At 39.6% G+C, this 133,981-nt stretch overlaps 3 protein-coding genes across 3 annotated transcripts in view; 2 read left to right on the plus strand and 1 right to left on the minus strand.

The window, feature by feature from the left end:
* The first annotated feature begins 43,113 nt into the window (after positions 1 to 43,113).
* Positions 43,114 to 109,747, plus strand: LOC146002020 (dehydrogenase/reductase SDR family member 11-like). Its single transcript, XM_083139728.1, has 6 exons — positions 43,114 to 43,254; positions 47,817 to 47,988; positions 50,788 to 50,917; positions 79,691 to 79,820; positions 82,871 to 83,032; positions 109,270 to 109,747. Exons 1-5 carry the CDS (start codon positions 43,114 to 43,116, stop codon positions 82,973 to 82,975), a joined length of 678 nt encoding a protein of 225 aa, XP_082995854.1. The 3' UTR covers positions 82,976 to 83,032; positions 109,270 to 109,747.
* A 14,628-nt stretch (positions 109,748 to 124,375) lies between these two features.
* LOC146002021 (uncharacterized) lies at positions 124,376 to 126,274 on the plus strand. Its single transcript, XM_083139729.1, has one exon. The coding sequence runs from the start codon at positions 124,676 to 124,678 to the stop codon at positions 126,017 to 126,019; it is 1,344 nt and encodes a 447-aa protein (XP_082995855.1). The 5' UTR covers positions 124,376 to 124,675; the 3' UTR covers positions 126,020 to 126,274.
* A 3,790-nt stretch (positions 126,275 to 130,064) lies between these two features.
* The window catches only part of LOC146002220 (dehydrogenase/reductase SDR family member 11-like), an 81,866-nt gene continuing 77,949 nt past the window's right edge, over positions 130,065 to 133,981 (minus strand). Inside the window, exon 12 of the mRNA XM_083139938.1 lies at positions 130,065 to 130,160. Within this exon, the coding sequence (XP_082996064.1) occupies positions 130,119 to 130,160 (42 nt within the window). The 3' untranslated portion in view covers positions 130,065 to 130,118. The remainder of the gene's footprint in view (positions 130,161 to 133,981) is intronic.

The raw sequence follows: 133,981 nt of genomic DNA on the forward strand, positions 1-133,981 counted from the left end.
TATGTAACATTGTTATTCGTACACATAGAATTTCCGAGGGAAAAATGTCATATCTACTAATAAATATAATAATTTTTATATGTACCTGGAAATTAATGTTAATGAAGGTTTCACCAACAAATGTCAATACAAATGTATGTTCAAAGAGTATAAACAGAGCATATAATTTGTGTAGAAAACCACGCTATTTCATGCAACATTGTTATTCGTACAGGCAAGAATTTCAATCTTCCTCGCATACAGCACCACCGATATTCGGGCGATTTCGTGCAGTTCGCAACTTAGTAACAAGTTTGAACATGCAGGAGCGCTTCCCGTCAAGCGGAATGCTGGCGTAGGTATTCTTGTAGGTCTATCGTGTATCTATCAGCGTGTTCGAAATGGGCAAGGTGAAGGAACTTAGTTCCGATCTGAAGGATGTTATTATAAATTTGGCTCTTAGAGGTTATTCGTTAAGAAAAATTGAACAAACAGTCAATAAATCACACTCCACAGTTCAATACATAGTAAACAAATTTAGAGAGGAAGGTTCAACAGAGAATGTGCCGAGAAAACCAAAAGAGAGACGGTTGAATAAACGTGATGAACGCTTTATTTTAAAAAGAGTGCGAGAAAAACCCCGACTAAGTGTTTCTCAGTTACGACCGTTAGTAGAAAATGTTGCTGGCAAGATGATGTCAGATCAAACTGTCCGACGTGCCTTGTGAAAGCATGGATATCGTGGCAAAATACCACGAAAGAGGCCGTATGTAAATAAGGCGAATCGCAGGAATAGACTTTCATTCGCGAAAGAGCATATCCACAAGGACCAGGAATTTTGGGATAGTGTCATATGGTCAGACGAGTCCAAGATTACTATATATGGGTCAGATGGGATAAATATGGTCTGGAGAAAATCAAATAAATACAATGATCACATTAACACAGTTCCAACAGTTAAACACGGTGGTGGGTAATTAATGATTTGGGGCTGTATATCGTCCAAAGGTGTTGATACCATCTAGTTTATTGATGGTATCATGGATGCATGTGTCTATTTGGACATATTGAAGAACAATGTAAAGTAGAGTGCCCAAAAAATGGACATGCCGCCTATCTACAGATTCCAGCAAGACAATGCCAGTAAGCATAAGGCGCGAGTTAACATGAATTGGCTAATATGGCATGTGCCCAAACGACTACAAACACCAGCTCAAAGTCCAGACTTAAATCCCATTGAGCATTTATGGGCAATTTCGAAGAGGCGAGTCCATAAAGCTGGCATCAAGTCCAAACAAGAGTTGAAAACTATTGTGCAAGCCGAGTGGAATAAAATAAGCTCTGAAACATGTCGGAAACTGGTTAATTCTATGAAGAACAGGTGTCAAGCAATATGATATGATATGATATGATTTATTTCATTCCTTTGACCATTGTACAGTGGTTGTTTTCCACACATGGTATGGAACATGTCAACACATTACAGTTAATAATTATTTTCAAATAGGTACATGTATGAAGATATTATACATAACATTTAAAAAACATTGAATATATTATAATTCTGCTGCAAAAGAAAATTGTCTATTTGTAATTAAAGCCAAAGTGTACGCATCAGAGTATTAGAACTGTCAGTCAAGTTGCTCTGAATATACTTTTTTCTTTTATATTATTAAGTGTACGAATAGAAAAGTTGTACAAAAAATGGCATGTTTCTGTTTCAGTTTCATTTAATTTATTATTGTCATTGGTTATACAGAATTTGGGTAAGATTTTATGTTCCTAATGATATTAGTTATTGAATTGTAAAGAAACTATTTCAAAAGAGTGTATTTCCTTTCAGATATTAAAGCATTTTCTTTGAAAATCCGTGTGTACGAATAACAATGTTACATACTGTATAAAAATTATGGTTTTCTTACATGGAACTAAACTTAAGGGGGAACTAAAGCCGATTTTGCGGTAACTTTTCGCTAACAGATGGCAGCACCATTTGTCATGGCAACCGAGTGCCATGTTGCCAGATCTCCGCGTAAATATAACCAAATATACATACAGGTTGGTCGATTAGGGTATTCCATGTGAGATGACGCCATATTGGTTAGAGGTGAGTTAGTGGATTAAAAAAATAGTAGTAAATTAGGGAAATTGATAATCATGAGATTTTAGTTATATGTTCTTATTAGGGAAATTACCTTCAGTAGAAGGTAGTAATAGTCGAAATATTAATATAAAATCCGTTTGTTTATTAAGTATTTATTTTAATATTTAGAACGCAGAGAAGAAAATACAATTATAAGTGTAGTTAATTCAAACACGAAACGGGCCAAGTGAGGACAGTAATTGAAATAATTCAAAACATTTTGTCAATTCGTTTGAAGCAAATGCTGCGTTGACTGTACACTTCATTTTATATGACAGTATGTTTTTGATTGGAGACTTTATACTCTCTCTCGACTATCTCTGCTGCAGCAAGGCTGCACATAGCGGCAGAGAAAAGGGGTGGGGGGAATCGAGTGGGCAGAGCGAAGCAGTACACGATGCTGCGAAAGCTGGTAACTACAGCCGCGATCCTTCGTTCCACGCAATCCCGTTCCCTCTCACGTGTTCATTGCTAGAGCCGTCTCGCGTCACTACTTGCGCAGTGACTTATTTTCGTTCGCTTGCTCCAGCGAAGTTCTTTTCTTGTGTATGGAGCGATGGTTTAAAATAATCTTGGGTAGAACGCAACGCAACGCACCGTCCTTTCATTGTTGAAACGCCATTTGCAAGATATTATTTTCCACACGCTTTATTAGTAAAATGAAGTTAAAGATGAAACAGATTTTCAATTATTTCAATTATAAACATTGTTGAAAAATGCTTAAAATTAGAAATGTTAATTTTACCACAAGACCGTAAATTTCAGTTTGTTAATGTATTTTTTCTTGCAGAATTCTAATTGATACAAAAAAGTGTTCCATTTTCTCAGGATGATGATCAGACCAAATAATCTTTTAGTTTATAATATTTTCGGGTATATTAAAATCTGCAAAAGTTCTTATTCACAATATTGGAAGAAAACTGAAGATGGAAATTAAAAAGGACATTAAAATGCTGACCAACGCTATTCAATTGTGAATATTTGGCTGAAAAAGACCCTGTTAGAGGGTGGAAACGTTACGTTTTTATGTAGCTATATTTTTGTTATATACTATAAAGGTTTGCCTTGCATTTTAATGTTTCATCAACATGGAAACAAGGCTTAACAGTGTCACTATGGAAATTAAAGCTTAAATTACTATAGTATAAGAAAATTATTTATTTGAGAACCTTGAATTGATGTTTTAAGTCCTTTTTATGCACAGATAGGCTAATCAGGACTAGACATATAGATTAAAGTGGGATCCGAACCACTGTGCAATGGGCCTCAGAAATGTATCGAACCTCTTTAGTACAAGGCGACGACATTACCACTACGCCATCGGGGAGGCCTTTATTTGAAAACCGGGAATAAAGGTAAACGAGCAGAAGAGTGATTCTTTATTCGTTTCATAATACTTAAATAACATTTTACACAAGTTGTACAAAGTCCTGTTTCACAGTTTTTCACGAATTATACTGGTTTGTTCTGCAGCAGTCTTTAGAAGTAAGAGTAACATTTTCGAGTAGCTGTAAACTACTTACATTATGAAATTAGTACCTGAAATTCAGTTATGTTTCCACCAAAGTAGTAACTAAATTGAAAGTTAGTTTCACACTCCTGTTCACATAAAGTGTCATCTTTATAGGGTCGAACAGTTGAAGTATGTTTCACTTGATCTGAACAGAAGTGTACAATTACTATTTTTTCGCATAGAAATAAATTTTCTTCTATTCCTTTTTTAGAATTTGTTGAATCATATCCTCGCCTGAAAGAATGGATGAATTAGTGATTATTGAAATAATAAGACCAAGAGAATAATCTCATTTATTGTCAAGAAGCAGAATGTATCTATTCCAAGCGTATTTTAATTAGAATAATTTCGACATAAGGCTATATAATCTCCAACAATCCTCATTGGTATACAACAGTTAAACAGTAATTCTGAATAACACTGGTCGACATGGGTTCTGATGTTTGGAAACTAATTGTGGTTTCTGAAACTACATTTGATGCTCATTTCAGAAGTGACCTTGTTTTTGTTGTATCACCCTCAGTTATTTAGAAATATTCATTGTTGTATAAATCGTAATTCCTGCCCAGAAATTAGAAGTTAATAATATTCCCGATAGATGGCAGTGCACCTCTTATTACATTATATGATTAACAAAATTGCTGAAGACGCCTAGTAACAATGAATGATTCAATAAATTTGTTTCTAAGTTTTGTTATTCGATACCAACTAATGCAAATAGTAGTTTTTAATTTATTTACCGTGTATAAGGTTACGTGATCCGAAAACCTTAGTTAAGTGTATTGTAGATATTATATAAGAAAATAGCAGTAGGGAATGCTAAATATTTGATAAACCTTTCGTCATTGTCGATAGTTCGTGCTGTGTTGTGTCGAGAGACAATGTCGTCGTCGTCCAGGAAGTGTTTGAACTCGCCTCATGTATTCTGTTACATTTGTGGAAGCTATGTAGTGAAGAGGCAAAGACAACGTATCACCACATTTGTGAGGTCTGCTTACCACGAATATTTTGGTGTTAAAGTAGGTGATCAGGACAAAAACTGGGCCCGCATGAAGTTTGCAAAACATGTGTGGAAGCTTTGCGATTGTGGAAGTGTGGCAAGAGGAAAGCATTGCCATTTGGAATACCAATGGTATGGCGGGAACCAAAAAATCACTTTGATGACTGCTATTTCTGTGCTATAGATGTTAGCGGTTTCAGTGCTAAGAACAAGAGCAATGTGAGCTATCCCAACAACATACAATCGGCCATTAGGCCCGTGCCTCATGGGCCAGATGTACCTGTACCAGTACCACGTACGAGTAGTGATAATTGCAGCACTTCAAGTGACACTGAAGTTGAACGTGCACACTATGATGACAGTGACGATTTCTGTCCTGGTACAAGTACAGGCACTCCGCAACCTTTCACACAACATGAACTGAATGATCTTGTAAGAGACTAAAATTTACCAAAGGAGAGTGCCCAACTTCTTGGTTCCCGACTGAGTAAGAAAAACCTGTTGTCTCCAGGAACACATTTCTCATGGTACAGGCATCGAGAGACAAAGCTACACCCATACTTTACTGAAGACGAAAACCTTGTTTATTGTAACAACATAAGGAAAGTCATAGAATTGTATGGTATTTCTTACAATGTAAGTGAATGGAGACTTTTCATTAATGCATCACAGACTAGTCTGAAGGGTGTTCTGTTAAATGACTGTAATGTGTTCCCATTGATTCCAGTTGCATATTCTGTGTCACTTAAGGAAACTTATGAAACTTTGAGGTTCATGCTACTGAAAGTGAAATATGAAGAACATGGTTGGTCTGTCTGTGGAGATTACAAAGTGACAGCTTTGTTGTTGGGTCTCCAGGCTGGTAACACAAAATCCCCCTGCTTCTTGTGCGAATGGGACAGTCGGGACAGGGAGAATCATTGGAAAGTGAAAACGTGGCCAAGTAGAGAATCTCTCTCTCCAGGGAAGAAGAATGTGACACAACGGCAATTAAGAGCCCGTATCACCACTGGTGATGATACCTAAAAAATAGGTTCTTGCGTCCACGTTCTGTGCTCGAACAGTCAAGTGTGTCGCATTTACATTTTACTGAGTTAAAGATCAAATATGAAATAAAATAAGTTAAAATAAAAACAAGTTAAAATAACAGTAATATTAAATTAATAATATTAAAATATTAATTAATATTGTTATCACATGAATGGGAAAAGATGGCATAAGAATAGGAATATAACAGCACGTATTCATTATTTAGCTCATGAATAGTTAAGATCGCTTCAATTTGTATAAAAACAACTGACCTGGCAAGGTGATTGTGAAACAGATAAGGAATTGAATATTTATTGAATAACGAAAAAGGATGTTAGATCCATTTGACGAAAAGTAAAGCTCTTAATTTAATATTTAAGCATATTACTTAGGTAGTGGTGTGCATAAATCTTCTTTGATACAGTCATCCACCAAAGTTGTATGACCCCAATGTAATCCTTCCCTTACAATAAGTTTGACGGAAATACACCTCTCTCGATTATACGGCAGATGCTAAACAAAACAAGCATATTTACATTATTTAATTTTAGTACTTCGTAAGTCTCTCGTGGAAGAGTCGGACTCCCGCCTCCCCTAAATAGTCCTTGGCTCTATTACATGTAAGTTGGATTGCGATGTTCGTCAATGTGTGTTTTTCTTCTTTCAGACACTCGGAAAAAGTGTTGTCTTGTCACAGAACCTCTCGGAGTTATAAACGTGCGGGCTCAAAAGAAAGGTCTGTTATGGTCAGAGTCTGACCTTCCAGGTGGGGTGGGGGTGAGTAGCGGACAGGAAACCTTGTCTTCTGTTTCTCTCGACAAAGAATCCCTCCCACCAGTAAAGTCTCAATAGGTCTCCCATGCAATGGATTTGCTTTCGAAGGGGGAAATGGAATCAATATTGGTAAGACTAGGAAGAAAATTTGACATCTGTCTGGTGCTTATTTCGAGTGACGCTGATACGGGCTCTTAATTCAGTCGTCTAAAATACTGCTTCCTCCGTTGCATATTAAGTTAGGGATAATGAAACAGTTTGTGAAAGCATTAGACAAAGACGGCGAATGCTTTAAATACATTGCCAGGAAATTTCCATCCGTCACTGAGGGTATTTTTGTTGGCCCTCAGATACAGAAACTGATGTTGGATGCAGATTTTGAAGAAATAATGACTGCTACGGAAAGGGATGCCTGGGTAAGTTTCAAAATGGTGGTTGCCCATTTTCTGGGCAATGAAAAACATGTTAACTATGAACATTTTGTGAAAAATCTGCTAACGAATTTATGTAAACTTGGTTGTAAAATGAGCCTCAAATTGCATTTCCTTAACTCACATCTAGATTTCTTTCTGAGTAATCTCGGACACTTCAGCGAGGAGCACGGGGAAAGATTTCACAAGGACATAGCAGAGATGGAACGGAGATACCAGGGACGATGGAATGTTTCCATGATGGCAGATTTTTGTTGGATGTTAAAAAGAGATGTTCCTACTTCGGGTGTCGGGGAAGGCAGAAAGTCAAAAAGAATGAAGTTTGATCCTGAGTCTCAGTAATTCGAAATGCACTATGTTATATCTCTTTCTAGACATGTGTAAATGAAAATGTACATGAATATAGTATATAATATAGATTTTACAATCTCAATATATGTCCCACTGATTACTATATTTGCAAAAATTATTTATTCTATGTGTCTGTAATATGATTATATAAACCCCAAATGATCCCAATAATACCATAATAGACCCCTATATGCTATTCAGTTTTCACGATTTGTGAAAAATTGTGACGTGATGGAGCAAAACGGTTTTCAAATTTGAATTCAGCATGAAAAATCCTTTCAGAGCCACCTATTCATTTCAAAACATCGTTCAACTTTTGAAAAAATGTCGACCAGTGTAATATATTGTTTGCTCAACAAAAAAACAATAAAATATTATTTTTTCATCTTTAAGTAAAATATGTGGATTTTATTGCCTCTGTATTTACTATAAAATGTATTAACTTAGTCATAATTATATGGTTGATTGATTTAGTTTATTTGACTACGCTTTTCTGCCATTTTTGTAAGATGAGAATGAGTGATAATATGATGAAACTTATGAAGGATCACATACAAAGAATATGAGACTATGAGACTATGAACTGAACAAAGATGAAAAAAATTACATTACATTGTTACAACCTCAGACAAGTTGAGTTAATAATAAAATAAAAACAACTTAGAGATGTTGTTGAACACTACAATGTTAAAGAACTTAAAAATAATGATTTTCATGGTTCCATAATTATGTATAATTATGTATCAATTATTAATACACGTATTTGTTCAAACAAATAGCTATTTTATTTACAAAAGTTCTTATATTTTTAATTTAATTAAATTTTTGGTGCCTGACAGGCACAACCCGTCCAGTCATGTAACAACAATTTCACCCGTGTACTGAAGGGTTAAGTGTATGTGAATATAATTGATCTAAACTGCACCATAATTGTTAACGAAGTGGTCCTGTTATAACAGAATTATGAAAGGTTTGATTCACGGTATCAGCTCACTTCAGTGACTCAGATATTTATCATTTCAGTGTATGCTAAATATGACTTGGACTGCAGTAGGTTATTGAATCAAAAATTCGTAACATTATCAGGACAAATTATGATTTCTCTGAAAATGAATCAATCTTACCCACAAATAAATGATTGCCCTTGCACTTGTAAAATATGTGAACTAGTAATCTTTACTAATCTATAACAATTTGTAAATTCTCAGTAAACACGAAAACTATTGTTTGGTAGACGGTTAGGACTTTATTCTCTTAGCTGTTGGGGCGTACTTTTAAATAGCTACATAAAGCATAGCCTTATTGGAAATGCTGCACTATCATTACAAGGCGTTCAAAATTATGAAAGAACGAGAAAACCGAAGAGTTTTTTACAGCTTACAAAACCGGTTTTCTGACCTGATTCTGTGAAAGAAGATAACAGAACCTTATCCAGAACTTGCACAAAATTCGGGGATCTCACATTAAATCTATTCCACTCCAACCTAACTTAGCTTAAACTACTTAATGCATTTAACATTTGCGAGCTTTATGAACCGTGTTCAAGTTTCAAAAACAAAAGGAGAAAAATCTTGTTCAAAACAAGTTAGAAACGACTATACGACGTAGGCTTTTAGAAGCGATATCGGGCGGGGCCACGCAGAGGGTGTGCGTGGCGATCAGCCAATGACAAGAGTGCAACGTTGTACAGTTAGGAGACTGCGGCGCGGAAGTTAAAAGCCGTGTTCTGTATTTTTCTTACGCGCAAGAAGTTTTCATAAAACTCGCCACTTTAAGGTTCATCATAAGATGGGGAAAGACATTTTAAACCTGACTGACCAAGTCCCATGAATTTCCGTCGCCTACAGCCGGAGTTATCGTTCCTTGAAGAAACGAGGGAAACATCACTTTTCATTTCCTTCCGCCTGTTTATTTCGTTGCCACCGTGTTGACGCAGCTGAGTTGTTGTGTCTAGAGAAAACTGTGGGTGTTAAATTCATCTCCATACAAACAATGATCCTTCATTGCTCCGGGCGTTCTCGAACATTGAAAGTCTGGGTCAGTTTGAGTTCAGCGTTTTCGTAGCAAGGCCGGTGTAAAATTATTTGCTTATCATTGACTCGTGCGCCACGAAGAACAGTTTGTGAAAAGATTAAATACAGCCCTTTCATGCGATAGTGTGTGTTCCGTGTGTTCTTTTTATTTTAAATAATTTCACTCTCAAAACTTAGCACCAGTAGTACAAGCACCAAGGGTGCAAAATCTAATCATTATCCTCCAGGAGAGTGACTCGTTAATGAGTGAAATCAGTGACACGGAGACCGAGGAAGACGACGAGAGCGGTGATGAATAAATACCTTCAAGCTTCTTTCAGGTATGGGTTTCTCGTATATGCTACAGTGATATGATATCATAATCCTGTGTAGAAATATTCACTACAGAGTGATCACAAAGTCCCATTACCCCCTATGTATTACATAGATGTTAGTGAGCACAAAGTCCCATTACCCCCTATGTATTACATAGATGTTAATGAATTGTTGTTTCTTATTGTGCATTTACTGCCATCACGCCAGCAATGTTGAGGAGAATTTCCCATCGTACATGGCAGAGAATCATACTCTGTTATGAAAACGATGGTGTACACACAGACACTCTGGACTAAATCATAACGAATAGTCACACTACCTCCGAGTTGTCCTCTGCCATGATCTCACATTAATACGATGCGACCATCTATGACGATGTGGACACCCGATAGGGGGTAATGGGACTTTGTGATCACTCTGTATATTATTTCACTGTACTCATATATACTGTGCATGCATTATCAAAATAATGGACACATCGCGAATTTTCTGTCCTTCCCTTGCGCTATCAGTTAGTTTGGCAACAGCGAAGTAGCACTAGCTGGGTATTGGTCGAACTCATGTTTCTTCTAAAAGCGTGCGCCGTATAGTTCCAACCATGTACAAGGGCAAAATGAAACTATAATGAAGGACTGATTTGTAACACAAATTCTGATGTATGCTACGTACATTTGAATAGCACCAGTGAAACGAACATAATCTGACAGGAACGACAGTAGAGCATTTAGTGCAATATCGATTTAATGCCAGTAGAGATCAAGGTATTTCATGCTCTAGTGATAATCACAAAACTGTAATATCTGTATTATGCCTAATTTAAAATAACATTCTCTTAAGATTTTACAATTGCAAAGAATTATCAACTTCGTTTGTAAGGCAAAATGCGTGCTGCGTTGAAAAAGTAGACACGTCGAAGCTATATTCTCACAGAAATTATATCGGAAGCATAGGCTTATTTTGGAGTTTCGCTTGGGGGGGCTAGCTGGGGCTAACTTTATTCATGCTTTTATCCATTACAAAAATTATCGCGGACATTCTCCTTTGGAGACAGGTGATCCTCATATCGTCTTATTCAAAATAAATGGAATTATTAAAATGAATAAATACGCTATTATAGATTGTTGCGAATTCATTAAAGAAGAAATTTCTTCTTTAGAAAAAAGAAGGTATAATCTTAATATGTGATAATATTAATGCGTAATTCTGTTTTCATGGTACTGAGCAAATTATAATTCTTCAAGGCAGTTAAAAGCACACTTTACATAGGTAATGGAATACTAAAACTAAAAATTTCCTTAATTTCTATACATCGAAACTTCGCAGTTTCCTAATTTTACTACAACTGAGAACCACTTTTCACTAGATTCGTGGAGATAACTTTGTTTAGGACATTACACGAATTACGTAATTGTCTTATCTAAAACTTCAATAGAAGCGCACTATTTTTTGCTCATCTAAATTCCTGAAAAAATCTTTGTCGGTCAACTACAATTTCCTTTTCTATGTTTAACAGTGACACGGAAGAAAATTTGTCTTGCCCATGGTTGACCTTAGCCATGTTTTAATACGTCTCATTAGCCTACAGCTGTAGCCGAAGATGCCGAAGATACTGACAGTCTTCTGTAGGTATGTAATAAATCTACTTCAACTGAAAATGAACCTAGTCAGGGTGCGGTTTATGATTTTATCAGAGGGGAGAGAGGAAATGAACTTAGTTGGTTTTCTATCCTAATAATCTTATAGATGTTTGCAAAGATCTCCCCCAGAATATTATTTGAAGGGCTCGGGTGTAAAACATGGTAAGTGACATTTGGTTGATTTCTGAGTTCGTTAAGAAAAAAGATTATTAGAAGCTATACTGTAGATAAATTGTTTTCGTGTTGTGTTTACCGATTTCAGATGGCTTCACAGTAGTGGGGTTTATGCTATAACAAGCACCACTTACAAGTGTAGAAAAGAAGAGGCTATTTGATTGAACAATCCGATTTGCCTACACTTAAAACAATGGCAAGAGGGGCTTATACCCCAATTCTTCAGGTGTGATATGCTCTGAATTTTTAAGAATTTTGAATTCTAGTGTAGAAAAGATGAAGCCCCTCAGACAGATTTGCCTACACTTAAAACTAAGCCAAGTTCCCATATCATCTTATTGTTTATAGTATGTTTTTCTGTCAAAATCCCAGGAGACCCAGTAGAGTGTGGTGCATAGCCCCATGGTTTTTATTGTCTTGTAAACAAGAGGCTCTGGGTTTGAGTCCTGATAAAATATGAAGCCTCCTCTGATTGCAAAATATTAATATTGTTGCTTTGTAAACAAGAGGCTCGGGTTTGAGTCCTGATAAAATGTGTAAGATTGAAATACATGTGGCAAAATAATATCTCCACACGTGAGATTTTGAGAATAATTACTGCTAGTTGATATACAACTGATAGCTCCCAGATCTGAAACCCCCCCCCTCCTTTCCTCAGACTGATTCGGCCATGTGTGTAAAAGCTATATCTGTGTGATTGTTGTTCATAAACTTGTCAAAAATATGGCCCTTTTGATATTGTTTTTGGCCATATTCCTATGCTCTACAACTTACAGATCTAATTCAATACAAAAATGCAAGCAAAAATTGAGCTGTTGCCTGCTTTTTTTCTAATCTCTGATCAATTCCATTGCTCGGGGTAGGCAATTATTTAGCTCGGAAATGCATGAATTGATATTAATCTATCAAAAGACTAATGTTTTGCTTGCATGCCTTGCCGGCACACAAGAGATATAATCTACACAGCTAGAAAGGAGCATTAATAATATTTCTGTGTAATTCACTGAAGGGGCCATTAATCTTTCTGTGCGACAAGGGAAAAATTCTTAGTCATGCAAGACAACATGTAAAAGTGTAACAAAGATCATTGAGATAAAGATACAAATTTTCTGACACAGTAGCAATGAACTGCTTGCATGCTGAAACCAATTTTAGTTTTGCATTATTCTTATAATACAAGCATAGGCAAGGCTTAGAGATTAATTCATTGTACAAACAAAATCCAATTTTGTCTGTATTAGCTTCTGGGTCTCAGAACCCAGTAAAATGTGGATATATTCCATATGGAGAAGTGTTATTGTAATCAGGGGCTCTGGGTTTGAGTCCTGATAAAATATGTAAGATTGAAATACATACAACAAAATAATATGCCCACACATGAGATATTCACTGCTAGCTGATATACAGTTGAGGTTTCAAAGCTGGTAGAGTGTCTGGGCCTCTCTGACAGCAAAGTGTTGGTATTATTGCTTTGTAATCAAGGGGCTTCTGTGTTTGAATCGGCCCTCTAGAATTGCTCCGTGACTCTCTCATTTCTTACATCATAAACATATGATTTTTCACCTATGAGAATAACACTACATATGGTGTCATCAGGTAATGCCTCATGGAATTTCACAGATAATTTTAATGTTTGTCCTGTCATTAACCACAACTTGTTTCCTTTTTGAAGTGTTGATGACAAACATGGGCCTCTGTGCTTTGAATTCATCTGGTGTGTAATACATGTCAGTATTGCCAGTGGTGACCCGTTTGTATGCTGTAAATGCTTCATATAATTTGAGGAAATCATCCTTGGGCATGTCTAAATTATAATTTTCTCTAGGAAATACCTCATTTCTGCCATTTTTAAGATATATGTTCTTGATGTTGCAGTTATCAAATTTACTTGAATTTTTTTCTTGATTATTGTGTCTTCCAGTCTGAAACAGTACCACCACAAAATCCGGCATGTCATATTGTATACTGGAGAATGAATTTGTAGCATCAAACTCATAATAAGTACCAGTTGCGGGCTTCTGTACACATTGATATGTATAAAATTGTAAAGGAACCTGTGGATTTTTTATTATATCTGCTTTGTATTTAAGAGCATAACTGGCCTCATATTCAACAACTGGGATTCTTAGCTCCATAGTCTGAATAAGGCATTTGCCTGCATCTGGTAGGGTATTAGGCAGAGCTTCCCCTGTAGAGTTTAATGCACTGTACCTCATCAAAGCATTATTATCATTGGCAGCTCTTCTAAATGTAATTCTTAAACCACCCTTCCACATAATATCTTTGTAATCTGAGAAGAATCCTGGCAACAGGCGCATCGGGAACAGCACAGTGTGGCTCTTGGATAATATCTTATCACCAGCCTCAAATCCACCTATTTTGTAGTAAGAAGCCTCGGTTTTGGATAATTTTAGTGTGGCCAAAGCTGTGGAGGTAATGCCGGGATAATCTACTCTGTTTATAACAACACCATGCTTTCTGATCTCAATTTCAGAGAACAGATGTGGCACAAAATTATCAACCAATCTTATATTTGAATTTGCCGGATAATCGGTACCATCGAGTTTTACAACATCAAATTTGATGTATAGATCTGCTCTGTGGGGGTGTATAAAGCCATCCCCTACATCAAGATCAACCTCAATCTCCGTGTTGGGTTGATTTAAATTTGCAAATGTCCTCCTGTTTGGGGGGAATGATTGTAGCTCATAACTCTCAATATTTTCCATTTTCTTCTTGTATGTATTTTTATTTAAATATTAATCTCTATGATAGCAGTTGTTGTGGCTCCAGCAAAATCAACTAATTCTTCTTTTTCATTAGTGACCATCAATTCAATATAATCTATTCTATTATGACACACAGGAAAATATAATGTTGGGGATGGATTGTAGATGATTGGCTCCATGAATTCAGAATTAGGCTTGAATGTTGCAATAATGCCAGTTTGTTTGTGAGTGCCTATGCCATTTGATTTGGTGATCATACCCTCAGCCACATTACAGTGAATATTCAGAGTCTCTATGGCTAAGAATTTAGGTATATTCATAGCAGTGTGTTTGATGGCCGCTTCAAGTTTTGTGTTGTTCTCAAATCCTAACAGCTCTCCTATAGTACCCAGATCCACTGTTTCTGTAGCAGATACAATCTCTACTCTGTGAGTGACAGAATTTTGACTTAACACTATACCTCTGGGTAATTGAGCATTTAGAGTGGACAGATTATACTGCCCTGGAGTGATGACAATTTTTTGATCCCCTACTGCAATTGTGTTGTTGTGGTGTGTAATATTAGGGATCAAGTACATGCCATAAAATGCTCTGAGAGCTATTGTTTTGGGATACACTATATCATCATGTAATTTGAGTTTCAATATTGAATTTTGGCTGGTGAGATGGAATACCCCCATGATGTTTTAAATACCACAAGGCTTTTTGAAAATCTTCAATTGATGGTTTATTTATTTGAGACATATATCTAAGAACAGATAAACACAAATGTCCGCAATTAACATCTTTGAAGTTTTGAACACGGGCATTATTGTAATAAAGATTAGTTGAATTTAGATATTTTATTAAATTTTCAGGTGGAACACCTCCAAATGAATCAAACACAAATGCCTCATCTTTTAAATATTTAAGATAACAGATCCAGTGAGTGCCCTGATTTTTGTACTTATCCAAATTAACAATGCCACACTCTTTGTTGAGTGGTTGTTCTGGTAAAGAATCAGACATGTACACACCTCTAAAATGTTTGATGCCCAGTGGCTTGATTAAAGCTTCAATATCTTGGTTTGTAAGCGGCTCTTGTTTTTTTTAAACTTATTCATGGCTCTCTTAACACCTTTGCCTTGTTTCTCAATGGCCAGGTTATGGCGCTTCAATTCATCTAATTCTGCCCTATTCTTCTTGGCATCTATTACTGTTTTTGCTATGGCAGCTGATCCCCCAGCCAAGCTCCCCACAGCCCCGAGAGCAGCTAAGATGGCCGGGATGGTAAATATGAATCCCCCCACATGTGATTTTTTCTTCATTGCTGTAATTTTTTTTAATTGGTGGGAACTAAGCAACAATTTCATACCATGTCCCTTTGCAAGACAAGAATTTTTTTTCTTGCGCTGCTTTTTGGTCAAAAGGCTATCAATAGTTTTAAGAGATTTAAGACCTGCATAAGGTATTTGATACATAACACCCTTGGCCTTCATTGTAGGTTTATTATATATATATTCACAACCCCCACCCCAGTTTTTGTTTGGTGCTCATAGCTATGGTGGTCCCCAATGCTGCTATTTTTTCACTTAAAGAAGCATCTTTGCTTACAAATCTACCAAATGCAGCCTCTTCTAATTTCTTGTCTGCAACATGTCTCTTGTCAAGATCAGAATGTGTGTTGTATGCTATGTCATGGTCTCTACAAGCAGCATCTAGGGGATTAACACCAGGATCACCTCTGTTTAATCTATGGTCCAATTTTGTACCGGGACCACAATACTGATAACCTGGAATGTGTAGTTCAAATGGCAGCTTGTTTATAATGTCATTAACCAAGCCCCGACCCTCAGAAATATTCCAAAATTTGGGGGGTAGAGTATTAATAATTTTTATAAGATATCCAATCCCCTTAGTGTCATTCACTATAAAATTAGACAATTTTGTGCTTATCATGTCCATAATTCCAACCTTTTCATTGTAAAAATTGTGGTTGCCAGCATTTTCCTCCCCAGCTATCACCAATAACCTATCTACAAGTTTCCTGACATCATCAACCCACACAAATTCTTTAGGCAGGGTGTTGTATTGTTTGATTCCACTGCCAGTCTTGATCTGTGACCATATGGGCTTGATTAAGTTGTTATATTTTGCTCCACTGCTAGACTTGACTCTTTTTTGTGTGGGATCATTGTTCTGGTATAGAGCATCTGATTTTATTAATATTTCTTTGTAATATTCATAATCTTGATCTGTATAGCTGCCAGGCCTTTTCCTAGTCATCAGTTCCCACAATCCAGGTGTGCCGGGGTACTTAACAAAAGCACCTTTTTCTCCGAGACGAGATTCTGAATATACAATCAGATCATCTCCCATAAATGTTACTCTGAAATTGCCAATTCTATGTATGATGCTACCATCACGCTCTGTGTCAGCATATAAGCCAAAAACCTCATCTTTGTTGTCTTTAGATGTGCTTAAATATTTTTGAGCAAGAAGACCCAATTCAATAGGATCCTGAGTAGCTTCAATTCTTCTAGGAGCAATAGGACTAGGTGTATGAATACTGGAAAGTGGGGTGAATGGATAATCTAATATGTTCCTAGCAGCTACAGGTACAAGCTCTGTGATCAAATTTTGATTTTGCTCTGTAACAGTTTTGATATTTTTACCTAATTCACCAATAGCATCAATTATAGGCTGTTCTGTTTGTTTGTGTTTTTCATAAATTCCACGGTTCTCTGATTTCCATCCCTTAAATCTTTTTACAAGATAATCTCTTAATTTAAGATCATCAATGATTGGCCTTTTCATGGTTATTTATTTATGTTTCAATGTCTAGAAAATTGTTGATTTTATTTCTATATTTGCCACTATTGGGTGTTCTTGTCATATCAATTGTGACAAACCCATAACTGTCCTGGTTCCAGCACTTACTGCAAAACTTGGAAAAATCATTGTAGCTCAAGTCCCCACCTACATATTCATCATGTATGTGTTTGAGGTTGGTATGATCCTGATGAAACACACATATAAAATTGCTGTTGTCTCGGATCAGCTGCTTGGGTATTTTTGAAAAAGTCTGTGCCAGGTAGAAGCAATCAATGTTTTTGTGTCGGCCCTGTGTAAAGAAATTTCTAACCTTGTTTTGATTATCCAGTATAATGTCATCAAACACAACAACAGAATTATCGAGACAGTCATGAAGTGGCTTAACATCTGGTTCAAAAGTGGCAATATCCAATCCATCATATAGCTTCATCAGCTGTTGATATTTTAATTGTTCCAAGCTCTTAGAGAAGACATACAAGTGCCTGTTTTTCCAGTCTAACCAGTTGGGTGCCAATAAAAAATTATCAACCATTAGTGAAGTTTTACCACAAGCAGATGGCCCAACAATAAGACACCTAATATTATCAGGCAGCAAGTTGCCATTTCTCTTATTCTGCTGTTCAGGTTCTGGCAGCCTCTTTATAACATCCCAGGTGTTCATATTATTATTTTGTCTGCATCGATCCAGCTGTGTTCTGGAAGTCCTAGCCATTTGACAAGTAACTTGTTGCCTTTTCTGCGGATGATTTTTTCTATGAGATATGTGTCAGGCTGTTTAGTTTTGCTGAGCTCTTCTTCATAAAACCTGCCTTTGAGAATTTCTCCTCGGTGATCCTTTATTATATATGTGTTAAGGGTCCCAGGTTTAACTTGAACCACTGTAAATAATTCAGTGCTCCAGTTTCTTGTAAAGCCTCTTTTGAATAAGTGCTTATATTTGCTGATTCTTACTTGTTCACCCACCTTGTATTTGGCCTTTCTTATTGTTGGCTGATATCTAGGATAATAAACAGTACTGATCAATTTTTGCTCATCAGATGAAGTTACTTCAGAGGGTTTCATGTTGATTGTGGAATGGACCGAGTTGTTATATTTATGTAGAAGTTCTGGAAGAATATTAATCCATTTATAATTACCTTGGAGGGTAAATTGTTTATACATAAGATTTTTTAAGGTTCTGTTGAATCTCTCTACAATTGAGGCCTTGAGATCACTGTAACTCGAATAATGTTGTATTGACTGGCTTTTAATAAATTGTTGAAACACTGAATTATAAAATTCTTTGCCATTATCTGTTTGCAAATAACGCGGTGATCTTCCACTCTGATTGATGATTGTTCTGATGGCTTCTGTAACACATTTTCCAGTCTTGGATTTGAGTGGCACAGCCCAGGCAAATTTTGAAAATGTGTCTATTACAGTGAGTAGATACTTGTAGCCCTTGTTGATTTTGTCTAAGTTTTTCAGCTGTCCACTTGCCATTTCAATCAAGTCGCTCTGCCATAAATCATCTATGCCCTTTGTGACTACTGGCAATCTCTTATAATTATGTCGGGCTTGTCTGTGTAATTCATCAACAATAATTTGTCTAGACATAATATGAAAACAAGAATATTGCAACTATAGGGTGTTCAGCAGCTGATACTACAGGATTTTCTAAATATAATTTGTCCCCTATTTGTATTTTAAATTCCAGAGAGCCATCATCTTCAGCATAGGCTGTTTCTAATGTATTGGGATCTGTAAAATCCTCCAATTCTACACTGGTGATTTTCACTTTGTTATCAGCATTTGTTATTGATAAGGTAGGGTAGTGGTGTGCCTGTGGTTGAAGCCAATATTTGATCTTGATTGGTCTCAATGTGCCCCCAACAAAAAATTGGTAATAAAATTGTGCAGGGGACAGCATATATATTTTGCCGCCTGGTGTAAATGGAGAATCATATTCTTTGTTGGGGATGCTGTACAATTCAAGAATTACTGTATGTTTAGGATTTTCAATTATGCCTGTTATTTCTTTTTCTGCTGTGAGCAATCTACTTGTTACAGATTCAAGATGCTCATTGATAGTCCTAACAACATCATCATGGCCTGGCTTGATTTTTATGTCCACAACAAGTTTCTTGTATTGTTGCACAATTCATTGTAGCTGGGTGGCAAAAACAGACAGAGCATTTGCTTCATTGGATTCCATGGTCTTTAGCTGTTGCTTGATATTAGTTACAATTTGCTGTAAATTTTCAACAACTGCCAATTTTGAATTTTGAGCAGTAAGATCATGGACCTGTCTTCTGATATCCTCAAACAGGGCATGCAATTCATTAATATGTTGATTAGTTGGAAGAGTGGCCACTGTCTGAGTGAGATGTTTGATCTCTGCCTGGATATTCTTGATATCTTCTGATTTCAATATGCGATTCACTGCTCTCTTAATATTTTTAAGTTCCTGTGATGTAGGCAGATTTGATACTGTATTTTGCAAAGATTCAAGTGCCAATTTTACATTGTTTAATTCAGAAGCATCAGCCACATTTTGCATAGCATTTTGGAGCAGGGCTATATCTGCCTGAGAGGGTGTTGATTGTTGTAAAATTTCAAGCTTTGTTTGGATATCATCAATCAAGTGATGAAAATGAGATAGCTCAGATTCAGTGTTGAGGTTTTCAAGCTTTGTGATCTGTTGCTGGACACTAACAAGGGTATCTACAATACCGGGCAGGCGGGATTCTTGTACATTTGCCAAATCACTTTGCACTGCTGTTATTGTACCTTCAAGATGGGTTATGGTACTTTGAATTTTTCCAAAATCTTCATATGTTTCAAGTTGCAGCTTAATATTGGCAACACTCCGAGTTATTGTACTCAAAGCATCAGAAGATGGCAAGTTGTTCATAAAATTTTCAAGTGTCTCAATTTTTTCTTTAACCTCGGCTATGGCATTGTTCAAGGGGTCCAGATTAGGTATCTGTAATGATTGAATCTGTTCTTTTAGAGTGGAAATCACTAGATCAAAATCTTCTTGTGATTTTATGCTTTTGACAATTGTTTGGAGCTGTGCCTGGACATTATTTATTTGCTCTTCCAATTGTTGTTTCAATTGCTCAGAGTTGGTGGCCTGGGTCTTAAATTTTGCTTGAAGAGCTGCTACAGCTTCTTCCAAACTTTGAAAATTATCTAATGTGGCCAAATCAGTATATTTCTGAAGCAACAATTTGAGTTCAGAATCAATTTTAAGAAGAGGGTCCATGCATTGTGATTGCAAATTTGTAATTTCTAATTGAAGACTGGCATTGAGTGTAGTTTGTAAAGCTTGTAAATCACTTCTTAATTTCTTGACTCTGACATCAAGCATCAGAATCTCATCACTGTGATCTTCATGTCTTGTATGGCCAAATATATCATTAGGCATTTTGTTTTAGCGGTTATTTATTATTGAATATCTAATTCTTAATTCTATAAAATAGGGTATAAGCTTGTCATATGATCCAGGGACCTCAATATATAAGCAGTCACCAGCAGAAACAGTATAAACAGTGCCAGAAATCATGTTTGAGTGCTTAATTCTATAAATATTTCTCCCTACTGAAATTTTAACATCACCCTCAGGAGTTGTAATAAATTGTAATTGCCCATCTACAGGTAATTGGTAATGATTTAAATTATTGTTAAATATGTACAATACTTTGCCTGTTTTATCATCAACATCTGTAAGTATGCTGTTCAGATGAATAATTAACAAAGCACTCAGTTTAGATATCATATCAGAAGAGGGTTGTGGTGTTGGCAGCTCCATAATAGCCTGTTTTTTGAACCCAAATAAGTTCATAGGCATGTTTATTTATTTCAAATCATGCTCTGTAATTGGGCATTGATTCCCATTTTTCAAATCACAATGACCCCATGGTAAAGTATGTATGCCACATGACAAAAAGCATCTCTTATCATCATGTGGGTCCAGAGCCACTTTTCTTACAATATTTGTAGTCAATAAGTGATCCACACTCTGAATTCTGGATTCTGATGTTCTGATGGTGCTACATGATTTGAGGCAATTTTTGTAATCTTCAAATTCAAGCTCTTTTTCAACAGTTACTCTGCCAATGCCCTTGGCCTTTTTGGCAACAACACCGCTACATGTTTCAAAGCTGTACATCTTGGCCCTTAACCCAGCAAATGCCACAATAACATCACCAAGTGTCTCATCTTTTAACTTGCCAGGCACCTTTTTGTTGTGGGGTTGAATCTTTGTATGTTCACTGGTATCAAAATATTCAAGCAATGCAGGCTGGGACATATCTTTATAAACATCTTCTGTTTGAATATCAAGAACAAAACTATCTGTGTCCATGTACATCAATTTTACACAATTACCATAAAAAGGTTTCAACACATCATAATACAATTTTAACATGTGTAATTTGGCCAATTCCAATATTACAGCCCCTACATAAATAGGTTTATCAAACTTAATTTTTGTTTTTTTCATGTTGAAAAGTGCCATATTTTCATCATAAATTCTTCTGTAGTTGAAATTAGGCTTTGCAACCAATTTTTTGCTCAGGCTGGGGTCAGTAATTATTTTAACATCGGTATGTTTTCTGACATTTTCAATAGTTTTGCCATACACAGAATTGACCATCAATTTAAACAAGGCCTTATCAAATTGGCTTTTTGCAGATGTTCGAAGCTCTGTATTTGTATTAATATATGGCTTCAACCATTTTAAGTGCCTGAACCTCAAAACTTTGCCAACTTTGCTCACTTGAACACCATGATGCATCAGGAACTGGAGGTTTTTGTAATATATGACATAACCCTGTTTTGGCTCCAGAGTCATCATCAATTTCTTCTGTTTAGAGCCAGGTGAGCACTGAACCTCAGAAATTGGGGGCAGATCAGAAAATTTGTTGTGCAAATTATCTGGAATTGTCAGATCAACCTCTAAGAAGAGACCATACTTACTGTCATCAAAATTCTTAAGATTCTCAATATTAAAATCTTCGACCCATTCAAGCCCTGCATATGGCAGTTTATCCATCATGGCATAACCATACAGGCTGTTTGCATCCACATACAATATATAATTTGATGGCAATGCTGGATCATAATCAGGCATATATTTGTTATTTGCTCTGGCATATCTCTGAGAGCATTGCACCATGCCTCCTCTTATACATTGCTCCATAAACAGATACATGTCCTGATCCTGGATCAGATCCAATTGAATTTTAGTGTTTAAAAACATTGCAGACCATGCTAGGCCCGGAGCACTGTAAAAATACATTGGGTCCAGTTTATAATTTTGCATAGAAGATTTTCTGAATGCCTGAAGTATATCAGCTAAGAGGGTCACATCAAGTTTTAAATATGCATTGTGATAATCACCAAATGTCTGGCATTTCAAATTGTTCCACATCAATTGGGCATGGTGATAATCTTCATCTGTGATTCCAGATCCTCTGATTTTGCTGTAAAATACTTGTTGTGGTGGCAGAGCAGACTCATCAAATTTAGAAAAATCTGTAACATAGTCATATGGATATACACCCTTCCGCCTAATTAATTTCAGGTCCTGATTTGGAAACAAAGCACATGTGATTTTGAATTGATCATCAGATAATTGAGTGGCCAGTGTAGCCAGGCTAGCCGATAAAATTCTGTATGAATCAAGAAATCTTATGTGAATAGGAACACCATTAACTTTAATTATTTTGCTAATAACAATATATTTCTCATCATTTTCAGCTAAAATATTTAAATTCTGCTTGTCAAACCCCTCGTACCTGATCAAATGATGAAAATCATAATTGGATGCTCCATGGCAAAATATAGGGATAAATTTTGGTCTCTGGATCTTAATATTACAGCTATTACACAGGGCCATTTTGAATTTACCATCTGTATGAGAATGGTGTTTCACCTTGATTTTTGTATCTGAAAATTCAGAATCACATACCGGGCATTTTTCTGCATTGTTGAAATCTTCAATCTGTTTCTCTGTTAAAGGCAACATAGGTTTTGATTTTAATAAGATGTTAGATGCTATGTCATAGCACTCATTTTCTATTCTATGTGCAAATTTTTTTATGGCATCTGCTCCCATGTATGAATCTTTTTTACTAACAACACCATCCTGTACAATCACATAATAAAAGCTGGAAGGTTCATGTAACTGGTATGGTGTAATTGAAGGTTCATCAGGATCTGGGCTACAGAATGCAAGAGGTTTGAGGTTTGATTCAAAATCACACACTATATATGCTGGGTGTTCCAACAAGGCTTCAAACTTTTTGAATTTGGCATTTTCACTTGGTATTGGCATCACCATATGAACAGGTTTATAGTTGCCACAGTATTTCAGATGCTCAATTAACTTGTTTTTAGCAATTTCTGCATTCTTTTTACAAACACCATTCACCATTTTTTGACCATCAAATACAGTTAAACATCTTCTGCACAACTTGAATATTGTATTGGATTTGTCTAGTTGTGTTCTCACTAAAGCTTCAAGATTATGTATCAGAGTGTAATGATATGTGCCATCCCCTTCAATTAAGAGCAGATCAATCGGAACAGCAGAATCATCATCAAATGTACTGATTCTGAGAGGTGCTATCAAGCAATTGCCACGGCCAGTGGAACAAATAAATACATTAATAGATAATTGTTTGCCATTGATATGCCTGGCTTTTTTTTTTCAAATTTATCAATATTCTGAACAGACATTGGATATTCTAAACCCTTCATTGCCTCATCAAAATTGTGTTCATATTGTTTATAATAACTTATTCTCTGAGGATTCCTTGAAACTGGAAACAAAGCAGCTAAAATACACCACAAAAAACATTTCTCATCATTATTTTCTATATTAACCACGGCTCTTTTGTTTTTAATATTGGCAGGTAATGGCAAATATGTAGATCCTTGTAATGGGCTGAATTCAGAAATATTAACATATAACTTGTGTGGAGAACCGCATAGGCTCCATCCAGACTCTTTTGCTGCAAATTCAGAGTGTTTAATATTCAATTGATCTATCAAACTGCTTATTATTTTGTCTGAATTTGCATTTGAATATACCGGTACAGTTTCTGTTATGTGGGGCTGTGTAAATTTTGTGCCGTTTGGTTTCTTATATTGTGTAAACAATTTGAGGGACAGCTTATAAGAGCTATTTTGTGCATTTAGAATTGCCTGCACATCAGGATTTATACTGTTCAAAAAATTCTTAATCCCACATCTTGGCTCTGATTCAAACCGGTAATCCCTTAATTGGCCATTAAAACTGCTATGGATAGGTGGTTCATAGCGTGGCTGCTTTACGGGTCCAGCATTAACAGGTGTTTCATGCTTCCTTTTCAGACCAGATGTAGATGGTTGTGGGGGCAATATTGATGACTGTACATAAGAATTACACTTATGCCATTTGTAATATGCCTTGCTTAATATTTTATGGCATCTTGGGCACAATTTAGTAGCTTTTCTGCATTTCTTAGGCTCACAATTATGCCGGTGCCTAGACCAATTAGAACTAGATATATTTTTATTACACTGATTGCAATATTTTTGTTTTGGCATTTTTGTTGTTTATTTATATAAAATTTCTTGGTCCAAAAAAACAGAACTATGGACAATATGCCAAAACAATTATAACAGCAGTGAGTGGCTGAGCTGGTGCTTTTATACCCAGACAACAGCAATAACTAGGCTCTGGTGATCCCCAATATAAACTAATTTTGCTTTTTTTATGCTGTTGTACAACACTCTTTACCAGGTTTCAGATCTGGGAGCTATCAGTTGTATATCAACTAGCAGTAATTATTCTCAAAATCTCACGTGTGGAGATATTATTTTGCCACATGTATTTCAATCTTACACATTTTATCAGGACTCAAACCCGAGCCTCTTGTTTACAAAGCAACAATATTAATATTTTGCAATCAGAGGAGGCTTCATATTTTATCAGGACTCAAACCCAGAGCCTCTTGTTTACAAGACAATAAAAACCATGGGGCTATGCACCACACTCTACTGGGTCTCCTGGGATTTTGACAGAAAAACATACTATAAACAATAAGATGATATGGGAACTTGGCTTAGTTTTAAGTGTAGGCAAATCTGTCTGAGGGGCTTCATCTTTTCTACACTAGAATTCAAAATTCTTAAAAATTCAGAGCATATCATACCTGAAGAATTGGGGTATAAGCCCCTCTTGCCATTGTTTTAAGTGTAGGCAAATCGGATTGTTCAATCAAATAGCCTCTTCTTTTCTACACTTGTAAGTGGTGCTTGTTATAGCATAAACCCCACTACTCTTCACTGAGTCCAATGCAAATTGTATGACATGGCACATTGAAGGATGGCACATTTTACTTTGTAACTCAAAAATAACCAAAATGTCACATACCATGTTTTACACCCGAGGCCTTCATTTAGTAGGCTCTAATAAGTTTCCATTCATTTAAACCTCGGATGCAGATCTTTTTTACCAATATACTAAGTATGCTTATAATTGGATGTTATTTGCTTGATCAAGGCCACCCGCAAGATTTTTCTCAAAGGGGGGGGGGGGGAGGCAGCAGTACTTAAAGTGGAGAAAAGGTGGGGTGATGCTTTTCCCCAGCTTAGAGATTTCTCATATAGCACCCCCACCACTAGGATAATTTGCATAGGCAAATTTCGATCCGGATATCTCCACCCTCCTCTGCGAGTGCCCTTGTGATAATTATCTACCTATTATAACAAAAATCAACGCCATTCTAAGTTTCGTTGATTCGGATTATAGTCCAGTATCGCCTATTGGCAAATCAGAAACCAAATAAGAATGAACAGCAACGTAGATGTTTTGCCAACATTTAATGAGCTGCGACGTATAAAGAAAATGCTTTATGAAATAATGTGGGACTCTAAAATTAAGGGCACTAAACTGGAACGCTCTGAGTATTATGACGCCTTGGGATATTAAGAAATTGTCTATAGGTGTGTTTCAACTACGTCACAAACTGTTGCATTGTGTGATCGAGCAGACATGATTGTGGCGGGTTCTTGAAAACATTCGGAATTCAAGCGGGCGGGCGGAAGATTTGAACCTTGTTTACGATGATATAATATGCGCAATATTAGTTTGTTCAGGTCTAACAGGCACTCACGTTTATCCTAGAATTCCCCGAGAAAGAACAGAAGGTGCAATTCAGAATTCACGGCACAGAATTTTCCGATTGTTGATTAGAATACGCCGTCATGGCGAGAATAAATCGTGCCAACATTAATGAACAAAACAAACAGTACAGGGCGGTGGCGCGAACATTTCTTTTCAGGTAAGTTCATATATCGCATTTCTCTGTGATTTAGTACAAATGGATTTAACTGGTGTTTTCTATCATACTTGCAAGAAGCGTTTCCTTGTTATTGTTTTATTTGGCAGAAAGGTGTTGATAAGTTTAACGATAAAAATGATAACATTCAAAGTTAAATTCATCTTGATAATTGCACGCTTGTACTTGATTATTTATACGTATTACATTCATTAACACAAACTGTTATTAATTGTTACCCTATTCATGAGAAAAGGTTTTGAGTACTGTCAGAAAAAAAAACACTGCTTGGTAAAAACATGTTAATGATATATCAAAGTACCTCAAATTGATTGATTTATTTGGTTTATTTTACTTCGTTTTTCTGCTATGTTTGGCTAGTCGTTAAGATCAGTCATGCCAAGGCCGGGATTCGAATCCGGGACCCCTAGCATCATAGTGCGCTGTGCTAAGCACTCCGTCACTAAGGCCTGCATATCCCCAATTGTTAAAGCAAGGAGTGAAATTACTGTTTTTGAACAACTCAACATTTCAAATTACTGCGCTTGAACAAACGTTAAAAGGAAACATAGAAGATGATGGCTGAGTTTTGGAATTTTCATTAATCTGTACTCAAGGTCGTCGATGACCACTATCTCCCACCCCGAGCGGGAAACATAGGTTACTTACTGGATGTAAATATTTCAAGCAGAATCCGAACCACTAATAAATACGAAAACAAACCGATTCCATGTAGCTGGTTCAAGTAAAAAAACACACGTGAACCAGACTTGGCCTTTTCGTTGCATTTTTATGCAATGTTGCCCATGGGCGTAACTTGGGACCTAATTGTGAAGGGGCAGAATCAAACTGGGCCTAATTTTGAGGGGGGTAGAATCAAACTGGGCTTAATTTTGAGGGGTAGAATCAAACTGGGTTTAATTTTGAGGGGGTAGAATCAAACTGGGCTTCATTTTGAGGGGGTAGAATCAAACTCGGCTTAATTTTGAGGGGTAGAATCAAACTGGTCTTAATTTTGAAGGGGTAGAATCAAACTGGGCCTAATTTTGAGGGGGTAGAATCAAACTGGGCTTAATTTTGAGGGATCAGAATTATGCTGGGCCTACTTTTGAGGGGCAGAATCAAACTGGTCGTAATTTTAAGGGGGCAGAATTAAACTGGTGTCACGTACCCGCACATGTAAACCTTATGGCAAATGATTGAAATAAGGAATCATAGATGGCAGCACGCGGAAGAAATATTAGGATCGCAGATTACAGTAACAATGCGCACGCGTATTGAATGAAAGTGTTTGGTGAACTTAAATTAATTGTGCTTACATAAATTTATGAACTGAGATAAACAATGGAGATGGATAAAGGCGAAATAAAGAAATGATCGACACGTGCAGCATATGTGATTGTATGTAAAGATTAATGAAGTTAAAAAGCAATTACAATTTTATATCTCTAGCGTTTTGGTGGGAAGGAGTTTTCCCACCAGACCTTTTTGGTTGATTTCCCCTGTGCGGCGCCAACTCAGTGGCGGCCCCCAAGCACTTCCGTTGCGGCGCATCTATTGCTGACCCGGATCGAGATCGAGCGCGGGACAGGCGGCGCCCTTCTTTTAGCCCCCTTTTTTCTGCTTGTATTAGGCTATTGTGCAGCAAAATATTGATTCGAATTAAGATGGGGTCACAAACAAGAAATTTAACTATATTCTTTTCACATCTTCTCTCAGCAGCGTTGTGATCTCTATTTGAAATGTATCTTCCTTTTCTTTCCTTCCTTATGTTCAAATATGATTGAGTTTGCACAGGAAATAAATGTCAAAAACACATTCATTAATATTATAAACAGCAAACATTTCAGAAGCGCGAGGCAGGGGTCGCGCACTCCTAACGATGGCCTTGCACAAGATTTACCAGGATAGATGAACACCACATTCAACCACACAAGCTTCGTGCAGAAATCCAAATAAACCCGGCACGGCACTTCTGCATACATATTCTAACGCGGTGCAACAAAAGGCTTGGGAAAGAGTGATTTCGCCAATGAACTGTAGTGATCAACATTTAATATAACAATTATGCACGATTAAATCGATTCTACAGGATTGCGACACATTCACGCGACAATTAGGAGTGCATCTTTAAATATCCCCCACGCAATACAAATCCACATAAACTAAATACACGTCTTTGACGCCTTTTCCCAATCAGAACTGATTCTGTTCATGTCTACATTGACAGCTTCTCCTTTTCATGTTCGAAAAAAAACACAATTGTAGGAACTCATTGTTGAAAGGCTACATTTATGTAAACACTTATCACAACACAGCTATTGTTTGAATGTAACAATGCTTACCTACCGCTCCAAGGTGGAAGTTAAAAAGAAATAAGGGTGATGCATTTTCTTTGAAATCTTGTTTGGCACAGGGTCCCCGTAAAGAGGCACTTTCGCTTCAACTTTCACTGTATTCTACATCAGGACCTAATTTGAAATTCTTTCCTTATCTGTAACTGCCACACCACAAAAGTAACACATAAAAGTTTCATAAGTTTTATCAAACTTCTGTGTGCAGTTTCAATTTCCTTTATTATTTTATGCATATGTCACATGCATTTGGGGGGCTAATGGCTTGTTCTGGGGGGGTTAGCCCCTACGTAACTACGCCTATAATCGGAAGGTATTTCCTCAACGCTATAAATAAATCATACATTCTGCATCACTCTTGCATTTTGTAAAACTTTTTGCTTTTGATGGATTAAGCAACAAGCATTTAAATATAAGTCTTGCCTTTCAGTTTTTTCCGATGTTTCCTTCTAACATTTACTGGATTCGTTATTCTCTGGTCCAGTCACGATTTTGACGTTGCATTTATCATAACGTTAGAAAACACGGAGTGAAATCTAGCCCCGGCCCTAGGAATTTTGCCGCCCCGTGCAATTTTACTTCTTGCCGCTCCAACCCCAAAATACGTACAAAGAAAACGTAATGTTTGAACAACTTAGCTTGTTATCCGTGGCAATTTCACATGGTATAACCAATTTTTTTACATAATAAAATGAAAAAATACATGATGTGAGAATATAAGTTATTCATAAATAAAGCAATAATATATATTTAATTTGATTTGATTTGATTTTAAAGTTTTCGGTGCGATACATTATACGGGGTCCAGCCCCTTGCCGTTACAAATAACAACTCTAACGTTGCATAACTAAAATCTTAAAATCGTAAAATATTCTGACTTGTGTTAAAAGTTGAGGCTGTAAACGGGCACTCAGCACACATAAGGACAAAAAACAGGACTACACACAGAATTATAGTGGCCATAGGGCCAGTCGCCAGAGCCTTGTTTGTCTGCAAAATTCAGTCCAGGGTGGACTACGTGGAAGTGAGGTTGACAGTTACACCCCAATATATATTTAAATTAAGCCAAATAATAATAAAATATCTGTTGCATTTACTCAGCATAGTTTCTGCCAACTTGCAGAACTCTCAGCTCTTCTGTTTTGTTTCACTATTTCTTCATCACTATTTATACTGTACATAATTATATACATTTTCCAGAACGTTGTACATGAATTGGATTGGATTGATTTCTTGTTTTAAGTCCACTTTATGCACAGTAAGGCTAATTGGGACTAGACCTACAGTTTAAAGTGGGATCCAAACCACTATGTGCCTCCACCGGGAATCGAACCCGGGACCCCTTGATTACAAGGCGACGACGCTACCACTGCGCCATCGGGGTGGCCAACGTTGTACATGAAGTAACATATCTTCACTTCATCACTACAATAAACTATGTATGTACATTTATGTACGCCTAGTAAACCACGATTTCTTCATGATTACAACTTTGTACCTTTTCCCTTCTTTAAGTTGGAAAGCTTACAAATAAACTTTTCTAGCTTTTATATTTGCAAAGTCGTGAATGGAATAACAGAACCATAGCGCGCGCGTTCTCACACACGGTGTACACTAACTGCACTATCGTTACACCGTCAAGATTGTAAATGAGGTGCAACCAGCAACGACAAAAACAACGGATATTCGTACTTACTATTGCGTCTTGCGTGATTCGGCAATACCTATCATCACCACCTTTCGCGATCAACACGTCAAAGAACAATGCAGCTCTATTTCTGACTACCGAATGCGACACACCAGTTTAACTCAAACCTCGATAACAGGTGGCGGGGGCGGAGGATAGCTGCTTTTGTAAGAAGACAAGCAATATAAACTTTCGGCACCGCTTTCTTTCGGAGTTACTCTTTGCATTTCTTATCCGTTTCTGCTTTATACTGCATATGCAAATGGATTTAATTTGAATTCTCTCTACCCCAAGAAGACCAAACTGCCTCAAATAATGCAGCTTCCATTTTGTATGCATTTTGCCGCCCCCTTGAGCTTGCCGCCCCGTGCAAATGCACATGCTGCACGTACGGTAGAGCCGGCCCTGGTGAAATCTCGGCAACGGTGGTGGCTAAAATCTGCACCACGGAATATATTGCGACGAAAAGCCACTTCAATAATTTTAATGATAACCACTACTTTCTGAAGGTACGATTTTTTTTAAATTTTTCACACGGTATTTCATATGCTTGCAGCTAACGTCTATGCTCGTTGTTTCACAAATCCATGACAAAAATATTGAGCCCTCGGTTTACACGCTTGAAAAATTGTACTCCGTGGGAGGAAAAAATTCAAATATACTACCTCATTGGAAAACTACAAGTTTTTTAATAAGCTTTATCTGAAAATTAATCTTAACTTTTTATCTTACTATAATAAAAAAATCACTGAAAAGTGTAATTTCTTCTTCCAATTTTCAGGAACGGGGAACTTAACACCATACAGATCATAATCGACTGTACATATAATTTAAGATTTTGTGTACTTGAAGTTTGATTATTTCTGCACCTCTGTAGAAAAAATCAAATGAATATTTTTACTAGATGCTTCAGAACGAATATGGTTGCAGATATTAATTATTCTTTCGCACTCCTAATATGGTAAACGGGTGCATGACGTATGCCCGGGTGCGGCCAATCTTAGACTCTGCGGGCTGCAGGTGACTTCCCAGGGTTGCCGTTTCGCTGCACTTCGCTGCGAAAATCGCACAAGTGCGTTCCGTGTAGCCGAGCCAAAGTATTGTCGCAGCATAAAATAATGAATAAAATATTTATCATATTGCAAATGGAGTACTGCTGTACTGCAGTTTTTTTTGGGGGGGGGATTTCTTCTAGCTGTTAACTTCATATGAACGTCGTCTCCTTCGATACCTGGTGGAGGTACATAGTGGTTCGGATCCCGCTTTAAACTGTAAGTCCAGTCCCGATTAGCCTACCTGTGCATAAAGTGAACTCAAAGAAAGAGAAAACAACTCCACTCAGCTTTATATGAACGTCATTTTCCCAGTGTTATTTTATGTCGCACATTTAAACAGATATATTGAGTGCAACGATGTTGGATGAGAGATCCATCCATTCTTCCGTGTATACATATAATAATAACGCACCTGCTGTATACAGCTATTTCATAAGCAAGGAAAACAGAGCGAGTTGCGTACTAGCGGTAGCAACGCATAAAAATTATATTAAAAAATTGGGCATTTGAAGTCTTCACGACAACTAACATTTTAAAATATATTTCGAGCAAAAACGCATGTAAATTGTGTTTATCTCGCAAAATTCACTTAAGCATTGTATCGAGTAGTGGTGGTGGTTTCAGCATTTAACGTGTTGCTTGTACATTCCACCTTAAATATTGTTTTTATATTTTGGTCTCTTACACAGCTGCAACTGTTGTAATAAGCAAGGAGTTGTGGGTTCATTTAGAGAGAAGAAGGACAAGAAACTAATAAATTTTCAATAAATATAATGAGTGAAAGGTAAAAGTATAAAATGCTGTTCATAATGAATTCTGTTGAACTGGATAATTAAAATAAAAGTCGTGTATCTTTCTTCTCACCACATCTTGCAAAAACTCACAAAATAAAATATTGGGTCGATGCAAATTTTTGTTCCCTTTTTCTTTACATACCTTTTCACTGTGCTGACGTATCCCCCAAACACTCCGCCGTGCACTTGACACCTTGGTTTATGTCGTGAGATCCGACCATTCGTTTCTCCTCGTCGAAATATCTCTTGGCACTGACTATCATTTCTTTTGCACCACTATGATATTACTGTCTTGCTTTTATCATGCAACAAAAAAAATCACTTCACAGAACCGCTATCACTCAATACTGTACGTACGAACAAACACGCGAACTTGTGGGAGACTGACTCAAGGAATATAGAGATTAGGTAAAGCCATCCCAAGATTGCCGATCTTGCACGAAAGCGTGACGTCACCGGAGAAGCAGTGAGCTCGGGTGAAGCAGACGGCTCCTAGCATTTATATGGGAGATTCAGAGAGCGAAAGTATATAATTACTTTTAGGAGGGGGAAAATAATAATTGTCATCCTCCAAGATGGTATTGAGGCATCCTTTTAATGATTAGTAATATAATTGAAAACGCGCTACTTTTAAAAGGGGGCAAAGTACATGTGAAAAAAAGGATTTTGAAAATCCATATTCCTGAAACTTTCTGACCGATGCGCTACAAAGAAAGTTGCGTGTTCTCCTTTAGAATTTCGTCATTTTACAAATCGTAATATAATTTTAACAAAAACGTTGCATGCTAAAGAAGAATTAAAGAGTTTTAAAAAATAATTGATTAATAGACTTAGTTTATTTTACTTCGCTTATCTGTCACACATGGCTAATCGCAAAGATGAGGATGCGTGATGATATGATGAAATTGAAGAAAGGAAAGTAGACCCATGCCCGGGCGGGGATTCGAACCTGGGGGCACTTGGCATCGTAAAGCGTTGTGCTAACCACTTCGCCACGGAGGTCAGCATCACAAGGAAATAAACAGAAATTGGCATCTATGTTTTAAAATGCGAGACGTTGTGATGAAAATTATTAATATATCTGAAATATCGAGAGTTGACCTTGCAGTCTCTAAATGTACTTTTAGGGTTACGCAAAACCTTTACTCAAAATTGATAGTGTAAATTTATAAGCTATTAAAATTTAAAACTTATTCCTGTTCGAAAAGAGAAACTGCCAAGTCTAATTAATATTTCGTAGAAATACATATATTTGTCTTTCATGAGGCAAAGAGAGTATTTGGAGGGGACGCTGGCTTGGGAAGGCTATAGCCCCGGATCTCGATCTGCAAAGGGGCTTCCATTGAAATATTCCTATGAAATAGTCCAGAAGAAGGGGCGAAATGATTTTTTTAAAATGGCTCAAGAATACAAAGATATAAGTGGATATTTGACAAGCTTAGTCTAAAACTTACAACTGAAGTCGTAAGTGTGTGTGTGTGGGGGGGGTGGGGTGGCTACGTGAGGTAACACAGTGAAATATGATTCACAATACTAAAATTAAAATAAATATTTGGGAACAATAGAAATCAAAATATGTTGTAGCTAGTGACAGCGCAATAGTAAAGTTGGAGGGGTAAATCATATTTTCCCGGGGCAATCATTTTTACGTATTATTCCGTTACATACGACACAAAAATGCATATTTTGGCTAAAAGAGCATTCATTCATTTATTTATTTTGTCGTTTTACTGGGGGCAGATAAGAGGGAGAGGGAGCCCCCCCCCCCCCCGTAGTGTGGTCACTGCCTATGGCTATGCTGGAGAAGAATGCACCAATTAATACGCTATTAAATAAAACAGATACTTTTAAAACTTTTAATCAAATTATTTGTGAACTATGATTTAAATTTAGAGAGAGCACATACCTGTTTAATTTAATTTGGATGAGTTAACTTCTGAAGCCTGCCATTTCCGAGCCTTCTTCCGGTGTAACTACACTGCCCTTTGAGCCGTAGCTGCTGCGTTCAGGTGGCGGAACGAGCAGAATACTAATTAAAACAAATATGTGACAAATATATATAAAAAAACAACGTGTTGAAGCTATTGACGGCGCCAAAGAAAAGACAGAAGAAGAAGAACGTGGAGAGTGCAGTGATATTTTACGGGAAGCAGCAGGCACGTATCCAGGAAATCCTTTCGGGGCGGCGGCTGAACACTATTTTTTAAAGGGGTATCACAATTGTATGTTTAAGGCCAGTGGTGGCAATTGGGTTCCAAAATGTTGGGGGGGGGGGGGGTGGACAAGGAGACAAGCATTAAGAGGCCATAGTGTGGAGGCCAAAGAATGGGGAGCAACTATCTCGTAAATCGTCGCCACTGTTTAAGGTTGTAATTTTAATCAGAACGTGAAATCGGGACATTTTCTACCACTCAACTCCTCTGTTTCCATGCATTAATATTGTGTGCCGGAACCATCTCAGTATGTATGTTTGTCCATTTCTTCTCATCAGGCATCGAAACATCTATGTACCAGAAGTGTTTTTACGAAGGTGTTACACATGCATGGAATGCACAATCCACTCGACAACACAAGATTCAAACTGTGTCCTGGGTGACTGGAATCAGACAGTTCACGAATATTTCTCTCTCATTCGAGCCTGAACACCACTAATTTGTCTTGTCCTCCCATGTTTGCACAGACCAAATTGTTCATATTCAGGCCTAAGCACTCGCAAGTGTCCAAAATTGTCTGTTGAGTGTGTGTCGAACCCAGTAGCCTTAAACAAAAGTATTTTTTATGCCATGAAATTCTCGGGCTGCATACACAAAATTTGGTCCTGGCACAACCAAATCATCACTCAAAACGTTGAATTTCAGTTCAGCTGTGCAGCTTATTTCCTTTTTAATAAATCGCTCCAATGCCCAGCCCGATACTGCCGAAATATTCACTTTAGAGAGAGGGACCTTCGATCTCTTCGTCTTTCGACCCGAACTACTCGTAGCACTACTCGAAGTTCCGCTGTCGTCAATGTCTTTAGCTTTGGGACCGAACTGGAACTAGTGGTAGACTTCGTTACTTTACGGTATTTAGTCCATTTCATTTTCGAATCACTAGATCTTATAAAGCAACCAATGGACACTGACTGATCACTAATCGACTGTATGAATTGTCACACTTACCTCTGAAGTCTCCACCTATTCTGTTGTACAGATCAACCGGGAAATTGAAGCCGCGTATTAATATCCTCATTATATTCTAGAACGTTTCGCAGATAAAACGATTCGTAAATATTGCCAGTAGTTAGACTCCTTCTCTTTTTAAAGAACGTTCCCTCTCGCGCTTTCCAGAGATTAAAAAATTATAATGAATCCGAATCACCCTACCTGCGGCGCTACCTTTGTTGTGCATCTTCCAAATGCTGACAAGTCTCTTCTACATAGTGTTCAAGTTCGCTACGACAACACCGAAAGCGTAAGAAAAGTTTACGTGCAATATTATCAACAACAGGGTTATAGAACATTCTCCGTCTTGCCTTGATAAGCATTTCTCTCCAAAAATTATCGTCCCATTATTCAAGAAGACAAAAACCTAATTTTATCTAGTGTAAAATGAAAACTTGCCTGGTGGGGGGAGTCCACGAGTTACGATCCCCACCTTGGATACGCGCTATAAACAATAACAGGGTCCGTAGAACATTCTCAGTCTTGCCTCGATAATTATTCCTCTCCTTAAATTATCGTCACATTATTCAAGAAGTCAAAAACCTAATTTTATCAGTGTAAACTGAAAAATTTCCTTGGGGAGCGGGGGGGGAGCCTCGAACCACCTGATCCCTACCTTGGATACGCGCTATTAACAATAACAGGCTTATAGGGCTTATAGAACATTCTCCGTCTTGCCTAGATAATTATCTCTCTCAAATTATCACCATATTATTCAAGAAGCCAAAAACCTAATTTTATCTAGCGTAAACTAAAAATTTTCTGAAGAGGGACTTGAGCCCCCTGATTCCCACCTTGGATACGAGCTGTTACAAATAACAGGGTTATAGAATATTCTCCGTCTTGCCTCGATAATTATTTCTCTCCTTAAATTAACGTCACATTATTTTATTTGTTACGACAAGAAACAAAAAATCTCATTTTATCTAGTGTAAACCGAAAACTTTCGGGGGGGGCTTGAGCCCCCTAAGCCCCCCCTGGATACGTGCCTGGGAAGCAGTCACGTTTATTACACCCTTACATTTACATACAATATTATAAAGTTCTGCTTTTAGATCTCGCACAATGCCTTTTTCACAAAAATGGGCAATCTCGCATTTTTTTATATCAATCAAGCTGTGATATTTTAGATTTCTTCCGTTAGTTTTCTGATAATAGTTTTCACAGTTTTCCATAGCATTTAGGCATGATTTCAGTTGACAAGAACAAAATAATCTTATTTCAGAACATAGAGCAAAAAGAAATCCAACGCGCTTAAGTTAAAACTCCCTTACATTGGAAGCCTGGAGAGAACAAAACAGCGGTTCCTTCGTAACCCGATTTCTTGAAAACCATTTTCCACATTTGAATCAACTTTGTGATAAATTAATTAGAAAGGATGAATCTTAACAGTAAAAGTTGTAACTTTTCCCTTGCTACTATATTTTAGAAGATATTCGTTGTCAAATTTCTCAATATTTGCATAAGGAACCAGCCTTTTCCCTGCCGAGTGTTTCGATGATGACGTCATGCATCCACGGACAACTGCGCATACGATCTGCGCCGCCGAACGAGAACCCCCTGAGACTGACTGCCTGGACAGAATGCACGTAGGAATTATTATGGCTTTGTGGGTGTTCAGGCAATATTCATGGCAGGAATGTAAACACAGAAGTGACAAAAGAAACTTTCGGCATCTCTACAATGCTTTCCTTTGCGCAACACATTGTTTCGGCTCATTTCCCTTGTCAAAGCTGCTTGGACGCAAAGTTTAAAGGGCAAGTGGAAACGCTTGGCAACAATGCTCACATGTGAATCGCGCGGGAACCGGTTACCAAGAAAAACAATTCGCTCTGTTGTTTTCAATTCGCACAGTGTGAAAGAATGAGATATGGAAATTTGATTTTTATTCCACGGCCATCATTTTGATATGCATTTCATGACCATTGCACTGACCATTTCCGAGATTGCAACATCAAAATTAATCATTAATTGTGGATGTTCCACAGCTGATAGTACCATTATATTTGGCTGAGATATTTCCACATAACCAAGCTTCAATCACGAAAAAAATCATATTTTTACGACGGTTTTACACGAAGCTACACACAATTGAATTCGACTAATGTAAAAATTACACGAAAAAACTACACTTTTACAAACATTTTTGTCTCAATAGAAAACAGAGTTAAAATCACTTTGTCTTGCTTTTGTCTAAAAGCAGACACTTGTAACTTTCCAATGAGCTATATTTGACTTTTTTCCTCTCAAGGAGTACAATTTTACAAGCACGCAAACCGAGAGCTCAATATTTTTGTCACAGATACAGAAGGTTGTTCGCTTTATATCCGACCATTTTTGACGGGTACTCACCTTAAGAGATACCGCGCCGCCACCACCGATCATGTTCTCCTGGACCCCCAGCATTGTGAACTATCGCCTGGCATCGCAGTTTCCATTGCAGCAAGCTCCGGCGCAGGACAGGCATGGGAATTCTGTCCCTCTCCTCCCTGCAAGCTTTCCATAGACCATCCAGGGTGCGCGGGCGGCGATGTTGTTTCAACAGTCCAAATGCGCAAAAATCCATTGGACTGGCATCTGGGCTTTTCACAGGAATGTCTTCAAACGGAATGACACGAATTCCTAATTCCTCTGCCATTTCCTGATAAAAACGTAGTGATGTTCTGGCGGTATGACTCGAAGCCTTGTCCATATGGATTTTCACCTGGTTCGCGTCCATTCCATACAATTGTGGGATGTCTCTCCGATAGATAGGTGTCAGAATGGAGTATTGGAAGTATCTGGCATTCACCTTCACGTTTTTGTCCACCTTGCGTATCATCAACTTACCCTCATATACGAATCCCGTCACAACCATAAAGCCACGAGGGAAACTTTCCCTGCACTGACGAACAAAGTTGGTGCGCCCCTTGGTCAATGTCACGGTATGTGATCGCACGAATGTGACCACCAGCAGTGAGATGGACATATGATTCATCCATTGTGACGACAACTGTCTTCCATTTGGAACCCGCCAGGTACTTTTCATACAGTTTCACAATGCGTACGTATGAAAACTTAGCATGGAAAAGGGCCCTTACCGAACCCTCCCAATACCGGTTGATTTTCGGCGCCATTTGATAACATTCACTACCAACACTAGTGTTGCCCACGGGACGAGACGGGACAGGCTTTTAAAAATTCGAGACGAGACGAGATTGATCATGTGTCCCGAGACAAACGAATATTTTCGAGACGAGATAGCATTTCACAGCATTTCCACGAGACGAGACAGGCCAAAGTCTCGTCTCGTGGGCAACACTAACCAACACTCACGCACCTACAAGGTCAGACACAACACTGCTCCCGCCAGCAGACCCATAGTTCCAGCATGATACGCCAGGTGGCAGCACCGAATCGAAAATGGTCGGATATAAAGCGAACAACCTCTGTAGTAGTCTAAATGAAAGAAAATGCACCGATATTGACAAAACTACCACTTCAGCGCCATCTGTGCGCAGAAGTTTGAACATGACGGAGACTTTATATTTTCTGTTATTTCCTTATAAACTTCAATCGTAACAAAATTATAAGGATCACAGGTTCTAGTGAATAAAACAATCTTTTATATCGGAAAAATTATTCCGATATCCCTTTGCTGTTATTCCTTTCGCGTTTATTCCACCACCCAGTTTTATTGATAGATGTTAGAGTATTTGACAAGAAGGTTCACTGAAACGATAGCCGACCTCTGTGGCGGAATGGTTAGTACAACACGCTACAACACCATGGGTTCATGCTTCTAATCCAGTGGAATGGGTGTTCATTATGAGTTTGCGATCATCGAGCTTTGCGCACCTCGTTCTACAGGCTGATGTGTTTTTCATCTCGCTGTATTGGTTGCTTCTCTCCTCCCCACTTATCTTGCCAGCATGAAGACCGCTCGCCCGAATATTACAAGGTAATTTTGCGATCAACGTTTCTATTTGAACGAAAATTTTTCTTTTGTACGTACCCTATGTATTAATGACTGCTTTATTGACGTGTGGATTCAATATTTGAATGTGTCATTGGGTGAAAGGAAACGAATGAGGTAGAAGATCTAGAGTGGCTGAATCGGTTCCCACCTGAAGTACATTGAATGCGAAGTTGACTATGTATCGGATGAGATGGAAGCGGCTATTGGCGAAGAAACTACGTGAGGTGACCTCTTGTGAGTCATCATCTCCCCACTCGCTTGTATAGTGTCTATTAGATATTAGTAAAGGGCAATAAACTTAAATTATCTGTTCCTCTTATACATATCCTCTCGGAGCCAAGCAGTTTAAGCCGGCGAACGGCCTAAACGTAACAGTAATGTTCAATTTGCTTGAACACAGACGATCGAGTTCAGACTTTATCTCTCATTTGATCTAGGTATCATCGGCAAGGCCCCTTCAGTTTTCATTTTTGCTCACTATAAAGGGCCAAATTTGTAACTTTCAACATTATTTTATCTTGCAACAAAATAAGGAACAACTACAGGGTGTTTCTAAAATAACGACTCATTTATGTGAAAACACATCTTAATGAAAGAAAAACAAACACAGATTAAATGTACAGTCCCACTAGATCTACGTTCACCTCAGTTCAACATGGCCACCCTGCATGTCAACACAGAAACCGCACCTTTCGACACAGTCCCTAAAAATCCTTTCCAGCATTTGTAGTGTAATGTTATTCACAGCTTGAATAATTCGTCCCTTGAGTTGTTCAACGCAGTTGATCTTGACCTTGTACACTTGCGATTTGATAAAACCCCAGGCAAAAAAGTCCAAGGGTGTGAGATCTGGTGATCTTGGTGCCCATATCCGTCGTGAACCTCGTCCAATCCAGCGGTCCGGAAATGTCTCGTCCAGAAAATCTCTCACAATGTGAGCAAAGTGGGGAGGGGCACCATCCTGATGGTAGAACACAGTACCCAGGATGCCATCGGCTAGCAACTGAGGTTCGAAGAAGGGTTGCAGCAAGTCCATGTAAGCATTGGATTGAATTGTGTCCTCTGCAAAGAAGAACGGGCCGTACATCCTCCCTTTCATGATCCCTAACCACCCATAAACTTTCGGCGTTGCTCTTTCTCACTCCATTGTTTCATGTGGCTGCTCATCTGCCCAGATACGGGTGTTATGTCGGTTCACCATCCCACAGGTGTGGCATGTCGACTTATCGCTAAAGAGTGCGTTGTCCATTAGGTTTCATTCCCAACACTGTCAATGAGGTCCGCGCACATCTCCTGCCTTGCGGCGTAATCCTTGGGTTCCATGTGGTGCAGTACCTGCATATTATAGGCCCCTTTTTTTAAGGGTATAACGCAGTATGCGCCACACACTGGTGTGGCAGATCTCTGGATGCTCCCGACTTAGCCGACGGGTAGATGCAGTAGGACCTTTCAATAGCCTCACGGATGGTCTGGACATGTTCCTGTGCGATTGGCGGACGACCTGGACGTTGCACATCGTGAACGCTCCCCGTCCTCTTGAATTTGTTAATCAGTAGACGGATATTCTCCCTCGTTGGTGCCTCCTTGTGGTATCGTTGCCGAAACGTTGCCTGGACGGTTGCAAAAGTTTGGCCAGCTAATCTCCACCAAACAATACTTGTTCTTTCTTCTATGGTGAGCATCTTTCAGTTTGACCTAAAAGACAAGACAGATGTCAGGTTTTTCCTTGAAATGAGTTGTTACTTTAGAAACTCCCGGTACGTATATTTATTGAGTATTCTGTGCGATAACATCTTAGGTCCTTATTTCCTCAAGTTTCTAATCTGAATTATTTATTTTGCACACAAAGAGGTTGAAAATTACGCAGGATTCTACTCTGAAATGGGTACATTAACAATCATAGTGTGCCTGTGAGTTTACTCTATTTCAAGTTTTTCTTCTTTGGAATACACAGGGTGAAATCAATCAATCACTCGAACACACATTAAATTAAGAAAAACACATGGTATATTATGATTATGTGAGGTAATCGAGAAAGATGAGTGGTAGTACTACAGTCCACAAGTTCTGAGCGTGTCAGTCCATTCAAAATTAGCCAACTTTTCTGTTTTTGAAATGAATGTAAACTACTTTTAACTTCCGATGTCGGTATCTATTGTCGATGTATCGGTCTTCACCCATTTTGATCGTGTGAGACGAAATTATAAAGAGACAAATAAAAGGAGAGCGAAAAAGAATTGGAGAATTGATAAGCATTCAGATATGAAAATAATCCAATTGATGAACTCAGTAGCTAATTAATTGTAATTACAATTTTTCCCTACTACTGAAAAGAATACCCCCCCCCCTCGCGCAAACTAAAATAATCGTTACCTGTGTTGTACTTAGCTTTGACCCAAATATCAGAAGAAATCGGCGCATATGTTAGGTGTATTCATTGAGTATAACACAGTGGACAATTCGCCTGCTAATATTCATGTATCCTATTCTACCAGACGTGGATTAGAGTGTTAGACGTGTCACGTGCCAGTTCCGACGACACAATGAGATATGCAAGAAAGAAATGTTTCCCGAGAGCGACGACAGATGGCAGCACGCCATATAAAGAAAAGCAGAGTTCATTGTAGAAACTTGGAGCGGAGAAGAGCGATTATATATATTATAGTAAATGAAAAATATATAAAGGAAGAGTATAAAAATTATAGAAGGAGTGAATGAAATGTTGTATATAGTAAATTAAAATAATTAAGAATATGCTCATATATGAAACAATTAGGAAAGTTAATAAGTGAGCAAATGAATTCAGAAATTTATCTCTCTCTCCTTTTTGAATCTCTGACGAGGAGAACATCGTCAGCTTTTGTATTTGTCCATCCCTCGGTGGCGCTGTGGTTAAATTAGACGCCCCGAAGCACTTACGGTTGCGCTTCTTATTAGACGCACTGGGCCATAGGCAGCGCTTGCTGTTAGCGATCCTGGGCTATTCCCCTTTTGGTTGTTACATAGGAGGTGGCGCTATTGTCAGTTTAGACGCCCCTAATCTTTCTATAAGTATAGCTTGTGAAGCGGGGAAAGCGAGGGCATATATGTAATAAATAAGATTACGCTTTGAAAGGAAAGACAATAAATTAGAAGAAAGAAAAGAAGAATAAGCCTTCTCAAAAATTAGAAAGAAGAAAAGAAGAAGAAGCCTTTTCCTAAATAGAAAAGAAGAAGAAGTATTTTCCAAAAATAGAAGAAAGAAAAGAAGAATAAGCCTTCTCCAATATTAGAAAGAAGAAAAGAAGAAGAAGCCTTTTCCATAATCAAAGAAGAAGAAGCCTTTTCCATAATCAAAAAAGAAGAAGCCTTTTCCAAAAATAGAAGGAAGAAAAGAAGACGAAGCCTTTTTCCAAATCAAAGATAAGAAGGAAGAAGAAGCCTTTTGCCAGAAATTACGAGAAGAAAGAAGAAGAAGATTTCCTTTCAAGAAGAATATAACCGACGTAAATTTGGTATCAGCATATATTTCAATGTATATACAAGCTTCGCTATATATTTTCTCTGTATTGTGTATAGTTTTTCAGAATATAGATCCGCATTTAACTATATCCTCTTGGCTATAAAACGCTTTCTTATTTGGAATTTTCGAATAAAGAACCTATCCCCTGAGATTAAGATATATCTGTAGCCGTGGAAAATAACATTTTTTAGTACGTACCCCAAGGGCGTAGCAGACGTGACTCCTTCGCCACTCCAAAGTCTGATCTGTTATCTCTCGAGTGCTTCGTTGACTGCGAAATATCTTTCTGTTACATAACTTGAATCGGCAAAGAAGCCTGAAGCCATGCTGCGCTGGGAAGGACGTGTGGCCCTTGTGACGGGGGCCAGCTCTGGGATGGGGGCCGGGATAGCTCAGGAGTTAGTGAAGAAGGGAATGAAGGTGGTTGGATGTGCCCCCACCACCCCAACTGTCGAAACAATCCAGGTGAGCTCAGTGGTGCAAACTTTGGTATTGTTTACTTCAATTTTCTTCATATTGGCTCAAGATCATCGGAATTCTAGTTTCGACTTTATCTTTCTTTCTGTATCTCTCTACCCCCTCTATCTCCAGCAACAATGAGCGAACAAGCTGCATAGAAGTATATAGGGCGATTAACAGTTTCAATATATACGATAAATGTCCCACAATGTAGTTACACACTTTCACGAAAATGCCTGATGCAAGTTGAATGCACCTTCACGAAAATGCATGAGGCGAGTTGAATGCACCTTCACGAAAATGTCTCAGGCGAGTTGAATGCACCTTCACGAAAATGCATGAGGCGAGTTGAATGCACCTTCACGAAAATGTCTGAGGCGAGTTGAATGCACCTTCACGAAAATGCATGAGGCGAGTTGAATGCACCTTAACGAGAATGCATGAGGAGAGTCGAATTGTAGTATATTGAACGTACGTGGTGCACCGCTGTGGGGGAAGGATACACCCGGCCAGTGCCGAGACGTCAGCACATTTTTTTCCCCGAGAGTGGCGGGCAATAGGGACTTGTATGATTACACTGGGGAACAAAGAAAATATTTTATTTTGTGGCATAAAGTTTAATAACAGTTTCAGCACACAAAACAGCTGTGATTTCCAATTGTATGATTGGTTCAGTTGAATTGACTCCAGTTATAAAAATAAACACACCATGGAAAATGTAGGAGGTAAAATTACTCCACGCTTTTCTCGGTAATATCAAAATTTGATAATGGGTTGAAATTCCCATTAAGAAAGTTATTTATTTATTTGTAAATTGTTGCTAGGCAACTTATGAAGCATTGCTAGGCAAGATATCTCTTAATGTTGAATTTTGTAGTATAACTAAGCGAAATGCGTTTAATGTGAATACATTGGAAATATGAGTTCCTCACGTAGCAAGTGTTTCATTAACCCAAATGTTTTTTGCTATATATGTGGAATATATTGTCTACCATCACAGAGAAGAAATATCACGGATGTAGTGAGAGATTTGTATCAGGCTTCTTTTACCAAAAATCTGGGACAACAGAATAAAAAATGGGTCCCACATATAGTTTGCAAAACTTGTTTGGAATCACTTCGTTACTGGGGCCAAAGCGGACGAAAGGGACTCAAATTTGGAGTGCCCATGACATGGAGTGAACCAAAAAATCATGTTATTGTAATCACAAAATCACAAAAAGAAATATTAAATTGTTGTTGGAAGTTCATTTATATGTATGTCTGATGTTTCCGCCATTTTGGTTTAGTTGCATTTATTTCATAAATTAGAGCCAATTCAGGAAATATATTATTATATCATTATTCAGCAGCATGAAATCGCCCTAAATTAGCTCTCAAACACTGTGCGCAATTTCACTGTTCCCCAATGTTATCAACGTCCTTAATTAATTTTATTGGACTTACAGCTTACATGTGGCTGTTTACGCCCAGCTACATGTTAAATATTTGCAAATCTCGTTGCAAGGTTGATATCTACAGGCTTGTGTCCAGATGCCTTGTGGTACTTTTGTGCTGATAACGGAAGTATACGAGGTTCAGGTTGTTACATAATGGCTAAATCACGTACAACCACAGCAACAATCTAATCATGAATCAGTATCGTATATACTGCCCTGTTCACAGTTGCAAACTATTACATGTGTATCCGGTGCGTAGATAAACACGGTCGTCGGAGAGTTTGTTTTACTACTATTTATATCCCTGTATTTTCAACCATTTTTGTCACTTGCCTCATAATGCCCTGAATATACATTATATTATGTGTTGCTTACCTTTGGAATTTTGATTATATTTTTATTTCTATTTTGTCATCTGTTCAGTGTGTCACAGACAAGTAGTATCAGAAGTTGTAGATGGTAACTAGATTTGCAAATATTTGACTTGTAAGCTGAGACAAAATTCGACCACTTGCACTCGAATTCTACTTTCATTCTACTATTTTTCGTGTCGTTTGCTTACTTCCTGTTAGGTTATAGAACTTGTTTTCTCGTTTTGTTTTACGGTACATAATGTGGCTGATTGTAGCCATGTCATTTTTCACACAATATGTGTGCTCCTGGCAACAATGGAACGCATCGCTTCACGACGGGCTATGACGTTACAAATGCAATCAAATGTTGTGTGTGGTTGCCAGCATTCAGGCGGCAAAACGGGCTTTTTTGGGCGACTGTAGCGCCGAAATTACGCACCAACGACAAAAATGTTACTGAAAAAAGTTGTTTGTCTTTATGTCCTCTCTAAGTTTCCGTGGTCCGTGGGCGCCATTAAAATGACACCCTGTACATATGAGTAAACTCAATAGCGTAAGTTGGGATCAACTTTTGGAGGGGTCGGGAGCAGAACAACCTCAGGTTCCAGAAGGTTTAAAAATACTTCAAAAATGTCAATTTTAATAGAAATGAAAATTAGGGAAGTGTCCATCCCTTGCCTCCACCATTTACGCGTAAGAATAAACCCACAATATATTAATCAAATAGTTAAGGGGCATCAATTCCGTACACAACACTAACTTCAAGGTACACATCTGACGTTTATTCTATTTTTGTCTAGTTTCATGACAGCCTGGACTTTCAAATGAATTAAATGAAACTTACTGGAATATGTAGGTCTACTTCTTTTATATTTGTCACAAAAGGTTCCAAAGAATCCATTCATTTTTCTGGCCCACCCACTGGCGTACACTGGAGGGGTTTGAATTGAAACGGTGGGGGTGCTTTCTGCACAAAACCAAAATTTCATATTTTTAGAATTTTCCCCTCTCCAAATGGCAACTGGGTTATTTTAAGGAGGCTTTGCATTTGCCACTATGGTTTTCCCCCGAGTTCTTCACTGCTTTAATTTGAAAATTTGTCAACATTTCGGAGGGACTGTAGTCCATTCAGTCCCCTCTGCGTATGCCAGTGCACTCACCCACAATTTATCTCCCCGCTCGAGCCTCGGTGCACTCCATACTCGGCTCTGATTTGTCTAATATCTTTCAAGTCAACATAATTACATATTAAACTACAAGAATACGAAGAGACAACGGATAACCTTTGCGAGACCTTATTCTTGTAGGGGATAAATTATCTTGTCCAGCAACTGTGAAATCAAAATCATAAATTTTGTAGTTTAATTAACGTAAATTTTAACATATATACAAAGCGTATCCGAACTTTCGTTTCTCTCATTAACGGGCCAAGACTCTAATTTAGTGATGTTGGAAATCTCTAATGTCTGTACCTGGATGCTTTACATTGTATGAATTACTTCAAGAGTACACTCGTCACAAGGTAGATTCGCGAGACACCAAGAAACGTCTTAACAGGCACGAGGTCGCCCGACGTGACAACACTCCACGGTGACAAGGCACTAGGCTGCCTGGCGCACCGTAATTACTTCCAAAGAACACCCAGTACAAAATACCTTTTACCTGTAAATCGGACACCTATATTCCTTTCCCGGATTCTCTGGAGTAAGAGAACGCGAACGCGTTCTGTGCGCATTTTGAAGGGTGTGCGCCTCGTGCAATGAACGCGCGGAGGGGAGGGGCATCCACGGGAAGGAGCGACTCGACTGCTCATTCGCGGTCCAGTAGTTCTGTAGTAAACATGTCAGCTCGCAAGTCTAGGGGAACTCTGCATTCAGGAGAGTGCCTCATAGTGCTGAATGTGTTCGAGAACAACTTGTTTGAAAAGTTTAAAACACACGGCTTTGTTCTTTTTACAAATGTTTAAAACGTTTAAAACAACGTGTTTTAAACATGTTTTTCAGACTTGTTTAAAACATATTTTGATACATGATGTTTCATAGTTTGTGGTTATTTGCATGTTTTTTGAAAATGTATGTTTAAATTTGTTTTATTTTTTTTCTGTTCTTCGTAGAATCAAAAGAAATAATAAACGTGCAATATTATTTGTTATTTGTGTAAAACAATACACTGGCCATTGTTAAGAATAAAAGAAGAAATTGGCAGCAGAAAGCGTTTTGCTTTACGGCCGTTACACCGCGCAGAACTTCGTTGCTTTCATCCTGCACCCTTCTCCACCTAGTCTGACCCCGCCCACAAGCTTTCCCCTCTGCGCGTCGCTACTCCAGAGAATCCGGAAAAGCAGTATAGGCAATGCAATTTCTTACAGCACCCGTTGCGGGAGATCTGTCCTCCGATCCTAGCTGACCGAAGCAAAACAGCCTCTCCCTTCCAAGCAGGCCCGTAGCTAGAATTGATCCTCAGGGGGGAGGGGATCATAGGTTACCAGGGAGGCATTGTAAACCAAGGCCATTTTTTTAAAAAAAAATAACATTATTACATTAAGGTAAATCATGTGGTGTCATTAAGGCCCTCTCTTGTACCTCCTTCTACACGCCTGTGTCAATTGACCCATTTATTATGTTATTAAATTAATATCTCAGTCCATCTGATCTGCTTTTACAGAGTTTCTATTTTATATTTTACAATCAGATTTCCTTAATAACATATTGAACACTTACTTACTTAGAGTTGTAGAGTGCTGTGCATATATTATTAATGTTTTTATTTACTTCAGGCAATGGCTGACAACATGAAAGATCAACCTGGAAAGCTGTATGCTAGGAAATGTGATGTCAGAAATGAAAGTGAAATCCTAAACATGTTTTCCTGGATCAAGAAAAACTTGCAAGGAGTGGACGTTTGTGTCAACAATGCAGGGATTTTGCCTATAGATGATTCCCTTATGGGTACGTACACCGATTGAACATAAGCATTGTGTTTGAAACCTGCATTTCAGTGGTGTTCCATGGAATTTCATAAGGATTTGACCATTGATGTGCGTCTACGCGTAAACAATAATTGTCTACACTCCACGTGTAGATAATGCAGACTATGTAATCTACGTTGATCACGTAATCTATAGCCCCGTCCAGTTGGCTGCACTTTTTGACACTCGGTGCAGTGCAGGTGTATCCAGTGTCAGCGTGGTGCAAAAGTGGTGCAAGGAAATGACGCGCAACCAACTAGACGTAAAGCGGTGTTCAAGTTCAGAATATTCAACAAATGCCTGTAAACTGCTTTAAACGGTCATTTGATTAGTTAGCATGCACCACGTGACCATACACCAAACATACACCGGTCCGAAAGATAGCGCAGGCGGTGCAGACATCAAATACACTACTTGACTCGAAATCAACGAACTAGAGGACTCGGTGTTGCACCGTGCAGCCAACTGGATGCTTCGGTGCAAAGAGAGTCAAAGCGAGTCAAAAAGTGTAGCCAACTAGACGGGGCTAATGTAGACAACATGGCGCTCGGCACTCTTCGTGCAAGGCAGGCACATCGTGCTGGAAGCAGCAACCAGCACCAGCAGATGAAAATGCAAAGCCTGAAGTATGCCAGAATCCAGAAAGAAGTGTTTGAAATATTTATTTACGTTCAAATACAATTTTATTGCAATTAGATGGGGAACGAGATGGCATCATTTTTCATTGATTTTCTGTCATTTTTAATAGGTTTTTGTGTTAATTAATCAAGCAGAGTATAGGGGGAGGGGGAGGAAGATGAGTCATGGATGACTCATACGCACGTGTGAGCTTGGATTTATTTATTTTTAATTAGTCCCCAATACATACTATTATGTGTCCCGTTTTCACCCTAATCTAACCTTATTGTTGTACTTTAAATATTCACCATTCACATTCCTTATTTCCTAAATAACATTATATTTGCCAGATGTCGTACATATAGGACTGCAATCTAAATGTCAACCTCATTTCCATGTAGTACACTTTGAACTGAATTTTGCAGACTAATAATGCTTTGCCATCTGGATTCACAGACAGTCAGTACTTTGTTGGACTTGTGTTGTGTGCTGTCCTTTCTTACGTGATTGTGCTCATAGGCGTGCGCACGGGGGAGAAATGGGGGCAAATTTCATCCCCCCCAATCCTGGACGTCCGCAGATTTTTTTCCACGGAGGGACAAGCAAGGTATTTAACCATGGAGTATATTACCCCGGTAATAGTGTTTCCCCCTCAAAGCCACCTCTTGAATTTGAAATTATCACTTTCCTGCATTCCCATTATAATAGTTAATGTAAATTATTATGACTGAAATCAAATTATACGTGTGAAAATGTACTTTTGGGTTGAAATTCATTCGTTTTCTAAGGGGGAGATGTGGCCATCCTTACCCCCCTTCCAGACGTCCATGTCCCTATATTATTATACGTATGTTCACCCAGAAATTTAGGATAGAGGAATCTTATCGCCGTTATTAAACGATATTATATATAAAGGTTCAGGGTGCAGTGGCGCAACCACAGGGGGCAGGGAGCATTGTCCCCTAACCTTGGACGGAAATCAATTTTAGGGGGCAAACATGGAAAAAGAAAAGCAAGACTAACAGAATTTAAGAGTGGCAGGACAAAAGGATACTCAAGATGGAATTAGTTTTCACGCCTTTGTTGCATTATTTCTTCCAGACGGCCAAGAGTACCTGCAGGGGGGACACAAAGCTGCAATTGCCCCCTCGATTTTAAATTTTATACAGATAAAAATACATTTCGTAAAATTTTCTTGCTCCCTTCGCTTCTTGCAGTCTTGTCAAGGTCAGAGCTGTAGCTAGGGGTTGGCAGGAGTTGGCCCTGGACGTCGAAGATCAAATTGAAAAAAAATGTAAAAGAGAATGCCATGGTGCTACATGATTTTTTTGTGCCATAGCTATTACATCAATGTTGTTTCCATTTTGCAAAAATTTGGATCTGAAAATTTTCTTGCTCCTTCGCTCTCAGTTTCTTCTCTGTAATGCATTGTAAATTACCAGGGAGACAATTACTGCTGCTAAACGGTTTTATCTTAAATGCATGAACAATTGGTTGGAAGAAAAGGAGCGCACATTTGAGGGACAATTTATATAATTTTTGCTTTTGGTTTGTTATGGGCGGATGAATTGATTATTTATGCATGTATGTATGTATGTGTAGGCTATATATGTATATGTATGTGTGTGTGTGTGTGTGTGTGCTTGGGGGTATATATATACACACACACCCATCGATGCAATACAATTTAAACAGTGAGTTAAAATTAGGTTTATCTTTCCCGACTGAACTTTCATCAAGGCTTTTGCCCCCCCCCCTAATCAGAGGGTCTGCGCACACCTATGATTTTCCTTTCATCAATTTCATCACTATTCATTCTTATCTTTGTGATTATCCAAGAATGTAAAGTGAAGTAAAATAATTTAAAACTATCAATATTTAATAATTATGCAGTGATCTCACATTTCCTCACAGCAGCCCTGCTCCAACCTCCACCAAGTTCCAAGAAATATTCATCCCCTTATCAACAGCCACCCTAGATGAATGTATCATAATGCTAAATTTTCTCTATTTAAATTGTATTAATATTTTGTTACAGCAGGGCAGTTCTCATATCAGTGCATATCTTTCAATCTGTTGAAAAGGTGCAATCATTATGTTAGTCCTGCAGACGTTGCAGCAATGAATTGATGTTGCAATTGTTTTTTTTTAAACCTTTCAGATGGGAAAACTGAGACGTGGAGAAATATCTTAGATGTGAATGTCCTGGGACTCTGCATCTGCACTAGGGAATCCCTGAGGTCAATGAAGGAGAGGAACGTAGATGATGGACAAATAATCAACATTTGCAGGTGAAAGAAATCTTCATATCAAAACCCCGAATATCTTCTTTTCTTGAGGTTAGGTGGTAGACCAGTCAATTCAATTCAGTTCCATTGCAATCACTGGAGTAGGCAGAGTGCTGCTGAAGGTGCTAAAGCCTGATTTGTTTAACATGAGTGTGTGTGACACTATGGTACACTCCGAGAATCATACTGCAAGCTCATTTCCCTCTTGTGTAATGGGAGGGTGTTGTACTCTTCTAAAGAAGTAGTCGAATTGTGATTGATTTGCTTTGTTTTACTTCTTCACTATTGGCTAATTTGCTAAGAAGAGCATGAGTGATGATATGGGTGGATGTACACTCACAAACATCCATGCTCAGGCCTGGATTCGAACCCGGGACCCCTGGCATCATAACACGATGTGCTAACCACTACGTCACGGGAGCCAACAAAAATGGTCGATAAGATATAAATCTGATTCAATAGATTATACGTACTACTGACCTTCTTCCCTTTCGAATTGTTCAAGTAGAGTTTCCAAAAACTAAATGTTTCCACAATTGTCACAATAGAAATATAGGAATTCTCTTTACTACCTATGAAATCATATAAATTACAAGTTTTCATATTCCATCACTATGAGCAGAATTCATATTTTCCCTATTTTGTGCATACATAATTGAAAATGTAATATAATTTGAAGAACTCAATATGCTGACCAAGGCAGAAATTTATTTTATTATAAAACATAAACTAAACGTAACGTTTCAACCTTCTAGCAAGGTCTTCTTCAGACTCTGCACCAAGTACTTGCAGAGTCTGAAGAAGACCTTGCTAGAAGGTTGAAACGTTACGTTTACTTTATGTTTTATAATAAAATAAATTTCTGCCTTGGTCAGCATATTGAGTTTTTCATATCATGAAGACAAGGTTTAATGGTGTTGTAATATAATTGTATCAGATAAATCATTTGCAGATATTTATATTTCAACTGCAAATCTAATCCCGATTAGCCTATCTGAGCACAAAGCGAATATAGAAGTTCTGACAAACTTCTGAGTAGAGACTGGGCCGAGAACAAGCACAAACGAGAACGAGAATTACCTCATCATGCAGGAGATGAGATGCAGCTGTGACAAGTCTAGACTTACCTCATCTCGATACCATTCCAAGTATAAATGAAGCAGCAATGTTTCCTAGACATTAAAACAGAGGGTGATCTGTGATTTTAGTAGAGGAGAAGCTTAATAGGTTTACTATGCTCATAAGCTTATTAAAATTTGTCAATTGTTCTTCAGAACCATAGGTTTCCAAGTATGGATAAAATCTAATATTAATATTAAATGCAACACAAATCAACACCATTCCAAATTCAATTCTAAAGTCAAACCATACATAAAATTACATAAGTCAGTTGCATAGACAAGATGAATGAATTATCTCATTTCCGTGATCTGCATTCAAAATACTTTCAGAATCACCTATTGGTTTGTAAACAACCGAAATTTCCCTTGCATAAATTAAATTTATTTTGTTGCGTTCTGTAATAGGTGTAATTGAATGACAAATATGATAATTCTTATTGTGAAATTGTGAAAACTCCTGGCGTGATGCGAAAAAAATGATGTTATTTCCGTGATCAGCATTCAAAACACTCCCAGAATAACCTATTGGTTTGTAAACGACCGACATTTCACTTGCATAAATGTATTTTGTTACGTTCTGTAATAGGTGTAATGGAATGGCGAATATGAAAATTTTTATTGTGGAATTGTGAAAAATTCTGAGGTGATGGGAGAAAATGGATGTTATTTCCGTGATCAGCATTCAAAATACTTCCAGAAACATCTATTGATTTGAAAACATCAGAACATTTTCTCAAAATATCGACCAGTGTTATCTTCCATGAAATTATATGGAATATAACTCTCTCTCTCTCTCTCTCTCTTCCCCCCCCTCTCTCTCTCTCTCTCTCTCTCTCTCTCTCTCTCTCTCTCTCTCTCTCACACACACACACACACACACACAGAGTGAGTTATATAAAGAATCCCACCTAAGAGGATTAACTGCATGGTTTACAGAGAACATACTGAGAACCAATTTGTAAACCTTTGTGAAAGAATTTGCAAATCCGTTGTCAATTGCTATTTCAAACCCATGGAAAACAATGGTTGACTCTAAGTAACACCTGTAAGATGATATATTATGAGTATATCATGATACTGTAAAAGAGCCAGTAGTAAATTATGCATTACACAATATTTATGTACAAAGAATGGGAGGAGTTCAGCTTTCAGTGTTCCTAAGATATTAACAAATATTTATTATAAATACATACACATTACAAATTAACAAATTAATATTGTTAGTAGTAATTGTCATTTTAGTTACAGTTAATTAATAGTGCATTTGTAAATAATGGCAATGTAAGAGGGAGAGTCAAATGATAACCTTCATTTGTTTTTTTATGTACCTGATTCCTGCATGTAGGCTGGCATAGGCAGATCTAGAAATATTTTCTGGGACGAGGGGGGGGGGGAAGAACATGTTCTGAAATATATTTTTGGGCTGAGCCGATCTTTATGTCAATGTATTTATATCAATACTTGTTGGAATTTATTTCCTGATTGATACTTTGAGTTATACTTTTAGGCATTTTGTCCTTTCACACAACCTGCAAGAATGCCACGTGACACTTTCAGTGTAATTATCTGCTTTTGCACCAGATTTATGAGAAAAATTAACTTTATGATTATGTTACATGTATTTTAACTCTATCTTACCCGAAAGGGGGGGGGGATATTAGGCCCACGACCTCAATTTCTTCAATTTTTTTCATAACATAAATGTAAATAGGAGGCAAAATGCACTTGGTGGACCTATCAGACGTCATTTTTGAATGCATGTCATGCGAGACACTCATGCCAGTGACAATGTACAATTTACTGGTAATGATATTAACTTTTGTAATTATTATAATTAATAAACAACTGCATTTCTATAAACAAAAAAAGCATTAATGAAAAATTATTATGTTTTTGTGAGTTATAATTGATTGATTAAGTTGGTGTTTTAAGTCCACTTTATGCACATTAAGGTGAATCGGGACTAGACCTACAGTTCAAACCACTAAGTGCCTCTACCGGGTATTGAACTTGGGCGCCCTTGATTACAGGGTAATGACAGTGATCTTTAGTGAATGATAAAATATGTGTGTTACACACATACAATAATTATATTAATGATGGTAATTTTTGTAATTATTATAATTAGTGTATAACTGCACGTATAGTATATATTAAACATATGAAGCAGTGATTCAGTAACAAAATGATTTCTTCAATTTTAATGATTAAAATTAAAATGGGACTCTGAGCTCCCCCCCCCCCCCTTTGAGGTAAGTAAGTTTATCGTACAGCACGAGTATGTTAGGGTTAGCATTTTCTGTAATTATTGAATAATTTGAAGGAAAACTGTTGGTATACTACATATAATTCAAGAGCAATAATTGCACACTAATATTAATCAATATTTTTAACAACATTTAATTATTATAATTTTTCAAACATTTGCTTCTGTGGGAATTAGTAAGAGTTTTGGCATTAGTCCACAGAGCAGAGAGATCAGGACGTACAATTTATCTTAACGATATTTTGCTCATGCTGGTTTAACCAATGGTTAAGTTGCAACACTGCCACCTTGCAATAAAGATGTCTCAGGTACAGTCCCCCATGGAGGCACATTTCACAGTGCTAGTTAGGCTACCTGAGCATAAGTGGATCTAAATACAAATTTTGCTAATCAATCAGTCCTGGGTGCGATACTTAATGGCAACGCATTTCATAATGTTTCAAGTATACGCCCAGTTCTCATTAACCTATCTGAGCATGAAATAAAATTAAAATAATCTTTGACTTTCACAAAAAAAAAGTTTGACTTGTGTTTTGCTCATTGCATGCTGTGAATCCTTGCCTAACAGCAATTTGTATAATATATGTATGCAACCACATAACAGAGATTTGCAGTTGCCACTGACATTTATTATTTCTTGTTTTATATTCAATAATGTAAGCCATTCTCTGACTGTCTGAATCATAGAAAAAGATGAAAGTTTGTAGTATTTGCAAATGAGATTCAAGGTAGACTGGGAGTCCCTTCTTTATCGATGTGCAAACAATTTGTACCTTATTATTTTTATAGTGTTCGTCTAAGTGTAGGAAATGTTACAATATAATTATTATTACTATTACATTTATTCTATTTCTCTTGAATTCAATGGTGTTTCATTCTTCTTTGATTTACAAAGGCTGTCGCAGAGAAGGTGAGACTAATTCCTGTATTGGAAAACAGCGACCTCCATTGGCTAGCAAATGTACTAGGGTCCAAATTTGGTTCATTATCTGCCGATTGAGACCAAAATGAGCGCAATAGGTAAAAAAGTCGTGACTACGTAGCAGTTAAAAGACAAGCATGTACATGGACCCCTCCAAGAATCATTAAAATGAAACAAAAAAAATTACAAACCACAAAATTTTTATTCAGAATCAGCCATATCGAGTAGACGTACCTGTTTTTCAAAATAGTCACCATTGAGAGCTAAGCGAGCGTCCATACGCTCCTGCCACTTTGTGAATGTCTTTGAAAATTCGTCGTCAGGTAGCGAACTGAAGAAAACTTGCGCTGCGGTGATCACTTCTTTGTTCGTCATGAAATGACGACCACGTGAAACGGCCTTGAAGTGAAAATAGCCAAAAGTCGCAGGGTGCAAGGTCCGGGCTATATGTTGGATGCGCAAAAATTTCTATTTTTCTCTTCGTCGCGTAAACCTGAAAAGCCCGCGCGGTATGCGGGCGGGCGTTATCGTGGTGCAATATGAAGGAGTTCTTCAAATGCGGCCTCTTTTTTGCTACGTTCTGGCACAGAGTCTCAATGACTCCTTGGTAATACTGTGGCTCTACTCAGTCTGTCTTGTGCGGCACATGCCTGTTGAAACATTGCATATGTTTGCGCAGCACTTTTCCCTAAACGCCAACAAAATTTTATGGCATGTCGCTGTTCATCTTGAATACTCATCGCGAAAAGCAATGTTATACACGAAAACCTGGAGGGGTAAACGAAACACGTTCCACGTAAATCAACACAGCTGCTCACTAACGTGGTTTCCTAACATGTGACAACTTGCTACGGAAACAGAATGAGTCATCCTACACGACGCGACTAGTGCCGAAACCATGGGCAGTGTTGCCAAGCCAGGAACAAATCTGTCTCACCTTCTCTGCGACAGCCTTTGTATTTATGTGTAAATATCTAGTGTACTGGAAAGTACTGGAAAAAGTTATGAAAATTGATTTACATAATGACCTTTAATCAGTTCTTCTGGAGGCCAAAGACTGGTACCACTGCCAGTGCTTCTGCTAGGGTGTATTATCATTATCGACTTGTAATCAAGATGTCTTAAATATGATTTTCAGTGGCAGAATATTTAAATGCAAAGTAGATCCAGTAGTGATTAAAAACATTTTGCTATTTTTTTCTTTGTGCTTTGGCAGTATGGAAAATAACGTCGAAGGATTCTGTTTGATGTCGATGACTTTGTTTTACGTGTTTAATGGGATATAACTAGACCTAGGATTTTTAGGTTCTAAAACGTATGCTTTTAGGGTCCTAAAATAGGCTCTAAAATCCTAAAATAAGTTCTTAAAATCTCAAATTGGGTTCTGTTAATCCTAAAGTAGGTTCCAAAGAAAATTTGATTGGTTCAAAGTTCCTGAAAACTGATTAGTTACAATCGTTAGCAACAAAATTTCAAAAGAACCGGAAGAAATTTTAATAGGTATGTGCAAAGTTATAACAACCAAATATTAATTTTCTAACGAAATTTTCATTTGTATACATCGTTTTGAAAATTATCGACAAGTGGTAATACAGTACTATACTGTACTTCTTCTGTTCGCAAAAGTTACTTGTTGATGTGAAGAATGAATTAGGTATACCCTGTCCCAGCTAACTGTAGAGCAGGGCCGCGCATATCGGCAGAGGAGGAGGAGGAAAACCGAGTTGTGAAAGCGCAGCGTTGCCAACCGTGCGGTCCTGACAGTACATGTACGGACGTACGGTCCAGACCTTAGTCCGTACGCTAAATGCTTGTCAAACTTTGCTCTTGCAGTTTTACCCCTAGTATTTACCTAAGAAATTCTTGAATCAATCGTACGGATCTGGAGACAAAAATACATTCCGTTTGCCATGTGCGTTCGGTATTATCCTTTTCAAAAGTTTGCAACGCTTACAGATTTCCTCGAGGAAATCGGGTAACTCCCGTCGCCCATTACACAATCCCGTTTCTCTCACTGTTCATTGGTGGAGCCGTCTCGCGTCATTACTTGCGCAGAGACTTACTCTCGTTCGCCTGGTCTACAGTCAGCTGGTATGAACTGTATGGGAAACGTTACTTCGCAAGACATGTGTAACTGCACCGAACTGATGCGAAAGTGAGCAAGAACACAGGGATCAGAAGTTTGCACTTTGTACCATGGAGGAAACAGTGGCAGCAGACGTTTTGCTTTGTTTAGAGCTTTGAAAAACCATCATAGCTTGGAGAGAGAGAAATCGACAAAAGGTATGTTACTTTAGTCATTGAATTTTTTCGTCAAAACAGAGAAAATACCTCTGTGTGGCTTAAAAATCCTTTAAAACCTTGAAAAAAATGTATAAAGACCTAAAGAAAGTTTTGATTTAGGAGCATAAACCTAAAATAGATTCTAACAAGCAAAAGTAGTACAGTGGCACGGGTTCCACGCCCGAAAATGGCGCTCGGTGGCGCTCGCAGTGTTGCTAACTCCTCACTTGAAAAAATCACCAAGGTTGTTTTTGGGTATAACCTAACCTCAAGCAAGGAGCTGGCAACACTGCTTGAGGCTTTTCTCGCAGTGTTGTCAACCGAAAATGAGGCTCGGTGAGGCTCGTAGTGTTGCCAACTTTTTACTCGAAAAAATCACCAAGGTTTTTGTTTTTGGGTCTAACCTAACCTAAAGCAAAGAGCTGGCAACGTCGCTTGAGGTCTGCCTTGCGGCGTTGCCAACATCTTACTCGAAAAGTCACCAAGGTTTTGGGTCTAACATAACCTAAAGCAAGGAGCTGGCAATACTGCTTGAGGCCTGTCTTGCAGTATTGCCAACATCTTACTCGAAAAGTCACCAAGGTTTTTGTTTTGGTCTAACCTAACCTAAAGCAAGGAGCTGGCAATACTGCTTGAGGTTTTACAGTGCATAAAGCAATTTGCCAACCTACTGGTATTTTTGCTATAGCTTTTTACAAAAAAAAAGAGAGAAGAGAGAGAGGGAAAAGTTAAACAACCGATAGTGTTGCTAATATTTACCTACAGCTTTTTTTTATTTGGTAAGGATTTAGCTAATTTATATACTGGTGTAACATACACTGGGCAAGAGAGCCGGTAATAAATATATACTGCCGTAAAAGAGAGAGGGATGGATGGATGGTAGCACAGTATGTGTGTGCGTGTGTGTGTGTATAATATGTAGCATTATTAACTAGAGTGCATTGGCAACTCGCCTATAACTAAAAAATAGAGATGCCAATGTTGCTGTAAGATAAAGAGAGAGACTAAGCTGGCAACAGTGATGAGCGAATATGCATTATTTCCAAGTCCCGAGCGCCAATGTATATCGTGATTTTTGCAAACCTCTCTCGCGGCAACGATGTGCTGCACATGCATACCTGCGTGCGCGCCTCTTATTATTTCCGTATTGTGACTCAAGCAAACAAACAAATAATTTTTTTTATTTTTTTAAGATTCCTGGCCCCTAACCTCGCCAGGGTGCGTGGTGCCCAACCCAAAAAGGTTCTAATGGCTGCGGTTCTAGATAGCCGCACCTCTGTAGGGTTTCACGTGTTTTTTTTTTTTTCCCCCAAACTTCCATGAAACCCTACAGAGGACCTCCGTAATGCATGCAACGTGTACTAACGACTCTAGTGTTATTTTGATGTTGTAATATTTTTGGATATAGAGTTTTATTGTGAGATATAGATAAAAATAATTATGTTTATTATAATATTTTTTGATGAAGATGGAGAATGTATGTGTGTGTTACAAATAAAGTTGCATGCTTATTTTTTCTAGTGTGTGTGTATGTGTATGTGTTTTTGATGTTCGACAGCATCTGAAACGATAAAAAAAAAAAATTTTGTTGTTAATTTTCTCATGTAAAAAACAACAACAACAAAATTTTTGTGCAAAAATTCTGATTGTCTTGTGCTATAGTGCAAAAACTGATGATATTGTAATTCATAACTGATGAAATTAATATTGTAACTGATTTTGAACTAGTGAAATTTTTGTATTGTGCTATTGAAACTGATTGTGCTAGTACAAAAATTTCTTATTGTGCAAGAAAAGAGGTTAAAAACTTGTTAAAACTGCTCTGTGACCCTCTCGTTCTTCACGTCGTGGACAAAAGACTTCTCGGCGACCAGGATGACACTGCATACGGTATCCTCGGGCAACGGACTGTTGAACTCGCAGACGACCTTGATGTTGGTTCGATCGTTGACCACCACCTGCTTCCTCTTCGTCGTGTTGATGACGAACATCGGCCTGCGGATTTTGAATTCGCTGGGCGTGTAGTACATGTCCATGCTTCCCTCGGTCACGCGTTTGAAAGAGGTGTAAGCTTCGTAAAGTTTGAGGTAATCGTCTTTGGTTATGTCCAGGTTGTAATTCTCGCGCGGGAACACTTCGTTCCTGCCATTCTTCAGATAAACGTTCTTGATCTTGCAGTCGTCGAACTTGCTGGAATCTTTTTCCTGGTTGTTATCGCGACCGGTTTGAAAGAGCACTACGACGAAATCTGGCATGTCGAACTGTATGTTGTTGAACTGTGTCGTCACGTCGAATTCCATGTGACTCCCCGACGCCATCTTCTGCACGCACTGGTAACCGTGAAAGTGAATCGGCACCTGCGGACTCTTCAAGATCTCCGCTTTGTACTTGAGGGCGTAGTTTGTTTCGTATTCCACGATCGGCATTCTCAATTCCATGCTCCGGATGACGCACTTGGCCGCTTCGGGTAATGTGTTGGCTATCGGCGTGCCGTCGGCGTTTAAGTTGGTGTATCGCATCAGTGCGTTGTTGTCGTTGGCCGCTCTTCGAAACGTGACGCGCAATCCTCCCTTCCACATGATCTCCTTGTAGTCCGAGAAGAATCCCGGCAGCAGACGCATGGGAAAGAGCACCGTGTGATTTCTAGTCGATATTTTGGTCCCCGCTTCGAATCCTCCCGCCTGGTAGTATGCTGCATCTGTTTTGGATAATTTCAATGTTCCCACTGCCGTCGACGTGATGCCTGGATAGTCTATTCTGTCTATGACAGTGTTGTGTTTCCTCACCTCCACCTGCGAGAACAGGTGAGGTACGAAGTTGTCCACGAGTATCAAATTTGCATTGGGCGGAAATGCGTCTCCGCTTTCTTTTTTCACCACGTCGAATTGAAGGTAGAGGTCCGCTCTGTGAGGATGAACGAAGCCGTCGCCTACGTCCACGTCGTATTCAATCTCCCTGTTTGCTTCGTTGAGATTGGCGAACGTGCGACGGTTCGGAGGGAAAGATTGCAATTCGTAACTTTCGATTTGCTCCATTTTTCACTATGCGTGTTATTTATTATACGTTGATCTCCACGATGGCCGTGGTCGTTGCACCTGCGAAATCCACCACCTCTTCTTTCTCATTCGTCACCACCAACTCTATGTCGTCTATGCGGTTGCGACATACTGGAAAATAGATCGGTGAAGAGGGCGTGTAGATGATCGGTTCCATGAATTCGGAACTGGGTTTGAATGTGGCTATGATTCCCGTCTGCTTGTGACTTCCTAGCAACTCCCCGTCCGAAGATTTCGTGATCATACCTTCTGCCACGTTGCAGTGAACGTTTAGAGTTTCTATGGCTAGAAATTTAGGAATGTTGGTTGCCGTGTGCTTGATGCCAGCTTCGAGTTTTGTGTTGTTCTCGAAACCTAAAAGTTCTCCCATGGTACCCAGGTCCACGGTCTCCGTCGCCGACACGATTTCCACTCTGTGTGTGACCGAATTTTGAGAAAAGTACGTACCTTTGGGTAACTGAGCTTGCAAAGTGGAAAGATTGTATTGGCCTGGCGTGACGACGATGTGTTCGCTTCCGACGCTAATTTTGTTGTTGTGCTGCGTGACGTTAGGTATGAGGTACATGCTGTAGAATGCACGCAGAGCTACGGATTTAGGATAGACGATGTCGTCGTGCAGCGTGAGTTTCAAGATTGAAGATTCGCTCGTGAGATGGAACACGCCCATTGTGTTTAAGATTCCACAATGCTTTCTGAAAATGTTCCACCGACGGGTTATTTATTTTAGACATGTATGCGAGAACGGAAAGGTAAAGGTGGCCGCAGTTAACATCGGTGAAACCCTGGATGCGTTTGTCATTGTAGTAGAGGTTGGCAACACTGAGATACTTCACCAACCTGGCAGGTGGTGTGCCACCGAACGAATCGAAAACAAATGCATTGTTATCGTCAATTTTGAGGTAGCATATCCAATGTGTACCAGGATTTTTGTAACTGTCCAGGTTGACCACGCCATACTCTTTTTTCTTCACAGCAGAGGGTAGAGAATCGGACATGAAAACACCCCTGAAGTTTTTTATTCCCAACAGTTCGATCAGAGATTCAATATCGAAGTTGGACAGGGCTTCTTCTTTTTTTTATATTTCTTCAAAGCATCGAGGTTGCTTTTTTGTTTTTTGGTTATACCTTTCCCCTTCTTCTCCATAGCCAGGTTGTGACGTTTCTGTTCTTCCAATTCTGCCTTGTTCTTCTTCGAGTCGATGACGGTTTTTGCGATGGCGGCACTTCCGCCGGCCAAACTTCCAACGGCCCCCAATGCTGCCAGGATGGCCGGGATGCTGAATATGAAACCTCCGATCTTTTGCTGTTTTCGCGAACGCTGCAAGCGTCTCAATTGAGGTGTGCTGAGAAGTAATTTCATTCCGTGTCCTTTTGTCAAGCAAGAACGTTTCTTCTCGCGTTGTTTCTTGGTGAGTAACCCATCGAGGGCACCTAGATTTTTCAGATTGGAGTATGGTATCTGGTACACGACACCCTTGGGCTTCATGTTGATGCTCTATATGTTATCTTCACGGTATGTTATTTATATATATATGTTCTAGGATTTTTTTGTGTAATTTTTTTGGTATGTTATTTATATATAAATATTCTGAGATTTTTTTGTTTCGTGTAATTTTTTTTCAAGGATATACTTCGCGCAGAGTCGTTACACAAATTCTATTACGTGCTTTGTTTTTTTACCAAGAAGTTCTTTTGTACCCTTGTACACGATTCGAGTTTTGTTCTCGATTAAAATAGCTAGCTTCTCGTCGGATAACATGTCAGCGTATCGATCTGGTAAAAATAGACTGTATTGTGCGTTGAGCAACAGACGCGCCTTGGGGCCATACTGGGTAGAAACAATTGAACCGGAAGTTATCGTGTAAGGTTTGTCCACTTCTAATTCCTGAATTTTTACATATTCGACTGATGAATTTAGCATTTGTTTTAATGCTTGGGCGTCTAGTGATTGTTTACTCATTTTATAAATGGCAAACACAATTGGAGTTTTTTTTTTACGTAGTGTTATTTATATACCGAAGAAATTTTTTTCACGGTTCGAGAAATTCTTTTATTTCTACACACCCCATCCAAGTTTTTGTTTCGTGTTCATGGCGATGGTGGTGCCCAGTGCTGCAACTCTTTCTCCCAGCGAAGCGTCTCTGCTAACGAATCTTTCGAAAGCTGCGTGCTCTAACTTTCTGTCTGCTTCGTGACGTGCATCCAGATCGGAGCGAGTGGTGTTGTAGGCGATGTCGTGATCTTTGCATGCGGCGTCCAACGGATTCACACCCTTGTCTCCTCTCTCCAATCTTTTCTCGAGTTTGGTACCCGGTCCGCAGTACTGGTAGCCAGGTAAATGCATCTCGAAAGGTAACTTGTTGATGATGTCGTTCACGAGTCCCTTTCCTTCGGCCACGTTCCAGAATCTCGGAGGCAGCGTGTTGATGATTTTAATGAGGTACCCTATGCCCTTGTCGTCGTTTACGATGAAGTTGGAAAGTTTTGTGCTGATCATGTCCACGATGCCAACCTTCTCGTTGTAGAAATTACGATTGCCTGCATTCTCCTCTCCTGCAATAACCAACAACCTGTCTATGAGCTTGCGCACATCGTCCACCCACACAAACTCTTTGGGCAGGGTGTTGTAGAGTTTGACGCCGCTGCCTGTTTTCACCTGGTTCCATATCGGCTTGATGAGATTCCTGTATTTTTCGCCGCTGCTCGATTTCACCCTATTCTGCGTAGCGTCGTTGTTCTGGTACAAGGCGTCCGTCATGATCAAAATTTCCTTGTAACTCTGGTAATCTTCTTCGGTGTAATCCTTCGGCTGCTTTTTGGCAACGAGTTCCCACAGTCCCAACGTACCCGGATACCTGTTCCAGCTATTCTTATCGCCTAAATTGACTTTAATGTCGTTGCCTTCAAAAGTCACCTTCGATTTCCCAATCTTCCATACCACACCGCCGCCTTCATTGGTTTCCATGGTGGGATACAATCCGAACACTTCATCCTTGTCGAACTTGCCTGTGCTCAGGTAGTCTCGTGCCAAAGGTCCCAACTCGATCTTATCCAAAGACGACGACGTGCTGCTTATGGCTCGACGTCCTGGCGGTACGTCCTTCAGTTCGAACGGCGTTGAAGGAATGCTCGAAATAGGCGTGGGTACGGTGTAACTTTTAGCTGCAAGTGGTACGAGTTCGTTGATCAAATTTTTATTTTGTTCTGTGACGCCTTTAATTTCTTTACCTAGATCGCTGATGGCATCGATCACAGGTTGATCTTGACGTTTCTTCTCTTCGTAGAATCCGCGATTCTCGGATTTCCAACCTTTGAAGCGTTTCGCGAGGTAGTTTCGCAATTTGAGATTTTCGTCTTCGATTTTTCGTTTCGCCATAACGTTATTTATACACGTTGTTGCTCACAACGTTGCAACGTTTAGAAAGTCGTTGATTTTGTTTCTGTATTTTCCATCGTTGGGTTTCCTCGTCATGTCGATCGTCGCGAATCCGAAATCGTCACTGTTCCAACAGTGGGAGCAGCAGCGTTCCGAAAATTGATTGTAGTTCATGTCTCCGCCTACGTAGTCATCGTACGCGTGCTTCAGGTTGGTGTGATCTTGACGAAACAAACATATGAAATTAGCGTTGTCACGTACTAACTGTTTTGGAATTTTGGAAAACGTTTGAGCTAGGAAGAAGCAATCTATTCCTTTGTGACGACCTTGCGTGAAAAAATTGCGAATTTCATTTTGATTTTCCAGGATGACATCGTCGAACACAACGACTGAATTTTCACGACAATCGTCGAGTGGTTTTATTTCCGAAGCGAACGTTGCAATGTCCAGACCATTGTACAGTTTTATCAGTTGCTGGTATTTCGCTTGTTCGAGACTTTTCGAAAATACGTAGAGGTGCCTGTTCTTCCAATCTAACCAATTCGGTGCGAGGAGAAAATTGTCCACGAGCAGTGTCGTTTTCCCACACCCTGAAGGGCCTACGATTAGACAACGGATGCTGTCGGGAAGCAACTCGCCGTTCTTTTTTTTCGTTTGACTTTCCGAATCAGGTAGACGTTTCACGACATTCCACGCACTCATAGAATCACTTCGTTCGCGTCGATCCAACTCTTTTCCGAAAGCCCCAGCCATTTCACCAATAGTTTGTCACCTTTTCTACGCAATACTTTCTCGATGAGGTATGTGTCGGGGTGTTTTGTTTTAGAGAGTTCCTCTTCGTAAAATCTTCCTTTCAAAATCTCGTCGCTACTATCTTTTATTATATACGTGTGCCGGTTTCCGGGTAAAACTCGAACCACCGTAAAAAGTTCTGTACTCCAATTTTTTGTGAATCCCTTCTCGAAGGTACGTTTGAATTTGCTGATCCTCACCTGGTCTCCAATTTTGAATTTTGATTTCTTGGTAGTGGTGGGAGTGTACTTTGGACAGTAAACTGTAGAAATTAAACGCTGCTCGTCGGATTTCGTAACGTCAGCTGGCTTCATGCCTATGGTTCTGTGTACCGTATTATTATAGGTGTCGACGAGTTCCGGCAGTATGTCGACCCATTTGTAATTCCCCCGAAGCGTGAATTGTTTCCACATGTGTGTTTTCAAGGTTCGATTAAATCTTTCCACGATGCTGGCTTTGATGTGACTGAAGGTTGAATAATGCCGAATGTCATGTTTTTGAATAAACTTTTGGAATACAGCATTGTAAAATTCCATCCCCTTGTCCGTTTGCAAAAACCGAGGTCGTCTGTTGCTTTCGCGAAAAATTGTCTTGAATGCTTCCGTGACGCACGTTCCCGTTTTGGCTTTCAAAGGTAGAGCCCATGCGAATTTCGAAAACGTGTCTATGACGGTGAGGAGGTACTTGTTACCCTTGTTCAATTTATGCACATTTTTTAGATTGCCGCTACTCATCTCCACGAGGTCACTTTGCCAGAGGTCATCGATGCTCTTGGTTACCACCGCCAAACGTTGGTAGTTGCGGCGTGCAGGTTTATGCAATTCTTCGACGATAGCTTGCCTAGACATTTTTAGAGATTACGTTTGAAGAGAAGCACAAGCGTGATGGGATTCAAAGAGGGTGGCACCTCACCAGTGTTTTGAATGATCAGCTTATCGCCGGCACTCACGTCAAAAACGGTGAGATCTTCGTCTTCGTGTATTTCATATATGTTGCGCGTTTCGTTCCAACGTGCCAGAGGAATGTTTCCTGCTTTCTGGACACCACGATTCGATATCAAGGTCATGGTGGGAACGCTAGCTTTTCTACCGTGAGACCAGTACGAAAATTCATTTATCTGAATCGTGCCATCGAGGAGAAACTTGTAGTACGGATGATAAGGATGTAACATGTACAGTTTGTTACCTTCGACGAACGTGGAGATTCTCTGTTGATTGGGTACGCTGTTGATTTCGATGGCTTGCAGAGAATGCAGTTTAGCGAATTTAGTATCGACGCTAACAAGGTTGCTGTGAAGCTGTCCCAGTGTATTTTGTACGGGCAACAAATGTTCGACGATGGTATCCGTTACTGTAGAAAAAGACGGTTTGATTTTCACTTCCACGTTCAACTGCTTGTAGTTTTCGTTGAGTTCTTGTAACTTGGCACCGAAAGAGGCCAGCGTCGATTCCTGCGTGGATTCCAGCACTCCAACTTGATCTCTGATGTTGACGACGATACTCTGAAGGTTCTCGACTTGATTCAATTTCGAACTTTTCTCGGTAAGATCGTTCACGATGCTTCGCATCTCGGTAAACTGCGTGTGAAGGTCGGCGACGCTCTGCGAAGTGGGCAGCGTCGACACCAGCGAAGCAAGTTCGTCTCGAATCTGTTCCACGTTCGCCGTTTCCGTTTCCAGTCGTTTCAGCATACGTGATATGCTTCTTTTCAAAGCGTGCAATTCTTTGGAGGTGGGGAGATTGGCAACCCTACTCTCAAGATCGCTCAACGAACTTTTGATGTCGCTCGAATCGGATAGTGCCGTCACCGCCGTTTTCAATTTTTCCAAATCTTCGCTCGAAGGTACGCTCGTCCGTAACGATTCCAAGTCGGCCTGTATGTTGTCCAGCACGTGATGAAAATGAGCAAGATTCGTTTCGACGTTCAAATTTTCTAAATATTCGATCTTCTGCTGAACCGTGCTCAACGTGTCTTGTATGCTCGTCAACGCACTTGCTTCAGCGTGAATATTTTTAATTTCTTCGTTGATCAACTCCAGAGACGCCTGAAGCGTAGCGATGGTGGTTTGAATGTGTTCGAAATCTTGATAAGCCTCCAATTGAATTTTTATGTTCGCGACGCTTTTGCCGATGACCTGCAGTTCGTCCGACGATGGTAGGTTCGTCATGGTATCTTCCAAAGTCTGTAACTTGGATTTAATTTCTTCCAACGTGCTGGCGAATTCTTCTTGTAATTTGGAAACAACAACATGCAAGCGTTCTACATCAATATCCTTCACGACGGTTTGAAGTTCAGAGAAATTTTTTTCGATTGCCGAAGTTCGTTCTTCGATTTCGAGTTTCAATTTTTCCAAATCTTCATTTTTCGATTGAAATTGCTGCAATTTGAGCAAATCATTTTGAAGCTTATCCACGCTCAACTGTATATTTTGAACGTTGTCGTAAGAAGGTACGTCGACATAATTTTTTATGAGCGTTTTTAGTTCGGAATCGATTTTCAGAATGGGGTCGAGACATTGCGTTTGGAGCGTAGCAATCTCCGACTCTAAACTTTTGTTTAAGGTCTCCTGCAATGCGATCAAATCGCTCCTCAACTTTTTAATTCGGACGTCCAACATGAGAATCTCTTCTGCGTGGTCTACACGCTTAGTGTTGCCGAAAATATCGTTAGGCATTTTGGTTAACGGTTATTTATAATAGGATACACGATTCGTAATTCTACGAAGAGAGGAATGAGTTTGTCGTAATCTCCTAGGAGTTCCACGTATAAATAATCTCCTGCAGAAACATCGTACGTAATGTTAGAAAGCATCTTGTCGTGCTTGATTCGAAAAATGTTCTTGCCGGTAGATATTTTGATTTCGCCTACGTTTTCCGGATTTACGGCGATTTGAAGTTTTCCATCGATCGGAATTTCGTAGAAATGTAAATTGTTGTTGAAGACGTAAAACATCTTGCCCACATCGTCATCCAATTTCGTCCAAATGCTATTAAGGTGAACAATCAGTAGACCGTTGAGTTTAGTTAACATGGAAGGTAGAAATTCATGATCTGCCGTCGCGCGGTGTACAGTCTCCATGTTGGTTTGTTTTCGGAAACCAAAAAGATTCATATTATGCTGGTTATTTAAAATACGGTCAAAGTTTTTTTGTAATAACAGTCTGTGTTGTTTTTTTTTTGTAATAACTAACAAAATGATTTTTTTTGTTTTTTTTTTGTTTGTTTTTTATGAATCTTCTGTTGAAGATGGGCATATGTTGCAGGTTTTGCTTTCTGCTAAACGATAGTGCCCCCACGGCAGTGTGTGGATTCCACATTGGAGAACGCACCTCTTGTCGTCGTTGGGATCCAGGGCAATCTTCCTCACCTTGTTGGTGGTCAACACATGGTCGACGCTCTGGATGCGCTGTTCTGCTCTTAAAACCGACGACTTGGTTTTGAGGCAATCGACGAAGTCCTCGAATGTGAGATGCTCCCGAACCACCTGTCTGCCGACACCCTTGGCCTTTTTGGTAACGCTATCCTCGGCTTTGATGGTATAGGCCTTGGCGCGAAGACCTACAAACTCAAGAATCACGTCTCCGTCCTTCTCGTCCTTGAGTTTACCGGGCACCTTCTTGTTTCGGGCCAGGATACCGTACTTGTTGTGCTGGGGATAGCCCGAGGTGTCGAAGAGCTCTTCAAGAGCTGGAACTGTGGCTATATCCCCGTATGCGTCGGTTGTGTGAACGTGGTACATCAAACTATCTGTGTCCGTGTAGAGTAGGTTGATATTGTCGTTATAGTGCTGGCGTAGTATCCCATAATATATTTGAAACATGTGCAGTTTGCTCAGGTCTAATACTGAGGCACCAACATAAATTGGCTTGTTGAGCATCACCTTGTTCTTCCTCATATGCACCAGAGCAAGCTGCTCATTATAAATAGTCCTCGATTTGAATAACGGGTTTGCTACGAGCCTGCGACATTGTGCTTTGTTTGATATTAGCCTCACATCTACATGATTTCGCACATTCTCCATGGTCTTGCCAAACACCGCATTATTCATGAGCTTGAAGAAATCCTTATCAAGCTCGGACGTGGCTGCGGTGCGGTGTTTAGTGTTGACTTCGATATATGGACGCAACCATGAAGAATGCTCGAACTTGAGGATGCGGTGAACTACGTGGACTGTGACCCCTTGCTTCATCAACCACCGGAGGTTTTGGTAGTGCAGGACATAACGCTCTTTGGGCTCGAAGTCCATGACGAGCTTCTTCTGGTTGGAATCGGGTGGACACTTGAACTCGGGTGCAGGGGGAAGATCGCAGAACAAATCCTGCAGCTTCTCGGAGAACTCAAGGTCCACCTCGGCAAAAAATCCGCATTCCTCATCGTTGAAACCTTCAACGTCGAAGTTGGAGGGATCAGCCCACTCGAAACCTCTAAAAGGGAGTGGCTGCATCATGGAGTGTCCGTAGAGGTTATTAACGTCCGTGTACATGATGTAGCTGGACGGTTGTGAGGGGTCGTAACCGGTGGCCATGTGGTGATTGTTGGCGTGCGAGTGTCGCTGCGACACCTGGACCATTCCACCCCGCACGGCACGTTCCACAAACAGCATCATGTCCACGTCCGAAAGAAGCTCCAGCTCAATTTTCGTCACCAGAAACATGGCTGACCATGCCAGTCCGGGGAGACTATAGAAGTAGGCGGGATCCAGGTGGTAGATGGTCTTCGCAGTTGCACGAAACGCCTGGATCACGTCGGCGAGGAGCGTCACATCAAGTCTGAGGTAGGCGTCGTGGTAGTCTCCGAGATTTTGGCAATCCAGCTCGCGCCACATGGACTGAGCATGGTTATAGTCATCCTCAGAGATGCCCGAGCCTCGCAGTTTGCTATAGAAGTTTGCTCGAGGAGGAAGCGACGTCTCCGCAAACTTGGTAGAGTCGGTGACGTATTCGTAGGGGTAGACCCCCTTACGCCTGAAGAGACTGGCGTCCAAGTTCGGAAAATTCGCAGAGGTGATGAGCATTTTCTCGTCGCTAAGCTTCCCCGCAAGAGCATCGAGGCTGGCTGGGAGGAACCTCAGAGAGTCGAGGAAGCGAAGTTCGACGGTAGAGTCGGATTCTGGGATTCGAACCCATTTGCTCACACTGATGTAACGCTCCTCGTTCTGCGCCAGGACGTTGATTCGCTCGTTGTCGTACCCAAGATGCTTGATCAGGTGGTGAAAGTCGTATCCCGAGCCATTGTGAAAAAACACAGGGATGAAGCATGGGTCCTGGGCCTTAAGGTTACATCTGTTGCACCAAGGACCAACGTACCTACCGCTAAAGTGATCGTGGTGATGGACTTTACGGTTGTTGGCGGTGTACTCCTCGACGCAGACAGGGCAAGTGATGGCCTCGTCGTGTCTACGTTGATCATCGGGGGACAGTGGGAGCATAGACTTGGGGGTCAACAGCACCTTCCCTATCTCGTTGGCTTCCACAACCATCCTCTCGAGAAAGTGTTTGGCTGCGTCGGGACCACGGTACACGTAGGGCTCGGGCGCGATGTGTTGATCTCGTCGCACCACAACGTATGCGAAACTGGATGCCTCGTGGAGTTGGTAAGGGGTGGTGGAAGAAACTTCAGGATCGGGATCGCAAGTAGACAGGGGTTTGAGAAAAGCCTCGAAATCCGCGATGATGATAGCGGGGTGCTCTACCATGGCACCGTGCTTGCGGAAACGCTCCACGTCGCCAGGTTTGGGCAAGTCTGCCAACCCAGGTTCGTTGGCTTTGCAGTAGAGCTTGTGGTTAGCGAGCTTCTCGGCAGCGATGTTGCGACCTCTGATGCGCTGGTAATCCTGCCGTTTTTGATTACGAAATTTAGACAAACACCTGGGACAAACTTCTATGTGGGTTTTGTCTTTGCTCAGCTGGCTTGAAACAAGCCGAGAGAGCGAGCGAATAAGGGTGTAATGGTGGTGGGTCTCGTCCTTGATAAGCAGAAGATGAATTTCCTGCGCACTATCGTCGTCTACGTTGCTCACCCGGATAGGGAAAACCACATTTTTGTTTTCGGTGAGGCCATAAACGTTGATGGCTAACCGAGGGTTGTGTGTACGGGCCTCGAATTTGCGAATATCCGAGACCTCCACCGGGTAGTTGATCCCAGCAATGGCATCTTCCAGCTCTGGCTCGTAGGGTAGGTAGTGGTTAACTCGGTGTGGATGGTTTTTCCAGTCGACAGGGTGCAACGCCGCAAGCACCGACCAGAGAAAGCACTTGGCGTCTCTGTTCTGAATGTTCAGGACGGCATTCTTTTTCGCAATTGCTTCTGGTAAGAGGACGTAGCTGGAGGCGGAGAGAGGCACAAACTTTGAAAGTTTGACGCGCAGTTCGTGAGGCTCCCCACACAGCGAACCCCCCGAACCCTTAGCTTCATGCCCCTCTTGCTTTGCCAGCAGCTCCTCGACAAACTTGTTGTAGATTACCTCTAGGTTTTCGACATCCGCCAGATGCAGCGTCTTCGCCTTGGTGTTGTGGCAGAAGCTGTAAATTTCGTCAGACGGCTTCTTGTACCAGCAACATAGCGATGCGTAGAATTTAGTGGAGTGCGTTGCAAGCGCATCGCCGAGGACGGAAATAATTTGGGCTTGCACGTTCTCCAAAAAGCTACGCACGTCGCATGAGCCCTCCGAAATAAAAGGAAAGTCCTCTAACGAACGCTGGAAAGCAGACTGGTCTGCTTTTATCGCAGGCTTGACGCGTTTGGCGGGTGGTGCATTGATGGAGGCTGCTTCTGCCTTCCTCTTGGTTGAGCTGGTCGACGGTTGAGCCCCAGATGTACTTTTGCTTAAACAAGTAAGCTTATGTTTTTTGGCATACGCAATTGTGATGTGTTTATTGCATCCAGAACATAATTCGGTGGCAGCCAAATGCTTGCCTGGCGCGCAGGTGCGACAATGTCTTGCAAAATGTTCGCTTGATATGGTTTTTTCGCACACAGGGCAACTTTTCATGGAGCGCATTTTTTCGGGGTATGTTTATTTATATATGGGTGGTGTTGCCTTCCTCAAATATATGCTTTAATCAACTCTATAAAAAAAAAATTAAAAAAAATATATAAGAAAAATATGATTGTAGATAGAAAAAACACAATAAATATTGTGTGCATGTGTAATTCTATTTAGCTTATTTTTGCTAGACACGAATTTTCTTCAGATTTTATTGCCCATTAGTATATTTTTCGACTATTCTAGTAGAGGCGTGAAACTATGAAAATGTTTTTGTTTATATATATTCTATTGTTTTGGCTGATATAATAGCAAATATATATAGCTATTTTGAAATTCTAAAACTTTCAGGTATACTTAATTTTACATGCAAACATACATCATAAAAAATTACACAATCGTATTTTTTTTCCATACGCACATTTTTTTTATTTTTGGAAAACAAAGTTATTTTCGATCTCCATTTTTTTAAATCAAACAATAAACATTATTTGTGTTTATAGTATTTGTCGGGCAATAGCAGATAAAACAAGAATGGGTTTTCTACGACCTATAGTTTACGAGTTACAAAACAACTTAGAAATTACATCTTGAAATTTAAATTTAAAATAACTCGAAAACAGTAAGCACTAATCATTATGTTTCCAATAGGTTGTAGAGTACATTCAATTTTTTATCAAATGTCATTAAAATTTTCGAAATAGGGTAAAAACTAAGCCAGCAAATCAAGTTTCTCAAAAAATAAAAAAAAAATTGTCTATATTTTCGAAACTTGAGGGGGTGGAATCGATTTTATTTGCTAGTTGAATAGTTTTCGTCAAATCCTATCCAACAAACCTAAAATCATCATCCTAGTTCAATTAGGAGCCGAGAAAATCAATGTCTTGGAAAACGTCTTAAGATAATTGTCTTAAGAAAATTTTCTTGACAGACCGGAAGTAACATCTTGAGATACCGGAAGTCGACTTTCTTAAAGATTAAGATATTTGTCTTAAGACGTTTTCCAAGACATTAATTTTTTCGACTCCTATGGGGGCTAGAACCATGTAACTTTGGTTTATGTATATACCAGTACTTGCCCGACCCCGTGGCCGAGTGGTTAGCACATCGCGCTACAACACCAAGGGTTCCCCGGGTTCAAATCCCGGTCAGGTATGGTTGTTTGTGAATATCCATTTTCATCAATTTCATCACTCATCCCCATCTTCGCAAATTAGCCAAGAGGCACAAAATGCGAAGTTAAAATAAACTAAATCAATCAATCAATCAATCATTAAGTTCGTGTTGTAATCATGAAATTAAATTTTAATTAATTTTTTCCTATCCATCTCTCAAATCTATATAGCCTGTTCATATTTGGCATGTCGACCATTTTGTTTACGTAGCAAAAAAAATCTCAAGCCATTTTTGCGAATGCTCGTTGTAGCCAAAAGTATATTTGGATATAATTGTCGGATTTTATTTAACATTAGGTTTAAAAATCAATAAGCCTGCATAAAAAGAAAAAAAAACTAAATATTTTAAATAAATTAGATTCGAATAACTATGTACTTCCATTAGTCTTTGCAATGGTGTAGTGGTAGCATTGTAATCAAAAATTTGATACCCGCACAAGTGGTTCTTGAAACTGTAGGTCCAGTCCCGATTAACCTTACGTGCATAAAATAGACTTAAAACATCAAATCTATCAGTACTTCCACTAGCCTCTACAATGACACTGCAATAGTTTTGTAATTGAAAGTTTGATATCCGTATAAATGGTTTTTGAAACTGTAGGTCCAGTCCCGATTAACCTTACGTGCATAAAATAGACTTAAAACATTAAATCTATCAGTACTTCCACTAGCCTCTGCAATAGTACTGTAATAGTTTTGTAATTGAAAGTTCGATATCCGTATAAGTGGTTTTTGAAACTGTAGGTCCAGTCCCGATTAGCCTTACGTGCATAAAATAGACTTAAAACATCAAATCTATCAGTACTTCCACTAGCCTCTGCAATAGCACTGCAATAGTTTTGCAATTAAAAGTTTGATATCCGTGCAAGTGGTTCTTAAAACTGTAGGCCCAGCCCCGATTAGCCTTACGTGCATAAAGTGGATTTAAAACATCAAATCAATCAGTACTTCTACTAGCCTCTGCAATGGCACAGCAATAGCATTGTAATCAAAAGTTCGATACCCGCACAAATGGTTCTTGAAACTGTAGGCCTAGTCCCGATTAGCCTGGCGGTGGTTTAAGCGATGCGAGCAGACCCGGGAGTTGGGGAGATTCCAACCGACCACCAAACGCTGATGACGGCGGTTTCGACGACCTGAGCAGACCCGGGAGTTGGGGAGATTCCAACCGACCACCAAACGCTGCTAGCAATTTAACACACACGAAACAGTAGTATAATTGCGTAAATTTTAGTTTTATAGCTAGTCAAGCGACTTGTGTGCGTATAACTTATGCTAATATAGTACTCACCTGACAGACCAAACTAATTCGGTTTCTATTACACTTGATATTACACTTGGTATAGCGTACACTTTTATGCAACTACCCAGTAGCAATACTCGACTGCAACTGATGTGCGCGAGGTTTCTAATAGAAACTTATACCTGCCGACAGCTAAACTTTCAAGGTTGGTTCGAGCTATGCGTGAACGCCCTTTCCTAGAAAAAATATCGGATAGTTTCGTGCAGAATTTATGACAGCTGTGTGAGTGATTGCTTCCTGTGATCACCCAGTAGATTTGAATCTTGTGTGCCCTTTAGTGCAATCCAGGAAAAAAATATCGTTGAGTTCATCGCACAGCCTGGGTGCGACTGCAGGAAGCTGTCAATCACATAGCCGTCGCAAAAGCTGAGAATTTGCACAGTTTTCGGCAGTAACAAATAATCTTGATTTTTGTCGAGTAATAATACTATCGAGTTGATGGACAACTTCCTGCAGTCACACCCAGGTGATTGACAGCTTCCTGTTGTATGATTGATGGTTTCCTATAGTTACCCGCCCAAGTTTCCACACAACACAGTTGAGTTGACCACAGATTTTCAGATTATCCTCTCAGTCACCCCCAACAGTCGATGAAAATTGTAGATAGGCTGTGATTGATGGCTTCCCGCAGTCACCCACCCAAAGTTTTTACATGGTTGAGTTGACTACAGATTTTCAGCTTGCCCTTTAGTCACTTCAGTAGATGAAAATACAAAAATAAAAAAAAAGTACGTACGTGTGTGTGTGGCACATCGTTGCCGCGAGAGAGGTTTGCAAAAATCACGATATACATTGGCGCTCGGGACTTGGAAATAATGCATATTCGCTCATCACTGTTGCCAGCTTAGTCTCTCTCTTTATCTTACAGCAACATTGGCATCTCTATTTTTTAGTTATAGGCGAGTTGCCAATGCACTCTAGTTAATAATGCTACATATTATACACACACACACGCACACACATACTGTGCTACCATCCATCCATCCCTCTCTCTTTTACGGCAGTATATATTTATTACCGGCTCTCTTGCCCAGTGTATGTTACACCAGTATATAAATTAGCTAAATCCTTACCAAATAAAAAAAAGCTGTAGGTAAATATTAGCAACACTATCGGTTGTTTAACTTTTCCCTCTCTCTCTTCTCTCTTTTTTTTTGTAAAAAGCTATAGCAAAAATACCAGTAGGTTGGCAAATTGCTTTATGCACTGTAAAACCTCAAGCAGTATTGCCAGCTCCTTGCTTTAGGTTAGGTTAGACCAAAACAAAAACCTTGGTGACTTTTCGAGTAAGATGTTGGCAATACTGCAAGACAGGCCTCAAGCAGTATTGCCAGCTCCTTGCTTTAGGTTATGTTAGACCCAAAACCTTGGTGACTTTTCGAGTAAGATGTTGGCAACGCCGCAAGGCAGACCTCAAGCGACGTTGCCAGCTCTTTGCTTTAGGTTAGGTTAGACCCAAAAACAAAAACCTTGGTGATTTTTTCGAGTAAAAAGTTGGCAACACTACGAGCCTCACCGAGCCTCATTTTCGGTTGACAACACTGCGAGAAAAGCCTCAAGCAGTGTTGCCAGCTCCTTGCTTGAGGTTAGGTTATACCCAAAAACAACCTTGGTGATTTTTTCAAGTGAGGAGTTAGCAACACTGCGAGCGCCACCGAGCGCCATTTTCGGGCGTGGAACCCGTGCCACTGTACTACTAGCAAAATAGGTCATTTTAGTCACTATAAAACTTCATCAGTTGTTCCTTATTTTAAAGAAACACTGACATAACGTGTTATTTCTTATTTACCTGGAAAGGAAAAAATAGGTTAAAAACCTAAAATCCGACGTCTATATATATAACAATATCATCTCTTTTCATAATACTTAGCCATCACTTCCATGGGGCACATGTCGCTTTGCCTCCACCATTCCTCACTGCAAAACACCACCAACATGAGCTGGAACAGGTTTGCTGCATTTTAGCACAGACCCATGGCTGATCTGATATATTTTCAAGCCCGACTTAGTTCCTGTTTTCCTCAAGAATAGCACTGGTCGACATGGGTTTGAATGTCTTGCAGATGACTGTTGGCTCTGAATAATTTCAGCATGCTGATTCCAAAAATGAAATCCATTTTCACCCATCACGTCTAGTTTTTCCAGTAACTGCCGTAATTTCACAATAAAATGTGTAGTTCCATTATTTCTCCAATAGATGGTGGTAAACTATGGCGATATTCTACAATACAACCCCTACAATTTTGAACCATAAATGCACATAGAACTGTGTGCATTTAATCCACCTTCCAACTTCATATGACACAGTGGCATGAAAATTATATGGACTTTCATTACGTAGTTTTATTTTCGAAATCCCTCGTGAAAATTTCCTTCAGAAAATTTGTTCAATACTCACTGATATAATATGGCAAGTTAATTGAACTTATTGACGTGGAGAAAAATCCTAACCTAGGGGACGTGATGGGAAGAAATTGATGCCATTTCTATGATCAGCATTCAAAATACTTCCAGAATCACCTATTGGTTTGTAAACCACCGAAATGTCCCTTGTTTTTCCTTCCATTCTGCAATAAATGTAATGGAATGGTGAGTATGATAATTTTGATTGTGAAATTATGAAAAATGACGTGATGGGGGAAAATGGATGCCATTTACATGATCAATATTCAAAAAAACCCTTCCAGAAACACCTATTGATTTGAAAACATCATAACTTTTTTTCTGAAATGTCAACCAGTATAATCTTTGGGATGCATGTGCAGTCACTTATGAGCTGTTGCCAAGGTTTCTCTACTCCATCTACCTGTGAACTGATGCACTTTTCAAACTTTCTTTTCCATTTGTAAACTTGCTAGTGTGCAAAGAGATATTCATTGCACATTTGCTGGAGAATGCCTTTAAGTTTATACTAAATTGGTATATAAATCTAATGTCCATTAGAATATTCTTTTCACATTGAATATTTATTCATTCAATTTTCATTTTAAACATATACATCCTATATATAATTATTTAATTAACTGTTCTTCAAATTGATTATTGAATATTTTACATATTATGTGAGACTGTGAAGAAAATTATTTTATCAAAATTAAGGAAACTAAACCACATTTTTTAATCTCAGAAAAGCAAATGTAAAAAAACTGACATTAAAATTATTACATGAAAGTTATATTCCCCCCTTCCCGACATTTTGATGTACAGGATGGCTCAATAAATAGCTTAACACCCCGGTACAAGGCCACTACAGCGAACAATGCGGAAATGGTGACGACCAAGCGTTGCCAGGCCAAGGAGGAACCACGCAGTAAGCGGCCATCTTCAAATCCGCCATCTTGGAATTACATCCAGATTTTCAAATGGGAAGGGGGTCATGTAGCATATCATTTTACATGTGAGTTTTCTCAGAAATAAGAATATGCAGTTATTTTTTTCCTAACTTTATTTGGTGAGGATAATTTCGCAGTTGAAGTTCACATTTGGCGTATAATGTAATGATTGGTATTTAGTTATTCCAGGTTATCTAACATGGCTCCAACCCTCCAAAAATGGATCAAAATTGTAATTATAAGTGGGGAGCGCAGTGCCAGGGTCATTGCAGAAGATTTCATTGCCCGGCATCCAGAGAGAGACGACATCTCATATACCACAGTGTTGCATGTAATGCAGAAGTTTAAGGAGACGGGATCCGTGTGCGACAGAGAACGTAGTGGACGGCCGAGATTAGCTACCGACAAAGAAACAGCAACGGCAATCGTGGCATCCTTGGTCAAGACCCGAAACGGAGTACCCGGTGTTTGGCTTCAGTGTCAGGAGTCAGTCAGCGATCCATATTCCATGTGTTGCATACTAACAAATAGCATCCTTACAAAAGTCAAACTCAGCAGTTCTTAACTGAGGATGACCCAGACAGACGGTTACAGTTTGCAGGCTGGGTTTTGGCTTGTTGCAACGAGGATCCCAAGTTCCCGCAAAGTGTTCTGTTTAGCGATGAGGTCATATTCTTCGTGAACGGTGAGGTAAATAAGCAGAATCGTCGTTATTGGTCAGATACCAACCCATCGTGGACAGATCCTCATAAGGAAGTCGGTGTGGGAAAGGTAATGGTGTGGTGTGGGATATGAAACACCCGAATTGTGGGAGCTGTGTTCATCCATAGCAACCTGAATGGGGAGAGATATCTGAATATTCTTCAGGAAGATGTGTTCCCCACACTGATGAACCCAAACGGTGAATTACCAGCCTATTTCTAGCAGGACGGCGCGCCTCCACACTACGCATTATGTGTCAGGCAGTATTTGGATGAGCAGCTCCTGGGTCACTGGATTGGTCGAAGAGGGTCCACTCAGTGGCCACCCGGTTCTCCGACCTAACGCCCCTTGAATTTTACCTTTGGGGTCATCTTAAAGTCATAGTTTATCAAGAGAAAACCACTGTTCTCCGACATCTCCAGCACCGGATCCAACACACATGTGACTCTGTCGACCCTGCAGTGTTATTGTGTGTCCATGAGGACTGGCTGAAACGTCTTACGTTGTGTGTAGCACAGAACGGGCAACACATAGAGCACATCTTGTAGGATGCCAAATGTGAACTTCAACTGTGAAAATATCCTCACCAAATAAAGTTAGGGGGAAAATTACTGCATATTCTTATTTCTGAAAAAACGCACATGTAAAATGATATGCTACATGACCTCCTTCCCATTTGAAAATCTGGATGTAATTCCAAGATAGCGGTTTTTAAGATGGCCACCGACAGCACGACGGCATCAATGTGGTTCCCCCTTGGCATCACAACGATTGGTCATCACCATTTCCACGTTGCGCGCTGCAGTGGCCTTGTACCGGGGTGTCAAGTGACTTATTGAGCCACCCTGTATAGTTCCATAAATAAACTATAAATAAAATTTTTCACTTTTGGTTTACATTTCAGCTTATTTGTCCAGTTTTTGAGCTTTTTATTATTGTGTTACAAAATTAATGCAAGGCTTTGACAATGGAAGGGATTAGAACCCAATGAACCCTTCCCATTCTATTGCATACCATGAGAAAATGGGTAAATGGATAAATAAATATTATGATCATGATTATGCTGTAGTAGTAGTAGTATCAGCAATATGTTTTATGGCCCTTGTTCTTATATGTTAAAATGTTAAACAAATTCATCAGATTTATCATTTTTTCAATATTGTGAATGTAGTGTACAATTAATGTAAACTTGTATATTATATATGTGCATAGTGTACAAAATCTTTAACGTTCTTATATGTTAAAACTCTGATATAGTATAGCTTATTCTTTTATATTCATGTATCTGATGACATCCACACCCATCAAAAAATGGGTCAACGGATGATGATTATTATTATTCGCATCCATATATGTACATTATTGATATTCATTATAAAATATATGATGGTTTTGTGGTTAATTGACTTTTGTCGCAAAACCTCTATCTCGTAATAAGTATTTGTAAAATTTTGTTTCATCCAGTGTTGGAGGACATTATGTCTCACCTTTGATAACAGCCCACTTCTACATCGGAACAAAGCATGCAGTGAGAGCCTTCACAGAAGGCCTGAGGCAGGAGCTGGCTGCTGCTGGAAGTAATAATCGAATCACGGTTAGTCAAAAATGATATTCAATCTACAGAGAAATTTATTTCTGGAGGCTGGTTCCCTGGTAACCTCTGTATAATTTTCACCCGGGAAAGGTGGATTTTTGGTACCCCATTCTTTCCACTCACGCCTTGATCATGTTACATATTTACTGTTTGAGATAAGAAATAATACATAAAATACTTTAAGTAATACTGTTATAGAATATGTTTATTGTTGGTATGCATTTCTTTAATACCAACATAATGATATCATAATAACAGGAATCTCTTAGCTTAATTTGCTACATAATTTTGCATTGTGTTTATTATGTTATGCAGCAGTAAATTTAAAAAATTCTTCCTTGGAAGAAATAGAAGCAAAGGCTATATTGATCTGTGCTTCTGAAGTCCCGAAATGTGTATGTTGTCCAATAACTTTTTATGTGTGCTTAACTTGTGGAATGATGAAAACCACTTTTATTTCCCTTTCTATCTATTATCTATTTTTACATATCACTTTCATCGTTACTACATTTTTATCATATTTATACTTTCACTAAATCGACATTTATTTGTAGATTACATTTATTTCATCCATGAATCACGTAAAAACATACCGTTGGGCAACAGTAACTTTGGCCATTGTTGAAACGTTGGCCCGACGCATCGTTTTTACGTTGGACGAACGTATGCTTCTTATGTTGGGCCACCGTATGGTTTCTCAACCTTTAGAAGAATATATGTAAGAATATTCCTGTTCTAATACAGCTAAAGTGACAAATAATAGGCATTTACCAACACGTCCATCAACCATGGTGGCTGACAAGGAACTGGTGAGTGACTGCAAGTTAAAAATAGCTTCTGCTTTCATTAAAAATATATTATATTTCCAGTACGTGCTGTGGCTGAAATATTTGAAAAGAAACACTGTTACAAGCCACTTATTTTACACTCTAGAATTTACAGCATAATCCTGAAAGTTGTCTTAGCATGAAAAAGTTGATTTTGAAACTGATTTTGACTGACTTTTCCATTGTTGGGCAAACGTTGGCAACCACCGTTGGCGCAACGTAAGATCAATGCCAATTTGCCAACCAACGTAAATGCAACCTTTTCCACGTAAAAACTGACGTTGGCCCAATAGTTGTGGTTACTTGGGTTTGTTGTGTTTTTTAAGTTCAATTTAAGTGTTTGCTCATTTTTGCCAGTCAGCACTATACTTGTGTCATCCGCATACAAAGTTGTTTTGATAGGCTCTAAGTTTAATGACAAGTAATTTATGTATATGAAAAATAGTATTTGTCCCAGGATCGAGCCTTGGGGACTCCACATGATACTTTACAAGATTTAGAAAGACAGGCAGATACAGAAGTGTTTTTTATGTAAGATTTTACCCTTATACCAAAGTGGTTTAGTATATTTGTGAGTTGGTTATGTGGCACTGTGTCAAAATCTTTTGTTAAGTCCAGAATTAGTCCAAAACATTTTTCTCCATTGTCTGAGAGTTTTCTAACATGTTCTTTGTATTCAAATATTGCTGCATATATGGATTTGCCTTTCCAAAACCCCTGTTGTGAATTATAGATTATGTAAATCATTTTTGAAAATGTTGTCAATTGATTGTTCACTGCAGTTTCTGTGATTTTATTGGAGAGGGAGAGTAATACTATGGGTCTGTATTTACTTATGTTGTGTTTATCATCGTTTTTGTATATTGGCTTAATTTTCCCACTTTACCTTTTCTTTATAACAGTCGATGGCATTTCATCCAAACTGGTGGACCATTTGCTTTTCATGTTTGAAAGTATGTTTGCCAGTTATTTTTCAGTGACTGGTTGTATGTACATTGATGTGCCACAGAATTTGTCCTTTATATGTGAGAGGTTTTGATGTGGTTTTAGTTTCTTCATATCTATTTCAGTGAGGTACTTTTTGAACATGTTTGCCACAAGTCGTCAAATAAGTATCTGAACTAAAAATTTAAGCCTTTTAAAAATGCATTTTTTTTAATGATTAGATATATGGCTGATACGCGTACAGAGATATATATATATATATGCTGTAGAAATTCTTCTATGTTGTACGGTGATGTTTATAAGAGATAGTTTTCATTGTATTTTTTAATAGCTTAGGATTCCTTCCTATTGTATTTCATATGGAAGTTTATTGTATAGTAGTATTTCGGTGTTTTTGGACTCCTTTTGTATAGGTTTAGGCCGTGGTTGTCTGTGTGTATGTTTGCCTTTGTTCTTGTGTTATTATTATGTATATTACTATTTTTATTGAAAGTTTTTGATGTTGTGCTTTACAAATAGGAGGTATTCTATTATATGTAGGGATGATACTGTGAGAATTGACAGTTTGGTGAAATGATTTTTACAAGATGTATGCGGAGGTTCATGGACCACAGTTCTCATTTATATGTATATATATATATATATATATATATATATATATAGAATGAATACCTTCGGCAGTTTTGTCAAGTTCCCCATAGAAATATGCCATACCTTAGTCCAGATTCTATGCGTGAATCATAGAGTATTTTACAGTATTTAAATTAGAGATACTGCTCATTTTTCGAATTGCAAAATGTAAAGTTGCTAGTTCTTTACATAGATGTTCAATATGATGATCAAAGGACATATTCTCATCAAAATATATGCATAGGAATTTGTATCATGCTTATTCAAGCTTGCCATATTCAACTGGCTTTGACGAGCTACAAGCAAGCTACCCCAAGCTTGCCACAAGCGTTCCTGCTATTTAAGAAGAATGCTATGGTAAGCTTGCCACAAGCCTATCTGGTACCCTCTATCTGCAGAAATACACCCTCCAGCCACTGCCTTTATGCCTTCTGTTACTCTGACAATGCTGTGTTGTACACAGATTGCATACATCTGTCCAGTGCAGTTATTGGATGACAGACCACTGTACTATCTACCAGTAACAATTTATGACCAGCCAAATGGTGGACCATGAGTTGTGCTAAATTCTAAATTGTAAATCAATATGGTACACCTTCGTATGTTTTTTCCCTCAGTTTATATTACGCCATCCTTTTCTTTGCACAGGCCATAAGTCCTGGAACGACGAGGACAGGAATGCTTGACCAGCTCCAAGAGGCTGGAATAAAGATGGGAAATGTGGAGTTCAGCGAAGCTAAAACTATCATGTAGCCCAAAGACATTGCTGATGCAGTGCTTTACGTGCTGTCTACACCTCCAACTGTTCAGGTACGTCTTTCACAGAGGTGATAAGTTAGTGAAGGAGTTAAAATAACTGACATAACTGACAGAATACTAATTATTTCTCTTGAAGTCTATGGTTGTTACCTGCATAAAAACACAGTTTTTAGTTAGCGTTTCAGGAGATAACACGCTCCCTTCATCAGATATTTATATTTAGTTTGATTAAAGTCACAGATACAGTAGTAGTGTATATTGAGCGTTTCAAAATAATACTTGGTACGAGCCCTCTTTTAGCCTCTTTTTTTATCAATTGAATATCAGTTTTTGACATATTTTGACAATTTTTTTCGATGTTTTAGCGTTTAGCGATGTTTTAGTAAAATTTCCTATTTTTCCCACCTCATACTTGGTACGAATGCCACGATCTTACGTGATATAACTTAACCTATCTTTTTTTATTACGTGCTAAACTACACGAGAGCCTCTAGTAGTGCAGGTGCCCCGGTTGACAGCCACCAAGTGAGGTTCACCAAAACCTCAAAAACTCACTTTCTCTCCACGTTCCGCGCCTTATTTATTGCGCTGACGATGTTTCACAGCGAAGAAAACAGCACCAAAACCTCAAAAACTCATTTTGACCAATTGGGGTTCACCAAAACCTCAAAAAGTCACTTTCTCTCATTTATTGCGCTGATGATGTTTCACAGCGTGTTTATATATCGTGACCTTTGTAAACCTCTCTCGGGAACGATGTGTAGTGGACTTTAGAGAGTTCTGCGCCCTTAAGTGAGGTTCAGTGTTGCCAACCCCCCAAAGAAAAGTGGACAGAAAAAGCTCTGGCATCACTTTTTAAGCTATTTTTTACCTCCTGCAAATTTTGCTCTTATGCTACCTCGTCCTTTGACCTACTTTTGAAATGACTTACGACATTTTCCTATAAGTCTGTCTCCTCTTACTGTAAGGTCCCTCAGTGTAATCTACTACGACCTGCTCTCAGCGTAATCTGCTACGATGTTTTTTTTTGTTCTTTTAAAAAAAACTCATGTGTGATCTTCTGCGGTGTGTGTGTGTGTGTGTGTGTGTGTGATAATCAAAATTATTTTTGTTAAGGCCCTCAAAAAAAGAAAAAAAAATATCCCGCAGAGAGGGGTGCGTGGTGCACAACACCAGTTCTAATGGTCATGGCTATCAAAGCCATGCTTTTGTAGAGTTTCATGAGTTATTTTTTTTTATTTGCGCACCGAACTAACTTACATTGGATGCCGATCGTGGTGTGTAGCGTTAATTTGATCGGAGGTGCCTTATCGGCTGGATCGTCATTCTGCAGCACCGTCGAGGTGAAGTCCAAATCGTACACGCGCTTGCCGAAATACTTTCGTATGCGCGGAAGGGTGTGCTCGGACCAGTGGGGAAATTTATTTTTCGCACCGAGGTTTGTGGGAGTCTTCGTACTCGAATTGTGCGAGGGGCTTGTGGTCGAAGATTCGTCCGTCGTGCTGGCGATGCTCGTCATCGCACTGGTCGTCGCTCCCCCTTAATTCGTTGCTCGCGACACTAAGGCTTCGATCAAAAACGGATTCAAAACAATTCTGTCGGGCTGGCGCAAATCCAAAACTAATCCACTCGGGTGATGAATTAATTGTAAATTTGCAGCATCGACGTCGGACGACGATCTAAACCAGGCGCGGCATTTTTTACACACTCTGTAGTTCGTGATGGGTTGCAACGAGGAAGGTTCGGTGCCTACGAGTATAACTTTCAAATCCGAAGAAATGAGCGTCGGGGTTGTGTTGGTCAGCGTTTGCAGGAAACACATCGTGTGGCAAAATTCGCAGCACGAGTCCGGTACGTCGCAGCAGGAGAATTCAATGCGGATGCCCGGGATAAAATGGAGCAAGCACGCTTCGTTCTCCTGCTGGTCGATCTGGTCGAGGATCAAGCTGAATCCCAATTTTGGAGAAACGACCGCTTTCACGGTGTTTGCCTCGGTTCCAAATTGCCTGGTTCCGAAATTGCGATCTTTCATGTGAAAATAAGAAAAAAGCGTTCGCACGACTTCGACCCACGGTGTGGGAATCTTTACCCAGTTCACGCGTTCGATACGCTCCCGAACGAACGCGGAATCCTTTCTGGGAAAGTAGCGTTCTTTGCTCGCGTCCAGGTTGAGAGAATCGATGTACGTGGCCCAAGACCACACGTGGTGGTGCTGCTGCTGCTCGCTACCCTCTACGATCTGGTGGAAACGAAAATTATCGGGCAGGATCGTCCGTTCGAAGGTTTTGTACTGGGTCGATATTCTTTTTTCTGTCCTCAGGAGGCCCAGAAATTGAGTTTTGAACGCGTCAGTTTCGGTTACGTCCTGGTACAAATCTTTCAGGACGTTCAACTTGTTTTCCAGAACCGTATAATGCAGCACCAAGTAATTGATGTTGCAGTGTATGATGAAGAACGTTGGGATGATGCAGCAGAATCGATAGATCAGACCCCAGCCGAGAAAGTAATGCGTGTGGAAACGATGCTGGGTCGTCCACGTGAATTCGTTCAGAACGTAGCTGTCGCAAACGGTGTTCGGAAAAATCGTTCGCAAGTACATGGCCGGATCCTTTCCGAAAACCTTCTCGAAAACGTGTCGCCAAGCCAGAGCGTTGATGCAGTCGCTTTTGAAACTAGCCAGCTGGGGGCTGACAGATCGAGCTTCCTCCCCAAATCGAATTGAGTCGCGTGCCTTTCCACAAACTCCAAGTAAGCTTTCGCCGTGGGCCACACGATGCTCGTGACGATCTGATCTTTGTATTCCCCCGAGAAATTCTATATAAAATAACATACCTGAAATTCTATTCACAGTATAGATTGAATTTTTTTTGAGTTTTGTAATCACCCCAAGAAATTCTATATAAAATAACATACCTGAAAATTGTATTCACAGTAGATTGAATTTTTGAGTTTTGTAATCACCCCGAGAAATTCCATATAAAATAACATACCTGGAAATTATTTTTTTGGTTTGTGTGATCTGAGAAAGCATAATGGAATCCACCAGTTTGATCGAATGTGTTACTTGCGAAAAATTAATATCTAAAACTAATATTAGCAAGCACAGGGCAAGATGTAGCGAAACAGTTTCGAGAATTAATCGTTCGTTACCTTCTAAGTCTTGTGCTCGATGCGGAAAGATGATTAGCATTCCAAATTTAAGTAAACACCTCAAAATTTGCAAACCATCGACCGGACAAGCATCGAAAAGGAAAATCGATAATTCAGAAACGGAAGCTTCCACTTCCAAGCAAATTAAATTATCTAATGAACGCAAACCAATTAGATCTGCATTCAACGACCAACTCCAGGATTTTTCAATTAAGTCAGAACCAGGCCGTGACATCCTTAGTTTCTTGGACGAAATGAAAACATCTGTACTAAATATTTTGAAAGATAAACTTGAAAACAACTCTATAAAAGTATACGTTGTTCTGTTTTCTGAATACGAGAAAGTTGATGGCACAACGAGTATTTTTTATCATCGTACAAAAAACCAGACACTTTATTTTGTTGACGTCGAAAATTTGGACAACTTCTATTATAAAGTTTCCAACGAGCTGGTTAAGAAACATGACGATTTCGAGGCTAAAGGGTCGGGATGGTCTCTGTGTGGAAGTCCTCACACGTTAACTGTTTACGTGAACCGATTCTCGCCTCTTCGAGCTTCCAGCTACGTTCCTCTTCCACCGAACATTCAACACAAGAGGGCTGTGTTAAATATACAGAACAGCGATAACAAGTGTTTCCTTTGGTGTGTGTTGGCTGCACTGCATCCTGTTTATTGCAAAAATAATCCACAGTGGGTTGGACATTACAAACGAGTCCGACTTTCAAAGTGTAATGTCTGACATTGAATACCCGGTGACATTGTCGGATATAACAAAGTTCGAAAATCGTGCAGGAAAACGCATTGCTATTAATGTATATTCCTTTACATCAGATAAATATCTCGTGCATCCCGTCAGGATAAGCGATATTGACGATGACGATGCTTGTGTAATAAATCTCCTTCTCATTTCCAACGACGATGTCTATCATTACACGCTAATTCGTTCTCTATCACGTTTGGTCAGAAGTCAATCTACCAAGTATGAACATTGCATCGAAGTTTGCCCGAGATGCCTAACCACGTTCGACGATCGAAAACAACTCGATTATCAAAATTACACCGGACGTCAAATTGCTATCGATAAACTTGTCGAACATAAAATTTATTGCGGCAACAACAGACCGGCTAGAATGTTGATGCCCGAAACGAACGAAGTCGAAGAATTCAAAATGCACAAGGCATTGTTGGAACATCCCACAATCATCGTTGCAGATTTCGAGTCTTTCCTGAAACCACTCTCCTACTGCGAACCGGATCCTGAAATTTCCTCCACAACGCCGTACCAGCTTCATCAACCTAATAGTTTCGGCTATGTTGTTGTGCGACGTGATAAAATAAATGAAGCATATATATACCGCGGGCCAAATGTAATCGAACACTTCCTGGAAAAAATGGTGGAGGAGGTTGAGGTAATTGGTAGCGTACTGCTTACATCAAAACCGATGGCACCTTTAACTGAAAATGAACTTCAAAATTACAATTCCACTGAGGTGTGTCCGGTATGTGATCAAAGTTTCACTGATGAGAACAAAAAAATATTCCACCACGATCATTTCAGCGGAAACTACATAGGTGGAATTTGCAACACGTGCAATCTTAAAATCCAGAAACCTAAATTCATCCCCATATTCTTTCACAACGGAAGCGGATATGATTTTCACCACCTGGTGAGACATCTTGGCTACGATCCGAAACGTATAGGTGTCTTGGCCGAGAATGAAGAACGCTACATTATTCTCAGCAAGCAAGTGTCGATTCCGGGAACGAAAAATACAATCGAGATGCGCTTCCTGGATTCGTATAGATTTCTCTCTGCAAGTCTGGATGCTTTAGCGAACAAACTCACCGACGATCAATTCAAAATAACTAGAGCTAGTTTTCCCAACGTAGACATAGAACTCGTTAGACGTAAAGGGATTTATCCTTACGAATATGTTAGTGATGGTTCTAAATTTAACGACGACGCTCTTCCACTTCCAAGAGAATTTTACAGCAGACTCAGAGAGAAAGGAATCAAGGACGAAGAATACCAACACGCGCAACTCATGTGGGAGAAATTAGAATGTAGGACACTCGGAGACTACCACGACGCATACTTAAAATTAGACGTGACGATACTCGCGGATGTTTTTCAAGCGTTCAGGAAAACGGCAACGAATATTTATAAATTAGATCCAGCGTATTTCTACAGTCTACCGGGATTAGCGTGGTCGGCAATGTTATTTCAGACAAAGGTCAAGCTGGAACTGATATCGGACGTTGACATGTTGCTATTTATCGAAAGAGGGATACGAGGTGGAATGGTGCAATGCGTACAGGGACATGCAAAAGCTAATAACGTACACATGAAAGAAGATTACGATTCAAATCGAGCATCGAATTACATCTTCTACGCCGACGTTAATAATCTCTACGGACATGCCATGGTTCAGAAACTTCCTTACGTGGGATTCAAATGGTTAGATCCCACTTCGATAGACATTATTCATTTCGACGATAGCGAGTGTGGTTTCTTCGCAGAGATAGATCTCCAATTCTCCGACCACCTGCACGACAGGTTTTCGGATTTGCCTCCGACTCCCGAAATCAAATGTCCACCCGACTCGGTTCAAGACAAGCTTTTGTTAACATTGGACCCTAAACAGAGATACGTCGTCCACTACAAGAATCTCCGGTTTTTGATTGGGAAGGGTGTTCAGATAGTAAATGTTAGAAGAATACTAAAGTTTAAACATTCCACGTGGTTAAGACCTTACGTAGAAACTAACACACAACATAGAACAGCTGCCACTTCCGATTTAGACAAGGACTTCTTTAAATTAATGAACAATGCGGTGTACGGAAAGACCATGGAGAATGTTAGAAAGCACGTAGACGTGAAATTAATTTCCGATAAGAATAAATGTCGGAAGTGGATAGCCGATCCTAGATTCAAGTCGAGAAAAATTTAGAACGAGAATTTGGCACTTTTCAATCTAGATATAAAATTGATGAAATTCAGAAAACCAATTTACGTTGGCGCAACGGTTCTCGACTTGTCGAAACTTTACATGTTCGAATTTCATTATGACGTGATGAAACCCTTCTACAATGATAAGATATCACTTTTGTACACGGACACCGACAGCTTCATTTACAGCATACAAACACCTAACCTCTATGAAGACATAAAAAATCCTTCCATGCTTGAGTATTTCGACACTTCTGCATATCCTCAACCCAACAGATTTGGAATTCCTTCTCGTAACAAAAAAGTCCTAGGTAAACTGAAAGATGAATGTAACGGTGATATTATTGTCGAGTTCGCGGGTTTGCGTTCGAAGATGTATGCCATGAGAACAGAGAGTAGCGTCACGAAGAAAGCAAAAGGTGTGGGGAAATATACGGTGGAGAACAAACTCACCTTCCACGATTACATCGTTTGCCTTTACTCACAATCGACGATACTAAGTATAGAACAAAGAATCCAGAGCGTCGACCATATCATCACGACAAACAAAGTTAGAAAAATTGCGCTGGATCCCGATGACGATAAGAGGTGCGTCCTCGAGTGTGGTATTCACACATTGCCTTGGGGACATCGTCGTTTAGAAATAAATAAGAATTGCGCACAGTGCAAATAATTAGCACTCACCACCACACTCAACAATTTTCACTAACTCAAAAAAAAACATTTTGTTACTCAGTAAAAAAAACACTTTGACTGTCATTACAAAATAAAACTTTGACCGTATCCTTAAATAACCAGCATGCCTATGAACTTGTTCGGTTTCAAAAAACAGATCATCATGGAAACTGCACCGTCCATACCAGATCATGAAGTCTTACCTTCCGTGTTACCTAAACTCAACGGTCTGTTGATCATTCACCTCAACAGCATTGGACGAAATTGGATGAAGACGTCGGCAAAACGTTTTACGTCTTCAACAACAATTTACATTTCTACGAAATTCCGATCGACGGGAAACTTCGGATCACCGTGAATCCGGAAAACGTAGGCGAAATCAAAATATCTACCGGCAAGAACATTTTTCGAATCAAGCACGACAAGATGCTTTCTAACATTACGTACGATGTTTCCGCAGGAGATTGTTTATACGTGGAACTCCTCGGAGATTACGACAAACTCGTTCCTCTCTTCGTAGAATTACGAATCGTCTATCCTATAATAAATAACCGTTAACAAAATGCCTAACGACATTTTCGGCCACACCAAGCGTGTAGACCACGCAGAAGAAATTCTCATGCTCGACGTTCGAGTTAAAAAGTTGAGGAGCGATTTGATCGCTTTGCAGGAGACCTTAAACAAAAGTTTAGAGTCGGAGATCGCTACGCTCCAAACGCAATGTCTGGACCCTATTCTGAAAATCGATTCCGAACTGAAAACCCTAATAAAAAAATTATGTCGACGTACCTTCTTACGACAACGTTCAAAATATACAGTTGAGCGTGGATTCGCTTCAAAATGATTTGGCCAAATTACAGCAATTTCAATCGAAAAATGAAGATTTGGAAAAATTGAAACTCGAGATCGAAGAACGAACTTCCGCAATCGAAAAGAATTTCTCTGAACTTCAAACCGTCGTGAACGATATCGACGTAGAACGCTTGCATGTCGTCGTTTCCAAATTACAAGAAGAATTCACCGGCACGTTGGAAGAAATTAAATCCAAGTTACAGACTTTGGAAGATACCATGACGAACCTACCATCGTCAGACGAACTGCAGGTCATCGGTAAAAGCGTCGCGAACATAAAAATTCAATTGGAGGCTTATCAAGATTTCGAACACATTCAAACCACCATCGCTACGCTTCAGGCGTCTCTGGAGTTGATCAACGAAGAAATTAAAAATATTAGAGTTCAAGCCAGCGCGTTGACGAGCATTCAAGACACGTTAAGCACGGTTCAGCAGAAGATCGAATATTTAGAAAATTTGAACGTCGAATCCAATCTTGCTCATTTTCATCACGTACTGGACAACATACAGGGTGACTTGGAATCGTTACGGACGAGCGTGCCTTCGAGCAAAGATTTGGAAAAATTGAAAACGGCGGTGACGGCACTATCCGATTCGAGCGACATCAAAAGTTCATTGAGCGATCACGAGAGTAGGGTGGCCAATCTCCCCACCTCCAAAGAATTACACGCTTTGAAAAGGAACATATCTCGAATGCTGAAACGACTGGAAACGGAAACGGCAAACGTGGAACAGATTCGAGATGAAATCAGTTCGCTGGTGTCGACGCTGCCCACTTCGCAGAGCGTCGCGGATCTTCACACGCAGTTTACCGAGATGCGAAGCATCGTGAACGATCTTACCGAGAAAAGTTCGAAATTGAATCAAGTTGAGAACCTTCAGAACATTGTCGTCAACATCAGAGATCAAGTTGGAGTGCTGGAATCCACGCAGGAATCGACGCTGGCCTCTTTCGGTGCCAAGTTGCAAGAACTGAACGAAAACTACAAGCAGTTGAACGTGGAAGTGAAAATCAAACCGTCGTTTTCTGCCGTAACGGATACCATAGTCGAGCATTTGTTGCCCATCGAAAATAAACTTGGACACGTTCACAGTAACCTCGTCACCTTCGACACTAAATTCGCCAAATTGTTCACCTTGCAAGCCATCGAAATCAACAGCGTACCCAATCAGCAGAGAATCTCCACGTTCGTCGAAGGTAACAAACTGTACATGTTACATCCTTATCATCCGTATTACAAGTTTCTCCTCGATGGCACGATTCAGATAAACGAATTTTCGTACTGGTCTCACGGCAGAAAAGCTAGCGTCCCCACCATGACGTTGATATCGAATCGTGGTGTCCAGAAAGCAGGAAACATTCCTCTGGCACGTTGGAACGAAACGCACAACATATATGAAATACACGAAGACGAAGATCTTACCGTTTTCGACGTGACTGCCGGCGATAAGCTGATCATTCAAAACACGAGCGAGGTGCCACCCTCTTTGAATCCCATCACGCTGGTGCTTCTCTTCAAACGTAATCTCTAAAAATGTCTAGGCAAACCATCGTCGAAGAATTGCATAAACCTGCACGCCGCAACTACGAACGTTTGGCTGTGGTAACCAAGGGCATCGACGACCTCTGGCAAAGTGACCTCGTGGAGATGAGCAGCGGCAAGTTAAAAAATGTACATAAATTGAACAAGGGCAACAAGTACCTCCTCACCGTCATAGACACATTTTCGAAATTCGCATGGGCTCTACCTTTGAAAGCCAAAACGGGAACATGCGTCACGGAAGCATTCAAATTAATTTTTCGCGAAAGCGGCAGACGACCACGGTTTTTGCAAACGGACAACAGTAAAGAATTTTACAACGCCGTATTCCAAAAGTTTATTCAAAAACATGACATTCGACATTATTCGACCTTCAGTCACATCAAAGCCAGCATCGTGGAAAGATTTAATCGAACCTTGAAAACACACATGTGGAAACGATTCACGCTTCGGGGAAATTACAAATGGGTCGACATCCTGCCGGAACTCGTCGACACCTATAATGATACGGTACACAGAACGATAGGCATGAAGCCAGCTTACGTTACGAAATCTGACGAGCAGCGTTTAATTTCTACAGTTTACTGTCCAAAGTACACTCCGACTACCAAGAAATCAAAATTCAAAATTGGAACCAGGTGAGAATCAGCAAATTCAAACGCACCTTCGAGAAGGGATTCACAAAAAATTGGAGCACGGAACTTTTTACGGTGGTTCGAGTTTTACCCGGAAACCGACACACGTATATAATAAAAGATAGTAGCGGCGAGATTTTGAAAGGAAGATTTTACGAAGAGGAACTCTCTAAAACGAAACACCCCGACACGTACCTCATCGAAAAGGTTTTGCGTAGGAAAGGTGACAAACTGTTTGTCAAATGGCTGGGACTTCCGGAAAAGAGTTGGATCGACGCGAACGAAGTGATCTTGTGAGTACGTGGAACGTGGTGAAGCGTCTACCGGATTCGGAAAGTCAAACGAAAAAAAGAACGGCGAGTTGCTTCCCGACAGCATCCGCTGTCTAATCGTAGGTCCTTCAGGGTGTGGGAAAACGACACTGCTCGTGGACAATTTTCTCCTCGCACCGAATTGATTAGATTGGAAGAACAGGTACCTGTACGTGTTCTCGAAAAGTTTGGAGCAATCCAAATACCAGCAACTGATGAAACTGTACGATGGTCTGGACATTGCAACGTTCGCTTCGGAAATAAAACCACTCGACGATTGTCGTGAAAATTCAGTCGTTGTGTTCGACGATGTCATCCTGGAAAATCAAAATGAAATTCGCAACTTTTTCACGCAAGGTCGTCACAAAGGAATGGATTGCTTTTACCTAGCTCAAACGTTTTCCAAAATTCCAAAACAGTTTCTACGCGACAACGCTAATTTCATATGTTTGTTTCGTCAAGATCACACCAACCTCAAGCACGCGTACGATGACTACGTAGGCGGAGACATGAACTACAATCAATTTTCGGAACGCTGCTGCTCTTCTTGCTGGAACAGTGACGATTTCGGATTCGCGACGATCGACATGACGAGGAAACCCAACGACGGAAAATACAGAAACAAAATCAACGACTTTCTAAACGTTGCAACGTTGTGAGAAACGACGTGTATAAATAACGTTATGACGAAACGAAAAATCGAAGACGAAAATCTTAAGCTTCGCGATTACCTCGCGAAAAGCTTCAAAGGTTGGAAATCCGAGAATCGCGGATTCTACGAAGAGAAGAAACGTCAAGATCAACCTGTGATCGATGCCATCAGCGATCTAGGTAAAGAAATTAAAGGTGTCACGGAACAAAATAAAAATTTGATCAACGAACTCGTACCACTTGCAGCTAAAAGTTACGCTGTACCCACGCCCATTTCGAACATTCCTTCGACACCGTTCGAACTGAAGGACGTACCACGACGTCGAGCCATAAGCAGCACGTCGTCTTCGGATAAAATCGACTTGGGACCTTTGGCACGAGACTACCTGAGCACGGGAAAATTCGACAAGGATGAAGTGTTCGGATTGTATCCGAGCATGAAAACCAACGAGGGTGTGGTTTGGAAGATTGGGAAATCGAAAGTCACCTTCGAAGGCAACGACATTAAAGTTAATTTAGGCGATAAAAATAGTTGGACCAGGTATCCGGGTACGGTGGGACTGTGGGAACTCTTTGCCAAAAAGCAGCCGAAAGATTACACCGACGACGATTACCAGAGTTACAGGGAAATTCTGATCATGACGGATGCCATGTACCAGAACAACGATGCCTCGCAGAATAGGGTGAAATCGAGCAGCGGTGAGAAGTACAGGAATCTCATCAAACCGATTTGGAACGAGGTGAAGAGCGGAAGCGGCGTCAAACGCTACAACACGTTACCCAAAGAATTCGTTTGGGTGGACGACGTGAGGAAGCTCGTGGACCGATTGTTGGTGATAGCCGGCGAAGAGAATGCAGGCAATCGTAATTTCTACAAACGAGAAGGTTGGCATCGTGGACATGATCAGCACCAAACTTTCCAACTTCATCGTGAACGACGACAAGGGCATCGGCTACCTCATCAAAATTATCAACACGCTGCCTCCGAGATTCTGGAACGTGGCCGAAGGAAAGGGACTCGTGAACGACATCATCAACAAGTTACCTTTCGAGATGCATTTACCTGGCTACCAGTACTGCGGACCGGGTACCAAACTCGAGAAAAGATTGGAGAGAGGAGACAAGGGTGTGAATCCGTTGGATGCTGCATTCAAAGATCACAACATCGCCTACAACAACACTCGCACCGATCTGGATGCACGTCACGAAGCAGACAAGAAATTGGAACGTGCCGCTTTCGAAAGATTCGTCAGCAGAGACACATCGCTGGGTGAAAGAGTTGCAGCACTGGGCACCACCATCGCCATGAACACGAAACAAAAACTTGGGTGGGGTATATAAATAACATACAGTAAAAATAAATAAATAATAACAACATGTCTCGTATAACTGATTTGTCGCCCGAGCTACTATGTAAAATATTCAAACACGCAGTAAACGGAGATTGTGAGGATGTAGGGAAACTTGTAATTATAGCAGAAACAACACCGGAATTTCGCATCCCTTGTGAAATGGCTGTCAAGGATCATCTTCGGGAGATCAGTGGCATGATGTGCGGTGATCTCGACACTCTTCTTTCGGCCGCAGGGAAAAATTAAACGATAGGTTGGATGAATTGCACGAGGCGAGGCAGGGGAGAAGACGATACACGGATACAAGTCTAAACAGGAGACCGAAGAAATCATCACGCACATCATCGCGTTTTCCGAAGCACGAACTTTCTTCCTCTGTTAAAAAAAAATAATAATATATATACGTGTCAAAACTTGATATATAAATAACACACATCGTGAAAAAAAATAATCTTCGGTATATATAAATAACACACATTGTGAAAAAAATTAAATTTCTATAACACCCTGAAATTTCTCTCTTCGATATGAGTGAAAAAAAAATGAGTGACCTCCAAGCATTAAAACAAATGCTAAATTTGTCAGTCGAGTATGTAAAAATTCAGGAATTGGAAGTCGGCAAACCTTACACGATAACTTCCGGTTCAATCGTTTCTACCCAGTATGGTCCCAAGGTACGTCTGTTGCTCAACGGACAATACAGTCTATTTTTACCAGATCGATATGCTAACATCTTATCCGACGAGAAGCTATCTATTTTAATCGAGAACAAAACTCGAATCGTGTACAAGGGGACAAAGGAATTTCTTGGTAAGAAAACAAAGCACATAATAGAATTTGTGTAACGGGCTGCGCGGAGTATATATAAAATAACATACCTTGAAAAAAAATTACACGAGAGAGGGAAACAAAAAAAATCTCAGAACATTTATATATATAAATAACATACCGTGAAAAAAATAACATATAGAGCATCAACATGAAGCCCAAGAGTGTCGTGTACCAGATACCATATTCGAATCTAAAAAATCTAGGTGCCCTCGATGGCTAACTCACCAAGAAACAACGCGAGAAGAAACGTTCTTGCCTGTCCAAAGGACACGGAATGAAATTGCTGCTCAGCACTCCACAATTGAGACGGTTGCAGCGTTCGCGGAAACAGCAAAAGATCGGAGGTTTCATATTCAGCATCCCGGCCATCCTGGCAGCATTGGGGGCCGTTGGAAGTTTGGCCGGCGGAAGCGTCGCCATCGCGAAAACCGTCATCGACTCGAAGAAGAACAAGGCGGAATTGGAAGAACAGAAACGTCACAACCTGGCCATGGAGAAGAAAGGGGGAAGGGCGTGATGAGGAAGTTTAAAAAAAGAAGCAGCACTCACCAACCGAGACATTGAATCTCTGATTAAACCGTTACAAATCAAAAACTTCAGAGGCGTTTTCATGTCCGACTCGTTACCTTCAACCGTTAAAAGAAGAGAATGCGGAGTAGTCAACTTGGACCGTCAAGAAAATGCAGGCACGCATTGGATATGTTACCTCAAAAATGATAACAAAGCATTCGTTTTCGATTCTTTCGGAGGTGTTCCACCTACAAATTTAGTTCATTATCTGAAAACGAACAATCCTATATACTACAACGACGAACGCATTCAAAATTTCGGAGACGTGAACTGCGGTCATCTCTGTCTCTCCATGCTCGCGTTTCTCTCTAAAATAAATAAGCCTACGATCAAAGATTTCCAGAAAGCACTGTGGAACCTGAAACAGCATCACGATGGGCGTGTTTCATCTCACGAGCGAATCTTCGATCTTGAAACTCACGCTGCACGACGACATCGTCTATCCTAAATCCGTGGCTCTGCGTGCATTCTACAGCATGTACCTCATACCTAACGTCACGCAGCACAACAACAAAATTAGCGTCGGGAGCGAACATATCGTCGTCACGCCAGGCCAATACAATCTTTCCACTTAGCAAGCTCAATTACCCAAAGGCACGTACCTTTCTCAAAATTCGGTCACGCACAGAGTGGAAATCGTATCCGCGTCGGAGACCGTGGACCTGGGCACCATGGGAGAACTTTTAGGTTTCGAGAACGACACAAAACTCGAAGCTGGCATCAAGCACGTAGCAACCAATATTCCTAAATTTCTAGCTATCGAAACTTTGAACTTTCACTGCAACGTGGCGCAAGGCATGATCACGAAATCCTCGGACGGATTGCTGGGAAGTCACAAGCAGACGGGAATCATAGCCACGTTCAAACCCAGTTCCGAATTCATGGAACCGATCATCTACACACCCTCTTCGCCGATCTATTTTCCAGTATGTCGCAACCGCATAGACGACATAGAGTTGGTGGTGACGAACGAGAAAGGAGAGGTGGTGGATTTCGCAGGTGCAACGACCACTGCCGTCGTGGAGATCAACGTATAATAAATAACCATACATCATGGAGCAAATCGAAAGTTACGAATTGCAATCTTTCCCTCCCAACCGTCGCACGTTCGCAAATTTGAACGAACCGAACCGAGAAATCGAATACGACGTGGACGTAGGCGACAGGTTCGTTCATCCTCACAGAGCGGACCTCTACCTTCAATTCGACGTGGTGAAGAAAGAAAGCGGAGACGCGTTTCCGCCCAATGCCAATTTGAAACTCGTGGACAACTTCGTGCCTCACCTGTTCTCGCAGGTGGAGGTGAGGAAACACAACACCGTCATCGACAGAATCGATTATCCAGGCATCACGTCGACGGCAGTGGGAACATTGAAATTATCCAAAACGGACGCGGCATACTACCAGGCGGGAGGATTCGAAGCGGGGACCAAAATATCGACGAGAAGTCACACGGTGCTCTTTCCCATGCGTCTGCTGCCGGGATTCTTCTCGGACTACAAGGAGATCATGTGGAAGGGAGGACTGAGAATCACGTTTCGAAGAGCGGCCAACGACAACGACGCACTGATGCGATACACCAACTTGAACGCCGACGGCACGCCGATAGCCAACACTTTACCCGAAGCAGCCAAATGCGTCATCCGGAGCATGGAGTTGAGAATGCCGGTGGTGGAATACGAAACGAACTACGCCCTCAAGTACAAAGCGGAGATCTTGAAAAGTCCGCAGGTGCCGATTCACTTTCACGGTTACCAGTGCGTGCAGAAGATAGCGTCGGGAAGTCACATGGAATTCGACGTGACGACTCAATTCAACAACATACAGTTCGACATGCCAGATTTCGTCGTAGTGCTCTTTCAGACCGGGAGGGACAAGAATCAGGAAAAAGATTCCAGCAAATTCGACGACTGCAAGATCAAGAACGTTTATCTCAAGAATTGTAGGAACGAAGTGTTCCCGCGCGAGAATTACAACCTCGACATGACCAAAGACGATTATCTCAAACTTTACGAAGCTTACACGGCTTACAAGCGCGTGACCGAGGGAAACATGGACATGTACTACACTCCCAGCGAATTCAAAATCCGCAGGCCGATGTTCGTCATCAATACCACAAAAAGAAAGCAGGTGGTGGTCAACGATCGCACCAACATTAAGGTCGTCTGCGAGTTCCACGACGCGCTGCCTGCCGATACTCTGTGCAGCGTCATCCTGATTGCAGAGAAGTCCTTCGCGTACGACGTGAAGAACGAGAGGGTGACGGAACAGTTTTAAAAAATTCGTAAAAAAAATTGCCACATACTAAAAAAAAAATCTACTAAGTTTACTACCACAACTAATTATTATTCTATTATGTCATTTGCTTAGGTGAAAGGGAAAAGAATGGTCCAAAAAGGGAAATTTTGCCCCTTGGGAAGGCCCTCATAGTGTGGCAACACTGCGTCCAAGTCGCCGGTGGCGACATCTAGTAGCAAACACTAGAACTATTTCCTCAGGTATCGTCTTCATGTTCTCGACTGAAATATTAAAACAAACAGAGTCCCTTGTAGGTTAGTTCGGTGCGTAAAAGATCGTAAATAAAAAAAATGATAGGTTAAGTTATATCACTTAGGATCGTAAAAAAAATTAAAAAATCGTAAGAAAAAAAAGATAGGTTAAGTTATATCACGTAAGATCGTGATATACCTACCAAGTACGAGTGGGGAAAAAAGTGGTGCAGTGAAAATTTGTACTAAAACATCGCTGAACGCTAAAACATCGACAAAAAATTGTCAAAATATGTCAAAAACTGATATTCAATTGATAAAAAAAAGGCATACCTACAAAGTACTGCGTTGAAACAATCCAATTACACTACTTACAGTCAAAGATAAAGGTATATAAGCAGATCTGGAACTAATGCAGGAAATCGATGATGCGATAACCACCCGCTGCGAATCTCCCTCTGCAAGAAGTTTCATAATAATCCGCTGAGAGGCACCACTTGCACTCTCGCTTCCACTTTTTCTGTTAAAAAGAATAAGAGATGATGCTGCTGAATTTTACAGCTGTCGAGGTCTAAAATTGACATCACCAAACTCTCCCCTCGCCGGAAGGATGGAGAAAACACTAACGAGAAAATGCTCTGCTTAAGCCTCAGTGTTTCGCTGGCTTTGGTACTGAAAATTGGCGTGAAGGCGTGACTTTTACTAGCGGTTAGGAAACAATAGATGTACATCTATGTAAAGAATAGATTCTGGAGAATACTTGGATATTATCCTTATTCCTCACAGATAAGAGGTTAATGAAGAAATAACGTAATAAAATGAGGCACTTGTTCAAGAAACACTTTACAACATATAAATCGTTTATATGTGGTTTTATTTATCTTGAGTTTCTCATATACTCTGAACAATGGTTATTTTTTTTTAACAAAACAGAATCAGTTATACAATGGATCTTGTCAATGTTACATTGTTGTAACATAGCAACTTAACTGTGAAACAAGCAGTCCGTTATGTTATTATTTTAGATGATATTCTATAATATTTAAAAATTATGAATCCCAAATATCATCAAGCAAATAAAAATTATCACCTCTTTTACACAGACTCTTGATGTCTTTCATTACAATACACTTTAAAGATGGTGGCCTACCCCACATGCGTTCTCTTTAAGCGTAACAACAAAACACCGTGTTTTTATGCGTGTATTAACCGTAGACTACAAAAGAAAAGAATTCTGCAATGTGCAACAAACCCGCGGTTCTTGCATTTTATTTGTTGAAGCAAAAACGCAGTTGGTATCACTTGTTTTTGTCAGCCTGAAAATTGATAGTGGCAGATTGACATGGGTGATTGTTGAAGAATGGCTCTGAGTGTATTTGTTTCCATTGTTGTTATCTTGTCTGCTTTTTGTTATGCTTTTCTATTAGCAGCATGTACATTTTGGTTATTTTTTGGTTTGGTATTTTTTAACATTACGAAAAAGGGTAATTTACATATGCTTAGTAGGAAACTTGTAAATATTGGAGGTTTGCTACGCGTACCCAATAGTTCGATTTTCAGCCACAATGTTAAAGCGGCACCTTTATATAAGTAGCGTGTTAGGGTCGCGGAGCTCAGTTGACTCAAGGAATATAGAGATTAGGTAAAGCCATCCGAAGATTGCCGATCTTGCAAGAACGCGTGACGTCACCGGAGAAGCAGTGAGCTCGGCTGAAGCAGACGGCCCCTAGCATTTATATGGGAGATTCAGAGAGCGAAAGTATATTATTACTTTTAGGAGGGAGAAAATAATAATTGTCCTCCTCCAAGATGGTATTGAGGCATCCTTTTAATGATTAGTAACATAATTGAAAACGCGCTACTTTTAAAAGGGGGCAAAGTACATGTGAAAAAATGTATTTTGAAAATCCATATTCCTGAAACTTTCTGACCGATGCGCTACAAAGAAAGTTGCGTGTTCTCCTTTAGAATTTCATTTTACAAATCGTAATATAATTTTAACAAAACCGTGGCATGCTAAAGAAGAATTAAAGAGTTTTAAAAATAATTGCTTAATAGGCTTAGTTTATTTTACTTCGCTATCTGTCACATATGGCTAATCGCAAAGATGAGGATGCGTGATGATATGATGAAATTGAAGAAAGGAAAGTAGACCCATGTCCGGGCGGGGATTCGAACCTGGGGGCCCTTGGCATCGTAAAGCGTTGTGCTAACCACTTCGCCACGGAGGTCAGCATTACAAGGAAATAAATAGAAATTGGCATCTATGTTTTAATATGCGAGAAACATTTGCGAGGAAGTTATTGAAGTAACAAATAATTATTACAAGATGTTGTGATGAAAATTATATATGAAATATCGAGAGTTGACCTTGCAGTCTCTAAATGTACTTTTAGGGTTACGCAAAACCTTTACTCAAAATTGATAGTGTAAATTTATAAGCTATTAAAATTTAAAACTTATTCCTGTTCGAAAAGAGAAACTGCCAAGTCAAATTAATATTTCGTAGAAATACATATATTTGTATTTCATGAGGCCAAGAGAGTATTTGGAGGGGACGCTGGCTTGGGAAGGCTATAGCCCCGGATCTCGATCTGCAAAGGGGCTTCCAGTGGGAAAACATTCCTATGAAATAGTCCAGAAGAAGGGGCGAAATGATTTTTTTTAAATTGCTCAAGAATACAAAGTTATAAGTGGATATTTGACAAGCTTAGTCTAAAACTTACAACTGAAGTCGTACGTGTGTGTGTGGGGGGGGGGGGGGGGTGGCTACGTGAGGTAGCACAGTGGAATATGATTCACAATACTAAAATTAAAATAAATAAGGGGGAACAATAGAAATCAAAATATGTTGTAGCTAGTGACGGCGCAATAGTAAAGATGGAGAGGTAAATCATATTTTCCAGGGGCAATCATGTTTATTATTCCGTTACATACGACACAAAAATGCATATTTTGGCTAAAAGAGCATTCATTCATTTATTTATTTTTGTCGTTTTACTGGGGGGGGGCAGATAAGAGAGAGAGAGAAATTGTCGAATGAGAATTGGGAGGCTTTCCTGCCCCCCCCCCCCCCCCCAGTGTGGTCACTGCCTATGGCTATGCTGGAGAAGAAGAAGGCACCAATTAATACGCTATTAAATAAAACAGATACTTTTAAAACTTTTAATCAAATTATTTGTGAACTATGATTTATATTTAGAGAGAGCACATAACTGTTTATTTTAATTTGGATGAGTTAACTTCTGAAGCCTGCCATTTCCGAGCCTTCTTCCGGTGTAACTGCACTGCCCTTTGAGCCGTAGCTGCTGCGTTCAGGTGGCGGAACGAGCAGAATACTAATTAAAACAAATATGTGACAAATATATATAAAAAAACAACGTGTTGAAGCTATTGACGGCGCCAAAGAAAAGACAGAAGAAGAAGAACGTGGAGAGTGCAGTGATATTTTACGGGAAGCAGCAGGCACATATCCAGGAAATCCTTTCGGGGCGGCGGCTGAACACTATTTTTTAAAGGGGTATCACAATTGTATGTTTAAGGCCAGTGGTGGCAATTGGGTTCCAAAATGTGTGTGTGGGGGGGGGGCAAGGAGACAAGCATTAAGAGGCCATAGTGTGATAGTGTGGAGGCAAAATAATGGGGAGCAACTATCTCCTAAATCGTCGCCACTGTTTAAGGCTGTCATTTGAATCAGAACGTGAAATCGGGACATTTTCTACCACTCAACTCCTCTGTTTCCATGCATTAATATTGTGTGCCGGAACCATCTCAGTATGTATGTTTGTCCATTTCTTCTCATCAGGCATCAAAACATCTATGTACCTGAAGTGTTTTTACGAGCCACCTGATCCCTACCTTGGATACGCGCTATTAACAATAACAGGCTTATAGAACATTCTACGTCTTGCCTAGATAATTATCTCTCAAATTATCACAATATTATTCAAGAAACCAAAAAGTAATTTTATCTAGCGTAAACTGAAAATTTTCTACAGGGGGGTTTGAGCAATCACGTTTATTACACCCTTACATTTACATACAATATTATATAGTTCTGCTTTTAGATCTCGCACAATGCCTTTTTCACAAAAATGGGCAATCTCGCAATTTTTTATATCAATCAAGCTGTGATATTTTAGATTTCTTCCGTTAGTTTTCTGATAATAGTTTTCACAGCTTTCCATAGCATTTAGGCATGATTTCAGTTGACAAGAACAAAATAATCTTATTTCAAAACATAGAGCAAAAAGAAATCCAACGCGCTTAAGTTAAAACTCCCTTACATTGCAAGCCTGGAGAGAACAAAACAGGGGTTCCTTCGTAACACGATTTCTTGAAAACCATTTTACACATTTGGATCAACTTTGTGATAAATTGATTAGAAAGGATGAATCTTAACAGTAAAAGTTGTAACTTTTCTCTTGCTACTATATTTTAGAAGATATTCGTTGTCAAATTTCTCAATATTTGCATAAGGAACCAGCCTTATCCTTGCCGAGTGTTTCGATGGTGACGTCATGCATCCACGGACAACTGCGCATACGATCTGCGCAGCCGAACGAGCACCCCCTGCAGTTGACTGCTGGATGCAACTGTGAAGGACCTGGTTCGTGGGGTGCAAGCCCCAGATGAACTTCCCCAACCAAGTTCCTAATATGGATATGTCCCCCTCAAGGTCTGGTTCCAGGGTTAAAATCCTGGATGAATTCCCCCAGCCAGATCTTCCCGTTCGTTCCCAACTATGGGCGCTCCAACGGACCTCCCCCTTTTCTTTCTCCATCCGTTCCTGAATACAGGCGCACCAACGGGCAAACCCATTCATCCGTCCGTTCCTGAAAACAGGCGTACCAATGCTCACTTTTCTCTAACTGCCCTTTCTCTTTCTAAATAAAGCTTTACCTTTGTTTGAGGGTTTTCCTTTACTTATAGTGGCCTCTTGGTTCCAGTCCCTTGACATGTGCAGGAGATAAAATCTGAAAGCATAAATTGGTTCTGGACCGTAAATAGCATTTTTATCTGTAAAGTATTTCAATTCGGTCCAGGAATATTTTTTTTCGGATACATGTATATACAGTCCAGGAAATTTTCTTTCTGGATGAATTTAAATATGGCCCAGGAAACCTTTTTTCGGATCAAATTAAATGCAGTCCAGGAATCTTGTTTCCGGATCGGTTTAAATATAGCCCAAGTTCCGTATTGAAATGAAACAATACGCAACTTGGACAGAATTTAAATTGTGTGAGATTAAAAGGGGGATCTGACCCCTGTGTTCCCCTCCGATTTCCATGAAACTTGGCAGGTGTAAGAGGGGTCCAAAGGAAGAAATACGTGTTTTTTTTTGTTTCGGATAAAAACTGTATTAGGGCGCATAACCCTCCTCAAATGTCAAGATGGGGGCAAATTGAAGTGGGGATCTGACCCTTGTGTCCCCCTCCGATTTCCATGAAACTTGGCAGGTGTATAGAGGGGCCCAAAGTGAAGAAATGCGTGTTTTTTTTGTTTCGGATAAAAAACTGGCAGATACACAAGTGGAGCATTTGAGATATGAAGTGCATGTCACTGGGAAACGCAGCTATTACCGACGAGACGAAGAAAGGCAAATATGCCACGCGAGAACATACAATGTGACCAAATGTGTTACATAACACACGATACATGCTTGACACAAATCATGTGCAACACACCCACCACGACGTATCACTTATTGATTGATTGATTGATTGATTGATTGATTTAGTTTATTTTACTTCGCGTTTTGTGCCTCTTGGCTAATTTGCGAAGATGGGGATGAGTGATGAAATGATGAAATTGATGAATGGACATTCACAAACAACCAAGCCCGACCGGGATTCGAACCCAGGACCCTTGGCGTCGCAGCGCGATGTGCTAACCACTCGGCCACAGGGTCGGGCGACGTATCACTTATGTTCAGTCTGTCATGAGATACCTCACAAGCAGAGGAGATAAGAGTAAGGAAACGTGAAATGGTGCCAGGAAGCCACAGTTAAACACAATTATCAGGTGTGCTGTAGTGGGATGGTATGTACGATAAGACATCATGAATTCAAATTCCGTATGTGTAACCCCGTATATAAAGGCTCACAGAAGAAAATAAGGACAATCGTTCTGTATGGAGGTACCATGTTGAATGTAGTGAATGTGGTCACACTCTTAATACAGGCATTTAATGCCAGTAGCTCATCTCCTTTAACAGCAGAGAAGGCATACGTATGTCGCAGACATTGTGAAGGACGTCATTGAAAGATGTACCGAAGATCCTGAGTACATCGTTGAATCTGCTACTTCCTTGGACTTTGACCAGCAAGACAATACGTATGCACACGCTTTGGAAGATACAGATGATGACACGGAAGAAGACTATACCGACCATTATTCACCACATACTGTATCCATTGGATATAAACGAAAAGCAGTTGACTTTTGGAGGAGTGGACAGAAGCGATGTTTGTCTCTGACCACCGTGCAAAATCAGTATAAGAAGGTTACCTCAACAAGGCAACTACGAAGATGGGAAGAGAATGCACGTGCAGGAGGAACACGGAAAGAAAAGCTGTGTCAGGTTTCCAAATACGTTTTAGAAAACTTTAGTGATGCCGTGCAAGCACAGGTTCCAATTCATGATATTGATATTCGGAGATGGGCTCTGCAAGCTAAAGCTGAATTGGACGTTCCTCGGTTTACAGCGTCACGGTTTTGGCTTTGGAAATTCAAGAAAGCAGATCACATCGTTTCCCAGAAAGTCACCAAATTCATATACACGCACATCTGCTGGCAAGGGGGAACATGTTCAGAACGAACGTGACGGTTTGTGGATACTGTTAAATCATGTATTGCACAGTACTCTGTCGCAAATGTGTTTAACTCTGATGAAAGTGGTTTCAATTTAGAAAACACACAGTGGTCGCACACTAGTTATTAAGGGAACGAAGAAAGTGGAAACTATCGTGCAATCTGTTGCATCCACAACACACAACTACACCATTCAACCAATTATTTCGGCCGCGGGAGAGGTGTTGTCTCCTCTCTTCGATGTTCTGAACGAACCTGAAGGTACCTTTGGACCCTATGTCAACCGAACACTGTTCTGTCCAGCAAATGTGTTCATTGCAGCCTCTACATCGGGGAAACTGACAACAAATCACTTTAAGACCTGGCTCAAGGAGGTGTACTTCCCAAACACAGGTGCTTTTGGTGCTCTGCTATTGGATTCGTTGACACCACGGGACAAAAACATTACTCTGAATACCTAAAGGATTGACTGGCACTCTCCAACCATTAGATGTGTATGGATTTAGGATTTGGAAAACTTTCGTGCGACTGTTTTCCGATCTTGTCCTGTTACTACACAGTGACATTAATCTCCACCTACGCAATAACATTATCAAACTACAATCACTCACACATAACCAGTTGTCCTCACCCAGGTTTCGACACGTCTTCCAATACGCACGGTATAAGAGTGGGTATCTTCCCGAAAGGCCATCTCCATTTGAGAATCCGGTGGCATTCTGTTTTGGTGGTGACAGTAATCCGATATGTGATGTTTGTGGTGCAGTGCAGTAATAAGATGTGCATGGTGTAACCGAACTTTATATTTAAATCATTTTTTTTTACATTGACACCGTTGGAGCAACAATACGGCCGGTTTTCAATGTGATGCATGGGTGCTTGTCTTTACTTTGTGTTGGCAGATCGGTTACCATAACGTTGTTTCGTGTTACTTTCTGATGGTAATAAATGTTTTATACATGCTGTGTATTCATCTGTGGAACTATCCTCTTGTGTCCTTGGCTATGGATATCACCTATATGATATCTAGCTCATGCTTGATAGGGTTATGGTTCCCGTGTGCGGCTATTTTGATGCTCCGTTACCCTGCTCTGGTCGGTCTATTGTTATGCCCATCCCTATCCGGGAACAACGGTGTCTATGAATTCGGCATCTCTTTATACAATTGCACTGCGTTTGGTACCGACAATCCTACAGTTCTGTGCTGTGTGTGTTCCAATTATATGAGCGTGTTCTTCCTATGCCAGATTTACGTGGTTTCGGGGTCAGATCCCCACTTCAATTTGTCCTCATGTTGACATTAGAGGGGAGGTTTTGCCCCCTAAAATCGTTTTTTAGCCGAAACTTAAAAAACACGTATTTCTTCCTTTGGGCCCCTCTATACACCTGCCAAGTTTCATGGAAATCGGAGGGGGACACTTAGATAACCTCCTTTGTAAGATAGATAATAACCGGAGAAAGAAAATCATGAATTTTTATACAAAATCTAGACATTCCAGTTCCAAACACAGCCGAAGCAAGCCCGAAGCTCACCCAATCTGAAGTCGGCCACGCTGCCGCTATGGATGGTGGGAAACCAGCAGTCTCAGCGGCGGCACCCATTGGCTGCAATTCCGGATCGGACATCGTTAGAAGCATTTGCTTTACTCGATTACTTACTCCATTTATTCTTTACATACGGTATGTGTCATATATAGACACATTCTCCGAAATCTAATCTTTACATTGATGTAGGAGACGCATCACAATTTTGCTTCGTAACCGCTGTCACAATTCTTAAAGCTAACTCTTCCGATGGAAAATTAAACGGGTCGGGATAGGAAAAAGAACACGTGGTAGATTTGTTTGAATTCATGACTTCACACTAATATTGTCTGTTGGGGAAATGGGTTGGGAACTTCTGCCTCACCCTCCCTACAGTCCCAACATTGCACCCTCCGACTATCATCTGTTCGGTATTGTAAAGGAACAGTTATGAGGCCAACGCTACTAGTCGACGGAGGACATGCAGAAATCAGCGAGTCAGTGTCTGTGAGGCCTCCCCGATGGCACAGTGGTAGCGTCGTCACCTTGAAATCAAAAGGTCCCAGGTTCGATACTCGGTGGAGGCACATAGTGGTTCGGATCCCACTTTAAACTCTAGGCCCAGTCTCGATTAGCCTAACTGTGCACAAAGTGGACTTAAAACACCAAATCAATCAATCAGTGTCTGTGAGCAGCTGGAACTGACTTCTTCCGTAAGAGTATTATCAAGCTCCCAGAAAGGTGGGGAAAATGCGTGAAAAGAAATGGAGACTACGTTGAAAAGTAAAGAAAAGTGTATAGATTATGATTTAGTATGTTTTTTGTTAATAAAACTAAAACTCTGTTCATGAAAAATTGTTGCTGTTTACTTTCAGAATTTAGCTCGTATGTATAAATGTGCTCAATCACATAGATTGAGGAATCTCATGCTGTTAATTCAATACAAAAGAAACAAGCATGACATTTTATATGTAGAAATGTCTAAGCTTTGCTAACGCAACTCATTAAACAAATTGTAACTTTAGCATTATTTACTTGTGTGGAAAATATATCAGATAATAATTTAGACCCTTGGATTCTTAATTTGTGAAGATGGACTTCCACTACCTACAAATTTTAGAATAGTTTCTAAAATTTGAACAGAATCAATGTGGAATGGAAGTCCTTATGATTTTGTCTTTAGTGACGCATGTGTAAAATTCCAATCAATGGCACAGATTGTGTCATTGATTGTCATATTCTATAGAGGGATCTGGCTACTATCAGTTGACTCAAAGTAACGCTTTCTGTGGGCTTAGTAATATTTCACGACTGTCAGATAACTATTGAAGAAGTGCAAACATGTAGCCCAAACTTATTCAATGTCTGTTTAATTAGTTTTGTGTCAGAATACGTTATTTCCAAGACATCTGGATATGATTTGATAACGAAAATTCTGTCTACTGATTCAATAGATGTTTTGAAACACTTACTGTTTTCAGTTGGTAGTAGTTCAAATGTGTCTGCTGTGCTGAACTGTACTTTAACAACTAACATCTTTTATTGTGTTCAGTATATTGCTGTAAAAACAGTACTATTATAAGTAACGAAAACATTCTATATCAGTAATGAAAAAAACTATCTCCTCGTAATCCTGGAGTCAATAAATGATTTTATAACATTATTATTCACGTTGTTTCTTCAGTAGAGTACCCGTACTGTTGAAGTACAGTAGCTGTACAGTTGAACTACAATTTGCTTTCAGTACATTTCATAGTACGGCATTTTAAAACAGTAGAATTTGTCTACTGCAAACAATAGAAATTTGCAGCAGGGAAGAATTATTTCAAATTAAACTAAAATTAAATATTTTAGTTAAGCACAGAGCGTCTTGTCAAAGGAATGCATATCCATCAGTGAAAGGATTAATTTAACCAAATTGACATTGGGTTTTATTTTCAGGTTCATGACATTATAATACGGCCCACTTGTGATCCTTCATAGTGACGCTGGGCGAGGTTCAGCTGTTGCTGTTCTACCACCTAACCCCAGAAGAACCAATCAAAATAATGATAAAATTAAAGATTATGAATAAATTAAATGACAAGAAAATACAATAAGAATTATATCATGGGACAATAAAAACAATTTAACCAACAAGTGAGAACATACAAGGTTAAGTGACATGAAAATAGTTTCTGTAAACTCACAGGAATTTTTGATTATTTATATTCTGATTTATCTTGCTTCTGGTCGTTGATCATTGATTAATGGAGCATGTCGGAAAAACGTTTGAAGTTTTGTTGTTTTGTGAATTTTGGGTGTACATTCCAGACTTGCTGCTTCGTAACTATACTAGTGTCCAAAATTGAAGCAACAAACAAATCCTTTCCTAGTGTGATTTCTTTTTGTTGATAAATTTGCCAAGTTTAGCCTGTTGCTATCGTAATATTTTTGTTGATAAATCCTGGCAGGGGTGCCCACGGGGGGGTTTTATGGCGCAGGTTGCGCCCTCGAGATTTTTGTGGGATTTTCCCCTTCAAATAATATAAAATTCAACATTCATATCTTTTCCAAAATATGTGTAAAACTTTTACACCTTAAATGCACCATATTTAATTCATTAGATGAAGAAATGAAAGTGTTTAGGGCATTATGGAAGGGGTGGGGGTATCGAACTCTTATATATAGTAGGCCTTAATTGAAACGTGGGTTCTGAGGGGGATTCTGAAATAAACGTTGGGGGGAAAACAGTATCCAACTCTAGATCTTAGATTATGGCGAGTACTTTAGTTTGAGCATTAAATTGAAGGGGATATCCAATTCTTGTGTATTACTATTGTCTTAGACTGTTGCGTAAATTCTGGTGTGGAGACTGAGAATTAATTTTTTGGAGGAGGCAATATCTACTCTTCAATATTAACAGTAAGTCTAACATTGGCATGGAAATTTTGGTTGTAGGATTGAGTATGAAATTTAAAGGGGGAGATAGAGAGCTCTTGATAAAGTGTTAAATCTTAGATTGTCAAGGGATTTCTGTAGTGGAGAGAGAGTTCGAACATTACTTTTTGGAGACTGTATTTAGCGATAAGGCATCCACACCTTTTTGACGCCGAATGTGCCAAAGGATAAGCTGAAAAAGGAAAAGACTAAATATCTCTGGATCTTAAGAAAGTATTGACACCCCATTAAATGAATATTCTTCAAAGCCTGCAAAGAAATGGATGTAAAAATTTTCTTGCTCGCTTCGCTCGCAATCATTTGTTCCTACGATGTGGTGTTTGGCGCTTTAATGAGATGAATGTGAAGTTTTTATACTAAAGCTGCATTACAAGACAAGCGATATTCTCGATTGACTGATTGATTGATTTGGTGTTTTAAGTCCACTTTATGCACTCTAAGACTAATCGGGATTGTACCTACAGTTTAAAGTGGGATCCACGCGATATTCTCGATTATGATGAACGATTTTAGGGGTGGTCTTGAGTGATGGCACCCCTGTTTAGGGAGGAGAGGCAGATCAATTATAATGTTTAGTAAAGCTAAGAAAAAGTTACTTTCGGTAGACACGCTGTCGTAATTAAATATTTTGTGGGGATTACGATATGGTTTAAGGCCGCGAATGATATGATTTGGGAGAAACGCATGACATGATTTTGGTGGGGATGCGCCATTGGCCTTGGCGGGGATGAGCACCCCTGAATCCTGCCACATTAAGGTTAGTTTATTTTCTACCTCAACTCAGTTGTCTATGACATCATAAATATTACTATCACCTGATCGTATTATGTGGTGAAATTTACACACTGGAAAGAATTTCCGTTTGTTGCTTTAATTTTGTACATTAGTGTAAATGAGGATTGATAAGATGAGATTGTGCTATTAGGTACGCTAAAACTGGGACCATTTCTGGTATAGTGTCAGTGAATTTTTGTTTCTGAAGTTTAATTTCGAAAAAAAGTCATTTGGGATTTTACTATTATTAATGATGTAGAGTATGCAAACAAGTGCAGTTTCCTCCAACGTGCCATGCAGAGAATTCTGTGATCATTAAGCACTGGGACAATGTGTTCATATTTTCTTATTCTGTATACATACTTAATATACGTGATTTGAACTTTCTGTATTTTTATTGTAAGCTATTTTGTTATTATTGGTCCTTAAACAATATGACAGTAGTCAAATAGAGGGAAGATGAAGAAGTTTACCTTTTTCTTAGTCGAGAAGGAGTTACTAGAAAATGTAGTTGTTTTATTTTGTGAAGATAAATAAACATTTACTAAGAGTTTGGCCAGAATTTGTAATTATGACCTTCTTTCTTTGTATTAAATTAATTGTTTTCTTACATGGAAATATGTTGTTATTGATTACAAGGCGACGACGCTACCACTGCGCCATCTGGGAGGCCCTATAAACTCATTTACTGACTCAAGGCATAAGTAGTTTGTTTCTTAACACCATATTTCCTATAATTTAGAAGTTCATTGAAAAAACGGCGCATTTGAACGGAATATCTTCCGAATTATAATGCGTACTACTGAAGTCAGATTTATCCTAATGGATATAAGTAAAAATAATTATTTCTTAAGAAATAACTCAGCCTTAAAGCAGCTAAAAGTTGGAATAAATGTTCGTATTATTTCTTCTCTTTTTTTAATATGGAATTTCCGTGGTTATTCTTATGTTTGTGTAATGCAATTCAAGAAATGAGCAATCTTTTGATCAACTTAGTCGACCTCGACAGTGTTTTGTTTGTTTCTCACTGTTTCCGATTCTTTGTTTAACCTAAGTTCTTGCTGTTTTTGCAAGGAAGAACAACATCTCAATTTATGACTGAAACAGTATGCATTTCGATTTTCTGTAAGTGTGTTAAACACAATGAAGCTACAGCCTTAAAAAATGTGTTCATGCCTTTGATTGATCTGTTGCTATAAGTCCACATTATGCACAGAAAGGCTAATTGGGACTGGACCTAGAGTTTAAAGTGGGATCCGAACCAGTGTTTGTCTCCACCGGGTATCGAAGTTCACATATTTGATTTTTTATATGTAAAAGTTTTCCTAAGTAGCAAATTCCACGTGCTTTACCAGGGATTTATTTTAGTTGCTATATATGATTCCTCCATTGCATTTACAATTGTATAGATAATAACTTTTAATTACTTATAACAGTAGTGTTTTTATATAGCCATATACTGAAAACAATAAAATACTTTCCAATAGAAACCAATTCATTACAATTCACCAAATGGTTCCAATTGAACACAATTCATTACAATTTACCAAGACCTCCCTGATGGCGGAGTGGTAACGTCGTCGCCTTGTAATCAAGGGATCCCAGGTTCGATACCTGGTGAAAGCACAAGTGGTTCGGATCTAACTTTAAACTGTAGGTCCAGTCCCGATTAGGCTATCTGTGCATAAAATAGACTTAAAACAAAAACTCAAACATATCACCAATTGGTTCCAATTGAACACAATTCATTACAATTGACCAACCTCCTCCGATAGTGTGTATAGAAACCCATATTCGCTATCAGAACCAATTGAAAAAATTTCCAGCTGGACTGTCCTGCTACCAAAAGTTGGTAATGTATATTTCATACTATTTACTCTTGTCTTCTATTAGATATACTGCATTTTATAGTGAGCGTGAATTATTACCACCCCTACAGAAAAACGCCAATAAATATTTTAATAGAGCAACATGTGATCTATGTATGTTCTAACACCATGATGGAATATGGCACAAGACTGTTAATTAATGCTGAACATTTCATCAAAGCACTCAACATATATTTCCAATATTGGTTATTTTTTTCAAAATTTTAATGCAATTATTCATTGGGGGAACCCGGGGCAGAATGGAACACTTAATATTGAAAAGGCTGTAAAAAGTATATTATAAACAAAAATTGCGACAAATTGCGGTGTATATATAATTTGAACATTGACAGACATAAGAATTGAACTTTTACCAAATGGGAATATTACATACATAAAGAAAAACTGGAAAAATGAACAAATGTAAATCGGTCCATTCTGCCCTGCCACAAACTAAGAAGGTTTCATCATCACTATCAATGTCAGTGCATGAATTGAGGTAGGGGGGCCCATCCCACCCAAAGTCAATGGCGCACCCCCACAAAATCATGTCGTGTGTCCCCCCCTATCATATCATTCACGCCCTCAAGCCATATCGTAATCCCCACAAAGTATTTAATTACGACAGCGTGTCTACTGAAAGTAACTTATTTCTTAGTTTTACTTAACTCTATACTTGATCTGGCCTTCCTCCCTAAACAGTGGTGTTTATCACTCAAGACCGCCCCTAAAATCGTTCATCATCATCCCCCCAAAATAGTTTGGATAAATACGTAACAATTGATCTCTATTTGAATGAAATACCATGTTAAACTGCCCATATTTTTTAAGTGTTCTATTTTCCAAAAAAAAAATAAAGCTAACACATTGATTGTGCCAAACACGCATTCTCGCAAAATATTATTGCGAGCGAAGCGAGGAAGAAAATTTTTATATCTATTTCATGTCAATACTTTCTTAGGATGCCGAAATATTTAGTTTTTCCCAGCTTCTCTTTTGACACATCTGGGGTCGAAAACGTATGGTTACCATATCACTAAATACAGTCTCCAAAATTTAATGTTCGAACTCTCTCTCTCCACTACAGAAATCCCTTGACAATCTAAGTTTTAACACTTTATCAAGAGCTTCCTATCTCTCCCTTTAAATTTAATACTCAATCTTACCACCAAAATTTCCATTCCAATTTTAGACTTACTGTTGATATTGAAGAGTGGATATTGCTTCCTCCAAAAACTTAATTCTCAGTCTCCACACCAGAATTTCCGTAACAGTCTAAGACAATAATAGGGTAAGGACGGGGCAAACGGACACCCTAAGGATATATTGCAAAATAACTATCAAACTGTTTATTGAAAAATTACAATTATGGTCGATATGGAAAGTGTGAACATTGAGTTAACAAATAGTACAATGTAAAATTCAAAATAATGAACGTTGGCCTCCAAATTGTTAAATGAATCAGTGTGTGTAGCAGTGTCCGTTTGCCCCACCATCGCGGGGCAAACGGCCATGTGAGAGGGGCAGATGGACACTAGCTCATTTATGAACTGTCATCACTCTCACAAGAAGAACACACAAAGTATGGGTCATTTCCATTCGCAATGCACTTTACGTAGAACCAGACAGAACACACTAAGCACTGCACCCAGTGTTGACCCCGCTTGTACACACCGTTGCATACACGGCACAAATCTTTTGCGGTGCGTTTAACATTTTTTGCCTTTGTTGTTGTTTGATTTGCTGAAGTCAGTTTTTTCTCTTTGAGACGAGCGATGAAAGAAGGATCCGTTTTTTGTTCCCTGTTCGAGGTCCCAGAAGTTGATGGCAAGGAGTTGAGTTCTTGAAATCTTCCTTGGAATGAGGCATCATCGTCTGTCGCTAAAGGTTCTGGTGATCGCTGATCTTGACCATTCACTTCATGGACATTTCCAGGAATAAATGCGTGCTCAGGCAGGCGTTGTGGATTAAATGCATGTATCCCACACGCATGAAACCCATTTACTGCATTCCCCACTGTGGCCGCACGATTCCAAGCCTCTGCAAAAATGCCACCAAAGGCCACTTTATTGATACCTTTCCCCGGATTTCTTCGCACGTAAACTCTACAGCCGTCGTTGTAAAATGTTTTAAGTGGCCCAAAGAACGAAACGTCGAGCGGCTGAAGTTCTTGTGTGCTGTGTGGAGGTAAACACAGAAGGTACACGCTATTGTCTAATGCCTTCTCCAGAGTTGGTGGATCTGAACAACGCGATCCGTGTCCATCAAGAATGAGCACTACAGGGTCAGGGGGTTTGACACTAATGAAATGGTCCATAAAATGAGCACTCTTCCCATTGCATGTAGCCACTATCCGAAAGAACTATTTTCGCCCCAGGAGATATGCCAATTTCATAGTTCTCATTATATCTTTGACCCTTCATGATAACAAAAGGAGGCACATACTGGCCACATGCCATAACACTGACTGTTTCGCCCCTTTCACAATTCGTTTGGTTGACGACTTCTCTTTTGCCACGCATTGATATGACTCGTTTTGGTTTGTAGATCAGTTGGAAGCCTGTCTCGCCACAGTTGTATATGTTGGCAGGTTTGTCCCACATATTGTGTTCGTCTAGTAACTTTGATAAATTATTGTAAAAGATGTTAACACTTGCCTTAGATAGTCATTTAGCGCGAGTATATGACAGAGCCTCTGCAACACGCAAGCTGAGTTCCTTGTGACGAGCTAAAAATCCTTGTATCCAGTCCTTCCCTGCCATTTGTAGATCATTAAAGGAATGTGGCACCATTTGTAAATGCATACCGATATACCAAACTGCGGAGTTCCATATAGGTCAGATCATATCCTATAGAATCAAGTTTCAGAAGGTGCTCCACCAGTTGTACCTCCACTGCATTTGAAAGCGTAGTGAGCTGACCAAATTTCGGAATTTGCACGTTGCTACTCACCCGTCTCCGCAAAGTGTTCCGCGGAACAGACAATGTTCTTTCGGCTGTAGCTAGAGGCATGCCATTTTGTACTGCTTTAACAGCCCTCTGCATATTGTCATCTGTCCAGGAACAGCGGTCTGTGGTTCGTTCACGATGTCGCACCATCCTATAACAAGGACACATTAGTTTAGAAACACATACATCTGAAGGGTAAAACATGCATTACATACAATTCACACATGCCCTTTCGATTTTGATTCAAATGTAGATTAGTTGCTGAATTACATAATACCTTATAGTATTTAAATGATATGCATTTTATGCATGTCCGTTTGCCCCAACACAAGCCTGTCCGTTCGCCCCGCCTGTAGCCTTGGGCTTTACATTTTCGAAAAAAGCCCACCAAATGGCAGCAGCATGTTGACACAGGCTGTGTATGTCGAGGAAGCAATGCCGTATCTACACTACAAAGCGCATCTTTGACGGCACCATCATAATCCACGCAATCCTTATGTTCCGCACACAGATTTTTACTGTTTAGGTTTTTGCTAGAACAATTATCCTTACCTGGTCAGGTTTTACAGCTGGATTGGCATTCTTCTTCAAGATTTCAACCGATGTTCAACACACCTTCTCGCCAACGTTCTGCTTCAAATCACAACGCCAACCGATGCACTGTTGCAAACTTTAACGCCAAATTATTCGTATTTTTCTTAGGGACTGTCCGTTTGCCCCAGTGTCCGTTTGCCCCGTCCTTACCCTAATACACAAGAATTTGATACCACTCTAAATTTAATGCTCAATCCCGCTCTAACTAAAATACCCGCCATAATCTAAGACCTAGAGTTGGATACTATCCCCCCAACGTTTAGTTCAACCACCCCCCCCCCCCAGAACCCACGTGTCAATTAAGGCCTAATATGTAAGAGTCGGATATTTCTCCACCCACTTCCCTTCGATAATACCCTTAAACACTTTATTTTCTTGTAGATTAAATAAGGAGTAAAATGTTTACACATATTTTGGAAAAATATATAAATATTGAATTTTCTATTATTTTAAGGGAAAAAATTCCCCCCAAAAATCTCGATGATCCCCCCGTGGGCACCCCTGAGTTGTGGGCACACATATGACAGCTTGTACAGGATACAACGTTTACTTCGAGTAAACGTTGTCGCAGTAGAGGCATTCTGTAGCTCTTTTTCATCCTCACTTGATGACTTTGGTCTGAATTTAGTTGTTGAACTAACGAACTACGAACCCTTGTTCGTAGGAATGAACCTCCTCTTTGCCTTTGTGGTTGCTTCTCTTCTTGCTTGGCATTGGAACTGAAGTCTCCATATCATTCTTATATGGAGAGCACGTAAGGATCATTACTCATCCTCTCTCCCTTGTTGTCTTCCGATGTTCCTGTGCCGCTACTTTAGGAATAAAAAGAACATTTTCCGGAATGAGGAAATGAAGTTGAAGTCGATGGAGCAGCTGCTGCTTCCAAACTCATGACGCGTTTCCTTTTTCTGCTATTGTAGACTCTTGACATGTTGTTGTTGAAGGAGCTATAACTTGTTCTCGCGTATTAGGCCTTACCAGGATGTCAGTGGGGTTTGAAGGTAAAGAATCAATAACACACTAACATGGGGAACAACCACAGTCCATTCTGCCCCGTCCTACACTGTTAAGCTACATGAGGTTAGGGCGGGAAATGCCCAGTAAATATACAACATCGTAGTATAAACTACGTCTTTGACATACACATCAGGGAAGAGATGTCTTACATGAAGCAATTTGACTTGATGTTTTAAGTCCACTTTATGCACAGTAAGGCTAACCGGGACTCGACCTACAGTTTAAAGTGGAATCCGAACCCGAGATCCCTTGATTATAAGGCAACGACGCTACCTACCACTGCGCCATCAGGGAGGACATGAAGCAATTTGCCTTACCTTCAGAGTCAAGACATCCAAAAAAAGTTATACCTCGAAATGGTTTCCATGGAGTGTAATATGAGGACTCTGCTCCACCCAAGAAGGCAACAGTTCAAAAATTAGCATAAAAGCTGTTATTAACTGTTCTTTTGAGAATTTACAAGCTTATACATCAACATAATTTCATATTGTAGCTTTTCACAAGTTCGACTATTAAACTTCTGCCTTTTTGAGAGATATTGGAATTGAGATATTCCTCGTATTCCATCTGAGAATTGTATACGATATAATATTCCAAAGGTACTCACTATCAACTACTTGGAAAATATAACATTTTCGGTTCAAAATTGTTCCTTTTCAATTTTCTTCTAAGGTAGAGATATTCAACCATTCAGAATAATGCTGTTCTTAGTAATTCTTTATAAACTTTGTGCATAATAACTGAAAATAAGTTTTTGAACTCATTCGATTGATTGATTGATTTGGTGTCTTAAGTCCACTTTATGCACAGTAAGACTAATCGGGACTGGACCTACAGTTTAAAGTGGGAACCGAGCCACTATGTGCCTCCACCTGGTATCGAACCCGGGACCTCTTGGTTACAAGGCGACGACGCTACCACTGCGCCATCGGGGAGGCCCCGAACTGATTCCCCTTTTTGAAGGTAATTCTTGCCTACCAGAAACCATAATTCATTAGCATATTCAAGAATAGGACGATCTATTGTTTTGTGCAGACATATAAGGTACTCTTTTTTCTGAAAATCTTTCCATGAGAAAAATACATAAGCAATCATCTTACTTGCTGTTTTGCAAATTTCTGAAATTTATTCACCAAACATAATACAGGAGTCTACTTTATTCGCAAATATATATAGCTATCGCAACTTTGAGAAATGTTATAATTAGAAACTACGGTGCTTTTCACGGTCAAGTCGCCTGTGGAGCGGCCTTGGCACTGGACGCGTCCGTGCTTCAGTATCCAGATAGCTGATGTCCAGTTTGCACGTGTTTGCGTTACACGTATTTTGAATTGTTCTGTTTTACAGTAGTTTAGGTATTACTGGTGTCATGCTTTACGTACAATTTAAAACAACGAATTTTTATGTACGACTCTTACGTCATTACGAATTCTTGTAGCGAAGTTATAAGGTCTTTCGCAGCAGAATTCTCAGATGTTGCTGTTCTACACAGAGACAGTGTTCGAAAACTTGTGAACAAAATTAGGGAAACAGAGTCTGTGCTTGATACGAAGTGAAGGGTGAAACGGAATGTGCTTACTGAGTAGAAAGTAGACGACGTTGGAGGATAATTGCAACACACTCCTAAAAAAATCCTCCGGGGCCTTGCACAAGAAACAGACATTTCCATTACATCTCCGTGGCGAGCTACTAAACTTTTAAACCTGAAGCCATACATTAGAAGAATTGAAAGACATCAGGAGAGAATTTGAAGTAATTTCAGAAGAGAAATTGATAAGTATTGGTGAAAATTTTCTTTAAAAATACTCTAAATGTGTTGAAGCATAGGACAACATTTCCAACCCATCTTGTAACAAGGTATGTCTCATTTTAATTGTAACTGCCAATATAATTGTACGAGCTTATTTCATTACATAGCTAGCGGTTCCAGTTTCGCGGATGTTGAATGCAGTTTTCCGGCAGACGCGCTCTCACTTCCCGGCGCGCTAGCCGCCACTCCACGGGCAACTTGACCGTACAAGCTATGTAAGTATGAACTTTCTCAACACATCTTAAAACTTTGCACTTTAAGTTAATTTCCATTCATTAATGTTACACCAATTTCTATGAGGTCAGCCTGCAGTTTAACTTCATTATTCGTTAAAATACTCTTAATTTTCTTTATATCATCCGCATATTGCAAACATGTGCTGGATTTAAAACACAGTGAAATCGTAATAAATGATATTGATAATAATATCAATGGCGGCGATTATGGGGTCGTGGGGGGGGGGCAGTTGACTCCCACTTTTTGCTATTTTTGTCCCGGGACTATGACAGTAAGCCTTATCTACCAAAGGGAAGTCAACTGTCCTTGCCTCCCCTCCACCTTTGGAACCCAATTGCCGACACTTGAATAATAATAATAACAACGGCACTATTCGAATTAGCAAGGTGGTATATATCACCGGCCATTAACACTTCAACGAAATCCACGTCACACCACTGCTGTTTCCCAAAACTTCTTTTTTTCGCTTCTGCGTCCCATTGGCCTTTGTGACCTGAATATTTTCTCCCCTCCCCCCCCCCCCCCCATTGTCCGTTTCATTGGTGTTTAGGACTTACTAACAGCGTCTAAAGGCAAGTGATAACCGCCTCTGTAAATGCCACTGTATTAAATCCTACTGATATTACGTCCAAGGAGTGCGCGACAACGAAGTAAAAATGGTAGAGTGGCTGAAGCAAATTGAACGGAAAGTTGTGACATACACCCTGTATTATATCGGCCGTAAAGGAACTAGCTTTTGCCGAGGAACGAACTATGTGATCTTACACAGCTGTAAGCTGGACGACTTCTGTTCCTAGCAGAAATAGTGAGGCAATTTGACTAAACAAAAGACGATCCATTTCAGATTCTCCTCCACTCCACCCCTCCTCTGCTCGTAGCTGTGAGGTTATCAAGTGCAAAGTCCTGAATCCGAAGGCGACGTCAAGAACAAACAAGGCACAAACAGTTCCGGGCATGAGTTCTTAACAATCGTTGGAGTGGCGGAAGGATTTTATTTTCTCTCAGGCCATTTAAAGACTAGTGCTACGGTAAGACTTAATCATTTGTTTATCTTCAAGTTGGATAGTAACTTTATCCACTGTGCGAATTAAGCTTTGTGCTTTGGGGGGTACCCACTCAGTGGCGTATTTGTGATTTCATTTTAGGAAGTAGTTTTGGGGAGGTGCAAATTTGTACATCTGTTACCAGTCAGTAAACTAAACTATTACCTTGCGGTTCTAAGCACCTTAGAACATTGCTTCTAACGTAGCCGTAGGTCATTAATACACGTAATTTAAAAACAAGTAGTAGCTACATTTACATTATAAAACCCAAACTCTTATTCAAAAAGAGCTTTCGAACTAGTAACACCGAAGATTTGACAAAATGTCTATTACCAGGTTCAAACTTTGCATTTAACCTGCTACAAGTTTCTTGTAAACACTTTAATGCATGTTCGGCGAGGTTGGTTCTTCAATCCACAAAGCTGCGTACTTTTGGACAGGGAAATCTTTCATGGACACTAATTATTTTTCAACTGTGTTTGTTACATAGTTAGCAAAGGGTATTCCATTTTCTTTGAGGGGGATAAAACACACCTGGCAGCGAAAAACATAATTTCATTTTGCCAGGGATAAAATGTTTTGTGGGGGGAAATCCCAATTAAATAAAAAGAAATCTTATAATTGTCAAGCCATGTTCACATGTTAACGAACAACCTATATGACCAATTAAGTGATTTAATCAACAGATTGTGATTCGATCATTTGTTTTCTTATTCAAGATTTTTCTTTTTCTTTTGCGTTTTCCATTCAGTATGGAATACAATAACGGATAAATATCCCCCACGACTCTTCTCGCAAACTCTTATTTACTTATTTATTGAACACAAACAGCTGAATGCCCAATTACAGTGTTCTACATTTTCTGCTTTGAGTTTGTAAGTTTACATGATTTCATGATAAGAAATATTCTTGAAGTTGCAGAAATGTAAATAAAACATAAAACATGTCAACGCTAAATGAAAAGTGTATACAAGAGAAAGTATAGTTACCAAAGTGAGTTATAATAATAATACATGTTAATTAAAGATAGTGGAATAAAATATCAGATTATTACTCTTTGGAAACATTTTCCATTATGTTTTTGCATATTTGTGGCCCAATTTCGACAACGATACGTCAAATTCTTTGTGGATTATCGGTTTAGACTTGGACTTTTATACGTACCCCTACAAGAATAAATTGATCTCATTTTCGAAGACGTACGGTCCAATTACTCTGCCGGCCAAATTCTTCACGAATTAGGCTCGGCAACAGTCAATGCATTATGAACATTATCGAAACATTCTTTGGTCCGGCATTGGATGGTTTGGATATCAGCAAAACGGCGCCACCTGTCACGTGAATCTACTCATTTGTTGCTGCAGAAATTCCCTGGCCGTCTGATTTTACGGAGAGGTGACCACAACTTGCCCCCAAGATCTTTCGAGTAAACGACATGACAAGTATACGCTAACAATCCCAATTCTGGAGTTGATTGCTTAGATTCGATGCATCATTGGCCAAATTGGGCCACAAAGGTGCAGAAACGTGATGAAAAATTTTGTCAAAACATTGAGAGTTTTTCGGAAGAGCACATTCGTCCGACATTGTATTCCATACTGAATGGAATGTCTGTACTTCACTTTGAAATGAAAATCACACTGATTTTCCAAGAAAATATGCGTTTTATGATGAAATTAAATCGTGCGCTCTGATTCGGACACCCTTCACATAAAGAATCAAGTGATTTCGTTGGATGCTTTTTATCATTTATTTGTGATTATTCGGATTAGATTTTGTAATGTTGTTGTTCTTACTGTTTCATGAAGCTAATGGTGAGGATGAGAATGATTGATGAATAAATGAAATTGATGAAGAGACACTCACAACGGAACACTCATTCTCAAGCCAGTTGGAAATTTCTCATTGTTTTTTCCAATTTTTACAGTTTTCAAATCTTATTCAGTTTATTCATTTAGTTCCATGTGCTCCTCATTAAGCGAAGATATTGTTCGAATACTAAGTGTCCTGGTAGCCAGCTGTCGGTCTCCGTGGCGAGGTGGTCAGCTCAGCGCGTTTAGAACCAGAGATCCCGGGTTCCAATCCCAGTTAACACTTGAATGTTTGAGTTTGAATAAACATTCATTTTATATTTATTTCAATAAGCTATTAAATAAAATGTAATAAACAGTTGCTGGAGTTAATGAAAAAAGCATGGGCAACAAAAAGGGAAGCGAACCCAGAACCTTTGGCATGTGAAACTGATACTCTACCACCTACATGGCCACCGAGCCACTTAGGAGTTGGACAAAATCTTCGGCCAATGACGTGCGCATGGAAAATTTCGAAAGTTTGAAGCGTTTTTTCTAGAATATGACTGGCTAAGGCGTGCTACTACCTTGACATATCAATTTCTATAGAGTAATGGTAGGCATTACACAAAGTCCCGTCCAAAACTCAGTTTCCTCAGCCGTGATATCTCCTTGTTATCAGAAATATAGAAAGCATGCCACAATAACGATTTGATTTGCGGTTGATTTAAGATACTCAACCGTTAAGTTAATCATAGAAAATATACAACACCAAACTATGAAAGAAAAAAGAGTGATTATAAAATAAGTACCCGATTTTGTATAAACATCTTGTGCATAGGGAAACCTCTGCCATAACAACTGAATAAACAAGACACGACAAATAATAATATTAAGAAATAAAAAAGTAAAACCGTTAACCAAACGACACAAGGGTGAAGGCAACAACGTATCTCTACGAAGGGAGCTGGGGAAGCTTATGTGAATGCTATAATATGTGTTAACAATTTAGTTCACACTGAGAAAGAAAATGTAGTGAAATGTCTACAAATAAATATGAACGAACCGGAACGGTCCGTTGACATTTCTGACGAGACGGAACGCCGTTCCGATCCATTTCGAGTCCTGATCTAAATGATTGTCATTACATGCAAATTAACCCAGTTGTTTAATTGACAAAATATATCCGTAAGTAACAGAGCGAAGTGGCGATGGTTTTTATTATTAAATCATTAAAATCATGCCATTCAAGTACTAGTCCAATAGTATCTTCACTTCCGTCCATTTTCCTATTTCTGCACAATTCGTCATATGCCAACGATCATTTAGATCGTGGGGACCTCGAGTGGTGTTTTATCGATTCATAGAAAAGTCAACAAATTTATAAATGTATATTTTATATATATATATATATATATATATATATATATTATCCTAGTTTCTTACAAAATTTAATTTTAAATGTAAATTTGTTTATTTGAAATTACTTTGAGCACTCAATTACAAAACGAAAAAATAATTACATCTACCACATTGTTTAATTTCCACGTAGGAAGGAGAGAAAATATTAATTAATGAAATTTGAAATTAGTGAAGTCTTAAGAATTAATGCATATGTAATATGTACTAGTAGTAACGTTATTTTCATTTTTTCATCATTTAATTTTGTTTTACAGATATTTTAGAGAAGTTGCTGAGTACCATTTCGTCGTAGTGATTCTTTCTTAACTCAGGTGATAATTTTTCGAATGTTTTTTCGTCGATTCACAATCTCCTTGCAATCAATTGGAACACTCTCTACTGCAAGGAAAATATCTGCGCTCTTCGCAAACGAAGTTCACGTTTTTAGCTACCTACGTGATGTCAGCGACACAGATAAGCGTATTTACTAAAGCCGTGCTTGGCTTGGAGAAAGGCCAAACAAGATTTCTTATCGATTGCCGAGGACATTCCGTAAGATATTCACTTATCGTGTACTAGATAAAACTATTTAGGTACACTCTCATTGCCTTCGCAACTGAAAGACTGTGTTGTAATTGTGGAATAAGTTATGTGTTTTGCGTAAAGGCATGATGTTGGTGCAAGTGTTAACGTTTTTCTGGAATTCTAAAGAGCGAAGAAATTCGTTTATATTTGTGAAACTCTATGGACTAGATTACAACGCAGTGCTGTGATTAAAAACCTAAGTTTTTGAGAACCACATTCGGTAACTGGAAGAAGCGTGGGTAAGTGTGGAAATCAAGAGAAACGTCTCCGTGAGTATTAGTGTTCTGTTTGTGTATTGTTCCATCTTGGAAGTGAGATAATAACTGAAAAACAAGGAAGATGAAGTTGAAGGAAGAGACGGAGGAGAATAAATGGCTGCCGTTGCATCATGCCGTGTGCACGGGGGACAAAGAAACAGCTTACCAGGAACTGAAAAAAGGTACGATGGTGGAATCGAAAACTCCAGAAGGCTTAACGTGCCTTCACATCGCAGCGTACGGTGGAATCCTGGATCTTGTGCGTTTTCTCATCAATTACGGTGCTCCAGTCGATGCACAGGATTCGGAGAACAGAACACCGCTTCACTACGCAGCAAAAGTTGGATATTCGGAGTGTATTCGGTTGTTGCTGGAGGCCAAGGCTGCTCCGACAGCCACTACGAGCCAACTGCATACGCCCCTGCACCTGGCAGCCATGTTTGGTCGTGAAGTGTGCTTGCAGTATCTTTTGGACGCAGGGGCAGATCCCAGGGCGGTTGACGTGGAAGACTGGACTCCCTTGCACTACGCCTCGTTCAACGGCAACGCGAACTGCGTCCGGTCGATCGTTGATGTAGGCGGGCTTCCTTCCCTCAGGACGAAGCGCGGCCGCACGGCCATGCACCTGGCTGCGTACTCGGGAAACCTAGAGTGCCTCAGGATCCTCTTGGAAAGAGGCGGGCAGGGCAACTTTCGGGACGAAGGCAACTGGACGCCGCTGCACTTTGCCGTGCAGAACGGCCACGTGGCGTGCGTGGAACTCCTGCTGAAGCACGGGGCGGGTCTGCAGCCGGAAACGAACAAAGGACACACCCCGCTGCACGTGGCTGCCTTCACGGGCAGCTACGAGTGCGTCCGAATCCTCGTTCAAAGCGGCGCCGACGTCAAGAGTAGAGACATGATCAGCTGGACACCACTGCACTGCGCCGTCCGCTGCGGGAACTCGGAATGCGTTAACCTGCTTCTCGAGCGCGAGATGGCGCTAGAAGCGATCCTCATCATCGACAAGTACCTGCTCCTTATCGCTGCGCATCACGGACACACCAACTGCGCGCAGATTCTGGTCAAGGCGGGCGCCGACGTCAACTCATCCGACGTGTACCGCTGGACGCCGCTGCACTTGGCGGCCAGGTACGGCTTTCAGGAGAGCGTCGTGTTCCTCCTGAAGAGCGGGGCGATCCTCAAGTGCAAGACCATGGACGGCTACACCCCTCTGCATTTGGCGGCGCTCAACGGACACCTGGAGATCGTGCGACTGCTGCTGCTGGCTGGCTCCCCCGTTAACCTGGGCAACGACAAACGGGAGACGCCGCTGAAGTGCGCCAGGGACAGTGGTCAGGAGGAGTGCGCGAGGCTTCTGGCGCAGTTCGGCGGAAGGCTACATCCTCCCGTCGATGCCCTTGACTCTTGTTGCAAGATCTCATAACAGGGTGGCCACTCTAGGACCATTATAAAATCCAAGTATAATTCCCGGTTTTCAAGGCGGACTTTCCAAAAATTGAAGGGTTCAAATAGATATTTTCTCAATTTCAATCTTACGTATTACCGCATCTCTCCCTCCTCCCATAGGGCCTCTTCGATGGCGTAGTCGTCGCCTTGTAATGAAGAGGTACCGGGCTTGATACCAGGTGAAGGCACAAGTGGTTCGATCCCACTTTAAACTATAAGACCAGTCCCGATTAGTATTGCTACAGCGCCTAGAATAACGTAGTGTGGAAAACGGCATGGTTTTGCTCCCTCTCGCTGGTTCCACTCAAAAATGAAATCCGCTAGAGGCGCTGGTGTTGACACCGGGGTACAGCGCTCGACTGCTTATAATGGAAGTAAATGGGTTTTTTGCTGCAACGTCTGATTCTTTTCTTTGTAACATTTCTTTGCATCAGAAAATTGTTATGATATTTGGTACAGTAGTCGCGAAAATATTAAGAATATTATGAACCGTCTATCATGACCTGTCCTTGAGTTTTTTTATTAACAATACGGAAGAAAACATAGGTATGGATTGTAACACGTAACATGACAATTGCTGCGAGAATTAGTATTGTGTATGCATTATCCTGAAAGGTTCATTAATATTGTCATTGTCACAAATATTATTTTTACGGAAATTCGCACAGACAATACTCGTTTATTTTAATTAATTAATTAATTTAATTAATTTGCGGTTTATTTTCATCAAGTACAAGGTAGACATTTTACAGCCAAGTCACGAGTAAAAATGCACAGTCCTTAACACCAAAGTTCTACTTACCAATCGACACGAATGTAAAGCAATTTGTTGATAGAGATGACAAGGTACATCGTAATCGGCTATTTCAACTCCATGGAATATGAAATTAAATTCTTTCGAATATCTGCATTTCGGGAAAATGACTTCATAATATGTACGCCACGAAACATTTTTTCCCCTTCATGACACTATTTCAATTTTATTAGTATACAAAAATAAACTTGTGTACACAATCCAACGTTTGACGTCCAGCCTCACATGCGATATGTTGATGCTCGTGTTGCGTTGCACATAAAACGTATTTATGTTACTTTTCTGTGTAAATTAATGCCATTTCGTGACTGTAAATCACTCCACAAATATAACTGTTTCCATCAATTCACTTACCGCCTTTCTAGAGAAACAAATCTACACAATATATTCCAAAAACTAACTAAGCCGCATTACTTTCATAACAAAATTAGCCGCTGTGTCGATCGCACTGCCATCTACTTGTCATCGTCTCGGGGAACCAGTTTCTTGGGTCGTTTTCCACACTACGTTATTCAATGCGCTGTAGTATTACTGTGCATAAAGTGGACTTAAAAATAACGCATTCCCCCGTCCCCACACACAAATATATTAACAATATAAAATATCAAATGTACCCAACAATTCTAATTCAATTTAACGGCATACATATTTAAAATATTTGGTAAAACTATCAAAGCCGGGAATCCCCTGTAACTCGTTTATTCTGTAATTGTTTACATTCGTACTTACTTATTCTGCATTGGGAAAGATTGTTTAACAAGGGATTTCGCTTTTTTAACGAAATTGGTATCTATTGTCGACATATGGAGTAATTATTGTTCGTTCTTTCCTCTCTTCCTGAACACGCAAAATGGCGGGCAAATCTTGACTAGCGTTGCGTTTCAAACGGCAAAGCAGTGTTTCAACCTTCTTAACAGAAAAATTCCCGCATAGCCCCAAAACACCATTCCCGCATAGTCCCAAAAACCATTCACGCATAACCCCAAAAACCATTCGGGATAGTATGACCATCCACGAATAGCCCCAAAAACCATTCCCGCATAGCCTCAAAAATCATTCACGCATAGCCCCAAAAAGCATTCTGGATCGTATAACCATCCACGAATAGCCCCAAAAACCATTCACGATAGCCCCACGCACCATCACGGTAAGGTTAGGTTAGGTTTCTTTAGGTTGGGCAATATAGTGAAAAAACTATGTGTTTGGAAACACTTACCGGGGATTACGCCATCATATGCTCGGAACATCCGGTTCAAGTACAAGGATGGAAATGCAAGCAACGGCTTTCGTGCATTGGACGGACATTATTATAGAAAAAAACATGAATTAGCGGCCAAATACATTGAAAAATGCGAGAAAACACTTCTACGAACTTCCGAAATTACACACAAACTGAATTCCGTAAGTACTTTCTCCTATAAATTTGAAGAAATCGGATTCCCGGCTTTGATAGTTTTACCAAATGTTTAATTAAAGGATTGGAGTTTACACTTGCAATTTCACATATTCGACTCCAAATACATGGACAAAGAGAAGCCACAAATGTTACGAGATATACTAATTTACGAAAATGGTTAATTGTATAAGAATTTTAAACTCAAATTTACCTAATCAACTTCAAGATATGTAATCTTGCAATTATCTTACATCTGTCAGTCTATCAGATCTGCAAAAGACACTACAATGTAAACGGATCGAGAAAATTCTGTTTTATTTTCCATGCAGCTTTTTTTTAATTTCCTCGACAAAGATAAAAGCCAAACTATTATAAACGTCCCTCAGGGCATTTTTTAAACATGTATAAATTCAATGGGATTTGGATTTTAATAAAAGTCTACGGAGAAAAATTCATGCAGAATTCACGCATAATACCCGGAATTCAAAGAATTCCCATTAAGTAGCCATCCCGCATAATCTCTCGTTCTCCAGTACTCCTAAAATGTGCTGCTATACATTCTTAGTCAAATCTTATTATTTATACACAAGGTGTCTTCAATTTTGTAAAATCAAAATTCCGTGACTTTTCAGGTTTTCTAGACCAAGTCGTTACGGCAATATATGTATTTACACATGTTTGTAAGAAGGTCATTAGAATTAATTATATAGAATTTCACGTAAACAAGTTACTAGACTTCACATGTTAAAACTAATAACAAGAAAGGAAACTGAAAATTAATTAATTGTTGTATAAGAGCTTTTGCGTATTACTTGCCATGTATTGACTATTGGTAAACAAAGAATTATTTTTTATCATAAAAATCATAATTATAGAATAAATAATACATAATTATAGTAAAATTTAGTAATGTATGTATTAATGCTAATATCAAGAAAACAACCCAAAAATTGAAACAAGAAAATGGTAAATGGCAATAGCCACTTACTGTACCAGATTTCTACTTATATCAAGAGCATTAAAGACCTCCCCAATGGCGTAGCGATAACGACGTAGCCTTGTAATAAAGGAGTCCAGGGTTCGGTAGCCGGTGGAGGCACATAGTGGTTCGGATCCCACTTTAAACTGTAGGTGCAGTCCCAATTAGCCTTACTGTGCATAAAGTGGACTTAAAACACCAACTCAATCAATCAAGAGTATTAAATATGCAATTTTTACTGTAACTACTGGCTATTCTCACTATACCAAACTGAAGTATACTTTGTCCACAACTAATTTAAAATTTCTTGGGTGTGCTTTTTTCTTTCTTTATGCAAAAACCAACTTTTAGTACTCTACTTAAAAAATGTTGATACGTATTTCAAGAAACACAGTCAATTTTCCTAACATTTCAATGACTTTTCGAGAAAAAGTAAATTCCTTGATTTTTTTCATGATTCTTTAGGTTTTGCAAACTGGTAGACATCCTGATACAGTGTACAATCTATTCTCTTTTCTATTTATTTAGACAATTTCACAAAGAACAATGAAAATACAATTTATTGACCATTTTAAATTTGTAAGATTCCATGGGGAATCATGGGAAACCAGTACTTTGATATACATATTGTGATGAATTATGTCCAAGATGGCTGATTATTTATTTGTGATAAATTTGTGTTATATGTTGATTTTTATTCCATAAATATACGAATCGAACTTTAACAAGTCTATATTTTTTTGTGAAACATGTAAAGGATATTGACAAATAATATGTGATAACTTTTCATTTCACGTACCTCATTTCAAAAGCTTAAAAAATAATTCACAACATTAAATAGGATTATATTTGGTTTATTTTCTCAACATACAACCTGCATTACACATTCACATGGCGTCTTCTGTTGGGCGGACAATAATGTCATGCACCTGAAATGAAAACGCTTCAGTCAGCTACAAGTGCAGTGTAAAAAGATTTTTAAGTTACGCAAGTAGACATTTCTGTGAATGTCTACACAGCCTAAAATCAATTTAGTTGTTCAACTTTCACGAATGACCGACTGAAAAAAAAATATCCATTGAATTGCATCTTGTTCAAGTGTGCTGTTAGAGTAAGATTAATTTCGTAACATCCGTGGCTGTTGTGCATTGGCAGCTTGGGAGCGAGTCATAATTCCAGAAACCACCAATCAACTAGCGAGCCGCTGACGTCATCTCACCCCAGCACGTATCGCTATCCCTGTTGCTCGCGCTCTGGACTGTTGGTAGGCTCACTAGGTGGACTCGCGCGGTCAGCTGGAGTTGTTATGAAAATAATCTGACTCTACAAAGTACTTTCACCATATTCCTTTCTCATCTTTTTAATCATCCCAGCTATTTATCATCCCTGTTGGGAGATGACGACAGAGTTTTAAGAAATGTGTTTAGCTTTCTCAGAAGAGCTGGTCTCTTCAATTGTTTGTGAGGAAGTTTTAGTTGGTTCTTATTTTCTAGGGGCTCCCCGATGGCGCAGTGGTAGCGTCGTCGCCTTGTAATCAAGGGGTTCCGGGGTTCGATACCCGGTGGAAGCAGTGGTTCGGATTCCACTTTAAACCGTAGGTCCAGTCCCTATTAGCCTTACTGTGCATCAAGTGGACTTAAAACACTAAATCAATCAATCAATCTTATTTTCTAATGTGTTGTGTTTGTCTTCTGCAGTCCCCTTGCAACCTCACACTTTTGCCCTATCTCAAGGGTCTCATTACACCCCTCTTTTAACTTTTAAGTAAAAATTTTCAATAAAGGGATATTTCCAGTATACATTGAAGGGTGCGAAATGGAATACGTGCCGACGCACCAAAACATTTTCTTCAATCAATAGTAAGTATTCTGTTCTCGCCGTCGAACATATGACATAAACGCATGCTGAAAATAGTCCAAAATGGATGTTAAGCAGAGTTGGGAAATAACGTAACTAAAGTAATAGGCTACGTTATTTTTCGGTATTAATGTTCGTACCGCTTTACTGAAATGTAATGTTAATGATATTTCTTTACTTTCAGAAGTAACGTTGATTACTTTTCGTTACTTCATTTGTGTTACTTTAGAGTCATTCCATTTCAAATCAACACAGATATGTGCAATTTTCAACCCGATCATCTCATAAAATTTGGAGAGTTGAAACTATGCATGGAACTTAGTATATGTGAAAATTTTGAGTCTCGTGCGTCTTGTAATTGTCAAATGATTCAAGGTCAAAGTTCGCAGAAATAGCCCTTCCTGAACCAGTTTAGCTATCCTACATGTGCTGTAACTCTGCTCCTATTTGGCCTAGGAAGCTGAATAAAATTTATTGTACAGGGAATCTAACAAGCTTTCACATGATAGGCCTATGTAGCAATCCTACATTTGGAGGAAAATAAAATATTGTCATGTGAACTTGACCTTTGACCTTGAAAATCTCAAAACCCATCTTCGTCAAAAATCGCGAAAAAGAATATTCGGCACACCATGCTATACTCTAAAACATATGGAAAAATCAAACTGGGACTGCAATAGGATCAGAAGATACAAAGTATAAGTATGTGACTGATAGAAGCCTCATTGCAATATACTATGGTGAGTTAAAAGTTCTTAAACTCCCCGTATAAAATGTAAAGGAGTTATCCTAGGTATAATTGGTCATGTTAGAAAGATGTTAGGCCCAGGGGTAAAGATAGTTGTGTGTGTGTCAAGCGGAAAAAAATTCCAATGGAAAGAGGCTGGTGTGATATAAGTATCAATTCAGGCTAGAATGTATGTTTTAGAGTATAGCATGGCGCGCCAAATACATTTATTTTCAGCTAAAAAAGAAAGAATGTCACAGAACGACAGTACGAACCAGCGTCTATATTTTGTTTCGTGGTGTTTCTAGTATGAAAACGCATTTTAAATTCCTATTTTGAAATGTTCACGGTTAGCGCCTGAAAATGCTCATTCTGTAATTGTTGCTTACTTCAGATTTTTATGCGCCTTTGGCTTTCCCTACATTGAAGAAAGTAAGACTTAGACTTACTGAATCTGGTATTCCAAAGATTTGATTGTTTCAAGGAATGTCAGATCTCTGGCAATACCAATATACTGAGAAATTCTGAAAGAATTGGTAGGTGGTTCCAGTTAATAGGGTAAACAAACGGGACAACCCGTTGGTGAGTCATACTTGGACAAAACGACGACAACCCATCCCTTCTTTATTCGGCTCGAATATGAAAAAAAAAAGAAGAAAAAAAGAAATACATCCATTAGATGACTCCAGGACGTTTGTGCACTGTACGAGAAGATGAGATACATATGTACCAAAATTATGCATACAGAGTGTCCCAAAATAGTGTTTACACTTGTTGAATGTTAATAACAGGAACAATAGTAACAGCAGATATGAACTTTTTCTGGCACCACATACATTAATGTTATAGAATGACCGCCAATGGCGAGCAATATATCGACGGCAATGCTGAACATATGGACAGACAGCAGATATGGTTTTCATTGGAAGCACAGGTAGTCTCAATGTCACATGTCATCCAGTGTCTGAGCTTTGTAGGGTACTCATTGTTATTCACAGTTTTATCGGGAGATCTGGATGGATATTCAACACCTCTTACTTTGGTTTGGTTTGAGTTGGTGTTTCAAGTCCACTTTATGCACAGTAAGGTTAATCGGGACTGGACCTACAGTTTAAAGTGGGATCCGAACTACTTGTGCCTCCACCGGGTATTAAACCCGGGACCCCTTGTTTACAAGGCGGCGACGCTACCAATGCGCCATCGGGGAGGCACCAGCTTCAAATACGAAAAGTCCACTCAAGTCATCTACAGGGTGGCTCAGTAAGTCACTTAACACCCTCATTACAAGGCCACTGCGGCATAGAATTTGAAATTGCCGATGATCAATCATTGCCTGGCCAAGGGGGAACCACATTGACGCCACCCACACGGTCGGCGGCCATCTTGATGTCCGCCATCTTGAATTCAACTTCAGAATTTTAAATGGGAAGGTGGTCGTGCGACATATCAAAATGGGCTAGAATTTCACGAGAAATGCAATGGTGAAGGTTGTTTCGACGTATCTTTAACCAGTAAAAAGTTATGACTGAATTCTTGTACCAATTAGCTCCTTTTCGAGGTGTTAGAAAAATGCCTTAAAATGTGTTTAGCGCATCGGTAATGCATCGAGATCAAAGTGACGTCTAGGGAGAGACGTTCGCATGCCATTGCACATTATTTTAATCGGATACATCCATGAAGTGCTGCTCATTATGAATGGTTGTCGCGAACAATTTACAGTGTGACGCTTCCATTGAATTAAAAGTCCTTCACAGTGACAAGGCTAATGTTTATGTTCAGAAGGAAGTTCATAAACAGAATATGTGACCCTTGTCATCTGATAACTAACTTTGGACAAAAACTGGTTCATAATGTTCCCATACGTGTTCTGGTGTTCTTCCCTATTGAAAAAACTCTGTAAAAAGTACCTTCTTCCATAAGCAAGGATAGAAAAAACTGTTTATTTAACAAATCCAAGTAGCCCTAAGCATTTAAGGTTCCGTTGATGGAAAATTGACTAACCAATCGTGTTCCACACAGCACGTCACACCATTAACTTACCAACACTAACCATTCAGCTTTGATCTGTCAAAAATGGGTTATCAGATAAAAAGCATCGAATATTCTGTTTATGAACTTCCTTCTGAACATAAACATTAGCCTTGTCACTGTGAAGGACTTTTAATT

The sequence above is a fragment of the Lepisma saccharinum genome, chromosome 18, assembly GCF_977018435.1.
Source record: "Lepisma saccharinum chromosome 18, izLepSacc3.1, whole genome shotgun sequence".
In the NCBI taxonomy this organism is placed as follows: domain Eukaryota; kingdom Metazoa; phylum Arthropoda; class Insecta; order Zygentoma; family Lepismatidae; genus Lepisma; species Lepisma saccharinum.

What these genes read in the sequence shown, in the direction of transcription:
- LOC146002020 (XM_083139728.1), top strand. Translation starts at nt 43,114, where the DNA reads ATGCTGCGCTGGGAAGGACGTGTGGCCCTTGTGACGGGGGCCAGCTCT. An exon ending in CAACTGTCGAAACAATCCAG is followed by an intron (nt 43,255 to 47,816) that starts GTGAGCTCAGTG and finishes TATTTACTTCAG; the next exon opens with GCAATGGCTGACAACATGAA. An exon ending in CAAATAATCAACATTTGCAG is followed by an intron (nt 50,918 to 79,690) that starts GTGAAAGAAATC and finishes TGTTTCATCCAG; the next exon opens with TGTTGGAGGACATTATGTCT.
- LOC146002021 (XM_083139729.1), top strand. Translation starts at nt 124,676, where the DNA reads ATGAAGTTGAAGGAAGAGACGGAGGAGAATAAATGGCTGCCGTTGCAT.